Source organism: Aplidium turbinatum, chromosome 3 (genome assembly GCF_918807975.1).
Source record: "Aplidium turbinatum chromosome 3, kaAplTurb1.1, whole genome shotgun sequence".
Classification (NCBI taxonomy): domain Eukaryota; kingdom Metazoa; phylum Chordata; class Ascidiacea; order Aplousobranchia; family Polyclinidae; genus Aplidium; species Aplidium turbinatum.
This window is the reverse complement of record NC_137474.1, coordinates 20,068,843-20,188,819: the sequence shown is the minus strand read 5'-3', so window position 1 is coordinate 20,188,819 and position 119,977 is coordinate 20,068,843. Positions and strand designations below refer to the sequence as shown.

Below are 119,977 nucleotides of genomic sequence, written 5' to 3'. Positions count from 1 at the left end.
ATTAAATACGGTGAGTTTTGGCGACCCCAGGAAAAGTTAAGGCGACCCCACTTGGGGTCGCGACCCACAGGTTGGAGACCACTGCCTTATGTGATCTGCAGAACACATCTCTTCAATTTAGATGGCTGACTAAGGGAAAACGACATTTGATACAGTACTACAGTAGGCTATTTGCTATTTCAAGAGTTTGGAGAAAACCCCGAAACCATACAGAAGACCGTTGTTGCTATATGGTTGACAGTTCACGGTTTAGAAAAACAAAAAAACGACTTGACATTGCATATTCTTCCATGTTATGTTCTATTGCACATGTTTCGCATAGCAGTTAGCAGCCTGCTGAGTTGCCGATTCTCAAACCCTCGAGCAAAAAAGCTGCTTTAAGACACGTATAGTGTCTCAAGATATAGAAAAAGTCTCTCATGACGAATTCAACATACCTAATACAGACATAAATTCAGAATTTTGGTAATAGGCTCAACAAAGCAACAATTATCAACTTTTGGAAACAATGTGATAAAAGAATATGAAAAATGGTGTGTTTCATGTCCATAAAAATTCATTTCCTGCACTTCCATCTTGATTGTGTTGATCTTTGTATGGGTAATTGGTGGAAGCGGAAAAGATGGTGAAAGGGTTCATCTTATATGGAAAGAAAATATCTAGGGCGGTGGATTTGCAACATGAAAGAGGGAGGGGGGTGCATGGTCCGCAATACGAGAAGATTTCTCAGTGTATAGACGCAAGTCACACAAATGTGATCACTTTTGAAGTGTTTTCATCGTTACATGATGCATATATAGCTTATATTTGCATATTATTTCTTTGTGTTTGCATGCTTACACGTTTAATAGAAAACTATGCTGGTTAATACAGAAAATCTTTGAGTAACACTAACAATCAGAAAAAGTGACATTTTATCAAAAGTAAAGACACTTCAGATTTTTTTTTGGTATTTTGGTGATTAGTTTGAAGTAGCAGAACACAATACATAAAAATTTTTCTGCAACTAAAAATTTTGCAAAATTTTGTTACATGGTGATAATCGATATTCCTGCTGAGTCTGGTAACTGCCTATTTCTCTTCATGACTTTGCGCGATGTGGCTTACTTGATTTCTAGATACAGCCCAGCTAGAAAGCTACGTATATTACACGTTGATTTTTGGTTGATTTTAGGTAGTATGGTATCTTAGGTAGAATTCAGGTGTTATTAAGGAGTTTGTGTACACCAACACAAATTCACTTGTTTAAAAAACATTTTTTTAGAGACATATTTTAGCTATCATTTAGTATGACTAGTTTGTAAATATGATTCTAGAAGTTTTATCAGGGATTATTTTTTGAATATAACGCTTGCAAAAATAACACGTGTTTTCCACGTATATTACACGTGTTCAAAATCCTATGATTATTTGACTAATTTTTAAGGTATATAAGGTAAAATCACACCCAGAAGAGGGCATACAAAAGAGAAAAAATGTTTACCCGAGCAGAAGGATGTTTTACCGGGATTTTTTGTATTTTGATTATATGTTGTTTCCACGTGTATTGCATGTTTCCATTTGTTGAAAAGTAACACGTATTTTCCACGTATATTAAACGTGTTGAAGTTCTTTCGTTCATTTGGGCAATTTTTAATCTGTGTTAGGTAAAACTACCTCCCAAGGACGGTATAAACAGAAAGAATTCTCCACTCAAGTGGATTGGTGTCAACCACGCTCCTCCGCATTTTTTAGGATATAAGTTAGATTATGTGTTTTTGTAGGTGTCTTTACACGTTTTTATTACGTTATGTAAAAAGGAAACTTCATGACATTTTTTAGTCGCAAATTAATGTGATCTTAACGATAGTTCTTAGTGTAAATTTAAGTGGTCTCGCTTACTGATATTAAACAATTACTTACTAAGGTTTGGTAAGGTAGCCACTTTAACAAGTCGAAATTCTGCCACTAAAAATGACTAGAATGAAACCGCCAACCAATCATAAGCCCGGTTTAAGTGACGTAAAAATGACGAAAAGAAGATGATAGAAAGCAAATTAAGTGATGGATTTTTTGTCAGCTGGTTGGTTTAGGGGTTTTGTCAGCTGGTTGGCTTTCATTGACGCGGGTTCGATTCCCACCACTGCTATTGCTCTTTTTCTTCTCTAATTCCAAATAAAGTTCAAAACAAGCGTTAACTCTCCGAATGAGTGCTAGAAGGGTCACAATTGGACAGTAGCCTCTTATAACAATATGTGTTATACAAATGTGTTAAATAAATACAAATGTGTTAAATTGTTGATTTCAGATACGGTACGCGGAAATTAGGTAGAATGTGGGTGTAAAAACACGTAAAATCCACCACCAAATATACGTGTAATACACGTGAAATAGTGTCGACACTTATACGTGTATTATACGTGAAAATTAACGTATAATACACGACCCAAGGAACTTAGAATCTACGTGTCAGATACGAGGAAATTAGGTGTAATGCGGGTGTAAAACACGTAAAATCCACCACCAGATATACGTGTAATACACGTGAAATAGTGTCTACACATATGCGTGTAGTATACGTGAAAATTAACGTATAATACACGACCCAAGATACATAGAATCTACGTGTCAGATACGAGGAAATTAGGTGTAATGCGGGTGTACAACACGTAAAATCTACCACCAAATATACGTGGAAAACACGTGTATTAGTGTTGTCAGATACGAGGAAATTAGGTATAATGCGGGCGTAAAACACGTAAAATCCACCACCAAATATACGTGTAATGCACGTGAAATAGTGTCTACACATATGCGTGTATTATACGTGAAAATTAACGTATAATACACGACCCAAGGTACGTAGAATCTACGTGTCAGATACGAGGAAATTAGGTGTAATGCGGGTGTAAAACACGTAAAATCCACCACCAAATATACGTGGAAAACACGTGTATTAGTGTTGTCAGATACGAGGAAATTAGGTGTAATGCGGGCGTAAAACACGTAAAATCCACCACCAAATACACGTATAATGCACGTGAAATAGTGTCTACACATATGCGTGTATTATACGTGAAAATTAACGTATAATACACGACCCAAGGTACGTAGAATCTACGTGTAATACACGTGAAATTTCTAGCTGGGAGTATATCTTTATGTTTTCTTGAAGGTATCACAGTTGTGATGTGAACTTGTTGCATTCAGTGTTCGCTAGCAGTTTTAGCTGTTTACAGTGTTCATTACGATTCCTTCAGTGTTTGTTTGTGTTCATTCAATATTCTTTAGCAGGTTCCTCTCTCAGTTTGGGAACTAAATTGGATTAGGCTACTGTATGTTGCTAGTTAACGTTGTTCTTTTCATATTGTTACTGAGCTGACACATGCATTTCATAAACATACACCTGAATTTGTTTGTATTTTAACTTACATGCATTCCTGTGCTAAAGATGTTTTCTAGTAGAATGACCCCAATTTGGGATAATTTAGAATATTCACATTTATTTTGATATTTTCCTACAGTTACTTTGTTTACTTATAGTATACACAACACCTTTCAACACAATTTACTCTGCAACTAAACATTTGTTTTTAAAATATGCATGACTACTTAGGCAGTTACTATTCAAAGTCTCAAATGCCCTGAAAATCATTTTTTGGCTCATAACTATTTTTCTCAACACTTTAAAGAACACATTCCTCTTAGAGCAGATAGGAACATGTAACTTCTGAGTCTTTAGAGCCAAAAACGAAGTTTCTACCTCAAGCGGTTTAGAAGTTATGTAATTTTAAGGAAAAATGGGGCTCGGACATTTTCGGGGAGGCGGAGGGACCCCTAAACATTGATATTTTTTGCTCAAAAGTTTTTTTGGGTGGTTTTATGTGATTTCCCACCTAGCCAAACCTATTACTTGTATTTTTAAAAAATTGATCTCAAAACGCAACGGCCTACTATATAGGCCTATGCCCTTGCTAACTTCTAAAATAATCATTTCTAACTGAAATCACGACATAGCTGGTATCAATCGAGGTTTAAAAGATACATGAAACGTTTAATTTGATTAAAAAACAGTAGCACTATTATGCCTATTTTTGTAAGGGCAATCTCGGGGCAATCTTAGTTGAAAGTCTGAACACCTCGTCAAGGTGTCGCCCATCATTCAGGTTTCTCTTATTTGCTGTTGATCAGGCAAGGAATTGCTTTTCACCGTTAATATGTAACTGCGGTGATGAGACAAACGAAACTCCCAATACGTCAATAATTACATCTTGGAGGATGACAATGTGGCTTTTTTTAAAACTGGATAATCCCACCTTGCCCTTTCTACACAATGAAGAATTACATTTCTTTCTTCCGCATCATGGGTTGAAATCCTTTTGTACTCTTCCATAACTGTCACTCCTCGGTCTGCCACATCATTTACAACTTCATTAATCATGTGATTAGGAAAACCTAATAAGATTTATAAAACAATATTAAGGTGTTGTTGTGCAATGTGTGATGATAGGTCTAACCCAGTGGTTCCCAACCTTTTTGACCTTGCGGCACCCTATCAAAGAGATAAATAGTTTGCGGCACCCTGGCAAAACTGGATCAATTTTATGAGGTTTCTGTATTTCAAATAACTGTATGAAATAACACAGAACCGGTTATACAGTATAGGCGTGTAGGCTAAATAAATGTATTTATTCAAAAGTCAGTGTGAAATTTGAGCTTGACTTCTTGCAGAAAGTCCCTTAATATCTGGGGGCACTATTCGATAAAGCCACCCGCATTTCTTCCTCGGCTATAAGCAGTCGTTCTCGTTTTTATGTTCATTTATACGGAAAATTCACTCTCACATAGCCTAGGTATGACGTGGAAAACTGCAGAAAAAGCACGATAGCTTTCTTTCCAACGCAAGGATATTCATTTTGAATTTTTTTCCAGAACTCGTCGAGAGGCATCTGCTTGTGCATAAGCTTAAAATTTCCATCGTTGAGAGTCCAGTAAAAGTGGATTTCTCACCCATGCGTAATTTTCCGTGGACAAGCTGGGGAAAATATTTCTAAATTTTTTCTTCCAATGATTTTAGGTGCTGAGTTATAATAATGAAACAAATTCTTTGTTGTTCATTTCAGAGAAATGTGAAAGCATGTCAAAGTTTTCGTTCTCCACTTTTAAGGACCACATTTGCAGTTTTTCTCTCAGTGCTTTCATTTTATCGGTTGAAGTTAAGAGAGTTTCATTTTTGCCCTGCATTCTCACATTTGCGTTATTTAAATGGTCGAAGATGTCTACTAAATACCCTAACTTGGAGACCCAATTGTAATCTCAAAGCAATTCACAAAATTCCTTTTGCTTTTCAAGGCTGAAAAAAGGAGCATTTCATCCTTCAACTCATATACTGTAGCCTAGTTGAAAAGGAGCGATCTTCCTGGCGTCAGCACTACCTGACTACTTACTATAGAACAGCGAGCATTGTGTTTCGCTAACCATACCGGTGTAGCCTCCACACTAGCCATTAAGACTTTTCCCAAAAACATGTGTTTCTCGGCAGTCGAGTGTAGCAAGAACTCAGCGATAGACACTTGTTTCGCCTATGAGGCTGGGCTCATCAGTACCGCACCACTAGTTCTTGCTACACTTGACTGCCGAGAAACCCATGCATCCTATACTCGCAGGCCCGGATTTAGGGGGGGGCAGAGGGGGCAGTTGCCCCGGGCCCCCCGACTTTTGAAGGGCCCCCCTATGTGGAAAAAATGTGATTTTGTGTTATTTTTTCCTTTTGGCCTTTAAAGTTTCTGCAAAATGCTGTGCAGTACTGGACTGATGCTACTGAAGACGTAGAGGTGGTTTTTCGCTCAGTAGGCACGAAAAATTTTTTGCACGGAGGCCCCCCGATCTAAAAGTGCCCCGGGCCCCCCATCAGCTAAATCCGGCCCTGTATACTCGTGACAATGCTTTTCCTCGCGACAACCATCTTACTTGGGACGGTATGCAACAGAAGATTAGCATACTGTAGTTTGCTCCCATATCCTTACAAAGCTTGGCAAATAGACGTGATTTAAGTGGTCTACAGTACTTTTGATGTAGTTGACCATTTTGACAACTTTGTTTAACACTTTTTTAGGTCTGAACCTAATGTTTTCCGACAAGAACTTCGCGATGAAGAAAACAGTGTGTTGTTATAATATCACTATTTTGCCTTTTTGCTAACGATACAAATCCTTCAATTGACCTTGACCCAACCATCGGTTTACAATGGTTCGCAAACAATCGTGCAATTTTATAATCGTGCCAGGTCACACAATCCAATGATCCATCACTGCAATTTGACTTTGTGCGGAATGTGCGCGTGAAACGCAAAATAAAATCATGAAATCTGGTAATAATGATGCGTTTCAAACGTTTTTATGGAAAGAACAGCAACGAGTCACAATATCTTTCACGCTGTTTTTCCTGGGCGAAAAAACGAAGGCTTACAGCCAGCCCAGCGACTTCCCCACTAAGCGACTCTCTAGAAAGGAGCCGGGAATAACTACGAGGCGCGAAACTTAACACGCACTGAAACTCGGTTAGAAATAAATAAATTTCGCACTTAACGGGTTAAAGATAAAACAAAGAATGGGCCGCACTCTTGCAATATCTCGCGGCACCCTTGAGCATTGCAATTGGCACCCCAGGGTGCCGCGGCACCCCGGTTGGGAACCACTGGTCTAATCAATAACTACAAAGTTTGGATACATATATGATGAAATATCTTGCAATATATATTGATAAAAACATAAATCAGTATTAATTTGCGCAAATTGTAACAAACTAGAAAAAAATAACCAGAGGGAGCAGTAGCGAGCTACTAGTACTGTTACTTTTATGGTCAAAATACTGGTAGCGCATGTTGTAACCATGATTTGGCTTTATTACTCGAAACTCAAATAAATAACCAGACTACAATACAATTCAATTCAAAGACATCAAACCAGCTAAACCAATATCTTCACTGCAACCTGCACAAACTGAAACTAATAATAATGTTATGGTTTTATTTATTGTCGCTCTACAACAGCTAAGGCAAGACCTTCTTTAACTTAAGTTAAAAGTTAAAGAAGGTCTTGGCTGAGGTCTTTTAGCGACAGGGCCCATTTTTAATTTATATTCAGGTTTACGATGTTATCACATTATCACCCGACTCATTCTCACTACACTATGCAGGATAGAACACAATAGTTACCGTTTTTAAAGTCTTCGGTTTGACCCGACCTGGAATCGATCTCAGATCTACCAGCACCAGAGCCGAAGGCGAAACCACTCGGCCACTGAGCTGGTACAAACTGACACAGCAAACAGAAACGTAGTTTCACCAATAGTGAACAATAAAATCAACACATCGGCTTCAGGCACTGGCGTTAAGCATCAAAGCACTTGTCATCAAAGTTGAACAACAAAGAGAACAGTTGGAAATAAAAATTACAATTGAATGTAGAACGTTATTACAACATCTAGTATTGCAAGTGCCATCTAGTATTGCAAGTGTCTCTCTCCTCGCACTACTACCTTAACGAGGTGAGGGAGTTTCCGTGCCTCAATGACCTCTAGAGCTGTAGCCTACTGGCGGGAGCTAACTGCTCCCATAAGGGTCACCCATGTCAGGTTGGTCGAAAGGTAGAGGTCAGACAAAACGTAGTCCAAAGTACCCAAGTCCCCAACGGCGGAACAGGCGGATGAAGCCAGCCAGGCTCAACGACTGTGAGTGTGAAGGCGGATGAAGGCTGCAGCATGCCACCAGCTCCAAACGTCTTGGCTTGCCTTGCCATTGGATAAAGCTGATGGCCTTGTCAAGTTTATGTGTGCAATTGTTAAGTGTGCGTCATCAAGTCCACGCTAATCAATTCACGCACAGGCGTCTTCGCAAGACACTCAAACCTAACGGCGATTGATAAATGCATAACGGGAACAGGAAAATGAAAGCTGGAAGTTTCTAGTGCGAAACCGATACGTTAGTGGTGGTAACTTGATTCAGTCGCTCTATCTTCTGGAAGAAGCAAGAAAGATGTTCGGCAACAGTTATCACGACTGGGCAGCCCTCTTTAGGATCCACTCTGCTCACCCTGAATAGGGAAGGGGCTAGAAAAGGTGCCCTGAACATAGTCTGCTTCAGCTCAACCTGTCTGGAAAACCGCGTCCAGAGGGTTCACTTTACCTGTGGTCGAAAAACGAAATATGTAACTATGAAATTTGGAACCTGGAATGTTAGGACTCTAATGGATAACTCCAGCTCAAATAGGCCAGAAAGACGAACTGCTATCATTACTCGTGAACTACAGCGTTTTATTGCAAAGGCCATCATCCTCGAAGACGAGGGATAGCCATCATTGCAAGTGCCGCAGCATGAAATTGAACAACACAAAATTACCATCAAGCACAAGGGACAGCAACGTAGTAATCGACAGGCTTGCGTTTCCGCTCAGACCGACGCAGCTTTGATGTGACAGCGCTGTTACACTGGCCGACACAAATTTTGGTACCGGCAGTTTTTGAACTAATTTAGACTAACTTTGAGGCGCTGATTCCGAAAATGCAATCAGTTTTTCTCCACCAGGTCAACTTTTCAAGTTACAGTGATTTTGACTTTTTACAATTGCCCTACAAAGTAGCACAAATACAATAGTTTTAATGCTGTCGTTATGGGATTGCAACCTTTATTATTACTCTTTCATTACATTCTAAAACAAACAATGAAAGCAGATTATGCCAAGACAATTGTTTTCTGTGCTAAATGCTAGTAGATGCAAATCAAGACAGCATAATGGTGCTTTGTTTTGAGGGGGGGAATCTAGCGCGCTTCTGGCTACCAGGGAATGGGATGGGATGGAATGGAAGATGAAATGGAATGAAAGACAGATTTTGGGATGGAAGATAGAAATTGTCAAGGATGGAAAGGAATGGAAGATCTTGATGATGGGATGCTAACTGCTCCCATGGAAGACAATCTTTCATCGATCCATCCCAATTCCATCATTAACTTTCTAACGCTTTATTAAGACATGCAAAATATTACTTTTCTTGCTGAAATAATTCGAACGGTACGTTCAAACAATAATTCAAACGGTACGTAATCCTTAGGAAAATACTGCTGTTAAATTTTTAGCTTAAATTTAGCCTATGGTTTTTAGGTTTATTTGTGGCATACTCAACACGGAGATCACAAAATGTGAAGATGTAAGATGAAATGGAAGATGAAAGAGATTTCTAAGATGGAATGGAAGAAAATCTCAGGATGGAAGATGGAAAAAACGTCTCCCATTCCATCCCATACCCTGCTGGCTACAACATTCAGAAGACGTTGTCTCAATAACACAAATATTTTCTGCTACATCTGTGGTGATTACACACCAGTGACTAGTCACTAGAGCCTAACAGAAAATCAATCGATGATTTTGTAAAAGCGTGCTTATCTTACTTACTTTAAAGTTGAGTTGGGGGATCAAGATAAGTCTTGGGCTCCCCACATTGTTTGCAAAACTTGCAAAGAACATTTATGTCAATGGACAAACAAAAGAAGAAAAGGATTAAAGTTTGCTATTCCAATGGTGTGGCGTGAACCGAAAAATCAGAATAGCAACTGCTATTTTGGGGCAGTAAACATAAAAGGCATAAACAGGAAAAATAGGACTTCCTTGCAATATCCAAACTTAGTTTCAGCAATCGGGCCAGTGCTACACAGAGAAGAACTTCCTTTTCCTGATTTTGAATGGTTTCCACAATTGGGTTTACTTTCTGACAGCGAACACAAGCAAGCTTCCACTGACAGCGATTTCACCCTTGCTGATATCAAATTTCCTCCTGCTATTTTGCCTTGTCAACTTTTTCTCAGGGAGAACTCAATGACTTGGCAAGGGATTTAAATTTATCAAAGGAATCTTCTGAGTTTCTGGCTTCAAGACTCAAAGAAAAAATATTTTTGAACCAGATAGCCTACTGTAATTACTTTTTATCGGAAACGTCATGTCGAATTCTTGCCTTATTTTTCTCAGGAAAATGATATTGTATAGGCCTACTGTACCCGACTACCCGTGTACCGATGTAAAAGGTATTCTTAAAAAGCTTGGTGTAGCAGAATACAATCCTCAAGATTGGCAACTTTTTATTGACAGCTGTAAACGAAGTCTAAAATGTGTTTTATTGCATAATGGAAATGTTTATGGATCTGTACCACTTGTAGGCCTACATTCAACAACTCTGGAAATGGGGTCTAAAATTATCGCTTTATCAACGCAACTTTTATCAAAGCACGCTTGATATCTTCAAGACATAGCCTAACTTTCCTGGGTATAATTGAATTTCCGCAAGATGATGATGTTGTTTTTGCTAGTTTGTTTTTGTCATTGTTTTCATGTCGTCAAGTTATAGCCTATCTATTTTGTGAGTCGTGCAAGGCCTATGGTGCGTTGCGCTTGAAATGGCTTTGCCGGTGGTAGGATTTCTTTGTGGGGTTTTCTTTGCCTGCCTTGCTCTTCTTTTCTATGAGCTAAACGCATCAAGACGTGTTCCCCTTACGACCATCAGCACTCTTGATAACCACCATGGCCGATCTTCATAGCAACTGTCCATACAAATCTTAAATATATCAGCTAAAGCTATGTGGGCTAATAAAGCTATAGCCTAAATATATGTTGTTTATTTGTTTTTGTTTTGTAACATTTTATTTTTCCTTTATACCTTAAATTTTTCTAAAGGTGTTGCGACCGTGCCAATTTTTTTTTTCAACTCAATAACTTACTTCGGTCTCAAGCACGTTTTAACGTTCGCGTTTTGTCGCTTCTACCCTTTTCTCGACCTTTGCTATGTTGACATGTATTGTTTTGATATGATGGTCAGAAATAAATACAACTGAACTGAACTTCTCAAAGAAAAGTAGGCTATAACGAAGTTAAATTTGTTTTGGAAAAAATTTCATATAGGCTAGGCCTAATTAACACAATTGGATTTTTGCGTTGATTTAAAAATGGCTGGATTTCTGCTTGGAATGCAAGGTGGATACGCAAAGTTTCCTTGTTTTCTTTGTTTGTGGGACAGCAGGGCAAGAGATCAGCATTGGAAAAGGAAACATTGTCCTATGAGAAGTGAAATGATTCCTGGCAAGAAAAATGTTCAAGCTCATTCTCTGGTGGAACGATCAAAAATTGTGTTACATCCTCTTCACATTAATATAATAATAATGATGGTGTTGCAAGCACAGTAATGCTTTTTCACCTTCATGATAACTTACGTAGCAAAGTTGGGTGTAATGAAGCAATTTGTAAACACTCGATAAAGTTGGAAATTGTTTCAGATATATTTGCACAAAATTTCTAGGATTAACAATTGAAAAGTTAAAAGCCGGCATATATGATGGGCTTCAAATCAGAAAATTAATAAATGACCCAAACTTCCCATCTTCCATGAATGAAAAAGAACTGAGTGCCTGGGATGCTTTTGTAAAAGTTGTTAAGAACATTTTGAGAAATAAAAAGACATCCAATTGCAAAGAGCTCGTGTCTAACTTACTCAGAAGACTCCAGGATATTGCTGTTAATATGAACATCAAACTTTATTTTCTGCACAATCCTCTCTAGACTGCTTTCCTGAAAATCTTGGAGATTTGAGTGACGAGCAAGGGGAACGATTTCATCAAGACTTTAGTGAGATGGAAGTCAGATATCAAGGAAGATGGGATACTGCCATGCTAGCTGACTATCGCTGGTCTATTAAACGCGATAATGCTTTAGGTTCACTCTCGTAGATCTCTTATGCGCAAGTTTATGGAAGACACTTAAGCAAGGTGAAAAATAAGAAGCTACCATTCCTATTAATCTTTTGTTTGTGTAAAGGTCCCATACTAAGATAAGGTTCTCATTATACTAAGCCTTCAGCACTAAGGAGAGTAGGGTGGCCAGTTCCTTTCTCTCGGCCGCCTTTACTTCAGCAATTTATTACACCCTGGGTAGAGGTGAGCGGTGTTTTTTCAACAACCAGCTGAAGCCGGGAGTCGAACCAGGTTTGCATGATTGGAAAGCCAACGTCTTATTAGTTACGCCATCCCACCGCATTTGTTTGTGTACACGTACGTTTTTAGGTTTTTTGTTGGCTTGGTGAAATTGATTTAAGTTATGTCTTTTCACAATATATTCGACTCGTGAATAGATTTCACATGAGCAATTATGCATAAGTGCACTCATGCAGTGGAATCATCGTAACTAGAAAACTAAACCAGGTGGACAAAAACTGACTGCATTTTCGAAATCAGCGACCACAAATTAGCTAAAAACATCTGAAATATCTTCGGCACCACAATTTTTTTTGTTGGCTAGTGTTATCATTAGTTTAGCTTAGTCCATCATCAGGCTGCATCATTTCTGAAGGCGACGGCTCGGAAGTATTAGTTTTTTGAGGAACAATGGATAAATAATCTGGAGTAATAGCATCAGGTTCGGTAAAAGATTCGTTTTCAGAAATACACGTAGGAATCATGTCGGCAGACCTGTTACATGATAAGAGATCTCTTATAGACATAGTGGTTTCTTTTCCATTACTCAAGCGTACATAAGCATAACTTGGGTTTGCTTTTGTTTCGCACGAAGTGTCATTATCTAAACTTATTAATACAAAACAGTAGCAATTGACTATGATTCAATATTAACAATCACATAGCACAATTCCATTTCGCCTTTCCGCGAGACATGTGAAGGGCTGAAGGCTGGAGACATAAACAAATAAAACTTACTGAAATTTCTATCGCTGGATACGTAGCCGGTCCAGCGAACTTATGAACGGCGTAACAAAAACGTTTGAAAACCGCTAAACCAGAGGGACGTCAGGAGTCTATTAAATCTAAATCGTTGGTTTTGTGGCATGCCCATCACCTCGCTAGAGCTCTCTGCACGATGGCCAGTACAGGCCAACGTGGACATGATGGAACACGCCGCAGGGAAGAGAGACGTATTTTTTCACTTCTGGTTTCTAGCAGGACCGGAAAAACGTTGATATCATGTCTGTTGTCTACTGATGTAATTGTAACCTCAGCTAGAGCATCATCATCGATGCAAGTCAAACCAAACGAACAAAGCTTGAAGAAGTTGCAATATATTCAGTTATTCACTATAAAAATACATTGAATCTAGAGACAGAAAAACAACAGAAACTGCAGCGCAAAATAAACCTTAACAGGATGCACCATCCACTACAGCACACGAGCGGAGTTTGTTCAAAACTCGGAAATTATTTCAGAAGCCAGTCGTCACATAAATACTGTAGAAGCACTTTTGTTGCATTGGTGGCATGTAGAACACCTTCGATGTTTCGAGAACGTTATGAAACAAACAACCAAGCACAGATTCAACCACAGGTCCGAGAGCATAAATTATAATTAATTATTGTAAGTTGTCGGACAGAAAAATGTCGCTCACACTGAACTATTGAAGTCAGCGCAATGAGCAAAACTGTATTTGAAGCTTGAGCGTGGCATACGCTTCTAATACGTGCCACACAATAGTCTAGCCGTGAGATCTTTCAATATCATACACAAGTCTAAATTAAAAAAATTTCAATTTAGAGGAATGACTACTTCAAGCGGTCGAAACGTATCAGCAGCACGATTGAACAAAGTGACTTCAAACTTCTGAATCAATGTTGTCAAAAAATAAACAGGCATTTTTGAAAATTATTAAGCATTACCGAACTGTCAATTTTTAGATAGCTGTTGATAGAAAATTGTATCATTCCTCTGCGAAGTTAAACTGACTCGATTCGACCAAGCCTAGGTTACTTGGTCTAATCGAATACTCTTGGTCGGCGAAGAACGCCGTCGTGATATTGACTTCCCAGCAGCTTCACAGCAGTCTAACAAAAAGATTTGTCTGCGGCGCTGTTCTGAGTAAAAGTTCGTAGTTCGAAGCGTTGCGCAACAGGGAGCTCGAAGGCGATGATCACGTGATCGTCTCCAACCAATCAGGAAGCAACACAGTGCGGTAGATGAAGCCAACCATGGGAAACATTCAACTCTGCATGATCCCAAGCATCGTGGTGAGTGCCCTCTTGTGGGGAGATTCAACAATATTATTCCCGTTACTAGATAGCGTCAAATGTGCAAGGGCGTTTTGCAAATTGCTTGTCAGGCCTGCTGCCTTCAAATGGACTTTAGCCTGAAACAAGAAAGGAAACACCCAGTTGTGAAAGATGCTTAGAAGATTTCTATAATTCCCAACAACGTGTCCTCAAGGTATGGCAGTAGCGGCAGGACCGAATAAGTTGAACGACACCTCGCGCGACGTGGTCACAATCAAACCACAGAGGCGGCCCAAACCAAGAAAGTTCCCCACAATCTGCTGCCGCTTATCGAGCGATAATATTTTATCGCGCCTCGCTTTCCATAAAACATCTGGACTGTACCTCAAACAGTTAATTGAGCACGACTAGGCCTATAAGCTGTTTCATCAATTGAGAACAAACTTTTGTTTAATTTGATATGAAAACTTATATTTGATTCTCACAATATAGTCCACATACATGCTGTCTAGTGTCTAGTTACATTCCTTGATGGCTTATTATTATAGCCTACTGGATAAAGTGCTCTTTTAGGATTGAGGCCAAATTCCAGTAAGTTAAATTGTTAGTGAAAAGCAGTTCCAAGAATCACAGACATGTGCTGCAACATTTCTTTCATGGAAGTGATGTAATTAATACGTAATATTCTTGGAACCTAAAACAGTTCACCAGTTGTTTTATCGAAAGCGAAGCATAATTATCGCTCGATAACCGGCAGTGGCCTTAGTTACTGCGATATGCAGAAAGTTTGTGGGAAACAATTTCATGATCTTGTCCTGAATGCGACGTAGTATGGAAACTTCGACTCTACAATACGTGGTAATCGTCTGGCGACGTTAAAGCGATGTAAATGAAACAAACTGAGGTTCTCACCTTCTGGCTGTTGCATAGCAACGACAGGAGAGCGGTGGAAGCAGCCATCTTTGATTTCTCGCACTTGCTGTTGATTTCCTTCATAAGGAGACGAACCAAGGTCGCTGGAACAACGAGTTGATTGATAATGACACAAATAAATGCAAGGCATAAAAGCAACAGTGTGAGTTGTGAAACCCGATAACTCACCATTGGCGCTCAACCTGTGCTTGCTTGAAGCGTGGAAACATAAATTACGGATGATTAGCATCACTTGGCTGCTGCGATCTTTGACAGAGTGAAGCTCGATCAGAATTTCAAACAAATCTAAAGTTAGAAGTAGATTAGCAACAGGAAAAACACGAATCATAATCTCAAAACAACTTCACAAATAAATGTAAAACATTGGTCAACACAATATTGCTCAAGTGTTTCACAGACAACATATAGCGATTTTCCTACAAATCTTATATTCAGCACACACGAGAAATTTGATTAGTAACACTCATTGAGGAGCCGGCCGCTTGCACCTCGGATTTTGAGCACGTTGAGCTGGCCGTCGGTGTGGAAGGAAAGAGCGAGCAGAACGCGCATCCACTGGTCCAGCAGAATGGACTGATGCTTCGAACGTTTAGGGTGCTGCCCTCTATCGGCGGCTGAGGAAAATAATTCCAATAAATTGTTCTGGAACAAAAATAAAGTTTGATTGAGGTTTCCTATAACAAAGTTGGAAAACGCTTGACTTTCATACGACGAGTAGAAGGGTGCGATTTCAAACAAAACTTAACGATCAATGCAGCAGTTTAAAATGCTTCTAATTGTGATGTTATTTGTAGCTAAGGTAACCGTATCCCGCCACGATATTGGTCGATTCGTCTACCTTCCACATGAGCGCCCTGCATTCCTGCACTTGGGCGCAGTTGATTATTGCGCAGAAGACGAGCTGTTGCAGCTGGGGCGGGAGCTTGGTTCTGGAGAGCACAGCACCGTGGACATCTCGACACAGACGGACCAGCATCATCGCCACGCATGGCTGACCACCGCCCTGACTCATAGAAAGAGAGACGGAAGCTAGAAATAATAATAAAGGTTTAGAAAAAGGTACGTTCTGGAAAAAATTTCTTTAAAAATAGTGAACCACCATGCCAGTAGAGGGGAAACGTGTATCAGTTATCACTACAAGATATCGCAGGGCCATCATTTATGACACCCCAGTTCCAACAAATACCAGTCTTTGGAAAGGTTCTTAAAAATCTAACTCGAAAAGCAAATAAACATTTTTTAAGTATGAGGTGATGGCCCTATTGGGTCCCATCGCCTCATCCGCATCACTGAACACTCAACGTCAACAATTAAGATGCTACGTCACAATGTGATCACCTAGTTCGCAGTGAGCGGTGAATGTGGTGGCAAGCTTCAGCAGGGGGGTGAGGAGAGAAGGACGGGTGGAGGTCCACGCCCACAAGCGGCAAACGATCTGAAATTGTAATGTATCTTATATGAAGAAATTGCCAAACATTTGTGCAGTGCTTTCGGTCCACAGGTCTCCTTAATTTACATCCGGTTCTCATCTCCTACACAACAATATCATGCATGAAATAGTTTCAAGGGTGATAAGCATGAGAAGTCGCTTTGAAAATGTTAGGAAAAAAGACAGAAAAGTGTTTTTATAAAAGAGAGAATATTTTAAACTTAACCAGAAAAATGCGATTGTATTCCCAAAATCAAAGCGGGGGTGCTTGCAATCACATAACAGGTACAGTACGTTTGTTAACGCAAAACTATATTTCTGGCAAGTTTTATCCGAACTAGGGTACTAGATCACGTTCAATCGGTTGGATGAGTTGTGAAGTGACTTGTTCTGCATGTGTAGTAGCATACCTGCCCCAGGCCTGACTTGGCAGCAGCCACCTTGGCGCCCACATGACCATGCATAAGATTGTTGAGCAATGATACAAGCAGTAGCGAGAGACGGGTGTGGGGGTCGCTATCATCTGCAACAATTAATAAAGGTCAAAATTATGCCGGACTTGGGAAAAGTTGTGTTGGCTTATTGATATTAAACAGATCGCTAAAGTACCGCCGCTAACTGGTGTCACTACGCGAACAACTACTGTCATCAAACAATGCAATGTACAGTACAATCAGACCAAATGCTTGCATCACGCAGATCTGAATGATCCCCTCCCTATTCTCACAGCAATCCAAACCACAGGATATCATCGCGAAGAAGGTAATACCTGTATCGGTCGACGGGCACTGTAGTCAAACCATCGATTCCAAACTACAATCTATGTCCCTGGGTGGGTATTTCTGTCGACTGAGATCGACACTCCGCAGGCAATCAACCCAAAGATGGGAAGCAGAAAGCAGACCAAGCACCGAACAATGTGATTCAGTTTCACTCTCCACCAAACTGCTTGCAGTGGAATTGTGGTATTCTCGCAAGCTAATCCATTGTTGGTTAGATCATTCGATGCTTTAAAGTGAAGTGCAGTAAGTATTTTGAAAAAAAACAACGATTTCATAAAATATTCTACTAAAGCCACCTGACATTGAGGAGGGAGACTTGTGCAGGCTTGCCACAGTGATTGAGGGTGAATTCGATTGCCTTGTGGTGAACATCAGCGTCATTCTCAGCTGCTGGTTCTTCAACTCATCCAGCAACCGATCCACGAAGCCCTCTATCAACACATGTACAGTACAGTAGTACACCAATGACAATTCTCCAATATTACCTCTTTATAAATGAACAAGTGCAACAACTACAACCACAACTGCAATTTTGTAACTACAGCCACAATGGCAAACACATAGCCACAACTGCCACCACACAACAACAACTGCAACCATACAAACAACTGCCACCACGCAACAACAACTGCAACCACGCAACCACAATTGCAAACAACCAAGCATAAACAAATGAACCATTTAGCTATCTCACCTGTTAGAGCGGCTTTTTGTGCCATTGGTGAGCAAGCAAATAGATTCTGCAGCGCATGCGCAGTGGCAGTCAGCCTGTCGTTGACGTCACCATCGATACCAGCAGAAGGAGAAGACACCAGGGCTTCCAGTTTATTGATCAGTATCGTCGCTATCACTTCGCTGTCGCACGAACTCGCTATGAGGCGATAAAGTTATAAGTGACGAGTTTTAGTAATGATGATGAAGCTTGGAGCAAGAGGTTTCTTGGCTGAGAGTCACTAAACTCCACCTTGTGATTTCACTCTCCACCCTTAACGGTAGGGTAAACCTTAAATGAGGTGAAAGTATTTTCATGAAAATTCATCATTATTTTCAAATACTTTATAAACAAAATCCTGGAATTTGGGAAAAAATAATCTTTGCGCATCGAGTTTTAAATCAAGTCAAGACCTCTGTCATATCGTCTGGATTTAAAAAAGATTGTTTTAACCAATGTGGATTTCCAACAGTACCAGCAAAGTTACTTGAATGGGTTTGTGTGCACTGTGCACTGCTGGTCGACGTCTTGTTATTGTCATCAGTTCTCATTAAAATCGAAATTTTGCCTATTCTTGTCATTTACCTCAATCGAGACAAGGTATAGGAGAAAACGAAATGTACATTTTGGGATGGAAGATGGAAAATGCCAAGAATGGAAAACTTGAATGATGGGATGAAAGACAAACTTCCTTCATTTCGTCCCAATTCCCTCATAAACTTTCTACAACTGTATCATGGCATACAAAAATTACAATATATTGTGTGAAAGTTTCTATTGCATTTGAAACAATATTATTTTCTACAAGTTTTGAACCAAGGCGATTGCTGCCACAACCGGAGTCGGAGCAGAGTTTTTTTTTTGCTTTTGTGGAAACAGAATCCGGATCCGGAGTTTAGTTTGAAAACAGGTTGATACAGAAAAAAATTTACCCAGAGCAACCAGACAAAATGTGATTTGACGTATTTACGGAATGTGAATATATTCTCAAATGAATATGTGCAATTCTCAAAATATTAAAATTGGAATCTCCAATAATACGTTCAAGCTAGATACTTTATGAAACTATATCAATATCAAAAGCATAAAACGACCATGACAAAGTTTTTTAACGGTCATTAGAGGATCCTGACCTAAGGTCACAACAAATCCAGTCAAAAGTAACGCTCAGAAACATTATGTGTATTTGAACTACGCAGAGAAAATGACAGATAATAATTTTAGAATGAAAAAGAAAAGGTCAAAGTGGAAAAAACTGTCTTCCATTTCATAATTCATATCCTTTTTCGAATAGACTCAAAAAAACTGATTAAATCTCACTAACACTTTGTTCAGCCTTAATTTTTCATTATACACCAAAGGTTAACTTATTAATAATTATAGTAGCATTATTGGTTTTTACATACTAAAACGTTTTGTTTTTGTTTAATTTGGGTTTTGTGGCCGTGCTAACTACTGATATAATGATATATAGCCTACAACATAATTTTTCATTCAGGCACGTTTTAAACCTTTCAAGGTTTTGCCACCTTTTTCCGTTCATTAACGTGCTGGTAGGTTTATATCGATTTTAGTAGTTAGTATCTTTTTTGTCCCGGACGCGTTAATGACGAAAAATAAAATGATTGATTGATTGTACATTAATATACCAGCTTTAAATAAAAAACTGCACATCTTTGTCTGGTGTTCGACACGGAATGTTCCAATGAACAACAACTTGGTGAGGAACATGAAAGTCGCGACCAGCAGGCAAAGAAACCAACCTTTTGGCTGCTCCAAGACTGAAGTCAAGCTGGGCTTCTGGATCGTATTGACCCCGGAGCGAAAGATGAGAGTAAGCATCCTGCAACAGATGGCATGGAGAGCAACATGGTTGTCATCCGAGAGGATGAAGGTGAAGAATGCTGGAAAAAGATAAAGACGAAATAAGATCAAATTAGTTAATGTTTTGGGTTCCACCAATGAACACACTCAAATTATGTTTGGTGTTTTGTTTACATTGTTTAGTGTTTGCTGGTCTTCATGCTAACCTCAATTGCTTGGGTTGGCGGCGGCACAACTATGTACCACAACCTGATCACTGATCAGATACAACGCTCAGGTGATGACCAAAGCACAGCATACCATATACGAATGTTTATTATACATGTAAGCATGCCCAGTTGCCCACTATTAAACAGATAAAATGGACAGAAATATATCACTTCCCTAGCTCTTCATACATGGAAGCAATTGATGCTTTATTTCGTATTTATAGCCCACCGAGACTCACCGAATAGGATGTGCCAGTCTTTGATGAAGGTGGGGGGGAGCGGGCTCTTCAGTGTTTGGTGGAGCAGGACACAAAAAAGGTCGAGAATAGATTGATAAACGCCAGTAACTTTAGTAGTCCAAGTATCATCTGATGACAAGCCAACATTAACACTCAACAATCAACATTAATACAAAATTTATTGTGGTGCTACCATCACTTATTCCACAACAAACCGACGTATTTTCAAACCGACACACCCGAGCTATGACGTGTGGTGGATAATTCACATCAGAGAAACGCAATCGGCACAATTTAACGGTGTTCATCAGACGTATTGTTTGATATATTGCATCAGAGGCAAAATGAAATTAAACTTTAAACCCAAACAAGGCAAAACCCTCCTGACGCCGACCAATCAACTAAGCATCCAACCACCAATGGTGCCACCACCAAGTAACCTACCTATCGGACGCAGGGTCAACCCCAACATCGTGTTCCTCACAATCGCATCACTCCCGGAGCACAACTTCGATGCGATGCCTGCATCTGTGGACGCGACGAGCCGATGCAGGCACGCGATCAACTTGTGCTGCTCCAGTAGGTCTTCCGCCAGTGTGGAACGCCGCTTGGTGGAGTTCGTGATGAAGTTGGAGCCAGTCTGGCAATATGGGGGAGAGGAGAGCTTGTCAAACAAAACCTGGATTCGATCAGCATCAAGGACACTGCAAAACACATGGGACCTGTATGAAGTAGGCCATCCAACGGTAACAAGAATGTTCAAAGTAACGAAAGAAAATTAATAAAATTGTTAATATTTAAAATGGAGAGTAACATGTGGACAATGTTTGACCTTGCAATAAAAACAAAGTGACTTGAAGTTAGCAAACCTGTTGAGTAGGTACATCGTGCCACTATGTGCGATCGACTGCATTGTGTCGTGGGGTGCCAACGTCATCATGTTGCATAGGAACCTGCATACCGATGAAAGGAGGCAGGGGGTGGACAGAGAGCGCCACTCTTCAGGCAGTGTGGCCACGGTTAGGGCGGAGAATGGATGCAACGTCGCGTCATCATCTACGCGGACAACTTTAAATCTGAGCTTGTTCAACCACTTGTGTCGTCACATTTTGTTATTTCGTAAGGCAGCATATAAACAATAATTGGCCAACGCAAAAATGACGTACAGCCGAAATTGGATAAAATTCAAGCTGTCTTGACAGAAAAATGAAGTCTGCCAATAATTGATTCAAAATTTTCCTTTTCACGGGTTCGTTGATGATTAGTCTAAACCAGGGCTTCCCAAACTTTTTGCTCACGACCCCTTTTAATGTCTTAAAAATGTTGGCGACCCCTTACGATTGAAATGATAAGCAGTGCAAAATATACATTTGTGGTAATTATTGAAAAGCTTAGATCAAACGAAAACCAAATACAATTTACCGGCACTCAGTTCGGTGTGTTTTTATTTTTTATTTATTTCTGACCATCACAACGAGGCCCATGGGTACTGGGTAGCCTACTGGAAACAAAACAAAAAAGCAAACACGTTTAACGCATATTCAGTGTGATAGGTGTGACTGCTTTCTGCTACAAAGCAAGTCCACCCGTGGCTGATGGTTTGTTAAAGCTGGTCTCAAGACGGTTTCAATGTTACTTAGGTTGGAACGGTAGGCGCAGTGAGAACATTTCAGATGAATCATTTTGAAATTTTGGTTTCCAGATGTTCAATTTTTTGATGAACGCATCAATTTTAGATTTCAATGCAAAATATTAATGTTTTCTCCTAGGAGGGACAAATTATATTCGATTAGTTTTTCAAGCAAATCTGGCATCTGACAAAATTTCAAAAACTAGATGTTATTGAGAAAATGGTGGACCAAGACTGAATTTTATTCTGTTGGAAAAGTCACGATTTCAGTTTTCAACGTTAATTGGCTAGCCATTTTAAGGCTTTGACTTTTGAAAACCACTTCACTTCATGATGCAGTAAAAGAGTTTGTAACTCCGATTCCCATTTCACCTCATAAATGTTCAAAAATACGGGCAGCCCATTGAGTGCGCGACTCTTAATAAAGTTAATAACTTTCACAGCATCTCGCACAGAAGTGTTAATATGCAATACCTTGTGCACATTGGTATACTCTCTGCGACCCCTTGGGGGGTCGCGATCCCCAGTTTTGGAAGCCCTGGTCTAAACGACAGTCACTTGTGACGTAACAAAGCTCCATAAAAGCAAGCCGGGTTTGGTTTTCAAACCCAAGTCCGAACATGTTAATGTTAAGCTACTCTGCAAGCTCGTGCTCAATGCAACAACATCACATGAAACGGTTGGTTAGTTGAAATGGTTTCGTAAATGCGGTACCGAACAATGGTTGATGTTGATATGTATCTCACCTTGCGATTGAATGGAAGGTCCACTTGTTGCGTGGTCGGAGGACATGGTCATCTGCGGACAACATAGATGTCACTTGCGGACAACCAATGACGCGAGCGCGTTTGCGCATGCGAGAATCAAGAATGATCGCAAGACGTTGAGAAACTACATTTGTTTTACTGTACGCAGTTACGTGGATTTAAACTTTATTGTTGGAATGCCCAAAATCTTTCAGGTAAGCCCAATCACGATTTCAATGTATGTTACATAACCGCGACAGTGTGGACTTGTGATAAATTGCAAAACATAATCACGTTGCAGACAATAAAAACCTTAGGTGGGCACCTTGTTAGACGATATTAGGGAAGGGAACGGATTGGAGAGGGACGGTTGCGTGGCTGGGGTCAGGCTGCTGTGCTCGGTGCAGTTCGTCGAACCTGCAAAGCAATCGGTGGAAGCATGATCAGTTGATCACTGTAGTTACGTGAATGTCGCAATGCAGATTCAACATTTCCTCGTACAGACGTACACCCCTGACATTATTACACAAACCACCACGATCTCAGCAATGAGACAAAGACTAAATAATGTCGGTTCAAACAGTATTGTCATCTTTTTTTCTTTTTTTTTTGCAATGTGGTATGCGGAAAAATATAACAAAAGTGCAAGCGTTAACTGCGAACTACGAGAATCTGCATAGAGTCAGTTATTTTAACGTGACATAACGTTGAATGAACGTAAATATAATTCGGCATGATCACAATACCTGCTATGGATGCGATTGATGCCTCGGAGTTGGATGGCCCGACGTGTGGATGCGGAGTCGCTGGGGAACGGACGGACGTTGAGGAACAATACCGCGAGAAGATGAGAGAGATGTGCTCGTAGAGGTGGGAGTGATGGAGGAGAGCCAGTAAAGCTGGGACTCCAGTGATAGTGGCCCCGGTGCCTTCCTCCTCAACGACAGGACTCTGGAAGCAAAATATTTGTCGATGTGTTTGCTTTCGTGAACTTTAACGATGCCACTTTCAAAAAAGCTTTACGTCGATGAGAAAAAGTCACTCTGTGTCTTGCCCAGATCTGATGAGGCATAACTTCATCTGTTGTTAATATATTTCAACACTCCCCACCTGCCATTCCCGCCGGTTGTCGAAGCCATACAATGCGAGGTTGCTGAGCAAGTTGAAGGCTTGGCTTCGCACAGAGCTGCACTCGGAGTGGTCCAGTGCCACACACAGGGCCTGGATGGGAAACAGCTGTTTAGATTTCATAGTCACATAATAGAAAACCAATGTTGTAAATCGTGAATATACAGTTCAATCGTCCAGCAATCCTGGAGCTTTGTTAACAATCGATAAAATGCGCAATTAAAGTTAGATCTTGGACTAATGATGAAGACATCTTCATTATATATGGCGAAGCTGTAGAAGCCTACGCAACTGCACAACAATAGCAATAAAATACAGATCAAAAAACCAAGCCAAGGACTTGGTTGATTCCCATCATCAACGGCAACCAGAACTGGAATCTTCACTGCCAACCTCGATGAGCTGATCACTCAGCGTAAGAAGTTCAAACCCCATTTAAGGGAAACTACTGAAGCTTAAAGTTGTTTGTTTTTCAGTCGTGCAACAAGCTTTCCAATTATCAATCGTCATCACTCACAGTGTTCCAAAGGCCGCCCGGGCACTTCTGGAAGCCACTCGCGAGCGCGGTGGATCCTTGCTTGGTGCGTGACGTCATAGTGGCGATGGCAAGGCCGGCAAATCGCGTCCTTGGATCTCGTGCGGACCAGAGTGGTACCAGCCACTCCAGGCCAACTTTCTCAACACCCTGGGACTGGCCAGGCCGCTGGCTCGGTACAGTGTATTCAAGCAAGTTGGGCCAGTCCTGCAAGGAATGACTCCACGTTCAATATCAGCACACTGGCAATAGCTAAGATCGAATCATATATTTTTATTTTCAACTGCCGTTGCCCTACAAGCAGAGAACTTGACACGGTTTCCACTTCTCGCCTATCGCAGAGTGGTAGTGAATGAGGAAGGCTATGAAAAAAATCAACTGAGTTAAAATATTGACTCATTGGAATCAATTGACAGTCAAAGTAATTCATTTCCAATCTAGATTGCGCAACATTGGCCAAAATCATAACTGTTTTCAGATAATTGTAAGAAACTGCAAGTGTTGAAATGTGCCCTCACATCTGGACGTATCTAAATAACTTTTAAAATTCAAATTCTCACGGCTTATGTGGCCCAGAAGAGTTCATCCAAACTTTATGATATTTTACATAATGGATTTTTTTCTAGTAGTAACCTTCACCTTTAATATATTGCCATGAATTTTTATTTTGGGGTTTGATGCATCCTAATCTATGTGGTAGAACAAAGTGAACACTCTACCAAAGCTCTGTTGTGCTTAAGCACTTTGAATGGTTTGAGTAGACGAACATTCCTTTATTAAAAATGTACTTGGAATAGGGGAGTGACTTAATCCACCTCGCAACGACCTGACCTAACTATGCTCACCAACATTCCAAAACTTGCCATTTCCCTGGAGAGGTGAAGTATACACTGGGTAGCGCATCTGCTTACCCCCTTGCCCATATACGACAAACTACTGGCACCGCTCCCAATGTGGAAGGCCGAAACAATCTGTAGTAGTCAAAAGACAGTCAGGTAAAACCTTGCATTGGCGTCCACACAATTTGATGGAGTGATCGTTGAACCGTCATTGTGCGCACTGCGATTGTCGTTTATTGGAAATCGGTTTGGTGCATTATTTGCCATAACCAGGCGAACACATCAATGACTGCACAATGGCCGAACAAAGAGCATTATGTGATGTGCGCAGTCTCTTCCACCACAAATCAGTTGGATGGCGCACTTAACCAAAACTAGTGAAAAAAAATTGGGATACAAGTTAAGCTTAACCACACAACCAGATCTCTAGCAATCAAGCCAAGCAAGCCGAAGACATCTCCAGGTGTCGTCAGCAACCTTCATCCACTCATTAGCAAAACAATGCAACATTCAATCAATTTCAAAGTACATGTAGTGTATAACTTATACATGTTCGTTCATTTAACATCATATTTTGTACACATTGTTACTCGCACCCACAGTCAGTGATCAGTTGATAAGACACGCACCTCCAACAAAGTACCAAGCAGTTGTTGCGATAACGCCTTGTCGGTAAAGTCGGCAGGGAGGTATTGGTGACTTCCTCCCCGCTCGGTTCGGGTCGCGCTGACATGGACTAGGCACTCAAGCGTGGCCTCCATGGAAGGCAGGTCGTAGAACTGGGGGGCGTCGGCCAATCGAAGACGCATTAGGATGACCGCGCGGAGTTCGCGGTGAAAACGGGAACAAATCTGAAGTTGTAGAAATTTAGTTCATTTAAAAGCTACTAGACAATGTTTTTGAAATGTGGCGAATTGATCATTTTAGTTCTTGCGATTAAATAGCTTGAAATTTGCTCTTTATTTTTGTTATAAATACGAAGCAACACAAGCACTACAACAGCCGCTTTAAACACCAATATTATCCTCTACGGTTTACTTCCAACCAACAAAGTGCAATCACTAATCGATGGTCACCTCGAGGTCGTCATGACGACAGAGGACGCGAGCGATCCTCGAAAACAAAGATAAGATTCCCTTGTACAGCTCCCGGCGGGCGACCACTGGCGCGGACAACTGTGGGTCACCACCAGAGCTAGGATCCAACTGGGGTTCCGATGATTTCAAGATCTTCAAGAGAGGACTCTCATTGTGTTCCAGGATCTCCTGGGACTGGGAGAGGATGCAATCTCTTAACAACCAACCAACGAAATCATGTGATGCATCATCACAAGAGTCCACACTTTGATTCTCCATGATTCCAAAGATTTCATTAAGAAGAGAGATGAGATTTGACAAAAGCATCTCATCTTCAACGCATGAGGGCGCCACCTGCGAACGAGACGCGCCAAGCAATGAAATAAAAAGATAATTGTAAAATACATTCTTCTCTCTTAACACTTTTGGGTCAAAAGCAAGTTGACATCAAAATTATAGTTGGTGGAATGGTGGGTGTATTTTAACTATTTGTACACTCTTGACACGCATCACTGGATATAGCCCAGTGTATATATGTAATAAACGCAACGTCAAATCTTTCACTTTTGGCAAAAATAACAATTCGTTGTTTTCATATATCAAAAACCTGGCGTGATCCGCATGCTAGACAGGCAGTCAGCGCCTGATCAAGCTCCTTGAAGAAGTCAGACGTGTCATATACAGGAAACGTCAAAATATATGCATTATGCACACAATGCCATGGCCTAGCCCTAGAAAACGGGTCGGCAACCTTTAGCATTGAAAGAGCCATTTGGTCTCGTCTCCATTAAACTAAAACCTGCTCGGAGCCGCACCATCTAACTGACTGCTTGCAGCAAAAACCTAACGCATTGGCCGCACCAGAACTGATTTGTAGTTACCATTTCAACAGCTGTCAACTTTTAACATGACCGGGAAACACAACTAATCGGTTCATGGTCAGATATAAACGTAAGCCTACACATATTCTTTTAATGATTTATTTCACGCAGTTAATGTGATTTCTGCTCCTGAACTTCATTGCATAGCGCATTCGCGAGAGCCAGAGAAAAAAAGCCGCATGCCGTTCCGAAGCCGCAAGTTGCCGACCGCTGACCTAAAACTTCAGCGTTAGACACCAATAGACATTATCAGACACCAAGAGCGTATCAAGCTTTAAATACGACCTGGTGTTGATGAATAGCCAGCCAGGTCAGTGTTGTTTGTGGTAGACAATTGGTCTGTCAGATGATGACGCATGATATGATTCGGAAGTTAATAAGTTATCTCAAGAGTTCGACAAGCCATTTATGAATGGAAGACGGAGAGCCACGGGATAGAATGTTCAGCTTTCAGAACAAAGCACGGTACTGATGACGCCCGGAGACCGAAAGCTGCTTCATCTCCACCACAGTCTACAGGCGATATGACGTAATATTTGCGTGGATACTTCATTGATACTGAGGACATCCATGGCTAAGTAAGAGGTAATGCAAAATAGTGCCTCACATTCAGTTGACGTGTCGCAAATTTGGGTATTTTTCCTAATTGGCCTCACAGGAACAGTTCAGAAACCAGCGTCACGAGTGGCCGCAATAGTGAATGGAAGCAGTGCAAGTACCTGAAGGAATTTTGCGATGACGTCTTTCCATAATTTGTTGCTTGAATGGAAGATGATGTGTTCCCAAGAAGGCCGGTTAGCTGATGACATAATGGCAACGCGCATCAGCGTGAAGGCGCCACCTGCGGAGGAGTGCGACTGGGAGGTTGCAATGGCGCCAGATAGAAATGATGCCAGTGTGAGCGGATGTGAGAGAGTGAGGGCTAGAAGATCCTCTTCTTTCAAGCGAAGGTCGATCAGGTTATCGTGACAGACTGTAATGAGCAGTGCTTTACATTTAGACGATTAAAAAACAAAATCAGGCAATTTTACCAAACAAGGCATTGCTACCAGAAGGTACAGCGAGAACAAATATATTTTATAGATACTGGAATAAAAATTTCTATTTAAATAAAAAATGCACTGACGAAGCCATACTCGTGTGGCGACATCTCTTTAATAAACTTGAATCTGCCAATTTAGAGCAATACTCTCTGTCCTTTTGAACAAAATTGCATTAAATTTTCGACCAATAACATTTTTAACTCATTTGAATAAAGTATCTCACAACAGTTTGATGCGCAGTTGGTTGAAACAATCAGTAGCTTGGTCTGGCCAGTGCTGCAACAAACGGCTGCTGACATCAAAGCTCACCCGGTGTTGTGTCATCTTCTGCTCTATCTTTCATGACCGCACACAGAGAAACTGTGTCCCCATCAAATTGAGCCAAGTTCCACGCCGTCCTCAGAGCTACAGCTGAAGGGCCGGACAGCAGGGGATCGGAGGCCGAAGAAGGGGTGCACACTAGGGTGCGATATATACTCACAGTGTGGTGAGTGGGACATAGGAACGGAATCTTAAATAAAATACAACTTGTAGTCAGTAACCAACCAACCTGTCTTCCTGGAACACACCTGAGACAATTGCTTCTTACCTGAAACCGCGTCACAATGGAAGCGGGCAAGCTCAGTTCTAACGCCTCACATCGATGGCCATCGGGAGGTTTCATCAGCTCTGCCTTCGGTCGCTTGTACTCCCTGAGCACGTCATGGAACACTAACAAAGCAATAACCACCGAGATCTCTGATAGTGACGCAACAGAGAGTCGACATAAATCCGCCGCTCGTAAGAGACTGACCAATAAGGAACGGTCATGTGACCAACGTTCACGTGACAAGGCGTCACGCCTCAATAGTAGTTTCAAGATCATGATACAAGCCGCTAAGGCAGGTTTAGCATCATCTGTAAGAACAGTAACATCATGCTCGACAAGCGTCTTCAGTTGAATGACGACATACTCCAAACCGCCGTGCCCGAGGAAGGCGCTGTGGAGACCTGGATCATCCAACATGGTGGCCAGCTGACGAAGAGCTCCGATCCTCACTAATGACTCGGTGGATGTTGATCGGAATACGGAAAGCATCCTAACAACAGCCTCTTCCTGGAAGACGCAACGACGGATACGGAAGCAATCGGCTTTATCTCGAGGCACAAGTGAGAGTGGGGTGTCGACCATCAGCAAGTCTGTCAAACCTGCACACAAATGCATCAGTGACCGCATCTACTTGCAAAGCACGAAGCAATTGAAAGAGGTGATGTTGCAGTAACGACGGTTGGTAGTACAACTATTTGATGTGAGAGACAATGACAAAGCTTGCTCGCCTTGCTTTCGCTGAGCTTAACACTAGTTGCTTGAGTATGCGAATCAGCAACGAAGAAACCAACCGCCGTTCGTCCCAACTAGGAAAATAAAACAACGAAAAAACGCATTAGTGGCTCCGTAGTTAGAGTGTCCGCCTCTGAATCGGGTTAGTTAGTCGGGTCGTGTGTTGCATACACTCCACGAAATTTAAATTCTAATCTACTATACTTGCTTGACTTTTTTTTGGTTTTGTGTTAATGAATTTTGATCATAAATCCAAAGTTTCAAAAAAATTAATAGTGGGCCCTGATTGGGCCTTTGGGTCTTTTTAGCTTTTTACTGCCATTAGTGGCGAAATTGTAATTTGCATTTCGGTAACCACTTTACCAATTTGAACAGAATTTGGCATAGCTCCCTTTTATGGTGTGAGGGCTTTGCTTCGGGCTCTGGCTTATTGTAATACTGCCACTAAAGGACAGTGAAGAAGATTTTATTGTATCATTTTTTCGTAACATAACTTAACTTTCATCAGTTCAAACATCCAATACAAAACAAACACGTTTGTCACAATTCATTCTAGTTCTTACACGTTGAGACTTTGGAAAGACTGATGACGTAGTTTATTAGAATATCAGACACAGTCAGATAAATAGTCAAATAGTTCTACTTGTGAGATGATAGATGAAATGCTTGAACTGACAAATGGTTTACCACTTCCAACACGTAATAAAATCAAATTCTGAACAGCAAACGTCTTCTTCGATTTCAAAATAAAGATACACTACTACTTGCAACAGCTACTTTACAATTGGCAATAACTTCCAGTTTTCCAATCTAATCAATATCCTTTAAAACCCTACATTGTCTACAATCGTCTTTAATATACTTTTCATTACAACTTCTAGATTCCCCACCATACACAACTCAAATAATAACTGTAATCAAATCACACGGTTATTTATAACAGGTTTGCTTAGACCAGAAACTTCCACAGATTAGAGTAATATTATATAAGAACTTGTAACATGTACCAAAGCCTACAAACTCATTCTTCTCGTCAACAAGTCAAAGAAGTTTCCAGAATGTCACGTACCGTATACAAAATTTCTAGCAGATATCACAATAAAAGATTGCGTAACTAAACTTACTACGGTCAGTAATCGTTGAAAACACCACAACAGAATTACACAATTAAAATAGTTCACCTAATTGAAGAACACGAATGCAACTTGCTTCCCGAACTGCGCATATTCATTGTGACAACTTTACAAACACTTTTCTCAACCAGACCTGTGGGAACGTTGTTGCATGTCAGGAATCTTCCTTTTTTACTTTGCTGCAACCTGGACACAATATTGAATTTTTTTCCAGGTTTGGAAGAATGTAAAAAATTGGTCACAAGCTTCACTTCTCTCCAAGTCAACGCAAACTCTCAAAGAGTTTATAATCGCTCTGCAAATGACGTTCTCCTCCTTTTCTTATGCTGTAGTCAGGCTTTTTAAGAAAAGATTTGAGGATTGCTAAATTTGAAAAAATGGTTTGCTATCAAACGTGACAAACTGTGTCAAAGAAAGTCCTTGCCTAGTTTTGATGTCAGCTTGTTTTGGCTTGCCACGTCCAGCATCAAATCTTCTCGTAATTGATTCATTTTTCACAGGCTACTTTTACAAGACTTTTATCCAAAAAAAGTTTTTGTCTTATATCTTCATCACACATGAGTTTTCCTGACAAATGTCACGTGTGCCATGAAAAATCTTTGTACAGCAGCAATCACAATGGGGTCAACAATCAATATCACCAAAGCTCTTGATATTGTTGACAAAATCGAGACCAACATGTGGTGCTAGTGTTGCAAACGGGCAATTAAACCACCACAAAGGCTATTAACAGGCTAACATAAAGTGTCCATAAATCATGTAATGCTTTGTAGTTGAGAGTTTGAAGCGATTCATGGTGCGACACACGACATCTGGGCAAAACCCTCTCGGGCGAAACCCTCTCGAGCGAGACCATGTGGGTGACGGCCCATGTGTGCAGTATTTTCACCTTTGTTTTGATGTCCATTATTAACCCCTACTATGTTCATAACTACAACCGTATTTTCTTGTTTCTTTGACTATATCTTTTTTTTTCCTAGCACGCCTTTTCCGTTCAACCATCAACCTGTGAGGTGTTGATTAATGTTGTGGTGAATTGTGCAATTCTGTCTTTCTTCAAAAAACATCAAATCATATTCAACAGTTTTCCTTTTTACTTAAGATTTTCCTTTTTTACTCCCTTCCATCTTTTTTTATTCTCCCTGGGCCAAAAATGCAATATAAGACTGAGTTTTGCATTTAATTTTTTATGTTTTTTGCTATCTTATGTGCTCTGGTATACTTAGTTTTACATTGCGGAGTGGCGCCCCTGCGACTATAGCCAGGGTTGGCATACTGTCTTTATTTCTAAGATTTGTCCTTATTTTGAAGGCCAATAAACAACTATCTAACTATCTATCTATTGTCTTCTAACGTCCTTGTTTTTGACGTGTAAGAAACGACCTTGTTTCTGACTGGGAGCAAGTCTTTTAGGCGCAGACAGTTTGGAGTCAGTCAAATAGGCGCGCACACTGCGGCGTCAAGATATTTAGGTGCAGAGCATTGTGGTGCAGAGCCCGTTCAGGTGCAGATATTTAGGTGCAGAGCCGGTTCATTTAGGTGGTTTCCTAGCAAAGTCTACAGATTGTATCAGCTTGGCAAGTAAGGCATTAGGGCAATGCTTTTCAAACAAAATATAATATTAAACAGAAAAATATGTCATACTCATAGCTTTCATGAGTGAAGCTGCTTTATCCAGAATGCTTTTCACACAAAATGTTATACTTATATTGAACAGAAAAATATGTCATGGCTTCCATGAGTGAAGCTGCCTAAACGGGCAATGCTTTTCATGAAAAATGTTATCTTGAACAGAAAAATATATTGTTTTTTTAATGCGCGTGTTTGGAATGGACGACAAGTGGCTCCTCGTGCCCCATCCTGTGAGTAACATCTGCACCCAAGCAGATGCCAAATGAAACTTGTCAACCAAGACCCTCCACCCGGACGGCACCGCTGCAAGGGGCAATGGACAAGTTCAGACGCCCCACCATTCTGCAGCTCAACATAGAAGGCTACACAACAAGCAAGATCAAAGTTGTGGAGCAGCTTGCCCATACCAACCGGGCACTCGTCATCCTCCTCCAAGAGACCCACTGTACCTCTGCAGATAGGCTAGCTATTCCCAACTACACGCTAGCCGGGTCTACCTTAAGCAGGAAGCACGGCATTGCCACGTTTGTGCATGAGAGCCTGAAGTGGACCTTTGTTGACCAATCTCCAATTGATGCTGAGATTGAGTGGGTGTGCATTTGTATCTCAGACTACAACATCTACAAGCCCCCACCCTCGCGAATGTTGCCAACATCCCTTCCAACGTTCCCCTCCCCCAGTCTCTACGCTGGCGATTTCAACTGCCAGCACATCGACTACAACAACACAAGCAACGACGGAGAATTGCTGGCTGACTGGGCCTCTACAAACCATCTTGCACTCCTTCAACCCAAAGGATTGAAGGAGTGCATTCAACCCAAAGGAACCAGCCAGTCTCCACTCCGGCCGCTGGGGAACAGGGACAAACCCTGACTTGGCCTTCGCAAGTGTCGACAGCTCTCTTCTAGGCAGACGTGTGCTTGAGAAGTTCCCGCGGTCCCAACACCGGCCGTCCCTCATCATCGCTCCAAAACTTGTGGCTCCTGTCTCGAGTTCACCGGTGAAGCGATGGAACTTCTAAAAAGCCGATTGGAATCAATACAGCCTACTGACCAATGAGTCTGCTGCAAAGTTACCATCACCTGAAACATGCAAGGCAGACGAGGCATACCAGGACTTCTGCAATGCCATAATAACTGCGGCAAAGGCTGCAGTTATTACCAGCTATACAGCTATCATCGAACCAGCTATACACCATGCTGGGACTCTGAGTGTGAAGCTCTCTATCGCTCATACCTAGGCGCCACAAGTGGTGCTGCTTCTAACACCGCCGCCACCAGACTACTTGAGCGGCTGGACACAAAGAAGCTTGAGCGATGGAACGAAGCAGTCCAAACCATCGACTTCTCACACTCAAGCCACAAAGCATGGAGCATTATCAACAACCTCAATGGGCGCTCAGCAAACTCCCCTCGTCAGTGCCCCGTTTCTGCCAATGCCATCGCTTCCCAGCTAGTGCAGAACGGGGTCTACAAGACAAAGGACCGCAAGGCATCCCGCCTTGTTGCCAAGGAAGTATCTGCCCTTTGGCGAGTGGAAACACCACAAAAGGAAGCAATCTCTGGAAACTTCATCCCAGATGAATTCGCCACCGCCCTCCGCCTAGTGAAACCACACAAGTCTCCAGGGCCGGATAAGATCTGCCCTGAGCTTGTGCTCCATGCTGGCCATGCCCTGAAGTCCTGGTTACGTAGATTCCTCTCTTCCTGCCTGCACCACCTCACAATCCCAAAAATCTGGAGAAGAGCTTTAGTAGTTGCGATCCCTAAGCCTCACAAGCCACCAGAGGACCCAAGGAGTTATCGTACGATATCCGTCCTCTGTGTTCCTTTCAAGATCCTCGAAAGACTGATCTACGCACGCGTCAACCCAATCATCGACCGCTCCTCCCAAAAGAGCAAGCTGGATTTCGACGCAGAAAATCCACCGTAGATCAGGTCACACTCTTAACCCAAGACATCGAGGATTGCTTTGAGGCAAAAAAGAAGACCGGCGCTGTCTTTCTAGATCTTACAGCTGCCTATGACATTGTATGACATCGCGGCCTTACTTGCAAGCTGCTTCGCCTGCTTCCTGACCGACATATGGCTCAAATGATTATGGAACTTGTCAGGAATCGAAGCTTCACCCTCACCACCGGTAGCTCACGGCGAAGCAGACTGATACGCCTGAAAAATGGCGTCCCACAGGGATCGGTCCTGGCTCCACTTCTTTTCAACATCTACACACACGACCTGCCAACTACGGTCTCTGCAAAATATGCTTATGCGGACGACCTGGCAATTCTTCACTCCACAACGTCGTGGGAAAATCTAGAAGAAACCTTGAGCCAGGACATGAAAACTCTCTCAGCCTATCTCCAGAACTGGCGACTGAGACTCAGCGAAACCAAAATTGTGGCAGCAGCTTTCCACCTCCATAATCGGGAAGCTGATCGTGAGCTACATGTCCAGAACAACGGAAAATCTCTGTCCTTCTGCCCCGAACCAAGGTATCTTGGGGTGACACTGGACAGATCGCTCACATACCACTACCATTTGGTGTCACTGCGCAAGAAACTCACATCCCGCGCTGCGCTACTCAAGCGCCTGGCAGGCTCTAGATGGGGGGGCGAGGTCTGACACTTGCATAAAGCAGCCTTAGCCCTTGTCTACTCCTCAGCAGAGTACTGTGCACCTGTTTGGTGCCGCAGTGCTCACTGCCATAACATCGACACTGCCATAAACAGCGCCCTGCGCACAGTGACCAGATGGCTGCGTCCCACACCATTGGACAATCTCTCCATTCTCGCTGGCATCCAAGCCGCTGAGCTTCGTCGCGAAGAAGCTACTCTGTCCCTCGGTCGACGGGCACTGGAGCCTAACCACCTTCTCCACTACAGGATCTCTGCTCTCCCAAACGAGCACCCCGTCGACTGAAATCAAGACACCCATTCGTGCCAGCCGCTCAACTTCTGATCAACGAAGCTGATGTACAAGACATCTCTGCGGCTGCTTGGGCGGACCATAAATGGAGTTCTGCATGGAAGTCAAGCGCCACCAGACTCCATTCGTTCATCTCCGACGCCGACACACACCCCATCGGTCTAACACTACCAAGACAGGCATGGGTGCGCCTCAACCGTCTCCGTACAGGCGTCGGGCTTTTCCGCTCAACCATGCGCCAAAGGGGAATGGCCTCTTCCAGTTCCTCCTCCTGTAAATGTGGTGCCGAGGAACAGACCGCAGATCACATCATCAATGACTGCTTCATCTTCAAGCCACCTAACGGAGTGGAAGGTCTGCGTGTCATGGATGATGAAACCAAAGACTGGCTGCTCTCTACTAGCCTTCCAGTGTAGTCCGGGAACAACGTGAATCTGGGGTGGTAAAAGGATAGACCCTCGGCCCCAGGCACTCACATGACGACAACGAATGCGCGTGTTCGGCATTTATTTGTTGTTAGTCCAGGTTTGCGTCGGCGAAAGCTTTATCAATAAATAATTCACGTTTCCGAATATGACTGAGTTCACTTTTAGTTAAGTCAAACAATAGCTACACTAAACATCAGAAAAAAATATACCATAGCCTATATTCAAGCGGGTGGTAGGCTTGAGTGAAGAGAACTTAGTTTTCTTTCAAAACCCCGACTAGGATTAATAACGAGCAAAGTCTCACCATTATGCTTGCAACTTGTAGCCAGGGTTCATATGCCCTATAGAAATGGATTCATGTACTAGTAGAGCATTGTCTCATACGTACTCGCTACAGGACCAATCCATCCCGAGTAGAAGTAATTATTAAAGGTAACAGATTGCACAAAGCTGCGTCTTTAAACCAGCAACTTCTACTCCAGAAGTACATGTCCTGTGGAGATCAGGTAGTCTACTGCTCTAATTGCCCTGCATATAAGCCGATATTGGATCTGAGCACTTCATTTGTGCACCGAAAAGTTTGGTAAGTTTGCTACATCATGAAGCAAAGATTAATATGGCAGCTCCAGCTTCGACTATTTCAACTTAACGTAATTGTGAAAAAATTGCTGTTGATGGCTTCATGTATACATTTGAAAAAATGAGTGTCGATAAAATTAAGAAGTTTTGGCGTTGTGTTAGTCGAAACGAGGGATGCAAAGTTCGAATTCACAGGGATACTACAACTAACCAGGTAATATGGCATGAGCAGCTTTATCCACCGACGCAAACCTGGACTAACAACAAATAAATCCGAACACGCGCATTAAAAAAAACATATTTTCTGTTCAATATAACATTTTGTGTGAAAAGCATTGCCAGATAAAGCAGCTTTACTCAATGAAGCCATGACTAACAACAAATAAATGCACGAGCAGTCGCGCATTAACAAAACAACATGTTTTTCTGTTCAATATAACATTTTGTGTGAAAAGCATTGCCCTACCTGCCAAGCTGATATAATCTGCAGACTTTACTAGGAATAGCACCTAAATGACAGGGCGCCACAGTGCTTTGTGCCTATATATCCTGACGCCACAGTGTGCGCGCCTATTTGACGGGCGCCTAACTGTCTGCGCCTAAAAGACGTGGACCCTTCTGGCTTGAGTCCTTATTTTGTCTTATTTTCAAAAATTACAAAACTTCTATCTTTTCATAGACATTCAGACAAATATTTAGTATATTGTAAAGTATATTGACTGAATCATAGTTTAAGAAGTAACAAACAAAAATTTTATCTTCTTTCCAAATGTTTGAAAGATTATGATCGATTGCATTATCTTTTTGGAAGATTGGATACATGCAATTTTATTACCTTTCATGGGGTGAGTTCAGTTTAAAAGATGAGCACCTTCACGTGGTCCCCCCCGTCAGTAACATACGAAATTATACAAAATACGTATGCGAAACGAAGCTTGCCAAACAAGAGCTAATGAGACTGTTCAGCGCAGGGTGGGTAGGGAAATGCCCTTTTCAGGGCACGGCAGTGCTCGCACTGTCGAAAAGTACCGACGACCCACCGTACTGCAGCTGAACACCGAGGGCATCACGGCCAGCAAGCTCAACATCATCGAGCACCTGGCCACCAAGCATCAAGCCCTCATCATCCTCCTCCAGGAGACTCACTGTACATCTGTGGATAAGTTGGTAATAACCAACTTCACACTCGCAGGCGCAACCTGCAGCAGGAAACACGGCCTCGCCACGTTTGTCCATCGGCTGAGCTGGTCCTTGGTTGACCAATCCCAAGCTCAATCGGAGATCGAGTGGCTTTGTGTAGATGTAGCAGGCTACAACATCATCAATGTCTACAAGCCCCCACCTTCGCGGATAACATCAACAGCCATCCCAGTGTTCCCCCACCCCAGCCTCTACGCTGGCGATTTTAACTGCCACCACACTGACTGGGGCTACAACTCCATCAACAACGACGGAGAAAGTCTGGCCGCTTGGGCAACCAACAACAACCTCGCCCTCTTATACGATCCTAAGGGCGCACCGAGCTTCCACTCCGGTCGTTGGAACACTGGCACGAACCCAGACCTGGCTTTCGCAAGTGATGACCCCGATGATCGCCAGCCGGACAGACGTGTGCTAGAGAAGTTCCCAAGGTCTCAACACCGACCCTCGCTAATCACAGCCCCCTTGCTTGCCACACCTATTCCGAGCAAGCCTGTCAAGCGATGGAACTTCAGAAAGGCCGATTGGGAATACTACAGCTTCCTCACAAACGAAGCTACGCAGTATCTCCCATCCCCACACACCATCAAAGTGGATGAAGCCTACCAGGACTTCTGTGATGCAATCATATCTGCGGCAAAAGACTCCATCCCGCGAGGTCGACGGAAAAACTATATACCTTGCTGGGATGTGGAGTGCGACAGGCTCTACCGCGACTTCCTCCGTTCCCCCCAGGGCACCGCCACCACCAACTCAGCAACAGCCCTGTTGGCAAGACTGGATTCAAAGAGGAAGAAGCGCTGGACAGAAGCCATAGACTCAATCGACTTCACGCACTCCAGCCGCACAGCATGGAGTACACTCAACAACCTCACTGGCAGATCACGTGCCTCTCGTCGCCAATGCCCCATTTCAGCAAATGCCATCGCCTCACAACTTGTGAAAAATGGAGTGCACAGAACGAGAGACCGTGAATCAGACAAGTCCGTCCTTAAGGAAATGATGGACCTCTGGAAGGTCCCAACACCTGTCGAGGGCAACATCTCTGGTGAGTTTACCCCAGAAGAATTTGCCTCCGCCCTCCAACACCTAAAGCCAGGCAAATCCCCGGGCCTTGACCACCTATGCCCGGAACTAATACTCCAAGCTGCCCCCTCTGTGAGGTCCTGGTTAAAAGACTTCCTTTCCTGCTGCTTGCGTCACCTGCGCATCCCAAGAATCTGGAAAAGAGCCCTAGTGGTTGCAGTCCCAAAGCCGAAGAAGCCCCCAGGGGATCCGAAGAGCTACCGCCCCATCTCTCTGCTCTGTATCCCTTTCAAGATACTCGAGAGACTTATCTACGCCCGTGTCGAACCGACAATAGACCCTCAGCTCCCTCGGGAACAAGCCGGCTTTCGCCACGGAAGATCAACCGTAGACCAGGTCACTCTGATGACCCAAGACATCGAGGACAGCTTCTCGGCAAAAAAGAAGGCTGGCGCCGTGTTTGTCGATCTCACGGCTGCCTACGACACTGTATGGCACAGCGGCCTTACCTGCAAACTACTCCGTCTCCTTCCTGACAGGCACATGGTCCATATGATTATGGAACTTGTGCAAAACTGCAGCTTTTTAACACTTACATCTATGACCTGCCTGACACCATCTCCAGGAAGTATGCTTACGCAGACGATCTGGCTCTCCTGCATCCAGCCGGAGATTGACAGTCAATGGAGAGGAACCTAAGCCAGGACATGTCAACTATATCAACATATCTCCAGAAATGGAAGCTACAGCTCAGCAAGGCAAAGACAGTGTCGGCGGCCTTCCATCTAAACAACAAGGAAGCAAAACGTGAGATCAACATTACCACCGATGACGAACACCTCCCCTACTGCGCCGAACCCACCTACCTCGGCGTAACCCTGGACAGGTCACTAACGTACCGACGACACCTGGAGTCACTGCGCAAAAAACTATCTGCGCGCGTTGCACTTTTGAGGCGGCTGGCGGGTTCCGGCTGGGGAGCTGATGCGAAAACCCTTCGCACAGCTACCTTGGCCCTCGTCCATTCTACCGCTGAGTACTGCGCACCAGTGTGGTGCCGCAGCTCTCACACCCGCCACATTGACACCGCCATCAATGATGCACTACGCACTGTGACTGGATGCCTGCGTCCCACTCCAACGGACTGCCTTCCCATCCTTGCAGGCATCCAACCTGCTGAGCTTCGCCGTAAAGGAGCCATGATTTCCCTTGCTCGTCGCGCACTGGACCCCGACCACCTCCTCCACAGTACACTCCAGCGCCTACCTGGAGGACAGCAGCGACTGAAATCAAGACGCCCATTTGTACCCACCGCACGACAGCTTCTGAACAATGTTGAAGATCTTGGAATAAGTGCGGCACACTGGACGAACTACACATGGAACATGGAGTGGCAAAACAACACCTCCCGACTCCGTGATTTCCTACCCGACGTCGATCCCCACCCTCCGGGAATGTTCCTCGCACGACTTGCGTGGGTACGGCTTAACCGCCTACGAACTGGCGTCGGTCACTTTCGTTCAGACATGTGCAGATGGGGCCTGGCTTCCTCACCGGGATGCGAGTGTGGCGCCACAGACCAGACAGTAGATCATGTCGTCCATGACTGCCCAATCCATCAACCACCACATGGAACGCTTGGACTGAAGGCCCTGGATGACGAGACTGTCGAGTGGCTGATGACATCATGCCCAAACATATAGTCCGGAAGAACAGCTCATACGACGAAGAAGTTTAAGAGATGGAAATGATATTACAGTATTGTATCAAATTTGTAAAAAAGTAAGCAAAGATAATACTGTACAATCAAATCACCATAGTGCAGTGGTTCCCAACCTGGGGTTTGCGGACCCCTTAGGGGTCCGTGACTACCTTGATGAATATTAGAAGAAAAAAAACTTTGTTCTATATGCACGGATAGAGCACCAGCTATGCTCGGGAACAAATCCGGATTTGCTGCTTTAGTAAAAAACGAAGCTCCTCGCGTGGTTGTCACCCATTGCTTCTTGCACAGGTACGCCTTAGCAGCAAAAACGTTACTAGCAAGTCCCAAAGAAATTCTGACGAATTGTTAGAAGATCTTATTTTTATGGATGAAACTCAAAGAGAATGTACTCTTTTGATCTCTATACGAGAAAACTTTTGCGCACACTTGAAACCTTGCAAATCTCATTTCAACGTTATTTTAATTTAGAACACCTGCCGAACAAAGTTGAAACATGGATTTGAAATCCTTTTCTTTTTGACTCGAACAACATTAGCGATGACGATCTCAGTAAACCTACTGACCTAATTGATTTGAGATCAAAAGAGTTATTACACATTGAGTTTCATTCAAAAACTGTGGAAGAATTTTGGTGCTCACAACTGCAAACCTACCATTCTTGGCAAAGCAAGCGATTATTATTGTTTTGTTACCATTCATAACCACTTAACCTTTGCGAGGCAGGATTCTCAGCTCTTGTTACAATAAAAACAACAACGAAATCGCCTGGACAGTGGACGTCGAAGATGACATGCGTGTTGCATCGTCAAAAACTCAATAGCAGTTCAGTCGTTTAGTTCAGGAAAGGTAACAACATCCATCTCATTAAATTTGCTTACATTGAAAAAGTTTCGGCATGGCACTTTGGTCACCTTAATATTCAAATACTGCTGACATTTCTTGAACAATTTATTCATTTTCTTATTTGAGCAACTGTTTAACCTGATATTTGCCACATGAGTCCAAGAGGCAATGCAATATGACACCGTACAGTAGTTGAGTGGCATAATTATTACAATAGTCAATAGTACTGTGATTGAACTGACTCGTGGGAAAATAAAATTCTTTGCAATAGTCAATGGTATGTTAATTGAGTTTCAGGTAAAATTTAGGTAGGGGTCCGCAGAATTAATAATTTGTCTAAAGGGGTCCGGGACAACAATAAGGTTGGGAACCACTGCTATAATGTTATACTAGGTAATATCATACAGTAGATTACCGTACTCTAGTAAATCAAATCCCTAGTTTTGATGAAGAAATTCTGAATTGCTGCCCTCTAGTGGTAGTATTACAATAAACAATAAAGCCAAAAATAAAACCCTCACGCAATAAATGGGGGCTATGCTAAATTATGTTCGAAACGGTTGAAAAGTGGCCAAAAAACGTAAATTTTATTTTCGCCACTAATGGCAGTAGAGATAAAAATGAGTACTAACAAGCCCATATATGCAGATGCAGACCCAATCAGGGCAAACTTTTTTCAAGTTGTTCAATGTTCAGGGCACTTTTCAAAAGTTCTATTAATGATATAACTTTTACACAGCGCCCACTAGTGGCTAAAGAGTTAAGTTATATTTTACAAAATGGGTCACAAAAACTGCTCCTGTGGGTGGGGCAAACGTTGATGAAATTTAAACAAAACCAAAAAAGTTAAGCTGTTTTAGAAAAAGTTGGGGTGTGTGCAACACTGCAACATCCTACTGACGGGTCATAACAAAGACTTTTTCAAATGTGGTACTGAAAGTTATTCCTGCTTGGCACTCAGCAATGGAATGAATTGAGGGCAATAATGTACTTGTTTGCGTCTTTAAACGGCTGCACTGACACTGTTTGTAAAGCGCTGAAAGCAAGACATTTCAAGACATTGATAAGCTCCAACGTTATACAAAAACACGCATATAATTATAATTTTATCAGCCACATTGGCTTGCACAATAGGACAACCACCAACCAGTGATGCGAGGAAACGTGTCATCTTTGCAGAGGGAAGTCATGAGCTGGGAGGCAGCAGAACTCCTTGAGGAGCGATGTCTAAGCATCATAGCTCGGAGATTAGCTCTGATGAAATGAACATCCCATTCCTCCAAAGGATGTTCATCCAAAGAAACAAACAAAGTGATTGCTGATTGAAGCACTTCCGTCTCACCGGTATAAGCCTGGACAATTGGACATAAATGAAAAGCAGTGTTAGCAACAGTCAGAACAACAATTTATTGAACGAGAGTTCATTAAGACAACAAAAAGTTAATCAAAACAAAACCAAGTAGGCCTACTGCGTTTTTATTTAAAATCACTTTTGATGAATTGACAGTTGACACTCCAATATATTGTCAGGAAACAATCAGCAACAAGTTTATTAAGGTTTCATGTTCGACATTATCGGATTTCCCAAAGCATCAACTCACGAAACATGATCGAAAATTGGAAGGACTGGCAACGACTAATCGTGAGAAAAAACGTTACTTGCCGGTACAATCTGCATCTGAACCTGCAGGCTTATGCACAGTGAAGTATTTGACGAAAGCTCAGTGGACAAGAGATTAAAACCGAGACCCATCACCACAGGTTCAAGAAAAGAAAAACATTGATTCCATGAAAAGAATGCAGATACAAACATGATTCTCGATGATACCTGTAATACCGGCAAGATCGGTTTGAACGCTAGACAGAAATCCTCCCACACGTCCACTGCCACTAGAATGCGACCTTGGATCAGAAGAGCAATCAGTTCTGATGCCGGATGGGATACGAGACGGGAAGAGTCAGCCAGGCCATGGCAACAAATCTCGTACAACACTTCGGTGTCTAGGAGGAATCTACAGATAAATGATGATAATGCACTGGAGTTGTAGTGAGTAATGGAAAACTATTATATAGATTTCACACATCTGGCGTACCTGACGATGTTGCTTGCTGAGTGTTCCACATGGTCAGCAGCGGAATTGACGTTGATGGCAGCCCTGGTGATCCGGAGGCATTCATCATACACAGTACGCCGTATGGAAGGAAGGGGGTGGGCGAGAAGACGGAGCAAGACACGACGAGATGATGCGTGCAACTCATTCATGTCTGAAAGCAAATGATTAGCAAGTGATCCCTAGATCGACCGCTTTCAATGTATGATTGGACGCTGGTGTGGTGACCACATCACCACACCAGCGTCCAGCAACCCCAAAATAAGTGAACATCGCATTACTCACAGAGCCCTACACATTCAACCAAAAGTAAAAGAAACAATTGAAACAAATTTAACCTCAAAACCCAAACTCAGCCAACCCCATCAAGGTGCAATCACACTTGCAGGGTTGGTGCACTTGCAATAGAGGAAGGTAACAGGCAGTGCAAGTTAATAAGTGCTTCTGTTGTGGTAACATACATTGCCATTGCATACCGAGTACAATGTGGTGGAACGGTAGTAGATGCAACAGAGAAGCAACAAAAAATATGCAATCATCACGTCAGCTGCTCCTATTTTCAGCCAAGCCAGCTGCTCCATGCCAATAATTTATTCAAAAATCGACAAATGAAGCAGCAAATATTAAGTTTGCTTTCACTTGTGAATTGTTATGTTGCATGGTTCGTTTCTTAGCCTGTTCTTTTTATCGGTCGAAAAAGCGCAGCCAACAGCATTGCTCGATGTTGTAACCAAAGTTTGATAAAGCAACTACAGTGCCAACAAAAGTAGCTCGTAACGTGGGAAAACAAATGAATGCTCCCCATTCGGCCAGGTGGGTGGTTGGTAGCTTCTGCCTGCTCACAGAATTATATATAAGATATTATATACGAGATAAACGATTTATATATGCAACTGACCATGAAGAGTTAGTAGGAACCCTTGTAACAGGATATTCAATGAAACAAACTTAACCTCACCTTCAACTTGGCCTCGGCATGCGAAGAATACTTTTGAAATTGCTCTCACAATAAGTCGAAGGTGATTGAAGTCAGCATGGTAAGGCAGTCCGTCTATGCTGCTCTCAACAAGTTCCATTAGGTCAGGTGTAACTGTGCTCTCATCAGCCTCCTGGTGATGGAAAAAAAACATTCACTGTTGAGTGTTGACAGTAAACCATTCAAAATGTTTCATGTAGGAATGAATCTGCACGACACCACCACAAAGTACCTCCACTGACCAGTTATCCAGCACATCATCTGGCGACCAAGCATCACAAACAACAAGACACTCATCATAGTACAATTGCATCAGGACATGCGTAGAGACGCGATTAAAGACAGCTGTTGATCACAGCAATGGGGTGAATGGTGGATTTAATGACGTAGCCTACTGTCTGTTCCTCCATGCCACACCCATAGGCGCCGGGTTTTGAAAATTGGCGGGGGGGCAAACTTTCTAGCCGACTGATTGCTTACATTCAAAATGCTGATGTTTGTTTGTCAGCATTGATGTTTGTTTGCGTCTATCTGCCATTGCATATCGCCAAGCTTTATAATGTAGGCTCAGGCCTCGAAATTCACGGTGACATGTCCGCCGTCACAGCATGTGATGTCCGCGGGAAGTACCATCTAGATCGGTCATATTTGTCCGCTGAGAAACAACACAGGAACTAGCGATACAAATCGTCATTGCGTAGCACTAACAATTATTGCAATAATATATTTTCCAGCGCATTCTAGCGCGCATCTAGAAAATGTGAATACTGTATCCCTTAGCTTCCATTCAAGGAGGAAAACTTTCGATTTTTACGTTGCTTCAAGGATTGATGACATCGAATCAGCGTAACAAAGGTGAATTCTTCGCTAAGAATCGATACGAGTACAGGTACTTTTACACTAACCACGCGCAATTTAGTTCAAGTTTTACGTCACAACGTCTGGCTTTGATCTCCGAGTAATATTGATACGGCAAGGTTGGTTACTAAATTAGATTATGCGAGTAGGTTATTGAACTTTCTTTCTTAGGCTATTGAAGTAATGAAGTGTCTTTTCTTTCTTACTGTAATACCAAAACTTAACAAATTTTGTTGCATCTTGCTTTAAGTTTTGGTATTACAGTAAAAAAGAAAAGATCCAAGGAAAATTCTCTTTCGCTCACATGACACTTTCTTTCTTAGGCTATTGAAGTAATGAAGTGTCTTTTCTTTCTTACTGTAATACCAAAACTTAACAAATTTTGTTGCATCTTGCTTTAAGTTTTGGTATTACAGTAAAAAAGAAAAGATCCAAGGAAAATTCTCTTTCGCTCACATGACACGCAAAAAATAGTGGAAAAAATAAACTTAAAGAAAAAAGCCTGTGAAACTTTGCTCAGCAAAAAATAGTAGCGTTGATGTAGAAATTTTCCGACTCCTGCCCAGAGTATTGTGACGCAATAAGCCACACGACCTCGTTCGGGGGAAGTTAATCAGTTATTTATGTGACGTATTGACCAGCTGCACGGCACTTTGACTCTTCAAGTGCAAGTCGTTGGTCTGATGAAAGCCTTTCAGAGTGACTTTACTGATTTTTTAAGAAGCCTACTAAAACCGTAGTTATAGTTCTGAAATGGCGAAACATTATTATCAAGATAAAGTGATTAAGCATGACGATCGACGGCTAAAACTGGTGTGTCCGCCGTGAGACTTGATTTGTCCGCCGAGATAGCTGCTCAGACCGGACACATTCGTCTGCCGTCAACAAAAACGAATTTCGAGGCCTGTAGGCTACTTCGAATTATATGCTGGTCACTTTGAACTTTAGCTCTTAATACGCGTAGACTAAACTGAGCAAACTGCACCTCGTTGTTGACACTCCCAAGAAAAAACAAAGTGGAAGAAATCAAGAAAAACGTTTTTCAATCATTATTACAATACTTCAACGGCACCATGCTGGCGTTTATCAGCTACCGTACTTCTGTTTCTTTTGTTGTCTTAGGAGCAGCGCTATTGTTGCAACAAGTAGATCTTTTAATTGAGATCGATCCGCAATGAAGGTCAAACTAACGCAAATTTGAACTTAAAAACATCTGCTTTAGGATTTTTTAAAAAATAATTTGCAGGGGGGCGCCGCCCCTCCGCTCCCCCGGAGTCGGCGCCTATGGCCACACCGGTAGGTCGCAGAAGGTGTCATACTCTCACTGCACACGACACAGATGAGTTGGTGATTAAGTCGCATTCAGGAATTTCCTTGCAATGCTCACTGGTGGGATGGAAGGATTGTAAAAATAAGTTATGATTTTATTTCGTTGAACTTCGTTATTGCAACAAATGCGAGTATTAATCATAACAAGAAACAATGAAAATAAAGTACAAGAGTTTAAGTGTGGCTGTTGATCAGAAGATAAATTAGTTTAGTTTTAAGTTAGCTGTGCAAATACCCCAGTTTGCCTGGAAATGAAATATCCATTTAAGTACTGCCATAGTGCCATACTATTCAGAAACGATAGAGATAGTAGCAGATTTTTCGTTTTCTAGGCTATATACATTGTTCACGCAACAAATGGTAATACTAGTACGAGCTAAAACAAACTTTATTACTTTATAACAATTCAGTTAACCTGTACTTTCATATTTCTAAGTCAGAGATGGTGAAGAATACAATTAGTAATTGATTGATATGGAGAGGCGGGGCCTTCCTTCACAGAAAAAAGTTTTCAGCACAAGTTTGGTAAAACTTTGATTGCAAAACCTAGGCAACAATTTAGAAATATTAAAGAATGGAACATTTAAAATAGTGACTAATAAAACTTTTCTGCTTTTGTGAACCAACCCAGCAAACTGTCCACTTGAGGCGGTTGACTGTCTCTTATCATTAAATCAGTCCTGTTACTCAATGCAACAAACAGTTTACCAGCCTCATTTTTGTAATCACAAATCGATTTTGCTAACATCCTCAGTATGATCTTGTCAAGTGCTAAAATAGTAATGATAGTGATTTAGAAGAATTTTATTACTATTTTTGCACTTGACAAGATCATACTGACGATGCAATATTAACGAAATCGATTTGTGATTACAAAAATGAGGCTGGTAAACTGTTTGTTGCGTTGAGTAACAGGACTGATTTAAAATAGTGGTCAGAACGTTAAAATCTAATTAAAAATAGCATGCAAACATGCATGAAAAGCAATTGTACTCCATTAAACAAATAAAACAAGAGTAAAAAACGAATTGCAGAGCCATTTTAAATCAACATTATAAGGCGGGAGTTGCTTAAACTTAAAAAAACAAAACGCCATTGACGAACCTCCATAACTTTGTATTCTTTCATGAACGAGTAAGTGTGAGCGAACGAGTTGGCCAACTTCCTGACCCGGTTGATCGCTTCTACTTTCTCAGCGCAGCACTGTTCCAAATAGTGGTAAGCCAGCTCATATTCGCCGCATGTTGATGTACGCAGGGCCTCATCCGACGCTACGACAAACAATGCCCGGCATAAGCTGCTCTTCACCTCCCGCGACGCCTAGAATCGTTTACTTGGGAGATCAGCTTTGTACTTTTGAACAGCGACAACATTTACTCTGTGATCTCACAGTGGAAATGAATTTGTGAGAAAGATGAAGTGGTAAAACCCGCCACCGCCCGGTCGTGACTGAAGCATCATCATGCAAGTCGCAATACAGGGTCACCAATAATTAATGTTATAACTTTAAACAACTGTATTTAACAAATGGTAGACAATTCTTGAGTAATAAACATATAATTATAATATTATTGTCAAATCAATAAATATTGAGGAAAACAAATTTACTCAATGTGTCCACCATTCAGTGACGATCGGTGAGGGAAAGCAAAGAAAGCAGTGCTTACCTGAGCGAAAACTATGCAAAATATAATGACTGAATTCTAGGTTTAACTTCTTATTATTTTTATCACGTCTATTTTAACTTGAAAATTACTGTGTTCGTGACTAGAATTACTCGTAACGCTTGTGACTAGTCTAAGTCCTCACCAAACCGCATGTCTTGCCTATAAATGCCAATTAACGCAAACGCTCCTGTCAGAAACAAACACTGACGCTCTAGGGAAATCAACTTGCAAAGTTGCTTTCCCCACGTTCAAAAACGTCAAAAAACGCCTTCGTTTTATCCAATCCTCACTCGTTTTGCAAAACGTCACCAGCTGCTTAGCCAATCAGATGTGTTATGGTTGGAGTTGCTTTCCCAGTGACGTCAATGCGTACAATTGCTAAACTAACTCGTCATACGCACAGAATGGTCTCTCGTCACGGTACACAGCACAGCATCATAAAGGCGAAAAGATGGCGAGTACTGGGTAGCTCCAAATTTAGTCACATTGTAGCTTATTTGAGATGGTGGAAAACAGCATAGCCTAAGTGTTAGTTTTTGTAGTGTAGGCCTAACTGAATATCTGAGAATAAACATTCACGACGAATTAAATATTTAGACAACTATTATTCCATGTCTAACATTGGATTTTGGTCCTGCATTGTTAAAATTAAGATTGTTCATGACTTCTAAACATTAAATGGATGTATGATCACGACATAGGTGAAGCACAATTTGACAGATTTTTATTTTTGATTTGTTTTGGAAATGCTCTCAGAGCGCACCAAATTGGAAGTGTTTTTTAAAAATTTCTGGGGGAGGCCCCCAGACTCCCCGCTGGAAGTGTTTGCCTTCGGCAACACGCCTTCGGGCTTCGCCCGACGGTTACGCCCTTCGTGCCTACTACCTTGCTGCAGCATATTTCCAAGTTGCTTTCCCAACGGTTTAAGCCACCGAACGTCACTGCCGCCATTTGTGTCAAAGATGCTTCAAAAAGGACCTGCAAGAGTCACGAATAACTCTGAGGTATTTTGACTCATTCTTTTTTCAGATTAGCCTTCAGTGCTTCCAAACTTTGGTGGTGTTTAGTCGAAACCTTGCTCTCCAGGTAAGACCAGATGCCAAAGTCTAGGAGGTTCAGGTCTGGGGATGAAGGAGGCCATTCTTCCTTAGAAATAAAGAACGGCACATTGGCTGAAAGACAGTTTTGTATTCTCTTAGCTCCATGTGAAGGGGCAAAATCTTGTTGGAATAACCAATCACGTTTTTTGAAGTGTTTCTTTGCCCAAGGCAACAATGAGCCCTCAAGAATATCACTTCGGTAGTTTTCTGATTCAATTTCACTCCTTGGTTCACAAAAATCAATGGACTCCTTCCTGATTCGTTGACTGCGACCCACACCATCACTGATGCCGCCCTTTGTCTCCAAGTGACTACCCGGGGTTCCATGTCCATCTCTTGACCAAACACGATCATTCTGACTGTTATAATGATGTTGGACATCAAATTTTCTCTCATTGCTGAACACAAGGTTTGGCAGTGTGCCTCCTCCTTCAATGCGTGAGAGCAGAATTCTGGCTCTTGAGAGATGTTTCTCAATGGTATTGGGCCTGGCATTTAGCAACTGTTTCTTCATGTGTTTGAATGGGCTCATCTTCAAATTTTTCTTGAGAACTGTGAACATGGTTCCATCAGCCACGTTCGCTTCCTTTGCCAGTTTTTGAATTGGATTTCTTGTAACGTTAACTATTGATAACCCTGTAAAGCAGGGGTTCTTAACCGGGGGTAAATTTACCCCCTGGGGGTAAATACCCCCTGAATGTCCCATTTCGGAGACAGCCCCCTGGGGGTAAATTTATCTACCGAAGGGGTAAATTTACTGAATCATAAATTAAAGCAAACTTCATTGTTTTGTCTCGAGTTTTCGAACTACATGGTGAAATCGAGATTTTTCTTCGAGAACGCAAATCCCGGTTGAGTAAGCACTTTGGAGACAACAAATTTATTGGTGCATTGGCTTACTTGACAGACATTTTTTCAAGTTTGAACCAGCTGAATATGCAAATGAAAGAAAAAAGTATTACCATTATATATGTACATGATAAAATTCAGGGCTTTCAGACAAAATTAGATCTGTGGAGTAGAAGAGTTCAAAAAGGAATTTATGCAAATTTTTCAACATTTGATGATTGGAAAGTCAGTAGAAGTCGCAACAAGATTTTTGAACTCGAAGTCGAAATATGCCAACACCTTGCTGCCTTAAGAACTTTGAAGGTTACTTCGAAGGTGAAAGTTTTAACAGTAGACCTACTGCTCTTTGGATAACTTATCCCTTCGAAGCCAAGTTAGAAAGCATTGCTGACGATGATCTTTGCAAAGACGATTTGATTGATCTTCAATGTTGAACAACACTTTGTTCCAGATTCTCATCGTGCAATGGTGACTTTTCCAAGTTTTCGTGTGGTTAGTCGAAAAGTACTTACGCTGACTAAGCGTGCATTTGAAGTTATTATACCTTTTCCAACTACGTATCTGTGTGAAGCAGGGTTCTCTTCATTGTTGACTATTATGTATTAAAACAAAATATCGATCTGGCTTAGTTCCCTAAGACGACATGCAAGTAGCTCTTTCAACGACTGTTCCAAGAATCTCCAAAATGTTCATGGAAAGCAAGCACAAAAGTCTCACTGATTGACTGTTGAAATTGCGTGTCAGTTATTAAATAAAAAAAAAACACTTAAAGGGGTACTAAAGGAAAAACCTGACTTGGCGATTTTCCACGTTCTTTGTGTTTAACATGCTACCATAAAACGATTTTCAATAAAATTTTGCCCCATTGCGGTCTGACCACCATTGTGGGCGTGCTTTTGTCAGAGCTTTCAAAATGAGATTGAGCCTGAGCAACGAAGCGTGCGACTGTGCAGTCTACGTCATAAAGGCTAGCAATCAACCGATCACGCAATAATTGTTACTGCAGGCGATTTGACTGTAGGCTATGTATGTATTTACATCAAAACAGCACATTTTAACATCAAAACAGCAGACAGTTTGCTCAAAACATCAGATTGGTAACGTGGCTTTTGTTATTGCTGGCCTTTATGACGTATTCTCGAGCAGTGTTTGCACGTTTTGGTCATTTTGAAAAAAATGAAAATAAATGAAACTCTGGACTTTGGGCCTTGCCAGCGCCATTGAAAACAAATTTTTTTCGGTAATTGTTTTTGAAATGTATTCTTGAATGTTCAGTTTACTCATTTTAATGCTTAATTCCGGTTTGAAATTTTCCTTTAGTATGCCTTTTTAAACAATCCTGTGTGCTTTTATTGTTGTTATTTAGGACATTTGAGTAGACATTATTTTTCACAGGAATCCGTCAAGAAGTCACAAACAATCGTGTCTTCGGCAAATAAACAGCTTGTTTTTGATATTTGTCAAGGTAAATCCAGACAAAAAAGGATGTGTTGCATATCTTTGCATGGTTGACTGGACACGATGACATCACAAGGAGTCACCAAAACGGTGGAGGTAAATTTTACTTTTTTCATTCGGCAAGGGGTAAACAAGACAAAAAAGATTAAGAACCCCTGCTGTAAAGTGAACTCTTATCCTCAGCTTGAAAATGTCTCTTTGGAAGCTTAATTCTAGCAGTTTCGCATGCTGCGAGTTCTATACCTTCCATCTCTATATTGCAGCTGAATTAACAGTTGTCCAAAAAATGCGTTGCTGAAACGCTCATACTGATAGTTAATCCAGAAAGTCGGCGCTTTAACAATAAACTGAATGTTGTAACAGAAGCTCTTAGCCTGGGAATTCCGCATATGAAGGTTTTGCTGTGATAGGTGTCACAGGGTTGTCTTTCAGTGCCAAAGTTAGTCATTTAAAAGTTATTGGGTAAAGCTTAAATTCAGGGCTGTGGAGTCGGAAGGATTTTGACGTCTTCAGAGTAGAAGTCGTTAAAAAAAGGACGACTCTGACTTGATAAAAAACGATAAACAATAAAAATTTTGTTTGCAATCTTTTTTCAAAATATTGTTTCTTGTTCTCAGTAGTGAGCTGTACAACTTCATCCGAAAATTGAAGTTTTGGTTTTTTTGGGCTTTTTTTTTTGAAAGTCGCCGTTTTAATTTCAACCACAGCTTAAAGTGAAATTAAATTTCAAAAAACGAAAAAGGACAAAATCTAAAAAAAAACTGGCAACACTAAAACCGGAGTCGGCCAGTGATTAACCGAGGAGTCGGGGTCGGACATATTTCGACGGACTCTACACTCTACAGCCCTAATTTAATTCAGCCTTTTACATTATTAATCAAAAAACTAATAACTCTGCAAGCTGTAACTTTTTATGTTTTGAAAGGAGGTGATGAGGAGTGATAAGAAGTAACATCAAGAGTCACATTTGGAGATTGTTTCCACATACAAACTTGTAAACAATGCAATTTGGCAAGATTACCTTTGCAAGCAATTACATTCCTTAGTTTGACTGATATTTTCTATTGCAGAATTTACCAATGCGAATTAACGTTGCTTCAAATTAAACAAAGCTTCGGAAATATGCATTGTATGAAGATAAAGCACCTCAGTCTTACCTGATCTATGGGCAACACTGCTTGGATAAGGTTGAGCAAGAACTCAACCATGGTTTGATAAACGAGCCTGTGCATCCTGCCATCGCCCTTCGACCACTGCTTAGCCAGCCAACCACCATTGGCAGGTTGGCTACCAGAACCAACCACTGCTTCATTATCGAGGTGGTAGTGGTAGAGCAAGACGTCACCGACAATCTCCAGTAATAGCCTCACCTGCGATTGCTGGGAGGAAGAAGACTAGAGTTGGCATGAACCATAACAACCTGGGATAAATACGGAATAGCCAATTTCGGAGACAGCCTTTTTCAGAGAAAGGGTCTGCTACTATTCGGCTAGTCCGATTCGGTTATTTCCCTATTCGGCTACAGTCCAATTCGGCTAGTTCCCTATTCAACTAGTTTTGAATTGCATTTTATTCCACAATCATAGGCACCAACTTTTCAAAAAACTTTAGGGGGCGAGAAAGGTGATGATGTCATAACCATAACGCTATTTTACTCAATTAAAATAGCTTTGTGTCTTGTTTATATTGACACCTAGGTCGCAAACCGAATTTATTAGAACCGCTGCTTGAAACATTTAGTTTTACGCATGCAGTAACCCTAGCAGTAAAAATTTTGATATTGTTAGCTCATAATTGGAACAGTTGGAAAACAAGCCGATTCATTTCCTTTTCGTGCAAGTGAATAACAACGATCAAGACGGTGAAGTTATCGAAATAAAACGCAAAAAAATCATGATTTCAAGCAGAGTGGAAACCCGCTATCGGTTTTATTAACCTCGTATCACACGTTTTGCTAATTACTTACAGTACCTTCAAAGCGTTAACAACGGCGAAGTGTTTTCTCTTCTGTTTTTTATCGAAAGTCTTTACAGTCTTTTATCGAATACCGTATATACTCGAGTATAAGTCGAGATGTTCGCAAGTGAATTTCACCTCAAAAAGACAGGTTCAACCTATACACGGGACAGGCTATTGTCTCCAGCTTGGCAGTTTTCAAATTGAATGCATTTTTACTGCCGCAAAATCATTGTATTGTTGATGTAGATTATGGAGTTTGAAACGACGTCGAAAAGTAAAAGTTTTGAATATGTTTATTTCCAGTGATTCGAACTTAAAATTCAAACTTAAAGGCATACTAAAGGAAAATTTCAAACCGGAATTAAGCATTAAAATGAGTAAACTGAACATTCAAGAATACATTTCAAAAACAATTACCGAAAAAAATTTGTTTTCAATGGCGCTGGCAAGGCCCAAAGTCCAGAGTTTCATTTATTTTCATTTTTTTCAAAATGACCAAAACGTGCAAACACTGCTCGAGAATACGTCATAAAGGCCAGCAATAACAAAAGCCACGTTACCAATCTGATGTTTTGAGCAAACTGTCTGCTGTTTTGATGTTAAAATGTGCTGTTTTGATGTAAATACATACATAGCCTACAGTCAAATCGCCCGCAGTAACAATTATTGCGTGATCGATTGATTGCTAGCCTTTATGACGTAGACTGCACAGTCGCACGCTTCGTTGCTCAGGCTCAATCTCATTTTGAAAGCTCTGACAAAAGCACGCCCACAATGGTGGTCAGACCGCAATGGGGCAAAATTTTATTGAAAATCGTTTTATGGTAGCATGTTAAACACAAAGAACGTGGAAAATCGCCAAGTCAGGTTTTTCCTTTAGTACCCCTTTAATGATTTCTTGTCAATTCTAAACTTTATGCACTTGTTGAGCAATATGCAAAGCTCACAAGACAAAACAGAAAGAGCTGTTTTAACAAATCAATTTTTTCATTTTTGCGTGTAGCATATAATCGTTCTTATTACGTAACATTCCATGATCGTTGAAGTCGATGTCAAACCTAAGCGGTCGCATAAAACAATGATGTCAGGTTAGTTAGGTGATAATAGCGGTAAGAGACGTCGTCATTGCAGGCAATATCTGCCGACAAGACCAATAAGTACCTTTTCTTTTATCGGTTTTCAACTTAATTCTCACATATTGCGAACAAAACAATGCGTTCTGTTGAATCATAATTGATCTCACAGCGGGAAGACCTCGCTGAAAACAGCGTGTCTAATTTAGCTGGTTTACTTAATATTGCAGTGAATAGTTACGTGACTATTCCAGCAGCGTAAGTTACTCTATCATCTTATTTGAAATTTCCATACCGTATGAGAAAGCCATGCGATCAGCTGCTGTTTTAAGGGCAAGAGCAACGTAGGCTATTTTTCGCTTTCGGCACTCTTTAAGTCCGTTTAAATGATCTAAATCTCTTTCGTGAAGTGTTTTATCATTGAAACACCACTTGTAATAACTATTTATGTTGCCCCTGGTTAGTGGTTAGGTCTAAACCCCACTCATCTAAAGCTTCGATAATATCAACTATAAAAGAAACGATATTGTGGAATAAAATACAACATTCTCTAACTAAACAGAAGGCGTCGTTGGATTTGGAATTTTGTAATAGTTGAGGATTCTAATATATTCTAAGTTTGCATAGACGGTGACATAGGATACATGTCGATTTTATGTGAGCAAACATTTCAATTTAATAGTTCAAACATTTTGCGCTAAATTTCATTTCAATTTATTTTTCTTTGTCGGAATGCAAAAGAAACGATATTGTGGAATAAAGTTCAAAAATTCAAAACTGTAGCCGAATAGGGAACTAGCCGAATCGGACTGTAGCCAAATAGGAAAATAGCCGATTTGTATTTTATTCCAGAATATCGTTTTTTTTTGCATTCCAAAAAAGAAAATAAATTGAATTAAAATTTAGCAAAAAATAAAAAGCGAACTAAATTTATTTTTGAACTATTAAATTAAAATGTTTGCTCACATAAAATTGACATGTATCCTGCGTCGCCGTCTGTATGCAAATTTAGAATATATTCGAATCCTAAACTATTAGAAAATTCCAATTCCTAGTTTAACAAGTCAATACAAAAACGAAGGAGATGATTCAATCGATGTCAAATAACTATGAGACAACTTTTCTTTCTCCTAATCGAAACATGACAGCTTGTCTTCTGACTATTTATGTCAAGTACCGTGATATGTTCTTCAGCTCTCTTCTTTTATCCTCACATCTACATGTTTAAAATATTATACTATTGTCTTAATTCATTTTTTAGGTAAAATTTTGCTCAAAAGTTACTTGTTTGCTGTTTGCATAATTTACGAGCAGTTTCCATTGTGACAGTACGGTACCGTATCGTATGCAATTATCAAGTAGGCTATAAAAACACCATAATCTTAAGCAACAGAAAGCAAGATTGTTAAAACTAACTTTAAAGTTGGGTGATCACTGATCATTCATTAATTATCATTCATTTCTCTATTGTAAGATAATTCCTTTCAATATATACATATGCAGCTGTGATTTTATCATTCTTCGAAAAAGGCTTTCTCCGAAAAAGGCTGTCTCCGAATACGGATTTTTCCGAATCGGATTCTCCGAAACGGATTCTCCCAATAGTAGCAGATCGGATAAATCAGCATTCAAACACAAGCCAAATTTGGGTCCACGTCTTTTAGGCGCAGACAGTTAGGCGCCGGTCAGATAGGCGCGCACACCGTGGCGTCTGGATATTTAGGTGCTGAGCACTGTGGCGCCCGTTCATTTAGGTGCTATTCCTAGTAAAGTCTGCAGATTGTATCAGCTTGGCAGGTAGGGCAATGTTTTCACACAAAATGTTACAGTAAACAGAAAAATATGTTGTTTTGTTAATGCGCGTGTGGAGATGAGGTGCGAGACAACGCTCTACTACTCTTGATATTAGCACATCTCCACAGGACATTTGCTATGCATCTTGAACACAGGTTGCAACCAGATGGAACCTTACTTAATCTGTTATCTTTCGCAATTACTTCTAGTCGGGATGGATTGGTCGTGTGGCGAGTTCGTATGAGACAACGCTCTACTACATGAATGCATTTCTATAGGGCATATGAACCCTGACTACAACTTGCAAGCATAATGACGCGACTTTGCTCGTTATTAAACCTAGTCGGGGTTTTGACGGAAAACTAAGTTACTCTTTACTCAAGCCTACCACCCGCTTGAATATGAGCTAAGCTATATTTTTTACTGATGTGTAGTGTAGTTATTATTTGACTCACTAAAAGTGAACTCAGTCATGTTTGGAAACTTGAATAATTTATTGACAAAGCTTTCGCTTACGCAAACCTGGACTAACAACAACTAAATGCCAAACATGCGCATTAAAATTAAAAATTACCGATATATCGGTATCGGCATCGGTGATATCGGCCATTTTTTGAGTATCGGTATCGGCATCGGTATCGGCAAAATTTGGCCGATACTGAGACCGATACTAAACATGTAAAAAAAAGACGTTTGCTGCGGATTTTCTGCAGTTAAGCAAGGATATAGATTTTTTAAAGTAGTAACTAACGTCACATTGAAGTAGAAAAATAACAACCTGTTCAAATTTTTGATACCTCGCACTTCCATGACTTCATGCGCGCACCTTTTGGCATTGTTTGCTTACAGTAATTCTTTCACTCAAACAAAAGGTTTTGTTTCAGCAGTTTTGTGTTGTTCGATTCTTTAAGTTGTGAAGGAGACTCAATTTCTCCAATATTTATCATTTGTGTTTCTTTTTTACTCTCAGCAGAGTATAAAACTTGTAAAAGTTTTTCATCCATACAACGTCATGAATTAAATTATTATATCTCAAATCGGCATAATAACGTGACATCATCTAAACGTAACAGAAATAGCGAAGAGCAAGTATCACTATAAAAAAAACCACAAAAATGCAACGCAAATAGGCAACATCAAAAGACATAGATGTTCTTTGACTTGTCAGCAGCAAGTGGTGATAACTGTGGCTGTGGGAGTTCGTTACTCTCAGCAGAGGATAAAACCAGGCCAAGACTACCCAGGTAGCAGAAATGTGTAGTTTTGCATCATTTTTGCGTTGCTGGACGTTTGAGGGACCCGTGTGGCTTGGTTATTTTTGGTGGACTGGTTCTGTCAGTTTGTGATTTGGTTTCCACCTTTCGTTGTGGTGGACTCACCAGGCTTGAACAATGTCGTGGTGGATTGGGTGGGGGCGGTGGGACTGCGAATCCTCACTGAACTAATCAATAAGTGGTCTTGTTGCGCCTGGGATGGCGGCCGCATTGTGGGGGTGGGAGTGTCCTTCCCTGCTGTTGGCGCGGGGCTGGGCGCTCACTGGTGCGGCGGGCTGTTGCGATTCGCTGGCCATAATGGTGTAGCTTCTACGCTAGCCATTTAGACCATCCAATCAACTATATGTTTCTCGGCAGCCGTTTTGTAGCAAGAATTGAAATGGCTAGTGTGGAAGCTGCACCGTTGTGGTTGGCGGGTCGCGGCAGCTCGCTGTGCTGGTGAGTGCTCAGCCTTGTGCTGGTGGCCGGGGGGACGCTCCTTTCTTCGCAATAAGGTTGTCATCTTGGGCGCAACGGGACCATTTTGATTGGTTTGGTGAAGATTTGTGGTCTCATTGCTTTCTTTTTGGGCCTACTTATTCTGCCGTGACATTGTTTGGGCTTGGTGAGTTTGTTGCGGCTAAGGGTAAAAGTTGAATCGCCGACTGGTGAAGCCGGCTTGCTGGGGGCAGCCGAGTTGCACGAGTTTTTTAAGCGTTTGGCTGGGTGGGAGCTATGGAGAATTGTACATTTTTGCTACCTAGGTAGTCTTGGCCTGGCAAAAGCTTTTCAACCAAACGACAAGCGCCCTTAGGTTGCACATTACTTGTCGAATAGTTTTTGTAGGACTACAAAAATCACTTGGTTTACATTTTACATCTTATTATCAATTATGATAGCCTATTTGGAGAGTTTACGCAAACACTTTATTAATTTTCAGAAACCCAAATTATGATGTAATTTTTCTTCCCTTATACACCTATCCTCAATTACGGTGGCCTTTCATTACTAAAACCTACTATTATGACACAACAATGCGGTTGAGATTGGTTTCTTGAATCTTTAATAAATTATGCCAATTCAAATCTTTTTTTAATAGTTTTATGCATATAAGGTAAAACCATGGCGACCTTTATACACAGGCCATGGCAACGTGCAGCTTAAAATTTGACTGAAGGCCGATCTGTTAGTAGCCAAAATCGCGAGTATAAGTTGATAGTTTGAGTATTAGTTGATAAATAGAGTCTTTGTCTATATTTTGTGAGAGTTTGAGTTACTTTTGTGCTGTTTTTACCATTCAAATAACGGAATAGATTTTGGCACTTGTACTGGAAATCCAAAAAGCGTCTGGCAACACCAGTATTTCGGAAAATATTGTCATTTTGTCAACATAATTTTAGGAGTTTTGCAGTGATTTGGGATTCAGTGATCACACTTTGGCAATTTAAATTGTTTAAATTATCATTTAAAAGGAATATAAAATGTATTTAGCTTAAACTTCAAAATTGAAAATACATCGGCCTTCAGTCAGCCCTTTAGTTCGTACGTTGTCAAGGCCTGTGTATACAGATCGCCATGGGTAAAACTTAACATTTGATATATTTCCTTGCATATACCAAAATTACTTCTTTTTGTAACACCAAAGTATCGGCCAAAATATCGGTATCAGTATCGGTATCGGCCTAAACAAGTGATATCGGTATCGGGATCGGTATCGGCCAAAATATTGGTATCGGTACATCTCTAATTAAAATGAAATATATTTTTGTGTTCAATATAACATTTTGTGTAAAGCATTGCCAGTTTAAGCAGCTTCACACAGCGAAGCCATAACATATTTTTCTGTTCAATACAATATTCTGTGTGAAAAGCATTGCCCTACCTGCCAGGCTGATATAATCTGCAGACTTTACTAGGAATAGCACCTAAATGGACGGGCGCCACAGTGCTCCACACCTAAATATCCAGACGCCACAGTGTGCGCAACCGCGCACCTATTTGACCGGCGCCTAACTGTCTGCGCCTAAAAGACTTGCTCCCCCAAATTTGAGGGCATTTAATTCGGAATTCCGTCTATGTCTATTTACTGAGCGATACCAATTTGGAATTATGGTTTGCTTTGTGGGGGTTTAGAGAATTCTTAGATTCCCAATTAAAACAGGAAAAAGGGTATTTTTAATATGGCGAGAAGTGTTTTCTTAAACCGCACAACCGGACCAACGGAATTCTGATAAATTACAACAGATGGCATGCCACTGACCAGGCTGAGTGCCATCGATGAGTTGTCGCTCCACAGCTGGTTGGATCGTATGGTGCGACTAAGCAGGCGAGCAAGTGGAAAATTGGCCTGAAAAACATCACTTCCGTGTCAACAGCAGGTTAGAGAACAATTGCTAATCAAAACCCCACCAGCAAGGCTGCAGCAGCACGACCTATACAGCGATGATGGGGTATAATGCTATAAACCAAGGCTATTGTGCTGGCATAAAACTAAATGAAAACGTAAAATGATTTTAACTTTCCTTTTAAAACAAAAGCGAGTCAGTAATACAAATTGCCACAAACTTGCGGTCACCATTGTACCTGCAGCAAGTTGAGCGCCAAACGACAGTTGTCCGTCTTCAACGACGGTAGGGTAGCTATCAGTGATGTGATACAGAAGTGAGGTGCTGTCATCTTAGATCGCTCCAAAGAAGAAATGTCATTCTCCATTTCTTCATTGATCTGACTTGCATCCCAGGCGAGAGGAGAGAAGCTATGTGGGAATGAACTCCTCGTTCGAGATAGGGGAGTGGATCTGGCACTTTAAAGTTTAAACCAGTCCTTAATCAAGCTACTACATGTACTAACATTAACATGAAAACCTTGCAAGTATATTCATGCAAAAACTGCTAATTATGTTGACATTTTTTTCAATTCATTCATTTGACAACATGCTAAACTCAAATGTAAGGTAAGGTGAGTCCCATACTTGATCCAAGCATCGGGGGATGAGAAGATAAGGCTCTCTTCATACTAAGCCTTCGGCACAAACGAGACTAGGGTGGCCAGTTCCTTTCTCTAAGCCGCCATTCTTTCAGCAACTACACCCACCCAATTTATTATACCCTGGGTAAAGGTGATCGGGAAGAAACTCAAATGTAACACATAAAAAAAACGTGTTCTAGAATCACCACTCCTTGTGGCATGAACCAACCTATTTGTAGAAGATGACATATCACGACCGTCTCCTCCACTCCTCTCGAATCTCATCGCTCCTTCTGCATCTGATCGTGATATCAGATCACTGCCAGAGAAGGAATCGGCACCAGAGAGGCGGCTACTCAGTCGGCTATTGTAATGAAATGGCAGCCCTGTAAAATGGCATCTTTTCTGTCATTCCAGGTCAAATAGACACGTATTCATTGATAATGGAAATGTCAGTAACGCAATTACCTTGTCGTGGGCAATAAAAGGCTGGATCTTGAAAGAAATGAACTCTTGAAAGCAGGTCCTCGGCAAGAGCTTGCAGGCAGGTGAGAGCTCCGGTCATCAGTTGGCCACCAGGTCGTGAACTTATCAAAGTGAGAAGCGTCTGCAACAACCGGTCACGTTTCAACAGTGAAGTTAAGGTGGCAGTTTACGTGTCATATCGTTCGGGTGGTCGTGTGCTGGAGTCGTATGGCCCAAAACTATAAAGTTGTCAGTTTAACTCCCACCAAGAGCAGGAAACTGTGCCTTAGCACAGCGGTTCTTAACCAATAACCAGGGTTCGACAAAGCTGTTTCAGGGGTTCGGCGTAAACGTCCTCTGAAACATTAACACACGGCCTACTGAATGGTACATCAGCGAATATTTTTGGAAAATATTGTCCAGCCGAAACTTAATTGCAGCAATTACGTGATGGTAAATAAACATCTGTGTGTTTGATGCGTGATGTAATGATGCCAACTGCATGTAACACAGAATGCAAAAATATATATTATTACGTAACATTGTAAAAACATTGGCAAGAAAAGTTTCGAAAATCAAAGGAAATTTTAGCCTATGCTTACTTTATTGTATTTGTACTTTTTTGTAGGCAGGCAGATTTGCTCAAGGTATTGACTGCAATGACTGGCGGTACTGATCAGTAGCCAGCGATAAGTCAGTACCGGTAGGCCTACATTTTATTTCTTTACTGTATTAAGACACAGATATTTATGCTACAAAAAAGAAAGGCTCATGGTTGCCACAGTGCCACACCTTTTCAAATGTAACACATTAATAACAACGAATGATAAAAATAAGCACGAAGAGTCGAAGACAGCAAACTTCTAACAGTGTTAATTTCATGCGCCAGACATATCTTGTTTATTACCGGTATGTACAATTGTACATACTGTATAATACTAATATAATAATATGTTCATCTGTTGTTTAACTTAGCCTAACAGGCCTGCCAAAAAAAGAAAGTGGCCAGAAAATTATGTGCAGTACGGCTTTACTAGTCCAACTGAAAATGATGGAACTCTCTACTACTTTTCTGAACAAACGCAAAATATCCAGCATAAATACGTCAACCATTTGCTTATGATACTACAACAGTCCATACTCGGATGACATTAGGGTCATTCCACGCCAAATGAGCAAATGGGTTACACCACATGTCATAGATTTTATCGAAATTTGGCATACTTGTAGATGTCAAAGAAATATTAAGAATGAAAAAAAAAAATTTGGAAAATTTTAAATATTAGCAGAGTTAATACAGTCATTAGAAAAATCACCATTTTTGCCTGTTTTGCTTCAGTGATTTTGTCCAATTTCTTATTATCTTTCTAATTTCTTAATCTGTGATCAAACAAAATGGCTGAAAATTGCTAGACAGACATTTTAAGACCCAAGGAATCCAAAAATGTAAATTAAAACGTTGACAGAGAACTTCTTGATATGATTATAAAGGTTTCAATTTGCTACATGCATATTTTGGAGGCCAAACTTTTGGGGCCTATAACAAAAATGGGTATAAAATTAAGAACTGAAATTCACATATTTTATACCGTACTTATATCAACCTAAAATTGAACACTAAACCTAAATGCATTACCAGCATTCAATTCATTGATGAGCTACATAACAATTGTCATGACAAACAATATGTAAATTGTGATGTCATCAACAAGCAATAATGTAAGTTGTGATGTCATAGAAAAATTCTTGTACAATAAGTGTAAAAAAGTACAAAATTTGCAAGTCAGAAAATTTAGCTTTTATCATAGTAGTTATCATCAAAATTAATTCATATTTTTTATTTGACATGAAAGAGTATTGGTATAAGTATAAAATATGTGAATTTCAGTTCTTAATTTTTATACCCATTTTTGTTATAGGCCCCCAAAGTTTGGCCTCCGAAAAATGCATGTAGCGAATTGAAACCTCTATAATTATATCAAGCATTTCTCTGACGACTTTTTAATCTATATTTTTGGATTCCTTGGGTCTTAAAATGTCTGTCTAGCAATTTTCAGTCATATTGTATGATCGTAGGTTAAGAAATTACAAATATGACAAGAAATTGGACAAAATCACTGAAGCGAAACAGGCAAAAATGGTGATTTTTCTAACGACCATAACTCCACTAATGTTTAAAATTTTTCAAAATTTTTTTTGCATTCTTAATATTTCTTTGACATTTACAAGTAAGCCAAATTTCAATAAAATCTATGACATTTGGTGTAATTTTTCCAAAAAATTTGCTCATTTGACATGGAATGACCCATTATCGAGATTCAAGAAAGCAAGATGCAAAAAAGAAACTTCAACACAACAAATTTTCAAACGTTTTGTTGCCAACAAATTGAAAGTTATTATCTTAGGCTATTACAAAAGGTGCCCTTGAAGTTCTCATGCCATTCCTAACCTCTTATTTATGCGAGCATGCGCTTTCTACAGTATTCCGGTGGATGTTAAAGCACAAAAAAGACACCGGCTTGCATGCAAAAATGACATGAGAATTGCTGTTTCTGAGACAAAGCCTCCAATCTCACTACTAGTCTCAGAAATACAACATAAATCGCTGTGACACAGTAATGTATTACAGTACTATTAAATGTGATAGATTTTTGTTTTTGCGTCTCAGTGAAAATTTGGGGTTCAACGAAAGCATGCAGATTAGCGTAAGGGTTCGGCAGGTTAAGAAAGGTTAAGAACCAATTGCCTTAGCAGAACCAATGACCAACTTGTGGGACACAGGATTGGCTTACTTCCTGTCCACCTAACCTAAATCTTCAATAACGAGATACAGGCTCCAAAACGAAAAACAGCGCACACATACTTGAACAATAGATGGCCGCTGCAGGAATATTTCTGGCGGAAAATCGCGAAAGATGACGTCAAGCAGGAAGGCGCACGCGTTTCTGACCAGATGACCGCTGGGTGAACACAAGGAGGCACCGGTTGAGGTGAGCACATGCCGGTCTGTACCGGTTAGTGAGTGCCACGGGAAACCTCCGAATTGCAGGCACTGGTATCCAGACAACTTCTCCGCGACTAACTGTGCCATCGGTGGTGTCACAATTGAGGACTGAAAATTATTACACGGATTAAGAAAACTAAATACTGGGGCGATATTAGGATAAATCAGGATCAATGAATTCAATGAACATATGAATACATTTAGTTTTGTTGAGTTTGTACTAACTTTTTGGGATATCTAACATATCATAAATCAAAGATAGTTATATTACTCTCTAAACCCTTGACAGCCTGCAGGCCTCAAAATATCCGGCGGTCATGACCTCTGGAATGATCTCAAATGTCTGCCGAAGCCGACTCATTGGTCGGTCATAAATGACCGCTGCAAATTCTTGGAAAAAACAGAGCTAATGCAGTAAAGATATATTTTAAATTTGAATTGTTACAATTGTTTGTTTAACTCGAACAAATACGGAGCTGAAACAATAATAGTACAGGCAATTGCTTTAAAGATCACATTAGAGTGGCGTGGTTAATGAGCTGATGGCAAAAGTAGCCATTTTTACATCATTTCAACGCCTTGCAATGTTGCCTTGAAATAAAGTTGTCTGAACTTTTCGGCAGGATATGTATTCTAATTATAACAATGAAGATTATTGCGTTACATTGACCGTTCGTTAAAAAGAAACATCACAGAGTAAGTCTCAGCTGGCTTCCGGACGTGCTTAGGCGAATGTGGCGGCCTTATTCACGCTGATACTGATAGAAATAGAATTTCTGCACAGAAGGGAGGGTGTTAGACACATTTGTCTGACACCATTGGATTGTTGTTTTCAATTGTGTTTATTGCGTCATTACACGACTGTCATTAACGCACTGATTTATTTGCAATCTGCTCCAGTATACTTCAAGGTCGGTTAATTAAGCCATCAACCATTGCAGAGTTATTCTGTTGTAGAAAATCTTCTTCTACAAACACGATTACACAATACTGTAGTGTGATTTTGTGCAAAATCTACATGCAAAAAATATGTCCGGTGGAGATATTAAATGTCCGGCGTCTGCTGAAAGGGCCAGTCCGGTAGGACATGCTTGACCGCCGGAAAAAAATAGAAATTTTGAGGCCTGGTCTGTTTTACCCTAAAAAGGGGGATCATCAGAAGGTCAATATTCAAATATACTCTATTTTAGGGTGAAATAAGCTTCAAGGGTTTAGAGCAGGGGTCGGCAAACTTTCTGTACTACTGGGCCAAATCTACAAACTTCCGGTAATGTGCGGGCCGCATCAATTTCAACCTATAAACAATCGCCACATTATCCTTAAAATCATGGCGCACCTGCAACTCCTATTCCTGTGTCTATTGCACAATGAGACGTGTTTGTTGCCGTTTCATATTTATTATCAAACACGTATTAAAACGCAATGCATTGTTTTTATTTACTTATCATTTGTCAATGTGAAGGATGATGTTGTTTTTGTGTCATGGCCAAGGTGTTTAAATCAACTGGCAACTTCGTTGATGATATTTGCAATACATCATTCAAATGACGATCTGACAGGCGAGTGCGAAGTTTATTCTTTACGTAAATCATTTTTGAAAAAAAACTGCTCACAGCAATATGTGCTTCCAAACATGCACATTACACGTTATGCATTGTCATACAGGTGAGGATAGGTGGATTTCTGGACATTGTCTTTATAAAAGTTGGCAATTGGAACTGAATCGTATTTGGCCTTCAATATGTTGAATGATTGAAGTTCAATTACTTCCATTTGCATCTCATGTCGAGCAGTATTGACATCCATTGAAAATGAAATGGCAAATAAATCGAATCTGTTTTTTTTGATTTTTAAAATTGCAAAATCGAGATTCAAAGTTAGTTTTAGTGGAAACGATAAGTGATATGTAGGCCTACTTATCAGGGTTGGAAGGTTTACAAAGGCCAAAATTGGGAAAATGAGCAAAGTTGGAATTGAATTGATTGATAATGATGAAACTTTAGTTTATGCACGCCACTAAAAGTAAGATCGTTCGAGGGCCGCAAAAAGTTTGTCCGCGGGCCGCATTTGGCCCGAGGGCCGCAGTTTGCCGACCCCTGCTTTAGAGAGTAATAACTATATTTGATTTAATTTGCTCTGCTTGTTTTTTTGCTTGGCATTGAGCACTTTGTAGTATTTACATATAGCATTTATTGTTTATCATAAATGTATATCAGCTGATACAAAATTGTTTGTCCAGTAAATTGGAGGCAGTAGTGCTAGAAAACCAGATGCTTTTCAATTAGAGCACAAGTAGCTGACAAGAAACTACCCTATTGATTTAGGTGTATCTCTGTCACAACCAATGTGCGTAGTCCCGCGGCAGGCTACATTATTTTCCTAGATTAATTGAACTAATTTATTGTGTAATTCTGTTGTGGTGTTTTGTCGACTACTGCCCTCTATAGTAACATTTATCGACACAATTTTTTATTGCAAAACCTGCTTCTAGAAGATTTTGTGCAAGCGAGGTTCTGGAAACTTACAAGAATGACTTTTAGTGATTTAATATTACATTCGTCTCTGGAAGCTTCTAGTCAAAGCAAACTTGTTATAAATAACCACGTGATTTGAGTATGATTATTAGCGTTGTGTATTATGGTATGATAAGTTGACTTATAACAAAAGTATGTAGAGAAGTATATAAAGACGATAGTAGAGTTTTAGCCGATATTGAATAGATTGTGAAAGTGTAAGTTAATGCCAATTATAAAGTAGCTGTTGCAAGTTGTAGTGTACATTCATTTGGAAATCGACAAAGACGTTTCCTGTTTAGAATTTGATTTCTTTGCGAGCTGGAAGCTGTGAATCATTTGTTTAGTCTTTCAAGGATTTCATTTATCAGTTCAGAAGTAAAACTATTCGACCATTTAATTGACTACATGGGTACTTCCAAAGTCAAAGTTATGTAGTTATTTTTATTTTATGTATTATTTTTTGAATTATGCAATTCAATCTTGTAAAGCTGTTATCAATTAATTATCTGTCTATGGTTTTCAAAAAGCATCTCCCTACCAAAGCTATACTTCCAAAGTATCTTTAGTATAAGACATAGAAACAATTGTGACAATCTGGATAACGAGATGTATTCAGAAAACTAAGTGCATTTTCGGGTTCAGAAACTCGAAAAAACCAAAATGTACGGTACCTAACAGTTGAAGTGCTGAAAATATTTTATAGGCCAGTGGCACTAGATCAAAATAAAACAACAATCTCAGTCCAAAAAGTAAATCTAATGAGCGATTAATAATGTCAATCTAGTGAGCCACGTTGTGATCAAACAAGTCACATATTATTTCACATGCAAATCTTGTAACACAGTAGATCAACTTTAGTATAGTGGGAAACGTATGCAAATGTTCAGTTTAATAATGACATAGAATGTTATGAATGATCTTACGGTATCCTCCTGTAGTTGGTTGTCTGAAGACATGAAGTAGCCACACTGAGGTTGCTGTGGGGATAAACTGACAGCTGATTCTTCTGTGTTAGTTAATAAATATTTTAGAAACACTGTATTTAAAATGCATGTAAAACAAACCAAATGTTTTTCAGTACCAGAAAATTTCCTGCCAAACACAGTTTCTTGCCTACTAGAATATTATATTAATAAAACATCAGATGTAAGCAATAGAGCCATGAAGCGATGCTCCAGTAATGCAAATTACAAGAAATTTTTTATTAACATATTTGAAATCTTCTTCCACAAGTGAGTGTACATAAATTCACCTTCTAAGGATTTAGATTTTCCATAAATACATCGCCGGGGTTCCGCAATAGCTTGATTAAGGTCTTTCTCCGTAATATGCAACAGCCTATCAATGACAGTGTCAGCTAGGGGACGCAAGCTATTGTCCAAGTCTGATCGAAGTTTTGACAAAAATGTGATAGCTCCAAGCGATAACAGCAAGTTGCAAGCAGCAGAAAACTGAAATATGAGTGAAGTAATGGCAGTGCTAAGAATAAGCTAACACTATCCAAACTTACCCACTGTACAGACCTCCCATGGCATGGAAGGCCAAGTTGTCATTAATGATGACACTATTCAGTGGCTAACCAGCGGGTGACCTGATATTTAGCGAAAACACAAGAACACTCAAACAAAATTATTTTTATCGGGTCTGTAGAATTAAGTGGACTTTTTCCATGCCTGGAGTCAGTGTAAAACCGAACTAGCCCGTTTCAGAGAATTCAATTCAGAGAATCTGATTCGAAGAATTTCCATTTCAGAGACAGCTTTCTTTTGGAGAAAACTGATTCGGTGAATTTTCGAGAATTTGAAGGGATTATTTAGTTAGGCGATTTTTGTGTTTACCTCTCCATACACATGCAAAAGGTTAGGCAATTAACCTATAACACTGGTCAAAAATTTTTACACGACAAACTAACAATCATTTCCAAGTAATTCTGGTGCAAGTAAGTAGTTCAATACTAATATGCCAGTGCTATGCTTAGTCAAAATTTATAAGGTATTTTTGTTATTACCATAACTGAGAAGAGATTTTAACTTAGTTGACCAGTGTGTTCTTTTTGGCTGAGAGTCTATTTAATTAACTCTCTCATCGGACTACTACCCCAAAGTGGTTAAAGTTTTCATGCAATCTAACAACGACTGTGAAGGTGGATGAAGACTGCAGCATGTCACCAGCTCCAATCGTCTTGGCTGGCCTTGCCATTGGACAAAGCTGATGGCCTTGTCAAGTTGATATGTGCTTTTTGAGTGTGTATCATCAAGTCCATGTTAATCAACCCATGCACAGTTGCACACTGAGTCGTCATCGCAAGATATTTCTATTGCGAAGACCATCATCCTCAAAGACGAGGGATAACCATCATCATTTAATTAACCTCTAGGCCAGGGCTTCCCAAACTTTTTAGCTCGCGACCCCTTTTAATCTCCTAAAACTTTTCGCGACCCTTCACGGTTAAAATGATAAATAATGCGATATATAGCCAACATTTGTGATACTGATGGAAAGGTTTTCAAATGAAAACTTAAAACAAGCTAACGGTACTCAATGACTGTTACTTTACAGCTTAGACGCAGCCTACTGGAAACAAAACACAGAAACAAACATATTTATTCAGATGGATATGAGTGTGATGGATACAACCGTTTTTTGCTACAAAGCAAGTCCAGCCGTGGCTCAATTGGCTAATGCTGGTCCTAAGGCGGTTTCAACGTTGCTTAGTTTTGATGATGTCTGTTCATCAAAGTTAAAAACGCTTGACTCGCACAAATTGTCGTCGTAGGCTCCAGCTCGTGTCCGAGCATTGGTTTAATTTCCAGTCGGATGTGGCTTTGGAGACCTAGCCCTATAGTCTACAGTGGAAAAGACGTGGCCAAAAGTCACATTGTATGGAATTGGAGAGTTGGGAACGTGGTTGTATTAGCTTTTTTTCTAATGTTTTTAATTTTTCTGAATCTTTTGTATCCTGCTTTTTTTCGAAAAATTCCATGCCTTCCCTCGTTCTCTTCTTCCAGATTGACTTATCACTAGAAAGTTCTTCCCACTATTCTAAATCAATGTTTGCTGGGTTGAGGGAGACTTTACTGTAACTGATCTTTGTAATTGCGTCATTAGTGAGACGATCCTCTCAACGAGTAGGCCTACCAAGCATTTGCCCCAGTTTCCTCTGCTGGAAATTTTCAAGACAAATAGTCAGGGAGATAGATCAGTAATTTCTTTCTGAGAAAAGTGCTCGGTGGGTTAGCTATTTTGTTTTTGCGTTGCAAATAGGTTTTGGATTCAATATACTTTGGTAGTGTCCAATTTTGGATAAAAATACTTCTGAAACTGTCAAAAGATTTGACAAAGGTTTAATGACCAAAGGCATAATAACATTTGATTTCACATCATTGTTAACCAAAAATTTTTCAGTAAATGAGAACATTTCAAATGAATCATTTTCAACTTCTTGTTTCTTCTTCTTCAATTGCCTTGCCTGAACCAGGCATCGACGGCCTCAGATGAATAATTCGACCAAATGTTCCTATTATATGTTGCATGGATAATTGTTTCTGTTTTGTCGTTAAATTGTTCCAGATGTGTTTGTCTTTGTCTGCCAGGTGCCCGCTTTCCAAAAATTTTACCAGTTAAAGAGAGATGCTCCAGTTTTTGCTTTCTTATTACATGGCCGAGAAATTTATATTGTCTGGTTTTCATACTTTTTAACAGAGTTCTGGTTTGGTTCACTTGGTGTAGAATTTCTTTATTTGTTTTCTTTGCCAGCCATGAAATGCGTTGCATTCTACGGAAACACCACATTTCAAAAGCATTAATCTTTTCTGCCATTTTTGTTGAAATATTCCAGGTTTCAGAGTTGTAATGAAAAACAGGATAAATATAGCATTTTAAAACTCTAGATCTTGTTTTAAAAGAGATATTTTTATTGCAAAGAATTGGTTTCATTTGTTGAAAGCTTGCTTTTGCCTGGGCTGTTCTTATGTTGAGCTCTGTTTCGTCTCTTGCATCCCAATTCACCATAGTACCGAGGTATTTGAATTTTTGGACCTGTTTAAGAATTGTTCCATTAACTGATAAATTACAAATAGGAGTTTCGGTTGCTTTTTTCTTTGTTATGACCATTGTTTCTGTTTTCTTTTTATTTAATTCCATGCCAAATATCTTGCTTTTCGTACACACAATATCTAATATGTTCTGCAGTTTTACGTCCGAGTCGGCTATCAAAACGGTGTCGTCAGCATATCGTATGTGGTTAATGTTGTTTCCTCCAATACTAATACCTCTTTCATCTTCAATATGTCTTAAAATTATTTCGCTGTATAATGAGAAAAGGTCAGGTGATAGCACACAACCTTGTCTTACTCCTTTCTGAATGGGCGTGTAGTCACTGCAGTCATCATTTATCCTGATAGCAGCTGATTGTTCGTAATATAAATTTTGAATGATTCTTAGATCTTTGTCGTCTATTCCAATTCTGTCGAGCATAGCACTTCTTGTTTACAGACGCTTAATGTGTTGATGAACGCTTTAATGTTAGATTTCCATGTAAAACAAAATAAAAACAGAAATGTTTTCTCTATGGAGGGACAAATCAAGTTCTTTCAGTTTTGTAAGAAAAGCTGATAAATAGCTTAATTTCAAGAGCCAGATGTCATTGCGAAAATGGTGGCAAAGTTTGCATATTCACGACTTCAGTTTTCAACACTAATAACCTTTTTAGCTTCAACTTTTGAAAGCCATCTTTCTTCACATTGCAATAAAAGGGTTTTGAATTCCGATTCCGTTTTACCACACTAATTTCCGAAAATACGCGTACTGGGTGCGTTACTCTCAACGTGTTTAACTTGCACAGAAGTGTTAATATGCAGTAGTTTGAGTAAAATTGGCACACCTTCTGCGACCCCTGAAGTTCGTTACGCGATCCCTTGCGGGGTCGCAACCCCCAGTTTGGGAAGCCCTGCTCTAGGCCTATATTTTTTAATTTTATGAAACGCTGTTTAATAACTGTTTATTTTTTCCTTGCTGAGCCTTAGTTTTTTCACTGACACTTTACTTGAGAAACCTCGATTATAAGCTAATTCCTTTGAACAAATGCAGCTGTGGCATTTTAGAAAACTCTGAAGGCTTTCTCCGAAATGGGATTTTTCCTAACCGGCTTCTCCGAATCTGATTCTCCGAATGGTAGCAGACCAGTGTAAAACTGTCCATCTTGAACCGACAACATCTGTATGACAATAGTTTTATTCAATCTGTCTATAGTAAAATCAACAATTAAAAAGTTTTTTTTTTACTTTTGTCAATCGGCCAAGCAGCTGTAGTACCAAGTCCGGTTTGGGTGCGGATTGAAAGTTGAACCATTGCAGTAAACGAACCATTAGCTGACGCTCTTGCACAATATCAGCATCACGTATCAACCCATGCTTTAGCTTGGAAAGAATATTTTCAAGCGCTCTCACTCTAATCTCAGCAAGGTCATGGCCTGAAACAAGTTAACATTTAGCCTACCAAACAAAAATATGTGACTTTATAATCTTTGCAACACTTATTTTGCATTATTTGCCACCACTTTAGTGTGTTTTAATTCTGTGTAACAATTCTGAGTTAATACATACTGTAGATAAAGAAAACCTTTAAGTGACGCATGCTTCTAGAATGTGACATTTCCAACTGGGAAGATTTATAGTTTATGCATCATAAAGAATAACAAGTCAAAAGTAATAAAGCGTAATAATTTATCCAGTTTGCAAGTTGGCATTGGCAACAAACAAGATTTTCTAAAAGAGTGAAAAACTATGTTTTTTTTTATTTGTAGAGGCACAGAGTAATGACAAAAGTCTGGTGAAGAGCAAACCAATAACAAACTTTTTTAAGTTTGAGAAAGATGTTTTCATTCAACAACATTGCTACAAACCAAAGCCAGGGTTGCCAATTTGGATTTGGAATCTGGCTTTTATTTCTTCGATTCTTTTCAGAACAATAAAAAAGCCAACATAATTATGGCATTTTTGGCCTTATTTTTTCTTCAATTTTTTTAGAAAAGAAATTCAGTCAGGGTCAATCGTGTGAGTTTTATTAGGTTTTTCTGCAGTTTTCTAAATCCTGACCTAAATATTTTTCATTGACTGGTGATATTACTTTCTTGATTCTTTGTCACTTTGGTTTGGTTAACTTTGTGTAGTCAATTTGCGATACTCAAATGTGTGGGTTGTGGTAGGTTAGCCAGCAGCCACATAAGGTGTGTAACGTAACGTGTATCCTGAAAATGTGAAAACTGATGAATATGATGTTGGGTGGTGCGTTTTGACAAATGAAGAGCCCAATTCCAAAACCACATAGGCGCCACTTTTACCAAAATTGAATTTAGAGTGTCATTAGGTAGAGTATTACCATAGGTACAGCTCGACCAATATCACTTTTTCAGGCCGATGCCGATATTTATGAAATTTTTAGGCCGATACCGATATATATCAACCGACATAGGCGACTTTTATTTTTGCACGGGGTGGCGGATAGCACAATATGGCAACCTAAAAATTTTCAAACTGCATGTTTTTGTTTGATTTTTACTAAGCGTGTTTCGTAGATGCAATTGTCTTTTCACACCTGATTTGTAGCTCGATAATTTACAAAGCAACTTTAAAACAAAGCATAGGAAGTATGTCGTGAATTTTATTGTTACGTCGCTGCTCTGACACTTAACATTTGGCAAAAGTATTTTTGCGAACAGCAACTATGTCAATCCAACTGTTAATCAACTGGTCAAGTTGTAAACAGCTGGATTGACATAGTGAAGCTTCAGCTTGATAAACATTTAAAATTAGGACATGGTTCAATCGCTGTTGCGTTATGGTAGATCGCGAGTAGGTTTTTATGCGCCTGAGTGCACTAAACGATCGCTAAGCCTCGCAGGTGGTGGAAGGCAACAATAAGTATATTTTCACAATGCAGACCACATTTGGAAGCATTAATGAAATTGTTTCATTGCTGGCAAATAGATCAAGCAGTTGCGACATAGTTGAAACAAAAATGTGTTTTTAAAAAATTGTTACATGTAAACGTGTAAATTTGCAGAACGTTAAAACTGCTACTTTACTAAGTGCACTTTTTAAATAAAACTCAAAAAGTTTCAAAAATTGCATTTTTTTAATGAAATTTGAAAATAGATATAATATTCATTTAGGGCAGGGGTTCCCAACCTTTTTATGTTCTCGTACCACTTAGCCACCACGGATTGTCAACACGTACCACTATTTTCAAAACAACTAATTTGACCCAATATTAAATTATTTGCAAGATGATGAATCTGAATGTAAAGTCAGCGAAATCAAAATTACCAACAAAACATCACAAAGTCCATCACACCACACAGTACAGAGCGCATCAGAATAACAAAGAAAAAGACACAACTAAACACAAACACAATACAACTAAGTTTAATGAGATTTTTGTTTTTGTTTATCTTTCACCAGTTGATCGATGCGTGGCATAACTTTGCTGATAGCACATCTGAAGTCATGTCCAGGGGCACTTAGTCGGTTTCGATTTTTTGATTTGATGTTCATAAGAATAGAAAATCCCTGCTCGCATTCCCAAGTAGAAGGAAAAATCAATAGTTGTGGAACAGCGTGGGAAGCTAGCGTTGGGTATGAAGAAGCCATACTAAGCCAGAAGTTTATTGCAGAACATTCTTTGCGTTGTTTTTTTGCTGTCTGATCCTCCTGCATGTCTATCAGTTCCTCTTGTTCCCCTGTACCGACAGGTAGGTCGGCTGGGTCCACTGAGAAAGGATCTGTGATGTATGGGCAGCTTGTGGTATTTGGAAAGTAATGCTGCAATTCAGCAGTTAGCAGCGAGAGGTGCTGGATAATTTCTTTGGAAAAGTCATCACTGATTTCCATTTCAAGGGCTGACAGAAATTTAAACATACCATAGCGCTTGTTTTCCACATTTTTCCTCCATAATTCCACCTTTCGGATAAAAGCTCCCAGTTTTGAAACAAAGTCTATGACAGTGCAGTTTTGCCCTTGAAATGACAGATTTAAATGATTGAAAGCTTCAAATATGTCTGACAAATAAGCCAATCTTGCAATGAATTCCTCGTCCTCCAGATCGTTTTGAAACTCATGGTCTTTGTGCTGGAAAAATAAAAAGTAATTCACTCCTCATTTCAAAAAGACGCTTAGTTGTATTTCCTCGAGAGAGCCAGCGCACTTCTGTGTGATAGAGGAGACAAGTGTGGTCTGAGCCGAGATCTTCACAAAGAACCTTAAACAATCGAGTATTTAAAGCTGATGTTTTAACAAAATTTACGATTTTGACTACCCTGTTCAAGCACATTAACAACTTTGCAGGAAGAACCTTTGTGCAAAGAGCAAACCTGTGTATGAAACAGTGAACACTTATGACACGAGGTGACACAGCTTTGACATGGGAGCCCCATCTGTCGTACATCCGACAAGATTTCCCCAATCCAGTTCATTTTCCTTGAAAAAATTATCCAAAGAGTTGAAAATATCTTTTCCTTTTGATGTAGTGAACACCTCATGATTCAACAATAATTCCGTTTTTACAGCATCGTTCTGTGTAAAGCGGACGTAGACAAGCAGTTGGCAGCAGTTTGTGACATCTGTGGATTCATCAAGTTGTAAGGCAAATCCAAACTTAGAATCTCTTACTCCTGCAATCACTTGGTCAGTGATATCAACTGACATTTCCTCGATGCGTCGTTTCACAGTATTGTTAGAAAGCGATACACTATCCAACTTTGCCACTGAATCTTCTCCAATCAAATTTCTGACTAATATCTTTGCTGCTGGCAAAACAAGTGACTCCGCAATGACATGAGCTTTTTTGTTTTGGGCCACCAGAAGAGATACTTCGTAGGACGCCTTCACAATTCCGGCATTATTTCGGTAAAACTGGCCTGTGTGATCCACTGATCCATGAGCTGTCGCTTCACGATCTCCCCAAGTCGCTCAAAATAACTCTTATCTCGATTCATCTTATCTGCATGATTGGACTCAAGATGCCGCTTAATCAAACTTGGTTTCAAGCTCCATTTGAAAGGGTTTTCATACAGATCACGCACTGAGGTAAGCTATCTCCACGATGTTCAATAGCAATGAAGCCATACTTAATATAATCTGCGCTATACTTTTGCTTCGACATTTTCAAATATTTAGACAAAAATGTAATGCTGTTCAGGATTCAGCCACTACACGTCGGAAAACCAATATCAGAATAAACGCAATTCTGCAATTGCACAGACCACATTGCACACGTAATAGTTTTGTCACAGACACCATTCACACATAACAGTTTCGCCACAGACACCATTAAGTTCGCACAGCAGCATTGTATTAATAACAATGAGAGCAGGGAGCAAGATCGACAAAAGTAGCCTACTGAGTGCAGAGAATTTAGTACGGAAAGAAATAAAAGTGTTGTTCGCATATTTTAGAAACTCAAAATTAAATAATTGTTGCAATAGGGCTACTTTATTTGACAATACTACTACATATCGCATGCAACGGAGAGCTGCTCGCGTACCACCTGGAAAGCTCCCGCGTACCACTAGTGGTACGCGTACCACCGGTTGGGAACCCCTGATTTAGGGGGTGGAGCCATCAATCATCGAGATAATTTTGATTCCAAGTATTTTATAGCTGTCATAATTTATAGCGATATTATGAGCAGTTTAAAAAATTTCAAAAAAGATTTTTGAGGGAGGCAATGGAAAGACCGTATTTTATTGATTAATAAATCCCATTGTAAACCTAACAAATGTAACAATGACTTATGACAAGTAACAAATAAAACGATCGAAACAACAACAAGGAAAAAACTCGTAGCCATGTGTTGCGTAATCTTCACGTAGCTTGCTTGATGTTACGCGAGCATCATGCTTGTGACAAAAACAACCATTTTATTCGCAATGCTGTATTGGTTCACCTCTTGCTTTACGTTGACTTGAAGCGAAAACCAATGATTAAAAAAAGATTTAAACGTCCGTTCAAATTACATTTATTTGCAGTAAGTAATGTAACTTAAACGGGGTGGCGTGGCCACCCGGTACGGTAACCCTGTAAGTCGGTGCCAGTGTAGGCGCCTAACTATTTTTTTGGTCGTGGGGGCGAAAGCGTGTTTCGTCAGCAGCAACGTAAACTCAGCGAAATGCCGTGCAGATGGATCACGTAATTACAGTATGTCGTCACACTAGGATTGCTTTTATTGCCACACTCGGAGTTATCGCTACGTTCGACCTACCGTTAATTATTATAAACAAAACTCGACCAAAACACATGCTATGCGTCTGCGTTGGCTAGCGGTTGATGGACTGCGACTCTTTAAGCTAAGCACAACATAAAGTTTAGCAACGAACTAGATTTATTAGCATGAAACAAGAGACGAAAAGGTTTACTAAAAGGTATTATATACTGTAAATGGAATGAAAATACTAACTTGATCATATTATGCTTGAAATTATACCTGTTGAAAGCAAAATTATTCATGTTTACATCAATTCAACAGCACGTCACCTTGAATAAATTTAAAAGTTGCTGACATCCGTAAACAGCCCTTGAAAAATAGTTACGGAGAGACGTTTGATTAAGTTTTCGACTTGACATTGCTCCCTTTTCACTACAATATCGCTACTTATCGCTGACCAGCTTTCAAGTTTCAATTCGCTGTAATACGCCCGTTTTCGTGTTGCAGATGAAACAAAAGATGTGCATATTCCCCGCCTTTGATCGGGTTTACATGGCAACGGTCGTGTGTGCGCCATGCAGTTTGTGCGAGTCCGTTGTTGTGTTGATTATGCCGCATGTGCGCAATGCGGTTTGTACCAGCCCTTGTTACGTTGGTTAGTGGTTACCTCGGGCCAAGACTTCAAGTTCATTTTCACAGCAAGCGATTCACTGCTGCGACAATTCTCTGCAGAGGTTTCGACTTTCGAAAGCGGCATCGAGTCTGTTTGCAAGCGCAATAAGCTAAACGCACGCTGCGTCAACGTAGCAAATTATGTTGTTTTTGGGTGCATTCAACATCTGATGACATGGAATCGACGCAAAATGGTAGATTTTTGCTATGTTTCAGGCAGCAAAATCAGTCATTTTTACATTGATTCAACGTCTGCAGACGTAAAAATGACAGATTTTTTGTCTGGGGTGGGATTGTAGCATTTCTACTCGTTCTAGTGATTATTTATCGCGAAGCTGTTGCGGTTTGCATTTAAAAATGTTTTCCTGCTGCCGATCGCTAGTTCATCTATTGTTTTATGTATCAATGCAGCATAAAAAGTTGCTCCCACGCAGAAATATTTGTTACCAACAAAGTTATTAAGTAACAAACCAGTCCAAGAAAGTTTATGCATTGGTTGCTGTAATGCAGGGGTCACCAACCTTTTTTGCATGCGGGCCACTTTGGCACTAAGGAGAGGTGTGGCGGGCCGCACTAATAAAATTTTAGGCAGGTTGACTCTAATGCTAGAAATGAACGCGTTTCGTACCTAGTATTCTGCGTTACATGTTGTTACTATTTATCTTAGAATACCGCAGCAACAAAATTAGTCGAACAACGCTACCGCCAGGCCAAGCTCCTTTAACAACACTTTTGACTTATTTAGCAATGTCTAATAAACGAGGCCACTTGTTTTGCGCACTTGTAGCGAGGCGAACGGTTTCATTAGAATATTCATCGCCAAGCAAGAGTGATGTCACTTTGCTTCGCAAAAGATATCTTGCAATTAACAGTTTCAGTAACCAAAGAAATGTTTGACACATCGCAATACAGGCAACAACAGTGACCTGCTATGCTGCTAACATATCAGCGAAAAATAGGCTCCAATAACGGGGAGAAAGAAACTAGGCACCATGAAACAAACGCTTGTAGAAATCACCGAAAAAAACGTTTCTATCGTAACTCATGAACGGTGTTCCCTCTAAAAAAGCAATGAGTTGGTTTTTCATCTTTTTGTGAGAGTCTACAGGCCTCGAAATTCCGGCGGTCATGGCGGACATGACCTCCGGAATGACCTCGAATGTCCGCCGAAGCCGACTCATTGGTCGGTCATAAATGACCGCCGCAAAATTCTTGACAAAAATAGAGCTAATGCAGCAAAAATATATTTTAAATTTGAATTGTTACAATTGTTTGTTTAACGCGAACAAATACGGAGCTGAAACAATAATAGTACGAGCAATTGCTTTAAAGATCACATTAGAGTAGCGTGATTAACGAGCTGATGGCAAAAGTAGCCATTTTTACATCATTTCAACGCCTTGCAATGTTGCCTTAAAATAAAGTTGTCTGAACTTTTCGGCAGGATATGTATTCTAATTTTAACAATGAGGATTATTGCGTTACATTGATCGTTTGTTAAAAAGAAACGTCACAGAGAAGCAAGTCTCAGCTGGGTTCCGCACGTGCTTAGGCGAATGTGGCGACCGTATCCACGCTGATACTGATAGAAATAGAATTTCTGCACAGAAGGGAGTGTGTTAGACTAACACTATTGTGTTAGTTAGTTAGACACTAACACTATTGAGGGCTAACACTATTGAGTCACTGATGCGCATTTGTCTGGACGGTCCTGAGCTGGAGATTTACGATCCCGCGCCGGCAGTAATCGCTTGGCACAACGATTCTATAACGCGAAAACCACGGAATAAGTGATCGTAGTTGCTTTTGTAATAAGGAAATTTGGATTGTTGTTTTCAATTGTGTTTATTGCGTGGTTGCACGACTGTCATTAACGCACTGATTTATTTGCAAGCAATCTGCTCCAGTATACTTCAGGGCCGGTTAATTAAGCCATAAACTATTGCAGAGTTATTCTGTTGTGGAAAATCTTCTACAAACACGACTACCGTACACAATACTGTAGTCTAGTGTGATTTTGTGCAAAATCTACATGCAAAAATATGTCCGGTTGAGATATTAAATGTCCGCTGAAAGGGCCAGTCCGGTAGGACATGCTTGACCGCCGGAAAAAAGTACAAATTTCGAGGCTTGGTCTATAAAACCGTATTTCTTGATTATTAGACAACTGTTACTTGCGGTGCTTGTCAGCATGGCAAGAATTGTTGATTAACAACATTTTGCAGTACCAAACTAAATATTTTCATAATTCAACCAGAAGTTGTCTTTTGAAAATACAACCATAATACAACCAGTAGTTGTCTTATGAAAATACAACCAGAAGTTGTCTTTTGAAAATACAACCATAATACAAACAGAAGTTGTCTTATGAAAATACAACCAGAAGTTGTCTTATGAAAATTCAACCATAATACAACCAGAATTAATACAAACAACACCTGTCAGAAGATATTTCATTTTATTAATACAACCAGAAAATGTCTTTAAATTTATATATAATACTTTGTCAATTTATTATAAATTGACTTGGCACACCGGCCTATTTTGCCAACAAAAACTTGCTTAAAGGGAACACTGCTTGTGAAACACAATAACGGTGAAACGCACACTAGTGTTTACATGACACTTACAAACTTAAAATAAGCAACCCTATGCTCACAGACAATTTCGAAATTCGAAAACAGACGTTTTAATCAACCACTGGGACAGTGTGGCTGGACATCGCATTGGAATAACTTTAAGCAACCCCCATCTAGAACTATAATCTGATTGGTCGATCGGTGGAATTGTATGCAAAGCAAAAATATGCTTCCTGGAAAGTATTTTTTACCTTCATGCTCATTGACTCCTCAAGAAAAGTATTTTTGGTTATACTTCTAAGCTGATACCTTCCGCGGGCCGCAGCGATACGGCGTGGCGGGCCGCATGTGGCCCGCGGGCCGCCATTTGGTGACCCCTGCTGTAATGGAACATCCATTGTTAACACTAATCACATAAAAAAAACACAGAAACAACCAAATGCAACATCGTTTTGTGTTCAATTCAATAATCAAAGTTCAACAGTTTCAAATTGTGGCTCAAAAAACATAGTTTCTCAGCATTCATGTCAAGAAGAGAATATCTTTTGTTATAGTAAAGTAGTCCAACGTGACAGGAGTTTCTGCTAGGATTCGCACAAAGACCGGTGTCACCACCACTAGCCCGATAAACAGAAGCACAACCAGGCAGCAATTGGAGCGCGAACTCTAACCAGATAGCACCAATTAAATAGGCATCTAAACGAGCGCCTTTCCAAGTACACAAAACAAGACATTTGAAAGCACCCACGTACTGCGTGCAAAAATGGATTTTGTGCAGCCTGCGTGCAGGTAATTAAAACGAGAGAGTTTGAATGTGCTCTTTACATGACGTTTGAGCAACTTGTGTTTCTAAAGGTATTGTATGTCTGGTTTTGAGTGTACTTTTTCTGGCCGATGTTTATCGGCGAAAAATAGCCAATACAATATATCAGCTAACCCTGATATCGGCCAATAAATATCGGCTGACCAATGTTTCGGTTGAGCTCTAACCATTGGTACCTACTATCCATTCCTTTCTTTCCAAAATCTTTTCTATCTGCTTCAAATTTGACACTAAAAATTGCGTTTGTGTCCAAAACCACTTACGCACCATCACACTTTGTTTCCAAAACCATTTGTATCCAGTATCCACAGGCCTCAAAACAACTTTTTTTTTCCGGCGGCAAAACGTGTCTGACTGAAGCAAGCTGTTCGGCGGCCAATCACAAGCCCCTGGCGAGGCCAAACGACAAAAGTTGAAATTGCCTCGGCAATTGCTGTGAACGTTTATTATGAAACAATTGTACCAAAACATGTAAAACAAACAGCGAAAAATATATTATACTTAGAAAAGTCTATCGAAAAATATACTAAGTAGCAATAAAGCGAGTTACAAGATACGCACGTCGCACGTTGCTTAATTTTCCCGGCGAGTTATATTGCGTAACAACAATACCCAATAAGAAATTACGTTTGTTTTGCATTAATTCGACATCTAGCAACGTTGAATTATCATAAAAATAATGTTAATTGCTCAATGCTCAACCAGGTTAGCTCAACCAACTCTAACAAATTAATAGCACCCTACGAGAAGATCGCCTCGATTTACGTATACACTAACATAATTTCGGCACAATTGGGATAGGCTACTGCGAACAACACAAAGTCTGTGTGATAAAGAACTAGCTTTCAAAATCAGAATCATCAGATGCTGTATCGGAGCATGAGGTTGTCAAGTCATCACCGAAATCAGACACATCAAGAGGCTCATCGCTTGGCTGTAAATCTACACCGTCTTCACCGTTCGCAATGAAGCGTATGATATATGTTTTGCGGCTTTCGGGCTTTGATATTGATACCAATCCACACGCCTCTTCCTCAGAGCTCCATCAGGGTGTTGACTAAAGAACAAATCTATGGCAGTGCCACAACAACTGGGGGGAATATTTAACCCTAACCTTACAAGCGATCGTGTGGCCTTGGCTTTTTTATTGCCGACGCTAGTGCGCCATTCATGCATCTGCATCGGCAATTGCCAACGCTAATTTCGAAGACTGAATATATCGCATCAATAAAGTGTATTGTGATGTCACTTGCATCCCGCTTATGTCAGACATCAGCTGTTTGGTCAATCAATAATGTTAACAATTCAAGCATAGACAGGGTGTACTGTGATTTATGTATTGTGATTTATCGGGTACTTTGACTGCTTTCTAATCCTTTGTGATTATAAGTGGCAAAGTACTTTATTCACAAGGCCGCTTGCGTAAATTTTTTTGGAACTTCATGGCAGACAAATGCGGCCAACGGAAGGGCGAGATCCAGCGGACAAAATGTCAGTTTTTGTAGGTTATTTGCTGCCAAGGCCGCAATGGCCGACTTCAGTTTCAAGGCCTGAAAAACCAATTATATTAAGCCATTGTGGCAGACAAAGAACAACATTTATATCCGATTTCAATACATCAATCAGCCAACCAAGAACACTTTGGGACACTGCGCGACAAAGGGAACACTGGAAAAATTTACGAATTGAGCATCTAGTTCATCAAAGGCCGCATCGGCTATGATACTGTTGATGATGATGATGATTAAGCCATTGTAAGATGTGATATTGAAGAGCTTGTTTCCAAAACAGCTTACATCCACTTTCGTGATTTCGAGAAAACCACGAAAAACGTTTATGCGCGTAAGTGGTTTTGGAAGAAAACGCAATTTTTAGTGTCAAATTTGAAGCAGAAAGAGAAGGTTTTGGAAAAAAAAGGAATGGATAGTGGGTACCTATGGTAATACGGTACTCTACCTAATGACACTCTAAACTCAATTTTGGTAAAAGTGGCACCTAAGCGGTTTTGGAAACAAGCTCTTCATATGCTGATCGTTAAACCATTTATGCCATTATTTCGTGATAAGCAGCAGTGTTACCATTTGGCAAATTTCACAGTCAAATTCAAGAAATTTGGCAGAATTTTACGTTGTTTGGCAGTAAAATTTTGAGTTGGCAGAATTTTGGCAAATATTTTTGGTGAGTTGGCAGTCAATTTGGCAGAATTTGAAATGTGTTTGGCAGTTTGAAGCATCCACTATCTGGCAACACTGATAAGCAGTGTTGTAGGCTTGCAGCCTACTGTTGCAGTTACCAACGGTGCTTAGCAGCCTACTTGAGCTTTATAGCTGTGATTTTGCTTTGTTTAAAATGGATTTGGATTGTGGTGATGAATTTGTGGTGGTCAACTTTGAAAACCCCCAAAAAAGAAATGAGGTTGAGTGGAAGAACTTCCTCCAACAAACAACGTCAAAGCGGTGAAAAAGCGAGATGTTCTTTTGCAGGCAATGGGGCAGAATGGAAATACTCCAGTAATGGATTTTTACCAGGCTGTATGTGAAACAACTCAAAGTGAAGCAAATGAGAGTGACAGTGATGATGCTATTCGAATTTCAAATGAAGATAGGTGGTAGAAGATCACAAATGTGACATTATTACAAAAGACTCTGTTTTTTTGATTTTGTTTGTTTTTTGATTACTTTTGTTGGTTTTGCGAATAAGCGAATTGGTTTCTTTCATTCTGGTAATTTTTATTCCCCACTATCAAATTCAATGATTAATTCAAGTGGAAAATTTTTAAATGTTTGCGAAAACTCCGATGAGCGACTTCAGCTTTGTTCTAATTTTCTTTCGATCTTTAGAGGGGATGGAATAGGTTGCATCTGATTTGCAATTGTATTTTACCGATGACTCTGATAAACACTAATTTCTACCTTATATTTGGTTTAGTGTCTGACAGAATGTTGTTTTCCAGCTGAAAGTAGAAAACTTTCCAGATGCTTGTCTTTTCATTCACTATGTTTCTGTGTTGTCACTGAAGTCAAAGTTTGGTGGGACCATACACGCCGACTTCCGGGGGGCCGGGGGGAGGCGCCCTTCGTAAATTTATGGTTTAGGGGCAACAAAAATGGTTATTACAAGTGGTGTTTCAAAGATAAAACACTTCACGAAAGAGATTTAGATCATTTAAACGGACATAAAGAATGCCGAAAGCGAAATATAGCCTACGTTGCTCTTGCCCGCAAAACAGCAGCTGATCGCATGGCTTTCTCATACGGTATGGAAATTTCAAAGTAGATGGTAGAGTAACTTAAACGCTGCTGGAATAGTCACATAACTATTCACTGCAATATTAAGTAAACCAACTAAATTAGACACGCTATTTTTAACGAGGTCTTCGGGTTGTGAAACCAATTATGATTCAACAGAACGCATTGTTTTTTTCACGATGTGTGAGAATTAAATCGAAAACCGATAAAAGAAAAGCTGTTTAATGGCCTTGGTCGCAGATATTGCTTGCATTAACAATCGTTTCCTACCGCTATTATCACCTAACTATCCTGACATCATTGTTTTATGCGGCCGCTAAGGTTTAACATCGACTTCCACGATCATGGAATGTTACGTAGTAAAACGTAATTAGAACGATTAACGATAAACGATTATATATACCGATTAAATATAACGATAAAAAATATAACGATTAACGTAATTAGAACGATTATGTATATCCTACACGCAAAAATAAAAAATTGATCCCTTAAAATAGCTCTTTCCGCTGTTTTGTCTCGTGAGCTTTGTGTATTACTCAACAAGTGCATAAAGTTTAAATTTGATAGAAATCATTAAATTTGAAAATTAAGTTTAAATCACTGCAAATAATCGTATATAATCGTATTTAAAACTTTTAGTTCCACCGACGCCATTACACACTCCGTAATCTACGTTGGCAATGACTTTGCCACAGCAAAAATGTGTTCATTTTGAAAACTGCCGAGCTTGTCCCATGTATAAGTTGAACCTGTCTTTTTGAGGTGAAAATCACTTGCGAACATCTCGACCTATAGGCCTACTCGAGTATATACGGGATAAAGACTTTCGATAAAAACATAAGGGAAAACACTTCGCCGTTGTTAACGCTTTGAAGGTAAGTAATTAGCAAAACAAAACAATAAAACTCATAGCGGGTTTCCACTCTGCTTGAGATCATGATTTGTTTGCGTTTTATTTCTTAATATATAACTTCACTGTCTTGATCGTTGTTATTCACTCGCATGAAAAGGAAATGAATCAGCTTGTTTTCCAACTGTTCCAATTATGAGTTAATATCAAAATTTTTACCACTAAACGGGCTACTGCATGCGTAAAACTAATCGTTTCAAGCAGCGGTTGTAATAAATTCGGTTTGCGACCTAGGTGTCAATATAAACAAGATGCTAAGCTTAATCAAAGACTATTTTAATTGAGTAAAATAGCGTCATGGTTATGACGTCATCACCTTCTCGCCCCCCCAAGGTTTTTTAAAAAGTCGGCGCCTATGGGTGGGACACTATATTTGGTTGTGCATTTTTTACATGAGTATGATTAAAATGAATAAGCTATTAATTGGCTTTTTTTGGCATTTTTTGTGACTAGGTCTGACTTTTTTTGGTGAAGACAGGTTGGCAACCCTGACCAAAGCTCTTATGTCACATCACAAAAGGCACTGAAACTTTAAAACAAATGACCTTAATTTAAATGTTTAAGATTTACTCTTGACTGATAATTACATTAGTCGATATAAGTATAACTGAAACCAAACAAAACTTCCATGAATAGAAAAATTTCTTGAAAAACTACTCTAAATACAATTTAGTTTTATTTTGCAATGACAATGCCTTTGGTAGGTTATTCTTGGTAGTTTTGTAGAGCCTACTTCTAGAGGCTTTTGACGCAGGGCTGGTTACGTTAGGGCTGGTTACCACGATCGCCAGCATAAAGTTTCCGATTGTGGTTGAAATGTTGTTGATGTTTGTAAGCTATTCCATCCACTAGGTACTGCTTAAAATGTGTTGCTCAAACATACACCATGACTCCATGAGAACCGAACCAGCACCACTTGATCTTGGGTCGGATGTATAACCACTGAGCTAACAGATTGTCATGGCTATCAGTAGTATTAACATGAGCTAGGCCCTATACTTACCCAATTTCTTAAACAAAAGGTCAATTCCTTGTGTTTCTGTAAGAGAATCCATTCCACTTTTTATATATAATAATAATTAATGTTAATCAAAAAGAACTTTTTTCTTTACATAAAGGTGTCTACAACACTCAAGGTCACAAACTTAAATTAAATATCAGCACCTTCAAAACAACAAAGTTAAGATTTTTTTTCAAATTGGATTGTTAATGAATGGAATAAGCCACCTGAGAAAACAGTCACAACACCTAGTTTGAACAGTTTCGAAGCAAGACTGGATCACCATTGGAGAAATAGAGAAGTTAAATTTAACCCACTTGGATAGTCATATTTTGCAATTTCTGGCCGCCACCACTAAAGTTGATATTCACTACATCTTGTAACTTGTACCGTATGCAGCTCATTAATCACTATGTATGATGTTTTGTATACCCTCTACTCATGGTTACAATATTATGATAATATGATATCTTATATGGTGTCTCCAGCCCCAGGTGTTGTTCGTTTTATTGTTTCATTTGATTTTTTTAGTGTTATGCTGTGTGTTATATGATCTGTATGCTCTAGGTCAGTGTGTTCCCAACCTGGTGGTTGCGACCCCCAAGGGGGTCGCAGAGCATTTTATAGGGGGTCGCAAAGCTGTTGCTCATGCAACAACAAAAGTGAATATAAGTAGGATGAGGTACATACCGGTTCGCTAGCCATTTCATTGGGATTACTTGTAGCTGTAGCACAACATTATTACATCAGTATGCGTCCACTGTGATGTAATAAACGTGACTGTAGGACAGTAGTCGGCAACCTGCGGCTCCGGAGCCGCATGCGGCTCTTTAGCTCCTCTGAAGCGGCTTCCTCCAGATTTGACATGATTTGGTATAGCCTATGCGTTCGACTGTGATAATGAAACAAAAAAACGGCATCAAAACGTTGTTTACTAGTTGTGCAAGATGATGCAGCAATGAGCCAACTCTGACCGAGTGACAGGCTACTCTGTCAGAAAATAATATACCTTACTTTTTTTTACAATTTTTGTTATGCAAGTTTTGACTTTATCAGGTCAGTTTAATACAGCTTTTGGCGTGAACAGCATACCCTTGTTTATCAGTAGCCATGCACAAATAAAAAATAGAAAACTTTTAGGCGAAATCAGAGATGTTACTCAGCATGGACAATTGGACATAAACATGAACTTTGCATTCAATGCAAATGATGTTGGCATATCTGCATGCATTGCTTAATAGCCTATTTGAGGAAAATTCCCAAAATAAATCACTTCAAAAGGCACTGTCAGACCAGCCGTAGAGCATTAATTTTGCTGCACATTATCTCCTTTTGGAGATTAGATAAAGTAGGCAGTATTGGAACTTATGCAAAGATCGGAGCAGAGTAACGAAGCTTTCAATAAATGGAAAACAACCACATGCCACACCAATGCTGCTAGTTTTGTGGCAGCTCAATAGATTGTAAGCGAGGAAAGCCGTACACAGATAGAGATGACGGCATAAAAAAGAATTGTTCGGTAGCAAAGAAACTGTGGTCTGATCTACTTGAAACACATATAGTCAAGTCGGGTAAAAAAAAATTTTTTTCAGAAAGGTTGTCCTAGATTTTTTAGCTTATCAAGTATGACCACTAAAGTTGGTCACAATATACAGACCAATAGACCATGTATGTCTATCATCCTACAATGCAATTTTTTAAATCCATTAACTGGTTTGAAAATTATGCACAAAATACCTGAATTTTTTTTTAACCCAGCTTTGGGGTAAAAAAAAATTTTCATGGGGTAAAAAAAACATTTTATATGTTTTGCTATTGATTTCATATGTAGTGTAAATGAGTCTCCACCAGAGGAAAGAAGGTTTGTCATTTTTGTAACTCATATATCAAGGACTGTGAGAGATGCTGAATTTGCTGATAGTCGAAATCGACCAGATGGGTCATGATGATGATGTAAACGATTTTTCCCACAATTTTTGTATGCACTTTTTATTAAAATACACATCGTGAAATCGCAAAGTCTCATTTCTGTAAGAAAAACAGCAGCAAGACAAAAAATTGTGTCTAGTGTACTTATGCACGCCATCCTGAATTTTATCTGCAGCTCTAGTTTGAACATGCGAGTGGGCGATTAAATTTTGCAGATTGTGAATCCTAAAAAATCAACCAGCAGTTTGTGATTAAACATACAACTAAAAAACAACAGACAGGAAATAAAACAACAGTTTGTGTATGTATGATTGTATGTGTTGTGCACTATCGATTGATGGATCACTCTGTATGCTCAATCTGCACTATTGATCGACTAACCCGCAACACTAACCTTAACCTCGGACCCCCAATTCCAATAAACATCAATTGATTGTACATAACACATTCATACATTGGCACTGATGCATCCAGAAGTTTGTTTTTGTATTTTTTGGTGATATACTGCTTGGCAGTTGACATAATACCAATACAAAGCCAAAACATTCCATAAAATGCACTGTTTTTTTACCCCAAATCAACGACTTTTATTGGGGTAAAAAAACACCTCAATAAAAATTTACACAAACATTTAGAGGCACCAGTCTTTGTTGCATCTAGTAGCCTCACAACATAGTACTCACAATATAACATTAAAACATTCATACTACCTATCACTAAAATTTAGCACAAACCTTTAATAAACTACTCCGAACCTTTTTTTGCACCCTTCGCTGGCCATATTTACTCTATTTAACATATCTCTTCTTTGTCAAATCCAATATTTTTCCTCTACCCCTCAAAGTAATCACCAGAGACCACTTAAACAGACACTAAAAAAGTTGAGTGAATATTATATCTACTCATTTTAGATGTGAGATGGTAAGTGTTTTTTTTTACCCCAATAACCCCACTATTTTTTTTTACCCCACTTGACTATATATTACATTTTGTGGCTCTCAGCTGGTCATTTCTGACAAAATATGTAACAGAATCACTCTTTTGTTAAAAAATGTTGCCGACCACTGCTGTAGGACCTACAGTCTAGGACTGTGTAGGACTAGTGCAGGACTCTTCGCTGTAAAAGTGTAAATTGAAACTCTATTAACGAAGTAGCCTTGTATATTAGACAACAGAGATCAGTCAATACTCGAGATTGCTAAAAAATAGTTAAAGGGAGCATCGTTCCAAAGAGAAAAAACGAAAATACGTTGGAGAGTACCGTACATTAACCTTGGCTTTACTTCTTTATTGACCAATGGTGTTGAGAAGCCACAGTGTGTTCTCTGCAACGTTGTTCTTAGAGCAGAATCATTGAAACCATCAAAATTGAAACGCCATTTAGAAACCAAACACCCTCAACATGCTAAAAAGGATGCAGCATTCTTTAAACGCCATGAAGCTGGTCTCAAGCAGAAATGGCTTGACCCTACTGGAAACTTCCATCAGGCAAATGTGGCTGTAATTCAGACGTCCTATGAAGTCGCACTGGAAATTGCCAAGGGAAAGAAACCTCACACTATTGGGGAAACACTTGTGAAGCCATGCTTGTTAAAAACGGTAAAGCTGGTTCTCGGGGATGCAAGTGCGGCAAAAGTTAAACATTTTTAGTGATGCCTTTTGTTGTATTATTTGTTAATAGTATTCTTGCATTTAGAAAAGAATATAAGTGGGGGTCACGGTATCTACGAAAATTTTTAAAGGGGGTCACCAAGACAAAAAGGTTGGGAACCTGGATTTTTTTGGATGAAGTATGAAGTATATACAATTTAAATGTTTACATTTCACAATAACCCAATGCAGGGGTTAACAGTTTTATTTAATTTGTAAACATTGTTTATTAATCCCCTGAAGACAGCAGATACGCTGCAGGCATAACAAAGCGTCGATGGCACAGAGGTAACGCAATGAGTCTCAAGGAATTCATTTTATTTGTGAGTTCGAATTTCAGAATTTATAACACAAATTTTTTAAACTAGCGTTTTTAAGATGAATAGAATTTTTGTATTTGGAAATAAGAATTATTATTATGCTCAATAGCTCATATAATACTATCTGGGTAAAAACTTCTTTGTGCGGAAGTATATACAGTACTTTCAAAACAAAAGAAAAAGCAAGCAATTATGTAATTTAAATTAACAAATTCCAACAATATGTTTGCGATTGTAGAACAGCAAAGGTGAAATCATGTTTAGGATTTCGTCATAGAGGTGAATTGCGGAGATTAGAATGCATCAGTTGCCCCTTTATTTTTGAAAAATTGGAAATTCAACTCGGCCCTTAGTAGTTTTGTTCCCATTCACCAAAAAACGTCATAGCCAAAATTTTATTGAATTTGAACTTAATTAAAGGGGTCAACTCAACAGTGAACTTGAAATTTTGGAAAATTAACGCATCCGTTATCACAGTATGTACAGCAAGGTAAGGAAAGAAAAGTGGAATAAATACACAGTTACACTGTAACTTTCATATTATGGTTATGTGTAAGAGCAGCTTCTCAGGCTGTTTAAATCGTAAATCACTGTGTATATATATACATAAAACTTATAAGAGGTGGAAATGTTGAAGTGATGTCATTAAAATTAGAGAATTGGACGTCAGTGAAGCACTTGACTACTGACTATGCTCCAGGCCTGTGAATGCATTACATAGACCAAATTAAGTTTTAGTAAAGTCGTTAACTAAGCTCAGACATGCACATATTTCAAAGCAAACTTTAAAGTTCACACCAACGTAGTTTTATTCCAAATTCATCATTTTTACAACGATTCAACATTGTCGAACGTTGAATTTGTGCAACTATGGTCACTTTTCTCAACTGAATCGATGTAAAAGTTAAGACTGTCTTATAAAAGTTAATTTACGTTGCTGTTATCTATCTTCAAGCTTTTATCTATCTTCTATCTAGCTAGCTTCGACAAACCATTAAGCAAGCATAACTCTAACTAAACAGCAAACGAATCAAATTATTAAACAACGGTTATTTCAACTGCATATTATACAACGACTAGTTTGTTGATTGTTCAAAGACAAAAACCATTGTGACGTACAATGGGCCAGATTGCAGGGAAACTCCACAACGTGACCGACGGATAGTCACAAAATACTAGCTTTAAACATCAAACTTTGACTTGGATGTTGACCCCCTCAACCAACTCCAATTGACAAAATATTTCACATCCTGTGTTTTTTCATTATTTGGAACAAAATTACCAAGGGCCGATCAAAAATTCCAACATCGGGGCAACTGATGCACTCTAGCAAAGATATCGAATAGTCATTTCACAGCAACAACTTGAAACTGAAGCTATTTCTTTAAAAGCAATCCCCATGGAGCAGAATCACTGGTGAAAGGCTGCGGTTGGGTCATTGTGTAAAAAACGATCCATCAACCACTTTTTGCTCCAAACAAGTGAGCTTCCAAAGACACGCAAATATTATGGGAGAATGAATTACATTTTGTATGTATGTATGTATGTATGTCCCTACAAACTCAACAACAACAGTGTATACCTATCCAATCCATGTGTCCAATATTGGGAGTTGGTATACAAGTCCCCCCCCCCCCCCCCTTGCTAACTCATGACAAAGAGGAATTGACCAAAACATGTGGATTGAAGTGTGTGAACAGTAAAACAAAGGTAAAGCAGTTTCACCCTATATTTGTTTGTTTGTTTATCTTTATCCTGCATTGCGGGAAAGCGGACTTGAGCGCTATGCACCGGTGTACGCCTTCCGACGTACACCTGACCCACGCTGCAGCCGACGGCAATGTCTATTTCCGGTTGTCTACTCTATTTATGACTTAAATTTGGTACTACCCATTACTCGAAATCGATCACTGGGTAGAGGCAATTATCGTAAAGTTTCTTGCCCAGAGAAACAACAGCAAGTGCGGGTGGCTGGAGTCGAACATACAGGCTCTCGACTGCGAGCCCAACGCGCTAACCACTCGGCCATTGCTGCCGACATTATGTTTGGTCGAGTCCTGTCTTTGTCATCTTTGTCATGAGTTACCAAAGGGGGGGGGGGACTTGTAATATACCAGCTCCCAATATTGTATATACATGCTGCTAATCAAATCGTAATCAGGTTAGGCTATGTAGTAATTCATTCAGAATTTATAACTTTAAAAACACGTATTCACCCTACCTGAAAATCCATGAGAAAATAGCTGTATCTGTATGCCTAATTGTCAATGTATTGTGACATGCTGTATAATTATTGCCTTTTTTTAAACACGTGTTTGGGCCAAAGACAGCCTCCTGACTTTGTTACAATGTTCAAAATTAAATTTGAGTAGGATGGGAAGGCAAAAGCAGACAAGAGCCAAAGTCACCCCAACCACGGGTGACTTTGGCCCATGTTTTGTTTAAAAAAAAAAACATTGAATTGTAATAATTTGAGAATTCTATTTGGGTTATGATATAACACAAGAGCTCTGTCTACAATATAATGATATAAAATAAACCCTAGGTCAATAGGAAATCAGAATATAACAAAAAAACATAAAAAATAATAGTAGAATTGGGCCAAAGGCACCCCGGTTTACGATACCCTACAATACAACTGCTTTACTAATGAAGTCAACCCAGCCTTAATTTCAATACACATGTAAGCAACTGGACAACCAAGTGTCTTATTCTAATGCTCTAAAATTTTCCTTAAAACCAAGGCAACCAATATCATCACGCCAGAAAGAGAAAAAATAAAACAAACTGAAGACACCATTAACACCGCAATGAACAGTGCCAGTGATGTCAAAATGTCAAACGATTAGCTGTATTTGTATTGTCATTCACAATCATTTGCAACTGCCGCGGTCACGTGAAGATTAGATGTTCCGCTTGAGTTATTTCAATGTTTTCGCCGGTTTTCACTTCAGTAGTCGGCTGCGTAGTGATTTGGTTTTGAATCTTTATGGTTGGTTGGTTTTTTCGCAGACTTGGAGAGGCTCTTGATCGACTGACTTTACGAACACAATCAAGGTTGTCAGCTTGGCTAGCGTATCCATGATAGGCTATTATTGTACGGTTTGGGTTTGGCGAGGCGACGTGTTTGAGCTCCTTCGGAATATTTTGTTTGGCGTATATTTCAAGTTTTCACAGAATAGCCTACTATGAAAAATCAAGACAATAATCTTTCTTCACGTAGGATAATTTATGTAGGCCTACTGTATAGGCCCTATAATTAGGCTAAAAGCGAATAGCAGAAATTGTTAGCCTATCTTGCAAAATGTGCAGCGGCTCACATGACCTTAAAAGCCCCGATAGCTCAGTGGTTACGCGTCGGGCTCAAGATCACGCGGCGCTGGTTCGACTCTCGGGGTGTGCGCTTGAGCAACGCATTTCAGGACTACTCTCCATTCAGCGGCACCTAGTGAATGGAATAATTTCTCGGCAACAACACATCAACAATCGGAAAACTTCACTCTGCCAATCTCGGTAACCGGCCCTGCGTCAAGAGCCTCTACAAGTATGCGAACAAGTACCAGGAATAACCTATCAAGGCTTTGTCAGTCCGAGGATAAAGATTCAAAAACCAAACCAAGGGCACCATGCATGCCCCCATCCAGAGAAAAATTCCCTTGCTGAGACAGCTTTATTAGCATCACGTATCCAACCGCCAAACCAGGACCATTTTAACGTTTGGTACGGACCGTGACTAGGCTACCAAGTCCAAATGCTATAGCACAGCTTTCGGTAGCCAGCAGTAACTTTCATTTTGGTAACACTCAGTAGATTAATTGAATAAAACTTCAGCTTCTCCTGGGACTACACCTCCAAAGAAGGTCTTTAGGCTACCTATACTTTGACAGAAAGTTCTCGTTCCCCGTTCTGTTTCCAGCAAAAACACCACCAACCGGGTAAAGACATTTGCTTGAAACAGCTACTGTGCAGCCAAAACATGTCTTCAACCAAAAATCTTCTTTCTGTAGATGAACACTTTTGAGGTTCATAATTTGCAAGCTTTCAATAAATCATTTGCAAGTTTCCTTTTGTTTATTACAAAGTTGTAACATTCGATTTGTAGCCTAAGTTGTACACTAATAGATTTCGCCAAACATTAGTGGTCAAAATGTGGCAAGACTGGGAAATGCTGTCCCAGCCAGCAAGCCCATATGGGCCCCACATGGGGTCCTATATGGGCTGATGTACGGGCCCCATGTGAGCTGCCCATATGGGGTCCATACACATTGTGTCCGCGGGCATCACATTGCCCCCATATAGGCTGCCCATATTCATTTATGGGTTTCATGTGGGTTGCTCACACTCAACCCACAAATCTAATATGGGCTGCCCATATGTAACCCATAAATGTAATACAGGCTGCCCATATGTATATCAGGTATATATAACTGCAGACAGATGCCAAAGTGCTCAAACTGCAAGCAGTGAACTTGGCGCAATGCATAGCAAGGTGCCCCCTATAAAGTGCTCAATCGGCGTAAGCCAAGAGCGTCAACAGTGCACACCGTTTATACGATGGAATGGCCATGAAAGTATATATCTCCATGTTACATTTTCCTATTTGTGGTATGTAAACACCAAAAATAGTAGCCTACTACGGCCAACCTTGCCAAAGTGCTCCAACTGCAAGCAGTGAGCTTTGCGCAATGCATAGCAAGGTGCCCCCAGTAATTTTACTTGTTCAATTTCATTTTGTGTTTGTTTAAAAGATCAATGAAAGTCGTTTGAGACAACTAAAAAATTTAAAGTCTAGACAAACTCTGATCGAGGTGTATATCATATTAGTATGGGTTGCCCACAAACCTTTGAATCACTGTGTGGGTAGCCCATGGTCTGCCCATAAAAAATGTGGGCAGTCCATGATCTGCCCATAAAAAATGTGGGCAGCCCATGGACTGCCCATGAAAAATGTGGGTAGCCCATGGTCTGCCCATAAAAAATGTGGGCAGCCCATGGCCTGCCCATGAAAAATGTGGGTAGCCCATGGTTTGCCCATAAAAAATGTGGGCAGCCCATGGTCTGCCCATAAACAAAGTGGGCAGCCCATGGTCTGCCCATAAACAAAGTGGGAAGCCCATCAATATTTCATGCTTAGCCCATGGCCCCCTCTAGTGTCTGGCCTGATTTGTCACATTTTTCTTTGAAACATTAACAGTCTGAGTTGCTGGCAAAATGTGGCAGGATACTCGAAAAGATAGCGATTGCTAAAGAAAAGTTAAAAGCAGTTGATTGATAAAAAGTTTATGTGTTATTGTTATTTTAACTAGAGTTAACTAAACATGATTTATTTGCCACTCCCACATACTCAACTGGCTATTTGGTGAGACTTTTGATCAATGCAACCCAGCCAAGTCCAGCAGTTCAAACCACTGGTGATGGGTCTGTTTTCTTTTTGAAGCTGCTTAGTTGATAGTTAAAACTGAAAAGTACCTGGGCAGTTCAACAGGCATAGGTATACCAGAATAGGTTAGGCATTCACCAATTTAAAATCTTTGGGTATGTTTAACAGATACCATAATACCTTGCAGCTGTTAGAGTGCCTTGCCTAGTGTCTACTGCTTTAGCTAACATAGCCCAATGATATGTCAAACAAGTATGAATGTTTTCTTTTGACTATGCAAAAACTATACCTTTTAAGTTTTTCCAAGCTTTAAAGTATGCCTAATTGCCTTACTGACAAGTGCTGATTTCATCATGAAAAAACTCATCATTCATCATTGTAGTCATTTTTGTGGTTGCTATTGTGGCATGGTTTATTCAAAATGACATTTGTCTCTCAGTGGGTTTTATTAGCCATGCTTTTGTGAAAGTGATCAGAATTGAAAGAATTAAATCAAGCCCCCAGATCTTTTTATGCCCACATTTTTTAAGTGGCTGCATGACAAGTGTTTAACACTGCACTGTAATAACAAAAAATCAAGAACTTTAGTTTTGCTCCAAGTACGGTATATTTAGACACTGGATCTTTTCAAGTTATCGCAAGTCAAATACTTTGTAATATGCATGAAAAATTGTAGTAACTTGACTGTATTTGGATTAAGTTTTTGCAGTGTGCTACACTTTATAAAAAAAAAATGGAGTGGGCAATTTAACGTAGGCTACGGTATTTTCTCAAAATTGGGCAGAATTCCATGTCTGGCAACCCTTGTATGGGAATGATAGCCACAGTCATTTTTATTTAGCCTTTTTGTAAACTGAACTGCTGTAAATTTTAATGTGCTGGTTATGGAGTTGTGTGACACTGAAAATGGTTCAATACCCGAAATCGCGATATACCGGTACAACATGGTAATTTAGACTTGGACTATGGTAATTTAGACTTAGACTAAATCTACTGGAAATAAATAGGATTGAAGGAGTTAGAAATGCTTTTAAATCTACAATGGGTCAAAGACTACTCAATCAAGTTAATCTTAACATAATATTAACATTGAAACAAATCTAACAAAATCATTGATGTTTTTACAAGTTAAAACACTTTTGCGGCAACAATAGCCAACAAAGTACTACTGTGTTATATTTACCATAAACAGCTTTTTGACATTTAGGAGCTGTGTTTTTAAAAACAAAAATACATGATCGATATGTTAAAAAGTGAGTCTACTAGAAAAAACTTTTTGAAATGCCATTACTTTTTTAATTAAACTTGTTTGTGAACATCCTGAAGCAACAAGTTTATTTTTTGCTGGTAAGTGTTAGGCTGAAACATCGTCTCAAAAGTGGGGTACTTTTAAAAATCCTCGTTATAACAAGGTGCTTAGCGAAAACTTTTATCTAGTTTTATTCGTAGTTCATAGCAATTTAGATCACCATTTAGATGCAGAATTTTTGCTGTTACAGTTAACCAGGGCTATTACAAACATTTTTGAAAGTTATAATTTTGTATTTAAATGATTGTGTCCTTTCGTGGAAAGTTCATTCATCAAAAAAAGAACAGAAAAATATAAGGAAAGTTCAGTTGTGTGATGTTGAACAAAGGAATGAAGTTGCTTTTTAGCATATTCATGGTGATTGGTGATGGACCACTTTCTGGTGGTAGAAAGGCATTCCAATTTTTTAATAAAATATCAGTGGTTTGAAAATGACTCAGCATTTGACCAGGTTTTACTTCATTAATAAAAGAAGCTTTGCCGCATATAAAAACAAGAAGCAAACACACAAGGAGTTCAAGAACAACTTCAAAACAAGACAAAGTTGAAAGAATTTATACTTACTACAAAAGTATTTAAGTGACAAGTATGAACATAAAAGTAATTAGAAAGTTTTTGTCTACCACCTGTTCACCTCTGTACCACCTGTTCACCATGGTGAGTATGTAGCTTACTGCATTAGGAGTGTTCTACTTTTGTTATAAAAATGCTGTAAGACTAAGAAGTGCTCTTCGTGATGAACAATGATGCATTGTATCCAAACCCTTCTACAAGATAGGAACGTGATGATTATACAGACGAAATCGGTTAATAGTATACTGCTTAAACGTATCAATCGTTTATTTGAATCAAAACCTGAAATCCCAAACCAAATCCAATCAAATGTTAAGTAAAAACATCGGTTAAGCGTATACCGCTTAAAAGAATAAGTCGGATAAAAGCATCAGGATTTGCTTCTAGTTTGCCTACTTCATTCATTTAATCGTATAATTGTACCCGTTAGCGTAAAGAGAATGTCACTTTTTTGCTTTGCATAATTGTCTGCAATGTTCAAAGGCGAAATGAAGCAAAGGCGAGACAGACGCATGCAATCGAAACAAAGGCAAGTGTCTGTAATCCCAGGCCATAATCTTATGTGCTAGACATCGCACTACAAAGAACCAATTTTCGCACAGCTGGGCTTCATTAAAACAGAAGAGCACACAAAAGGAATACTGTAATCACACTTCCCAATAAAGAAGTTTAAATGCTTTTGCTGTCATCTGTCAGCGACTGGTCTTCCAAGGAAAGGACATGGACAAATTATTTCGGCTTGAGAGAGAAGTGTTGGAAAGCATGTCTAAAAGTTTAAACCAGAAAACTTTGGAGAATTTTTTTTAAATTGCTGAAACAATGTAACCTACTGTTGTGAAATGCAGTGCGTAATTTCACTTGTGCAGTTGAAGAACATTGCAAATTAATTAGTTTACCAGACAGCGCAAAAGACTTGACAAAATAACCTTTGCGATTCCAAAACAAACAATGAGTGTGAGCCGTGTTTTTCTACCATACCACAATTTTCGTAGGCCACGTTCCATACTCAAAACTACACAGCTGGTACTGAGCTAAAAATAGCCCGCTTGAATCAAAAACTTCAACGTCGAAGTTCGCGTTGTGACGTCACAGAGATCGGTGATATGAAAGATTGCCGATTTGCAGTCCGATTGCTGCAGTTTGCAGAAAAATGCTTTGATCGTACATGCTCTCCCAGTCAGCAAAGCTGATCTTTTTTACATTGTTTCAACGTCTGCAGACGATAAATCAATGTAAAAAGGACCAGTTTTGCTGGCTGGGACATACAGCGTAGTGGTATCGGTATGAAACACAGAACTAGGAAACTCTTTAAAGTTTAACCAGAATTGTAAACAGTTGTAGAAAGTATCAGTTGTAATGTGCGTTGCAGCCTAGTCAGCACAGACATCCTCTCAACAATTACGCCCATTCACAATAAACCTTTTTTTAGTAAATTGGTTAAACGAATCAATCGTATAATCGTATCAAAACGTCTGGCAAATAGGTGATTCGATTAACCGATTTCGTCTGTATACCTTTGTTGGTTTTTGTACCTTTGCGTTGTAGATATGTTCAAAACAATGTGTTAAAAAATTGGTATTAATTAATCAGCTGGGTACCACAACTGAGAGTATTAATCCATCTTATGATTTTTGTATGTTACCTTTTTCTAGTCATTTCTTCAATGTATCTTGGACAATGGACATGCACCTAATTATTGCATGTATTCTGAAATTGTACGCGCTGTGAAAAGCAACAAACAACAGTAGTTATTGTGATAGCCCAAACACATTTGCCAACATGACATTCAACAATTTTTAAGGATTTTGTTTTTCATAGAGTCTTTTTATGTATGACTGACAATCAGTTTGGCTTCAACTTCTGTAAGTGTATTTTTTAAAATCAATAGGTTAACTATCTTGCATTTTGCTAAACCCATTGCCTACACTTATTTACTGTACTATATGTTTAGACTGTTCAAATAAATTTGACCAAGTAAAGTTTTCAAAGCTTGTTCAATGATCCGATGATATTTGTACAATTCTTGTATTTTTATGCAAAACAATGTATGATTGTAAAGTAGGGATACCATAATTCTCATCCCTTTGGTGTATGTGATGGTGTGAAGCAAGACCGAGTATTAATCTTGAAATTTTACGTAGGCTATGAAATATAATATCAGGGGTGCAGCCAGCACAAAATTTCAGGGGTGGAAAATAAGTATTTTTTCATATGTGAGTGAGCCTGGAGTGGCAACGAGTTTTATCGAAGGTGGAGCACTCACTGGGGTCCTCCCCCAGAAATTTTTTTAAAATATATTATAAAATTGCCATTCTTTCAACCAAAATCGATAGTAAAACTTTGTCAAATGATCCTGTAATAGAGTGTGAAATGTTACTTTAAAATATTTCGAAGGGAGGCAATTGCTCCCTTTGCTCGCTCCCTGACTACACCCCTGACAAACATTTATCATTACAATTTCATGGTCTTTCTTTTGGCTGCTGCATTGGCAATTATTTTTGTAGTCGTGTTGTGATTGTGTGTATGCTAAAGAAAGACCTATGTTATTTTGTACCAAGTATTCAGGATCTTTTCTAAAGTTTGTCATTTCTGCAGGCAAACGTATTTAAAACGGTTATTATTTTATGTATGTTATTTTTTCTACACCGTACTTGTTGTGAGGACCTATGTGATAAATAATAGTTTGCACTAATTATGCAGAAAAAGTAAACTTGTGAAAGAGAAATTCAGATCGTACGTACATTTATTTGTGCATTGCCAATTGAAACTTTGAGGGGACCCGGAGTTTGGCTTGGTACCGGGCCCAATTATGCACTCAATGGCCCTGCCAAGACGTATTTTTTTATAATGTGCATTGAGTAAAGATCAGAAACAATCTACTGAATTGTAGAAAATGTTTATTTTCTCCGTTTACGTTAATGTTGATGGTTTGGAGAAAACTACTTCTGATAAAGGTTTCATTTCGTATTACAGTTGACATTTATGAAGATTAATAACTATCAATCAACTCAAAGAAAGCTCACGATATCGTACAAAGCTTTAAATACTTATTACTAATAAACGAAATGTTTGTTACCCTCTTACAATATTTTCTGAAAGAACTTTAGTTGTAGAAACTACAATGTTTAAGACAATTTGAGTCAGCCTGTTAATAAAATCCTTCAAAATGTGACAAATCTGGCCTTATCTGCAGTGGGCCATGCTTAGCCCATGATCAATAATTTTATGTGGCTAAATTTATTAAAATGCATTTATATGATCACGCATTTGAAGATTGGAAGTTTTATATTCCACCTTTTCATTTAGCAACACATTCTGCAAGAAAGCCCATATTGGGCACATATGGTAAAAACACAAAAACCCACATAGAACCCACATGCCCACAAGCCCATTAAAATAGTATATGGGGCCCATATGGGCTTGTTGGCTGGGGTCATTCCAAGAAGTGGAAACCTGTTTCGCTGAAGTTCAGCATCAAACCATGTCAGCTGATTTTTCAGATTAGTGTGACAAAATAAAAATGTGTTGTGATAACGTCATAAAAATGTGACAAATCAGGCAGTATCTGCAGATAGCCATGCCTTAACTTTTTTCAGAAAAAAAAGATCAGCTACGAAATCATAAAATTAGTTGCACGAAATGTAATTGAAGTTGTATAGGCTACAGCTGTTGATGAGATGCTAAGGACAGACTCAACTAAAAGGCTGTTTCTTTTCTTGTAGGCTACCATTGTCGGCAGCCGTGGCCGAGTGGTTAGCGCGTTGGGCTCGCAGTCGAGAGCCTGCATGTTCGACTCCATCCACTTGCTGTTGTTTCTCTGGGCAAGAAACTTTTACGATAATTGCCTCTACCCAGTGATCGATTTCGAGTAATGGGTAGTACCAAATTTAAGTCATAAGTAAAGTAGACAACCGGAAACAGACATTGCCGTCGGCTGCAGCGTGGGTCAGGTGTATGTCAGAACATAGTTAATAAATATACCTAGTTCGCAAGCTGCCGTTGTTTTAAACTCGGCACGTACGCCCTCTGTCGGTGGTTAACACGTTTTGCTGACTCAGCAAAACCACTATGGGAAAACCTGTAGAAAAATTGGCGAATTGATGGTTGCAGTGTTTGTTAGGTGAGTTTGGGCTGCTGAATGAGGGGGAATAACGCTAGAAAGAAGAAAATGTGCTACAGAAGTGCTAAACCTTCCTTTTAGGCCTTCACAGTGTAATTTTAATTAATTCTCTTAGGCCTAGGTTAGCATGAATATAAGTCATAAAATTGTGGTTTGAGTTTTCAATTTACTAAGCAATTGATAAGTTTAAAGTAGTGGTCTTTAAAGTTAATAAGTTGCAATGTACCAAGTACAGTGACCTACTAATTGAAAGGTTTAATTAATAAATATTTGTGGAAGCTTGAACTTTAAGCTGAATTAGGCTTGGAATTACCGTAGTAATTGATAGATGCTTCTTAGCCAGCATCATTTACAAAAAGTATTGATTGATCAACTAATTCAGTTGACAGTTATTTTAAAAAGGTGTTTAAAGTTGTTTTATTTAGTGATACAACAAAACAGTCATGGGATTCAGTCTGTGACACTCAAAATAGCCACTCCCAAAATAATTTATAAACAAAAAGAGCATTAAGATAAATTTGAGTACCGGTAAGTATACTGTATAGGTTCATTAATTTAAAGCACCAATGTCATAACTAAGGTTAAAAGTCCTGAGATTTAACTCAAAACTAGTTAGACTGAATGAAGCACAGCAGAATCAGATAACTTGTTCCATTTTGGGGAACCCGCTTTGCGACATAGCATCTAAATTGGTTATGTATCGTAGACAAAGGTTATGTTTTGTCTATTTCCTTTGGGTTGTAATTTTCTATTAATTAGCAATTATATAAATATCTTTTATTGTTCAAAGTCTTTGCACATTACAGTTCATAATCAAATGCTGAACGCTATTTAGGATCTTGTGAATTATCTTAGTTACGATTATTTAGTTTGATAATGGCACAAGTTAAGCGTAAATGTGATGAAATAAACTGTTGTTTACCACAATGTAACAACACCACAAATATGGGATTTTGTTCCAAAGTGGTGAAAAGAAAAGGTTTGCTGTTTCAACAGCACAGTGGGCAGAACAGTTTCATCAGGTAAGATCAACACAATAAAATAGTGTAATTTTATGTTGTACCGTATGCCATAATGGTTGATGTTGGTAAATATTAAGAGCTTATGCCTAGTGAATCACGTAATGTGTCACACACGTCATGTTTATTTTTTGTAATTTAAGCAATAAGCATATGGTGCTTACTGCTAATGTACTCGTACCTATATAGAGAAGATTCACTGATCTATCATTCCTGTGTGTGTGTAGTTAATATATATAATTAGTGATGAACACGTGTGCTAATTGTAACATACATTGTTAAATGTTATTTATGATATAGGTCATTGATTTTCAGATTTAGTCGGAGATGTCAATAGAGAGAAGATGCTACTAATTGAAGCTTCTCTAATCGTCCCTGTCCTTACCAGCGATAAGTTGAGAAACGTTTGCTGCTCGCAGATTTTATGTACTTGCAAGAATAAAGCAGGATCCTCTTGGAAACTACTTTTCAAAGAGTTGCATGTGATACCATGCCTACAGTTCGAATGTTTAGCAGTACCTCCAAAACTTTAGATATTGTAAAGCAATCTGCAGTGAAGGGATCTAATGTCGTGAGTGAACATTAGACTAACCACCCCGGCATACTGCACTTTACTCGAGACTGCATAGACTACATTGAAGGAACTTCGTATCCACAATGCATACTGTTATGCTAATTTCCGGTGCAGTCAACCTCACATATTACGTACGGTATGGGTTATGGACGAGAATTTTAATCCTGATGGTTTCTTATACTTTTTAGTTCATTCGGATGAATGGGAGTTATAAGAGTGGTTTACTGTACTTTCACTGCAACTACATCATTGCCGCATTGGCACCTTCTGTGTACTTTTTACAGTATATATATTTAAGTTATGGTGTTAATAGAAAGCCTATTTCATTCTTTAAAGTAATGTGTTGTGAAATCAGCTTGAAAAGCATATGTACAATAAAAGTATGCTACGATTTTATTGTACAAAATAAAATACAACAGGAATCCTCCTTCAATGTTTGCTTTTAGAATTGTTTATACTTTTCAGAGTGCTACATAGTGCACTGTTTGGCTTATACGACTGTTTTGCTGTTTTGTTTCTACCATGTAAGAAGTCTTATAGCACTGGCAAAAAATATGACTCCTCATACGCATGACATATCTCTCCAGCACTTTTTTTTTATAAGTTCAGTTTTTTTATTTCTGACCATCACAGCAAAAACAATACACGTCAACATAGCAAGGGTCCAGAAAAGTTCTTCAAAAGCGCATTCGTAGAGGGTTTCCAGTTAATAGATTGCCGTATACCTTGCACAGTCCAAGTCCGGCAATAAGCTTCCTTCACAATAGTCATGATATGCAATTATGCAGATTAAGGTTGTTGATTTCATTGCGCAACATGTCGGTGTAATACCACACTTTTCGAAGAGAATTTCCACCTTCCAAATCTTCATTCAACTGTAAAATACAAATAAATTCAGTAATGCACCATCTTCATCAGGTGCCATTAATCTGTCCCAACTTAGGTGACCATGTGATGCCATTGTTCTTTAGCATATGGTACCAGTAAAGTAATGCATATGCGTAAAATAAGTCACGTTCAACTGCTATATGTATATAGTATACAAAAAATGGCATCCAAAGAAGAACGTTTATTACCTCAAAATGTAAATATAGCTACGGAATTATTGAATTAATGCACTTCTAAAGTAGCACCATCATAATGGATTAATAGATTAAAAAATATTATTTTTTGTTGTAACATTGACTGATTATGTCTATCCAAAACTAATATGTAACGACAACAGAGGAGCAGTGCCAACATGAGTCAAGTAAGTTTGTATGCAAATAATTTGTTGTCTCATAGCAATGTTTTGTGGCATTATGATTAATGCTAAGAACAAGCTTATTTAAAACATATATATTCATTCAACTTACCTGATAGGAATTGTCTCATGCTCTTGGTAATAGTCCATTTACAACAGGTGGATTTAGCAGCATTCCTTTTGTTCCAAAAATGCAAAAACATCACACAGTTCAAAACACTCAACATGGGAAAGAAGACTGTGCACAGAGTCAGCATCATCTCCATGCAGCTTAAAGGAGTATCATATATACTGTGATTTTCCGGCAAACAACAGCTTTTGATTGTGGAAGTAAATTTCAAATCACTTTGATAGAAATGCTGTATTGTGGCACACCTTTACATAATTGCATTTGCATATATCATTAGCTTCCCAGCACCAGTAGGTAAAATGTAGCCATTCAGATGCAATGCTATTGCTTGAACCAGCAGAGGTTGAGGTAGTATGTATTCTCCATTTGTAGCCAGTACATATAGTTTTTAGTGATATAAAGCTCAACTCAATATCAGATAAACTGGAATATAATTTTTTCTTGTGGGATACTGGTGATACTTCATTGTGAAGCACAATTCTACGCCTCTCTGGAACTATTTTGCATGGTATCAATTTCTCAGGGACATTCAAACTTGGCAGTGCACCAAACTTTAACCAACTTCTTTGTGAAGTTTTACAAATATCACCTTCATTGAAATGCATATTACAAACGAAAGCTTTACCATCATCAATTCGTTGCTTGAAGGAAAGGTTTGTAGGTGGCCTGTATTTGAACAAAACTTGCAAAAACTTGTTTTTACATCTGCAGCCCTTCCATAGCGACCATGATTTTTTTCCGTTGGGAACAACAAAGAGTGAAATTTCAGGGTATGAAGAAAAATTGGTACCGTACATCCTGGCATACAACAATATTTTCCAAGACAAGCCATAGTACATATATACAGCTTAGCTAAAGAAAAATTATAAGAAACTTTAATAGCTGTTTTTACCTAAGAATACACATCGATCAAAATCGCTCACAAAAATGCACTAAAAGTATCCAAATGCTGATATGCTTTAAAACTAATTTTTAATATTTACATTGCAAGTCACTCTTCGTCAGGTAGGAATCTACTGTAAGTATGCAACACAGCTAGCAGCTGAGATGGGCTATACTAAAATGTGTAAGACTGCATGGTGCAGGTTTTCGCGTGGTTTACCAGTAATATTGGCCATTTAAGTTCTTGGCCATAAGACTGTACTAAGTCGGCTATTCTGAAAACCACACTAGCCTTAGCCCAAAATTTAATAAAATGTGTATAGCTGTTAGCTATGTTGCTGGTAACCTAGCATCCTGCTGAAATAGTAGCTGTGGAAAGCTACCAGTGCCTTTCTGCCTATATGACTCAACTTGGTGCTGCAAGCATTCTGAGGAAAACGTGCTCATGGACTGTTATATTTTAATTAAAATTGCACTGTGAAGGCCCAAAAGGAACGTTTAGCACTTCTGTAACACAGTTTCTTCTTTCTGGCGTTATTCTCCCTCATTCAGCAGTCCAAACTCACCTAACAAACACTGCAACCATTTAATTTGCCAGTTTTCTACAGGTTTTCCCATAGTGGTTTTGCTGAGTCAGCAAAACGTGTTAACCACCGACAGAGGGCGTACGTGCCGAGTTTAAACGGCAAAATTCGTATTCAGTTGGCGAACTAGGTATATTTATTAACTATGGTCAGAAGGCGTACACCCAGTGGCGTAGCCAAGGGGGGGGGTTTTGGGGGTTACAACCCCCCCCTTTGGCACGCGTGTGACGTCACGATATTGAGAATGATGTGTTCAGTCTAAAAAAAAATTGCCTAATTTTAAACAAAATTGCATTAATAGAGCGAATTTTGCCAATACCAAACATTCAAACATCTCAGCCAGGAATTAGCAACAAGAAAACACAGAGACTTAGCTTTTTTTCCGAAAAATGCCGAAGAAAACATGATTTTATCCTTTTGCTATGCTACCGGACAGCACCATTTTACAGGAATATTCGTACCCACATTTTTGTTGAAAATGCTCTCAAAATGCACCAAATTCAAAGTAAATTTTCAAAATTTTCTGGGGGAGGCCCCCCAGACCCCCCGCCGTTGGGTGGTCAAAACCCCCCCTTTCTAAATTCCTGGCTACGCTACTGCGTACACCGATGCATAGCGCTCAAGTCCGCTTTCCCGCAATGCAGGATAAAGATAAACAAACAAACATTGTGGCTGCATCATAGATTAAAGCCACTCTACATTTGCACTAAAATAAGTTGTAGCCTAAGTATCCATGCCACGATTTATTATGAAATATGCTGTAGGCTATGTCATGCATCGTGCACTTTGGGTTAAGTTATTATTAAGTTGGTAAAGGACACTTTCCTAACAGGACACTTGCCCGAAAATGAGTGTAGGCTATTTTATATGCAATGTTCTTTCAGGGAAGTGCAATTGCTGGCAAGGGTCCTTTCGGGCAAGTATCATTTTGGACAAGTGTCCTTTTGGGCAAGTGTCCTTTCGGGCAAGCGTCTTTCGGATAATTGTGTATGCCTACAGGTTCCCATAATTACAACAAAACATTTTTAAACAAACAATGCAGAAATAGGTTGAAAATTAATGTTGACAAATAAACAATAATTCCAACATTTGAAATAATAACTAAAACGAAGTAGCCTAACATTTAAAAAATGAAACGAATCACTGTCAGTTTTGCGGGGTTTGGTCACAATCTGGACACACAAATTTGCACGGATTGTCTGTACACAAAGAGTGCGCCCAAGTTTTACAGGTAGGCCTAGAACTTGTGGATGCCATGCCATTACTTTCGCAATTAGCACAAACTAAGCATCGGCAGTTTAGCCTACCCACTGTTCTCTGGATCGACTATTTTCATAACGTTCATCACAAATACAACATCTCCAATCAAGATTTTTAGAACCATCAATAGGGTGACAAGCATCTTCGCCTTTACTGATATCTTCACTCGATGGATAAACGTTTGACTTCATTTCCTTTGCAAGTTCTTCATTGCTGCTGCTGCTATCATCCATTATATTTCGATTGATTAATTTTCTTCGCTTTTTTTGTGTATTGATTCTCTTGCATTTTTCTTTCGCTTTTTGTTTAACTTTCTTTCCAGCTTTTACTCTTGCTCTTGTTTTTTCTTTTTGGCCAATAAGTTTATCTTTTCTTTTTTAGGAGTGTCTGTAAGGATGGTCGTTTTACCTTTTCTTCTTCCTTTTCCTGTTTTTGTTCTTGCTGGCGCCGTCGGAAATGGCAAAATATCTTTTGGTGATACATAAACTGTGTCACATCCGGGTAGGCCTACATGTCTTCTAGGAGTAGGCTACTGATGATGTTTACATCAACGTTGCAATTGTCTTGTGCTGTCACGTCAAACGTATTTGGAGGGTCATTAGCTGATGAAAGAGGTGCTATTTCTTCTAAAGCTCCGTCGCCATCATCAGTTCCTTCCTTAGGTTGATCACTGGATTCATGGCTATTGATCCAATCTCTCAATGCATTACTTTCACTCCCGTGCCCTATTGGGTTGTCTTCAGAAAATACAATCAATGATGACGGTCTTGTTAGATGAGTGATATATATCTAACAAGTGATGATATATAATGAGTGATATATATCTAATGTAACGAGCTCCCCTCTTTCGCCAGAAACAATTCCACCGACCTGTTTTTTTACCAACTTTGTCAACAACTTTGTGGAGTGTCTGTACAGTCGTAACCCCTGTCTCATCTACATTGTAGATTCTGTCTGGCGTAAATTTGTCTTGGTCCATTATTTTAACCAGGTTGTCAAAGAACCAACCAACCGTAACTGCATTAAATGCCGTAGCACGTCATAAGGATGTAGCTTGAGGTTTTCTTAAGGATAAATTGTTCCGCTTCATGAAATTTCTTAGCCAGTCAATACCAGCCACTCCATTACGGCCCCAAAAGTGTGGGCATGAAACTTTGTTTCGATTAGCAAAAATATAAGCAGCTTTTCTAACCTTCTCTGAGGATAACCCATGGAATGTAGAAGATAGGTTCACGAGATGAACCGCTAGGTCTCTTTCCATTTCAGTGGAAAATACCTTTGGAATATCTTTCCCGACCATCTGGTGTACTTTCTAGTACTTTTTTTCTGAATCGCTGGAATGAAGATCTGGTCATGCCTTGAGATTTGAATCTATCAACTGCTTTTCGCTCAGAAAACCCCTTCTCAAGAATTACTTTCAGTGCATCTTGATAGACATTTAAAGGGACTTGGCCACGATTGGTTTTCCGAGATCTATTTCGAACCATTTCGGGCAGTAGCCTATCAGAAAATTGCTTATTTAAATTCCAATTAAATCTATAGTTAAACTGCAAAAGAAATAGCTATATCAATTAACTTTCAACGTTATAAACATTCACAATATATCGCTTGTGTTATTGCGCGAGATAACTAGCTGCCTAATTTATACATAGCCTACATTCTTTTCTTTTTTTGATCACAAACTTTGAATGGGGTAAGTTGGGCCACCGGCCCAAGTTAACTTTTCAAAGTGGTCCAACTTACCCCACATCAGCCATATTGTTTTGTACAACTTGCCAGGCTGACCTGTAAAAGATTCGAAAAAATTGAGTACCACAAATTAACCCCTGGCGATATAAATATATATGAGCCACAAGTTGCCTATAGCACTTTCAGTTACAGTTCTGCATGCTTAGGCCTACGTTTCAAGTAGGCTAGATAATTTTTTAAAAAAACACTAAAAACTAAACTTTCTTACTTCACTCATAAACGGTGACTGCAATCAACTTCACCTTATCATTGTATGATCTGAGAACGAAACGGCATCACATAACGCCATCGCGTGACATGCAGTGATTGTGTATCGCAAGATATTATATAGGTGGCCCAACGGCACAACTTCCCCCACTCTCCCCTACGTCAACGTGTTTTTTTTGAAAATTTATAAATCAGAATGTTGCATTGGTACAGAAATGGTTGGAAATTGCGAAAGTCACATAATAATGAAATCCTGTTGAAAATACATGTATAATAATGTATAAGCAAGTAAACTGAAAATGTAAAAAAAGAGGACATTTGAGCATTTTTGGGTGTCCTTGGAGGACAATTTATTTTTCTTTAAAAAAGAGGACAAATCCTCTTAAAAGAGGACATATGGTAGCCCTACTCAAAATACGCTCACGTAGTAGGTGATGCAGCAAGTATATTTGGACTACAACAAAGCCATGCTGCATTCATTCTGTTAAAAAATTTTGATGCCGTTGTAGATTTTGAAGAGGGTTCCAATAGAAACAACTTGCGTGTCAAGAATAGATGCAAGAGAAACAGGTAAGCAGCCGAAGTCTATTCTTACGTGACGTTTGTACGCAAACATAATTATACAGCATTAAATCTACTTTATGTATGTATTCAGAAATCATAGAGTACATCACCGGTTATGTCACTCATAAAGCAAAAAGGAAATTTCCGGGAGATGGCGCTTTACTTGACTTGATGTCTTCACCAAGTCCAAAAGGTGAATTTTCGAAATTGATGCAAAAACAGGAAGCATTTCAAAGCCTCACGAATCCGAATGCCGAAACGCTTCACATTTTCTGCCGAGTTTATTACATGTTCAATAAAGAAAGAAGCAAATCACTGAAATGTGAACTTTGCTTGTGTGATGGATGAACTACAAAATGACTCGTCGTCGTCGTCGTATGAGCGTCTGGGGCCGAGGGTCTATCCTTTTACCACCCCAGATTCACGATGTTCCCGGACTACACTGGAAGGCTACTAGAGAGCAGCCAGTCTTTGGTTTCATCATCCATGATACGCAGACCTTCCACTCCGTTAGGTGGCTTGAAGATGGAGCAGTCATTGATGATGTGGTCTGCGGTCTGTTCCTCGGCACCACATTCACAGGAGGAGGAAGAGGCCATTCCCCATTGGTGCATGGTTGAGCGGAAAAGCCCGACGCCCGTACGGAGACGGTTAAGGCGCACCCATGCCTGTCTTGGTAGTGTTAGATCGATGGGGCGTGTGGCGGCGTCGGGGATGAACGAATAGAGTCTGGTGGCGGTTGACTTCCATTCAGAACTCCATTTATGTTCCGCCCAAGCAGCCGCAGAGATGTCTTGTACATCAGCTTCGTTGATAAGAAGTTGAGCGGCTGGCACGAATGGGTGTCTTCACTTTAGTCGACGGGGTGCTCGTTTGGGAGAGCAGAGATCTTGTGGTGGAGCAGGTGGTTAGGCCCCAGTGCCCGTCGACCGAGGGACAGAGTGGCTTCTTCGCGACGAAGCTCAGCGGGTTGGATGCCAGCGAGAATGGGGAGATTGTCCAATGGTGTGGGACGCAGGCATCCGGTCACTGTGCGCAGGGCGCTGTTTATGGCAGTGTCGATGTTATGGCAGTGAGCACTGCGGCACCAGACAGGTGCACAGTACTCTGCTGAAGAGTAGACAAGGGCAATGACTCGTCATAGACTACCAGCAATACGTAGCCTACTCCATAGCCAACGATCATACTGTTGGGACTGAACAGTGAACAGGTAGCTTCGGTGATGGAGTACATGGCATTGTTGTTCACCAAATGCTTGGACACAACTTAGCCAAATTCATTACAAAGAACATTCAAAAACACAATTGTAGTAAATCTCGTGGATTACGCGGTGAATTAAAACGTGCAAACGCTAAATAAATCTGTATGATAATATCAATCCAGTTACCTAGAAATCCATTGTACGTTAATCCTGTATAGCTGTTACAAGTCTAGCACACTTTTATCAACACATTTATTTTTCTGTAGGCTATACTTTTCGTTTTCACTGTTGCCTGCTGCGACGTTTTCAATAACAATGTGTCCCAAAAAAGTTAGGCATGTCGGGAACTGAGAAGTGTGATAATGACGTGATAGTGCAAAACTGAGTCTAAATGCAGAATCAGAGCCCAAAATTAAATCTGGGGTAGATATTCATATATCACTTCCCGATATGCCACATTTTTTTGTGACGCAATGTAGCCTAATTGTTTCATTTTTGGAGTTCAGTGCTGTTTAGAGTGTTCTTCGCTTTTCTTCTTTTTAAAGGTTCATTGCAAACCTCAGTCCACGCGTTCTTCTTGCCGAAAGTGGTGTTTCCACCGTGGATTTGCTTTACCGATTTTCATCGATGAGATAAAAGCAGTGATATTACTAGTTACTTGATTGATGTCGGGATTACTGCATCGTCGGTTTGATGCTCTCTGTGAATAAAATAAAATTCATGTGTCATATCAATTTGGAAAGTGCCGAATGTTTGCATAGAAAATTGGTTTGGTTGGTTTTTGAATCTTTATCCTCGGACTGACAAAGCCTTGATAGGTTATTCCTGGTAGTTTCGCATACTTGTTGAGGCTCTTGACGTAGGGCCGGTTACCGAGATTGGCAGAGTGAAGTTTTCCGATTGTTGAAGTCTTGTTGCCGGGGAACTATTCCGGGAAACATTCACTAGGTGCCGCTGAATAGAGAGCAGTCCTGAAATGCGTTTTTCAAACGCACACCCGGTGAGTCGAACCAGCGCCGCGTGATCTTGAGCCGGGCGCGTAACCACCGAGCTAACGGGGGGGATGAAATCGCTTACCAGATTACCAAACGTTGCCTCCAGCACGTCTTGAGTAAGAATGCCCATGGAAACATATTCGTATCCACGATCAAGCAAGCGCTTGCACAATGCAACCATCGCAATGATGCAATGCAACCAGTTCAGGGTAGGCTAGTAAAGATTAACCCTTCCAAGGTTGATTTTGCAAGCACTCGCTTCTCCTCACTAGGATGAGCGGATAGTTCATTCTAAACAAAAGAACAAGTTTAGTTACTCAACGATAGCATACTTTCAAAAATGCGGTTCCTGTACTGTCGCTATTCTCTACTGAACTGAACTATTCTCTACTGAACTGTCCATACTTGTCCAAAATTAAGTTTCGGCATTTACCTTCCATTCCAACAGATAGCCTACTGGATGAAATCACCTTCCAACCACTTCAAACGTTCATCGTCACATGAACGAATGGGATTTATGGCCCGGCAAGTCACAGTTTCAAACCACCTATAAAAATGGGTCTGCTACTATTTGGTGAGTCCGATTCGGTGAGTTCCTAACTTCTAACCCTAACTCGTAACCCCTAACCCTAAAACGGCAATGATAATTAGGCTACGGCACCCGATAATTTAAAAAAAAAATTGAAGAATCACCGAATAGGGATCGGACTCACCGAATCGGACTCACCGAAACGGGCCATTCCGTATAAACATTGCACATGAAATGAACGTGAAGCCACTTTCCTGATATGTACGATATCGACATAAGCAAAACACGACATACTTGCTAAAAAGAAATACACAAAGTTCACTGTTCCTTGTGAACCTTGGACATCCTGCATCAACGCGTTTCCAACTGCCCAACTCAATGTTTCCGGAGCATAAGAAACTTTCATCTGAAATCAAGCATAGCAATCTGATGATGTTCTTTGTGGACGGGCAGGCCATTCTGGGGTGGGATTCAGTAACGATGAGGCTAAGTTAGTCCGGGAGGCCCGGCATCTTAGAAGGGGCATTTTTAATCAAATCGGGGAACTTTCCATAGCCCAAGATTCTTCGTGTGATAAGCGGAAATTGTTAGTTTTTCAATCTAAGTTCTCTACTTTGGAAGAGGATTTACGCAGTTTCATGCACTTTTGAGTAAAATCTTTAACTCTGCAATTTTCGCAGAACTTCGTGATAGGGTAGATCCAGAATTTAACTCGTTATAACATAACTTTGAACAAAAAGAAAGTGAGTAGGCTACTCCGATATGTTGGATGCTGACATACGTCTTGAAGATAGTGCCTCAAATGTCAGCACTGGAGTGTCTAGGAGCTCTTCACGGATAATTGCACAAAATAACCTGCAGGTAAGAAGGGAAGAGCTCCAGATACCAGCTGGGGCCAAAGCGAGAGCCGCCATGAGAACTGAGGCCATACAAGTTGAGCTCGCACTCAGAGACGCCTAGTTGAGGGCTGAACAACGGAAAGAGGTAGCCTTGGCCGAATATCGCTCAGAGGTGGGCTCCGCGTAGCTCTAAGAAGGGCTCTTCTAGGTATTCCAGAAGTGAACTTCATTCACGGTTAAATTTACATAACCCTTTTCAGACGCCTGTTCAATCCTTAAGTGGACCAGTCTAATCCACATGTTTCCAGCTGTTTCAGGAGGTTTCGGGACCGCGGCTAAGAGTCTTTCGAAGGCTCTAAGAGCCAAGACCAGCAAATTATAGCCGAACTCCTTCCCAGAGCGTACAGGTTATGGGGCCGCCATAAGAAATAAAGTTTTGCCCTCTTCGCGGCTTTCTGTGCCGCTAGGTTTTGATCGCCTAGCCACGCGTGATTTGGGTGGCTGTGAGAGGCGTGCCGCGTCTCCTGAAGTTGATATACAGAAACAGAACGTGACCGAGCTGTGCATGTGACTGAGTCCCCTCAGCCCCTTAAAGTGCCCCTGACAGGTTGGATCCAAGTATAGTAACTTTTTAAAGCATTTCTTAGCGCAGAATTACAATTAGCGAACTTTTTAATCTTAACCTCGTAGCTCGACTGGTTAGGGCGTAATTTAATCAAACGACTGCTCCGCAGCGCCACCACAGGCGAAACTCCATATTTCACTGCTCTGGGACGACTTTGGTGGTATTACGTCATCCTAAGTGGACGTCGTTAGCAACGGATGAAACAAACGCTTCCTAGATGTAATTGGTGGATCACAGTTTGGTCGGAGTTGGTACAAGCGGTTGCTTTTTTCGAAGATTTATTGTTTTTTGCAGTTTAATAAAACTGTACTGGATACGTTCCTACAAAACCTAAAATATACTTGAAATGAAAAATGAAGAAATCGTACGAATCATCATTCATATTTAATTCATCATCACTATTCAAAAATAAATAAAAGTTCTCTCTCTCTCTCTCTCATAATGTGCCTTCAGTTGGCCATTGAAATCTTGTGTAACGGCCATCTGGATCTGGAAAATTGTTTCGGATTCGCCAAACAATGCATGACGGCATCGCAATCCGATTTTTGCTTCCGAGAGCATCACCTTGTAGTATACACTCCAACACATGCCTGTAGGCATTTTTACTTGAGTGGTATTAACAAAATCATCTTCAGTGAAGTGAACATATACGACTAGTTTTGTATGGCCCATCCCACTTTCGAACACTTGAAGAAAACTAGTCTTTGACCATTTTCTTCTCAGTACCTTGTTTTGTGGGAAAGTGGTAAAAGAAAGCACACGGTCTTTGTCACTGACAATGTCACATAAACAGCAATTTGTAGGCATTGCCTCAACCATAAATTAAAGGTACTGTTTGTGAGATACTGTTGTTACACTGCAAATGGCTATAGCCAGATTAGGACAAATAAAAAAGTATGAAAATTGTAGCCCTATGAAACTGCAATTTCAATTGAATTGAGATGCTGTTTGATAAAAGTAAACTCAGCCTATTTGATCGAAACCTGATAGTAATAATAAGTTCACTTTTTCATTTCGGTAATTCTTAATTTGCACATGCTTTAGTAGACCAACAGAGCCCCACACATTCACGTTTTGCAGTAGCCGTACCATACTTTACCAAGTCATCACAAAGAAAGAATGTATCCTTCCCGCTTACTGTGACGTCACAGCGGTGTTGCCGTTTTTATTTTCGCAATTGAATAAGTGCCAGATTCGCCGATGTCAACGAAAGTTTGCAAGCGTGTAACTTAGTAGCCTGTTGATATTTTTTACGATTTGCTGGTCAGGGAAGTTTGTTAGTGTCATCTTTTTGGTATCTTAGGTAAATTTAGCGAATTTATTTACCTGTCAGAGGCACTTTAAGGGACATAGCTTATCTTTTCCCGTTAAATCGAGTTCTTAGCAACAGGATTGCTTTTTGAATACCAAAATAGTAGGACATTTTTCGATAAAGCGGCCTTGATGGCAATATTATGCCATTCATTTTCTTTAAAAATTGTGTTGCAGCCTTAATGGCAGCTTCTCCCTTTAAAGGAACTCGTTTGACTTTGTTACAAGCAGCTTGTGTTAGAACAGCTGCACAAACGATCGCCAATTTGGTTTCAGACACCCCTGGCTAGGGATTGTAGATCATAGGGATGCGAATCTTCATCCGCGTTTGGCTTATCCACAACACTAGAAGGGTTACGTTTTTTTGGAATTTATACAAATTATTTTCTTTTTATGGGTTATATAAGAAGAGTGAAGTTGGTTTTAAAGTAATTGAAGGTTGTTAGATGAAAGCAAGCCAGCAGTAAAGCGTAAAAAAAATGTCAAATTGGCAATTGACCCTTCTAATGTTGAAGGAACAACGGAGTTGCGCGTCCCGTATTGTACCGTCCCTACCCCTGGCTTGTCAGAGGAAGATAGGATATAGAAATGTCGTTAGCTCGCTTGTTCCAACGTTTTGCAGTACGTAGAGGTCGTTTTGCCGAACCGGAAATTAGGAAGTGCCTACCGCTATGGTAGCAAACTGGCTTCGATTTCTTCTAGTGACTTGGTTAAGGGACTCCCACTTGACGCTAAGCAGCGGTATCTTGCCTTTTTGGTGATCGGTATGGAAGCACTAATGAACTCACTTTTCAGAGTTTGTAGTAGGCTAAATGCGCAAGTCGACTGATTTTGGCATTATGCTAATGGGCGATTCTGGTGAGTCACAGTATTTTACAGACTGGGACCAATAGTCTGGTCAAAGGTTCCAAGCAGCATATAAAAAAACACCATTTCATTTTTCACACGCAATTAAGTTAAAAATTGATTCGTGTTTCCTTTTATTTTATCCTAAATATATTTGTTATCTATTTGGTATGTAAGCCTGCTTCGAAGAGCACGAAAGTTGAATTTTTCTGTAATTTTAAAGCTTGTAATGGCTACTGTTCCTGACAAACCATTGATGGATTATTGAGAGCTCCTTTTCGAGATTAAATCCTACGGCAGCAGTGTGAAGACGGCATTTTATACAAAAGTTAAGGCGGAAGATGGCGCTGCTACGCCACTCTGTACGACAAACCCAACGAAATTACCAGTAATATTTGATATAAGAAAACTACCGATTACTGTCATGTAAGCGGAAAAAACTTTTTTAAAGCAATTTAGTTTCTCTGATCTAAAATTGCATTAGCTATTTGGAAAAAACTTTTCTTGGTTTTATAAAATAACGGTGAATGGATAGGATTGGTTTTTGATGCTTTAGTCCGATAGAAGCAGTGACCTCTGATTCTGAAACAAAATTCGCCAACTGTACAACTCAAGTGCATTAAAATATGTATTAACTAATAAAATAGATAATGCTTTTGAAACACGCACGGATGTGGAAAGGCACAACACACGGAGAGCTGGAACGATGTCTTTATTTGAAATGTATTAGTTCGTTATTCAACACACATCGTTCGAAGACACAGATCTAATCAACGTAAATTCATCGCCGCCCCGATAGCTCAATTGGTTAGCGGGTGACTTCAGGAACGAAGAAGCTTCAAGATCAAACACCGCTGGTTCGACTCTCGAGGTGTGCACTTGAGCAACGCGCGTTAAGGTCTGCTCTCCATTCAGAGGCACCTAATGGATGGAATAATTCTTCAGTAACAAGACTTTGATAATCGGAAACTTCACTCTGTCAATCGCGGTGACCGGGCCTGTGTCAGTGATTCAAAGCATCTACAAATACGCGAAATTGCCAGGAATAAGCTCTGCAAGAAGCTTTCCCAGTCCGAAGATAAAGTTCAAATCAATCAATCAATTCATAATATGTATTAGTTGAAAGTATGCGGACACACACGTGTTATGTTAGGATAAAATACAAATCAGTGCGAACGATCCTTATTTCGAGGAAACAAAGCCACGACGCGCAGGAGAATACCTGCTGTGCAACAAATATCGATTTCAAACTCAAAGCTAATGACATGTTACATCACAACATACAAACCTAAGGTTGGGACTGCAATATGAACTTGTTGAGTAACTATTCATGTGTATTTGTGACAATTGTCTACACTCTACAGCATAGCATGAAAACGATCACCTTGGACACGTACAGTGCACGACAGACCTATGCGGACGTCACATTTAGGATGATTAGTGCAGGCCCTTAGGGGCAAAAATGAGCATCTTTAGGCTAAACGAGTTACACGTTGTTTTTTTGCATTTTTTGTAGTTGATGAATCTAACTTCAATTTTAGTGGGTACCGTAACTTTTTGGGTCACGTGATCACCCCCAAATCGGGGATTCCCCCCAAATCAATTTTGACCTCTTTTTACGGCATTTCTATGCAATTAAATACGTTATATTTTTTATTTGGACTGACTGCCACTACAAAATAACGAGACAAAAATCAAACAAAACTATGTCATCAATGACGTCATTGTGACATCATAACATCATTTTTTGCATGTTTTTTCTTGTTGTAGTTGCTTGTTTGTTGTTGGTATTACTTTTTTGGTTACAATAAGTTACCAGTGCTAAAACAATTCCCCTTTCAAATATGACGTCAGTATTGCATCATGAATGACGTCATAATTGTGTTTTGTGATTTTTTTTCAGATGTTTTTCTTACTAGTTCAGGCCCTTAGGGGCAAAAATGAGCATCTTTAGGCTAAACGTGTTACACATTGTTTTTTTGTAGTTGATGAATCTAACTTCAATTTTAGCGGGTGCTGCAACTTTTTGAGTCACATGATCGCCCCCAAATCGGGGATTCCCCCCAAGACAATTTTGAGCTCTTTTCGCGGCATTTCTATCCAATTAGATACGTTATTTTTTATATTTGGTCTGACTGCTACTACAAAATACACGAGATAAAAATCACGCAAAATTATGTTATTAATGACGTCATTGTGACGTCACAACACCAATTTTTTGCTTGTTTTCTTTTATTGTAGTCGCTTGTTTGTTGTTGGTGTTACTTTTTTGGTTACAACAAGTTACCAATGCTAAAATAATTCCCTCTTCAAATATGACGTCAGCATTATATCATGAATGACGTCATAATTTTGTTTTGTGATATTTTTTTCAGATGTTTTTCTTGTAGGTTAGTATAGTAGGTAGGCAATAACCAGTATTTTATACAGGTTGATTAGTGATAGGCCTATCATGAATGTAACTACCAAAAAAACTACTCATCATGGGCGTATGAGCAGATCTTTCCAGGCTAGATTGGAGGGCAGGAAATCATCAGCCACTCAACAGTCTCGTCGTCCAGGACCTTCAGACCATGCGCATCGTGTGGAGGCCGGTGGGTTAGGCAGTGGTGGATGACATGGTCTGCGGTCTGTTCAGTGGCACCACACTCGCATTCTGGTGAAGGAGCCAGGCCCCACTTGTGCATGTCCGAACAAAAACGGCCGACGCCAGTTCGCAGGCGGTTAAGCCTGACCCACGCAAGCCTTGAGAGGGACATCCCCGGTGGACGGGGATCGGCGTCGGGTATGAAGTCACGGAGCGTGGAGGTGTGGTTTTGCCACTCCGTGTTCCACATGTGGTTCATCCAGTGTTCCGCACTTAAAAACCAAGTTCTTCTGTGTTCTGAAATAGTTGTTGTGCGGCAGGCACAAAAGGGCGTCTTGATTTCAGCCGTTGCTTTGAAGGTGGTGGTTGCTTGAATGTTGCATGGAGGAGATGGTCGGGGTCCAAAGCGCGGCGAGCGAGAGAAATCGTGGCTCATTTACGACGTAGCTCAAAGGGGTTGGATGCCTGCTAGGATGGGTAGGTAGTCCGTCGGAGTGGGAAGTAGGCATCCAGTCACAGTACGCAGTGCATCGTTGATGGCGGTATCAATGTGGTAGGTGTAAGAACTACGGCACCAGACCGGTGCGCAGTACTCAGAGGTGGAATGAACAAGGGCTAGGGTAGCTGTACGAATAGTTTTGGCACCAGCTCCCCAACCGGAGAAAGTTTTTTGCGCAGTGACTCCCAGTGTCGGCGGTACGTGAGTGACCTGTCCAGAGTTATGCCGAGATAAGTGGGTTCGGCATAGTAGGGCAGGCGCTCCCCATCAATTTTGATGTTTATCTCACGCTGTGCCTCCCGGTTGTTAAGGTGGAAGGCCGCCGATACTGTCTTTGACTTGCTGAGCTGTAGCTTCCATTTCTGGAGGTATGCTGATAGTGTGTGCATGTCTTGGCTGAGGTTCTTCTCCACTGACTGCCAATTTCCCGCTGAGTGCAGGAGTGCCAGGTCGTCTGCGTACGCATATTTCCTGGAGATGGTGGGGGCAAGTCATAGGTGTATATGTTGAACAGGAGAGGAGCAGCCAAGACTGAGCCCTGTGGGACGCCGTTTTTAATTCGGCGTAGTCTGCTTCGACAACCGCTACCGGTTGTGAGGGTGAAACTGCGGTTTTGCACAAGTTCCATCATCATATGGACCATGTGTCTGTCAGGGAGCAGACGGAGTAACTTGCAGGTAAGGCCGCTATGCCATACGGTATCATAGGCAGCCGTGAAATCAACAAACATAGCTCCAGCCTTCTTCTTAGTCGAAAAACTGTCCTCAGTGTCTTGGGTCATAAGTGTGATCTGATCCACGGTTGATCGTCCGTGTCGGAAGCCAGCTTGCTCACGGGGGAGCTGTGGATCTATTATTGGTTCGACACTGGCGTAGATGAGTCTCTCGAAGATCTTGAAAGGGATGCAGAGCAGTGAGATTGGGTGGTAGCTCTTCGGGTCCCCTGGGGGCTTCTTCGGCTTAGGAACTGCAACCACAAGGGCTCTTCTCCAGATTCTGGAAAATATCAGGTGGTGCAAACAGTAGGAAAGGAAGTCTTTTAACCAGGACTTTAAGGAGGCAGCAGCATGGAGTATCAACTCTGGGCATAGGTGGTCAGGGCCCGGTGCTTTACCTGGCTTTATGTGCTGGAGGGCGGCGGAAAATTCCTCCAGGGTGAACTCACCCGAGATGTTGTCCCGTCTGGGGTTTTACCTTCCAGAGGTCCATCTTTTCTTAAACAAAGAAGCTTTGAAACGATAAATGATTTCTCAACCAATGATTGTAGAAACGGTGACAAAATTTCATGACGAAGTTGGCTTTAGTAACAAAAAACTTCAATGGCTGCATGCCTACATCCCAAAGAAAGCAAAGGTTATCACGAGAGGTTTGGTGAAGAATTGATTTGTTTGGTACAAACGTTTGAAGAGCTTGA

General features: G+C 40.0%; 2 protein-coding genes and 1 pseudogene across 2 annotated transcripts; all 3 read right to left on the bottom strand.

The window, feature by feature from the left end:
- Positions 1 to 13,070: 13,070 nt before the first annotated feature.
- LOC145767359 (rotatin-like) lies at positions 13,071 to 85,780 on the bottom strand. The gene is given in 39 exon segments (XM_082579169.1): positions 13,071 to 14,144; positions 14,920 to 15,023; positions 15,109 to 15,225; positions 15,429 to 15,582; positions 15,779 to 15,969; positions 16,279 to 16,375; positions 16,780 to 16,892; positions 17,448 to 17,582; positions 17,846 to 18,022; positions 19,627 to 19,767; positions 20,136 to 20,264; positions 20,580 to 20,839; positions 21,005 to 21,191; positions 22,512 to 22,563; positions 22,837 to 22,928; positions 23,258 to 23,462; positions 23,622 to 23,732; positions 24,157 to 24,381; positions 25,020 to 25,145; positions 25,643 to 25,864; positions 26,090 to 26,443; positions 27,690 to 27,943; positions 28,323 to 28,524; positions 28,603 to 29,201; positions 41,973 to 42,177; positions 42,654 to 42,837; positions 42,919 to 43,090; positions 43,895 to 44,045; positions 47,213 to 47,419; positions 52,331 to 52,552; positions 59,513 to 59,599; positions 59,836 to 60,097; positions 60,449 to 60,605; positions 60,688 to 60,826; positions 63,548 to 63,796; positions 67,128 to 67,210; positions 67,457 to 67,655; positions 71,487 to 71,674; positions 85,643 to 85,780. Coding segments are annotated over 39 exon segments (6,951 nt in total). The 5' UTR covers positions 85,695 to 85,780; the 3' UTR covers positions 13,071 to 13,997.
- On the bottom strand, positions 73,629 to 74,120 carry LOC145767626 (zinc finger BED domain-containing protein 5-like). Its single transcript, XM_082579482.1, has one exon. The coding sequence runs from the start codon at positions 74,118 to 74,120 to the stop codon at positions 73,629 to 73,631; it is 492 nt and encodes a 163-aa protein (XP_082435608.1).
- A 25,042-nt stretch (positions 85,781 to 110,822) lies between the features above and the next one.
- LOC145766622 (uncharacterized) lies at positions 110,823 to 112,771 on the bottom strand (annotated as a pseudogene).
- Positions 112,772 to 119,977: the final 7,206 nt, after the last annotated feature.

Coding starts and splice junctions, on each gene's coding strand:
- LOC145767626 (XM_082579482.1), bottom strand. CDS start 74,120: ATGTTTAAATTTCTGTCAGCCCTTGAAATGGAAATCAGTGATGACTTT.